Below are 144,179 nucleotides of genomic sequence, written 5' to 3'. Positions count from 1 at the left end.
GTCAAACATTTTACAGTGACGCTGTCAACAAACTAGTCTCTCGTTGGGAGAACTGTGTTCGTCGCCAGGTTGACTATGTTGACAAAAATGTGTAGACATGAAGAATAAATTCGTAGAATGTTAATGACAGCCACTGCACTAGTATTTGAAATGATACCAAGTGATGCAGGAGACCATTTTCAATCGCAATTTTGTATTTGGCTAAAAGTAACAGAACAGAGACGATTTTAAATAACACTAGCGAACCGCGCAATGCTGCTCACGCCTCTTATTGCCCATTTCCTCTTCTCCCATCTCTGTCCATCTCCTCCTGTTCCCCAATCTCTCTCCATTTCCAAATCTCCCTTCTTTCTGTCCATCTCCTCCTTCTCCCTCCTTCTGTCCATTTCCTCTTCCCCCTTTCTGTTCATTTCCTCTCCGCCCCCCCCACCCCCCTTCTCTCTCTGACCTTGCGCCTTGTTTATTGTTATTGCAAACGAAACCTCGTCGGGGAATGAAAATCACTTAAAATGAGAGGGTAAACTGGTGGGGATCATTGGTATACAGGACATGAGAGCCCTCGCCTGCTACTGGGACTCTGAGAATAGAAGTTTCAGTAACAGTATTTCGCAAAGTTTCAATCTGGAAGTGGGTTGGATTACAAAGTTTCGGTCGATTCAGATTCCATAGTAGTATTCTAATAATAATCCGACAAGCCTGTTTCCAGTTAAAACAAATTGTGAGGAAGAAAACAGTACAGCACAAACCTGGCCATACAATTTTTACTTAAAATTGTATACAGGGTGTTACAAAAAAGGTACGGCCAAACTTTCAGGAAACATTCCTCACACACAAATAAAGAAAAGATGTTGTGTGGACATGTGTCCGGAAACGCTTAATTTCCATGTTAGAGCTCATTTCAGTTTCGTCAGTATGTACTGTACAACGTGATCAAATTGTAAATTTTCACAATCAACATGCGTGGGCTGACGAGAATCCGCACGCAATTCTGCAATCACGTCATCAACACAGATTTTCTGTGAACTTTTGGACAGGCATTGTTGGTGATGTCTTGATTGGGCTCCATGTTCTTCCACCTACGCTTCATGGAGCATGTTATCATGATTTCATACGGGATACTCTACCTGTGCTGCTAGAACATGTGCCTTTACAAGTACGACAAAACATGTGTTTCATGCACGATGGAGCTCCTGCACATTTCAGTCGAAGTGTTCGTACGCTTCTCTACAACAGATTCGGTGACCGATGGATTGGTAGAGGTGGACCAATTCCATGGCCTCCACGCTCTCCTGATCACAACCCTCTTGACTTTCATTTATGGGGGCATTTGAAAGCTCTTGTCTACGCAAGCCCGGTACCAAATGTAGAGACTCTGCGTGCTCGTATTGTGTGCGCCTGTGATACAGTACGCCATTCTGCAGGGCTGCATCAGCGCATCAGGGATTCCATGCGACGGAGGGTGGATGCATGTATCCTCGCTAACGGAGGACATTTTGAACATTTCCTGTAACAAAGTGTTTGAAGTCACGCTGGTACGTTCTGTTGCTGTGTGTTTCCATTCCATGATTAATGTGAAGAGAAGTAATAAAATGAGCTCTAACATGGAAAGTAAGCGTTTCCGGACACATGTCCACATAACATATTTTCTTTCTTTGTGTGTGAGGAATGTTTCCTGAAAGCCCGCATCTCGTGGTCGTGCGGTAGCGTTCTCGCTTCCCACGCCCGGGTTCCCGGGTTTAATTCCCGGCGGGGTCAGGGATTTTCTCTGCCCCGTGATGGCTGGGTGTTGTGTGCTGTCCTTAGGTTAGTTAGGTTTAAGTAGTTCTAAGTTCTAGGAGACTGATGACCATAGATGTTAAGTCCCATAGTGCTCAGAGCCATTTGAACCATTTTTTTTCCTGAAAGTTTGGTAACACCCTGTATACAGAGAAATATGGGTGAAATAATTTGTCTGTTTAAATGCACTTCCACAGTTGATAAAACTGACTGCGAGAAGCAAAACTAAATCACGCATTTTTCAGCACAACATTTTCTACGTCACAATCGGCTTTAATAGAAAACCTGTACATTTGTTTATAAAAATAAATATCTGCCTGACTTCTCGAGATTTTTGCTAACTGCGTTTCACTGTTATATACAGGGTGGAGAAAAATTGCATAGCTGATACCAGTAGGAACCAAATTACTAATGTTGTGTAGGTCAACAACACACCATTTTTAAACTACGGAAACTTCGCGCCACGCGCTCCGATTGGCCGTGGGATTGCCCTATTTTGCCGTTCGTCGGCTGACGGGCAGCGTTATGGTTGTCTGTTCACACATACAAACTTCCCTCGCCCCGTCACTGCCCAAACGTGATACGCACACGTGTCGAATAGGTCTTGCTGTTTGTCTCCTCCTCACGTCAGGGGGATTCACACGTAAGCTTCGCTTCGGAGCGCACACACGTCACCTGCGATTTAGTCATACAGTAAGCATGGCGGCACAGTATTCGTTTGAAGAACAATGAGATATGGTTTTTGTTTATGGACTAGCCGTCGATAATGCGCATGAAACTCAACGGTTGCACGAGGAACGGTACCCAGCAAGACGCCACCCACTTCCGCAAACGTTTGCAACAATTCACCGGCGACTTGGCGAAACAGGCTCGTCAGCGGCATATCATGGGGTTGCTGGAAGACCTTGAACACGACGGGATGCTGATTTGAAGTGACTGTTCTCGAAAGCTTCGAGGAAGCACCTGTGACAAGTACTCGAGCGGTTGGACACGACATGGGGGTCACTCATCGGATAGTCCGGGAAATTTTGAGATAGGACGGCCAGCATCCATTTAGTTTCCACCCTGTTTACATCTACATCTACATCTACATTGATACTCCGCAAGCCACCCAACGGTGTGTGGCGGAGGGCACTTTACGTGCCACTGTCATTACCTCCCTTTCCTGTTCCAGTCGCGTATGGTTCGCGGGAAGAACGACTGTCTGAAAGCCTCCGTGCGCGCTCTAATCTCTCTAATTTTACATTCGTGATCTCCTCGGGAGGTATAAGTAGGGGGAAGCAATATATTCGATACCTCATCCAGAAACGCACCCTCTCGAAACCTGGCGAGCAAGCTACACCGCGATGCAGAGCGCCTCTCTTGCAGAGTCTGCCACTTGAGTTTATTAAACATCTCCGTAACGCTATCACGGTTACCAAATAACCCTGTGACGAAACGCGCCGCTCTTCTTTGGATCTTCTCTATCTCCTCCGTCAGACCGATCTGGTACGGATCCCACACTGATGAGCAATACTCAAGTATAGGTCGAACGAGTGTTTTGTAAGTCACCTCCTTTGTTGATGGACTACATTTTCTAAGCACTCTCCCAATGAATCTCAACCTGGTACCCGCCTTACCAACAATTAATTTTATATGATCATTCCACTTCAAATCGTTCCGCACGCATACTCCCAGATATTTTACAGAAGTAGCTACTATCAGTGTTTGTTCCGCTATCATATAATCATACAATAAAGGATCCTTCTTTCTATGTATTCGCAATACATTACATTTGTCTATGTTAAGGGTCAGTTGCCACTCCCTGCACCAAGTGCCTATCCGCTGCAGATCTTCCTGCATTTCGCTACAATTTTCTAATGCTGCTACTTCTCTGTATACTACAGCATCATCCGCGAAAAGCCGCATGGAACTTCCGACACTATCTACTAAGTCATTTATATATATTGTGAAAAGCAATGGTCCCATAACACTCCCCTGTGGCACACCAGAGGTTACTTTAACGTCTGTAGACGTCTCTCCATTGATAACAACATGCTGTGTTCTGTTTGCTAAAAACCTAAATCCTCTGGCGGACTACGAACACAGGCTAGGGTTTTGCCGGTGGTTTCTGCGACGTGTTGCACGAGACCCCGACTTCCCCGCCGTCGTGTTGTTTACCGACGAGTGCACCTTCCATCGGTATGGCATTTACAGCACGCGAAACGTTCATTACTGGGCAAGGAGAAATCCTCACGTCACGCACGTCCACGGACACAAGGAACGATTTTTGCTCGACATACCGACTGGCACCATCTATCCAGGGTAAAAATTTCGTGACACAATTTTTCGCCATCCCGTATATCTGTGTACAAATAACGTGATAACACCTTCAAACAGCACAAACGTCTTCCCTCAACTATACAGGGTGAGTCACCTAACGTTACCGCTGGATATATTTCGTAAACCACATCAAATACTGACGAATCGATTCCACAGACCGAACGTGAGGAGAGGGGCTAGTGTAATTGGTTAATACAAACCATAAAAAAATGGACGGAAGTATGTTTTTTAACACAAACCTACGTTTTTTTAAATGGAACCCCGTTAGTTTTGTTAGCACATCTGAACATATAAACAAATACGTAATCAGTGCCGTTTGTTGCATTGTAAAATGTTAATTACATCCGGAGATATTGTAACCTAAAGTTGACGCTTGAGTACTACTCCTCCGCTGTTCGATCGTGTGTATCGGAGAGCACTGAATTACGCAGGGATCCAAAGGGAACGGTGATGGACCTTAGGTACAGAAGAGATTGGAACAGCACATTACGTCCACATGCTAACACCTTTTTATTGGTCTTTTTCACTGACGCACATGTACATTCCTACAAAGAATAATAGTTATGTCAATGGAAAAATAACTAGAGGAGAGGAATGACTGATGTATATAGATCAAATTATAAACAATACTGGCTACATTTGTTACACAGAAATGAAGAAGACAGACGTGAACACCGGAGATCTGCTGCTATCGAAGTTGCTACCAAGGACAGTGTTGCCTGCCAGTCTCCAGAATGATCGCTAAAAGAGGAGTTGAAGGAGAGCACATTTTGTGTGCCATCTAAGTGGAGGAACAGTTAAGATACGAAGATGACATTAAGTCACAAAAATCGATGTTTTTCATTTGGTGTACAATATGTTATTCCCAATTAAATCACATCGCTTTGCTTGACTGTGTTATGCACTTATAACTATTTAAATTTTACCCAAATATTTGGGTCAACATTTGTAAAACACTAAATCCTCTCTCTCAAACCCCATCCTATGGAAAGAGAGGGAGAGTTTTAGTTTTAGCGAAACAAAATTTACGAAGTAAATAAGTATTTTTTATTTATCCGTAACCATTTTCCACGCAAAAATGAGAACATGGATTTTCTTGAATTACAGTGCCAACTACCAAGAAACAAAACAAATGTTTAAGACAAAATGTACGTAGTTTTCTTTATGTAGAATCTGATTCTGCAATAAAAAATGGGGTTCCCATTTGAAATTTTAAAGTTGCCTCCCGCCCCACCCCTATGGGGCTGGGGTGGCGGGCTAATTTTAGCACCAGCAGATTTCCTCCTCGAAAATAATTAACTTTGGATTCTACATATTCTTTCGTGTGAAGCTTATTTTTCGAGTTATTCTGGTTTGTCGACTTAAAATTTACACCCTGTATATCAAAGTCTGGAAGATTCGTGCTGATATGTGGTGGGGTAAGGGATACTCTTACAAAATGGAGGCTAAGAGGTGATCACTTCACCGCTTATGCTAATCGTCGTGAGCAAAAGTATTACTCTCTTCCACATACGTCTCGTGATGTGACTGCAATGAGAAAATTAGCGGCTATACCTTAATCGATCGATTAACTGATCGAGGAAGTATAAAAATGTTCACAGGAAAACGGTAATACAGCCATTTACATACCATAGGAGCCAGACAAATAGGAATTGCAGGGCAGCCACGGCTCTTGGCTGCTGGAATGAACATATGTGATGCGCTGTTTTTCTCGTTGTGAGCAACCGTATCATTCCTTCCCATGTACGTCTCGTGACTACATGTCGGTGATGGGTAGAAAACTACACAGCCTTCTAACTAATGGAACAGTGCTGTCGGAAAGTGACGGAATTTCGAGAGAGTTAACATGGATCTGTGACTTGGCGTGGGACATCTCTTACTCGTCAAAATCGAGTGGATTCAAATGCTCTACATCAAAGACTGGAAGATACATGAACATATGGCGGGTAAGCGACACTCCGACAAAATGAGAGCTGAGAGAGGAGCTCTCTACAGCTTCTTCCAAGTGTTGTGGGCAAACATATTACAGCCTCTCACATACGTCTCCCTAAATGACTGCCGTGAGAAAATAAGAGGCTAATACGCAGGTTTTTACTGAGAGACAATCATCAGCAGAAGGTCCGTCTTTTGATTTCTCGATAAATAAGAGACAACATTATTCCGTGTGTATCTATAAATGGATGGACTGACATCTTAATAGGCAAACTAATTTTACATCTACTAATTTTACATCTATATGTATATGCATTCTTCGCAAGCCATCGTACGATTCGTGGCGGAGTATACCCTGCGTCAGCTTCAAACCTCGTTTCTCGACATTGTTCTCGATAGTAATCCTCGAAAAGAACATCGCCTTTCCTCCAGAACATCCCTTTTAAGTTGCCTGGGGAGTGTAATGCGACTGAAGGCAAAAAACTACTCACCTTGAAAAGGGACTCTTATAAGCAATTTATTTAATTAGTCAGTCAATTTGATATCAATGACGTACCGCCGGGAGGGTGGTGGCGAGAACGAGAGTGCCACGGATATGATTCGCGTGTTGGAGCACTAATCAGGCGTTTTTTCGTTGCGGCGAGAGCTTTTAACGAAATTTCAATTTCCTACCTGCACAGGGAGAGATGACCATCGTAATAAAATCAGCTAAATTACCGAATTTATAATGATACTTAGTATTAACCGGATTTTTCCAACTCCACTGTGCTGTTGTTTGGCTACCTTAAGAGACTTTGTAAGTGACGAGGCATTTGCCAACCTTAAGAGAGTTTGTAAGTTATGAGGCATCCTGTGACAGAGGTAGAGCATTTTTTTAGCCCTTCGTCATGAGCCACAAATGAGTTTCACATTCTAGTGCTGTGATCTAGAACGTAACAGATATTAAGCTGGTATGAGCAGATATTTTTGCTGGATGAGAGACTACTTAGAGGAAATATAGCCTATGCCGCACTGTTGTACAGGATTTTCACACTAAGAATCAACAATATCGATAATTTAGCGATGTGAAAACGCGTGTATGCTCCGATTTCTTCCGTCTTCGACAACAATGTTCATAAAAGGGAGGAATCTACATTTCGCCTGAGAAATTAGAGATGTATGGACAACAATATCCTCGTCTGGGATTGGGTAGAGTGGATTTTTTAAGCTGGGGAGTCTATGTCACAGATGGAATTGCAGTTAGAACTCTCTGTCCAAGCCATGGCTGCGTGTCTCACAGTGTGCTAGGAATTAGTGACGCCAGTCTGCGACCAGCGGCAGGCGTGGTCACGAGGGCTCGGATGAACGGAAGCTGGGGCTTAGCCTGTCACAACCGGGCAGATAGAAAGAAAGTCCCTGGTCAGTCGGCTCTTCAGGTACACAATACACTCGGTACATGGCGCTGAACTAGGCTGGAAGTGACTGGTCAGTTTTTTCGTCTTGAGATGTCGTGTTCAACTAAGATAATGAGTAGTACACTTGTAGAAAACACTGTGCGATGTATTTCCCACGTTTCTGTTGGCTACGATCTGACTTGCAACTCGTAAATAGATATACCTACATTTCATTCACCAAAGCTGTTGCTACATGATACTTGTACATGGGGAGCGTAGATTTGTAGGAGCACTGGCTCACCCCCACCTTAAGTACCTTGGCGTCACCTTCGGCCGCCACCTTTCCTGGACACCCCCCCCCCCCCCCAATCTCCAGACAGTCCAAGCCAAGGCACAAACCTGTCTCCATCTCCTCAAACTCCTCTCCAGCCGAACATGGGGTCTGAACCCCTCCACAATCCTCCACACTTATAAGTCCCTCATCTGCCCCATCCTTTGTTATGCCCACCTACTATAAGTCCCTTCAAATCCTTGAAAACCATGTGCTATGCCTCACTTATCGCATCCATCTCCCATCCTCCACGCAGATCCTTTACAACCTGATTCCTTTCCTGCACCTTCTACCTTTCTTCGAACGGATACAGATCCTTTACACCTCCCACAAGCTTGATTCTCCCCACCCGCTTCTCTTTCCCATCCTATCCCACCCCAACCCGCTACCACACCTGTACTCTTGCATACCCCCCTGCTCTCCATTTTCACACTCTCCATACCCTTGCCTGATGTGGCTTCCGCCAACTCCCCCTTCCTGAAGATGTCCTCGTTCCTTCCTTATACCCTTCATATCAGATCTAATCCTCCACTTCTTTTCCTTCCCCTTTCCTGCACAGCTCCCTCTCACCCTCCTTCCCCTCCTTTCTCCCTCCCACCTCCTTGCCCCCAGTTTCCCATTTCCTACCCCCCTCCCTGGGCTTCCCCCAAATAATCCTACCCCCTCCCCAACCCTCTCCCCTCCCCTCTCCCTTCCTCCCATTAGCTACTTTCCTCCTTCTCCAAAAAATGGTTCAAATGGCTCTAGGCACTATGGGACTTAACATCTGAGGTCATCAGCCCCTTAGGCTAACTAACCTAAGGACATCACACACATCCATGCCTGAGGCGGATTCAAACCTGCGACCTTAGCACCAGTGCAGTTCTGGACTGAAGTGCCTAGAACTGCTCGGCCACCCTCCTTCTCCCCTGCCCATCCCCTGCACCCAGTGGCAGACGCCTCCCCCCCCCCCCCACCCCATCATCAGTGTGTTCAGTGTGCTACAGTGTTCTCTTCACCTATGTGAGTCAGTGATCTTCATTGTGCTCCCCCATTCGTGTGTGAAACTGTTTGTCTCTGTGTGTGTGTACTGCTGAACTTACTTGTACAGCCAGTGCTTTCCACGAATGCCCTCATTTCATTTCTTATGTATGTCTCCTGTTTTTACCATTCATGTTTGTTTGTTTTTCTGTTATTCTGTGGCCGAAGAGTGGCGCAGATAGGCTGCTGCCAGCCTACCTTTTGTAAGGTATTAAAATAACAAAAAAAGGAACACTGGGTTCATCCCAGGTTCTATAAAGCCCCCCAAATTCTCAAACACCACGCACTCTGCCTTGCCTTCCGCATCCGCCTTCCATCGCCCCACACGCATCCCCTGCGACCTCATCCCCTTTCCCCACCCTCTCCTTTTTCTTGAACACATCTGCATCCTGTTTATTGTCCGCTGACTCGATCCCCCTCACCCCCTGATGTCTCCCTTCCTCTCCACCCCCAACCCGCTGCCGCACCTTTACCATTGTGTCCCACCCTCTCTCCATCTCCGCATCTTCCACCTCCTTTCCCAACGCAACTTCCAGCATCTACCCCTCCCAGATGATGAGCTTCGCCCTGACATCTACCCCTCCTACCAACTCTAACCCCACCTTCCTCCTGCCTCCTCCTCAGGGCTCCCACTTCTCTGCTTCCCTTTTCCTGAGCGGCTTTCCCTCTCCTATGGCCCCTCCCTCTCCTGTGCTCCATTTCAGTGTCTATGCACTCCCTCCTGCCTTGTCTTCCCTCTTCATCTCCTGCCCTGACCGTCTCCTGCCCCTTGGTGCGCCCTTGTCCCCCCCTTTTTCTCTTCCTCCCGCCCCCATCCCCTCTCCCCTCTTTTTTCCTCCTCCCTTACCTCCAGTCCTTCGACAGGCCCCTACCAGAGGTTTTTCCTTTTTGTGAGTTCTCGGTCATTTCCAGTGGTTTTGTTTTTTAAATGTCTCACTCTGCGTTATTTTTATACTGTGGCCGACTTTTAACTTGTGTTTGACTTCACTGATTTTAAGTATCCAACAAATTGTCAGCTGTGTTCTTTTAACTTTATGTTGACTTTTTAATTGACCCGAATGTCCCTGTATTAGTGTATAGTTTAACTCCCACCATCTTCATTTACTGTATTTTTCTGTCCTCCTTTTTACCCCCCTTTTTATGTAAGGGTTCGCCTTGTGTTTTTGTTAAAGCCATTTGGGTGAAGAGAGGTGGACTGTGACACTGTCAGCCCTCCTCTGGCCCATAGGGGCAGGGGAATGAAATTGTAATAAAGGAAAAAAAATTGGAGCATTGTGACAGTGGGTTGCTGTCCTAGTATTATTATCCATCCTTGCATCCTTACCAGCAGGTATTTATGTGTAAATCAGCAGGAAACCAACCCCCTGCACTTCAGTGATAGTTTGCTGTCCTGTTATTATTATCCATCCTTCCCACCTAGGGCTACTGGCTAGACTTCTTGGAGCAACTAGTGCTAGACTAATAGCGAAAATATCCTCTTTACATCCAGCAGTCATGGGATACCTGAACACTTAAGTGCCACCGACCACTTGAAACACCGACAAAGAACTACAAGTGCTTCCAGTCTCTCTCACAAAGATCACCAAGCATATTTCTCAGAACGAAGAGGGTAGCGGCCTCTAGCTTGTAGAAACCTGTAGCAGGTGGAACAGAGACATTCGATTCTTCCAGGAAGGACTGGCGAACACCTAGCTGACTTAAATGTTGCCGATCGACTGAAACTCCAACAAAAGAATTGTGCATTTCTGTCAACTTCTAGGTGGAGGAGGGTAGGTTGCTTTTCCCTGTACCCTTTGGTGGCGGTAATGTGAAGTAAGCCAGTCTGTCTCCACACCTCAAGGAAAGCACATGATCAAGAAAAACTTTTAGGAGGATAACACCCAAAAATAGAGGAAGAAAACTACCCTTTGTCCTTCCACACCAACAACTCAGCACAGGTTGAGCTTTACCCGCCAATTTACTATAGGATAACACCAAAATAAAGAGATCCTTATCAACAGCATAGCACAGACTGAGCTATTTTTCCCAGAAGGTTGGGGGGAAAACCGATGACATTATCAGTGCGGTGTTACGACGTCTAAATGTTCAAATGTGTGTGAAATCTTATGGTACTTAACTGCTAAGGTCATCAGTTCCTAAGGTTACACACTACTTAACCTAAATTATCCTAAGGACAAACACACACACCCATGCCTGAGGGAGGACTCGAACCTCCACCGGGACCAGCCTACGATGTCTACACCAAGGGGCAGGGGTGGGCGAGTGTCCATCATCTTGAATAAATTAAAACTGCCGTCGTTATCTCTATATTCCCCTACTGCCAACTGGGTCTGAGATGTCTTCAAAGCGATTGGTTGTCTGGAGGGCAGCGTCTGGTCCAGCACAGCGATCCCAGCGGTATGCTTGCACTTAGGAATAATGAAACCATTTTCCTGGGATGGCACCTACGACACCTTGGCGAATATGCCAGCTGTCCTCTTCTTGGGGCCGTAGCAGCGGAAACAAGCAAAAGCAATGGCGGCAGACTGGAAGGAGGAATCGTCCTCTGTATAGGAAGGCAGATGCTTGAGGGCGCTCTGCACCACTTCCATTTATTCTTCTGAGCGCTCTCCCTCGTGTAGAAATCCCATCAAGAAAGCGAGATTTGCCTCAAGGGGCGTGTCCAAGGCAGTGGAATGATCTTCAGCATGAACGCCGGCAGCAAACGACGTCACAACAGAGCAGCCGGCAGCAGAAGCAGGAATAGGCTTCGGCGAGGTACTGCCGACAGGAGGTGACTTACACAAGGTGGGAAGCAACACCATATCACGAGGAAGTTGCTGTCCAGCGGTGACGAGGTGATGAGCCGCATTAGAGAAGTCACGTCCAAATCGTCAACCAAATTCGAGCGCCGGGTCGTCGTAAAAGTGGGCACTATGGGGCTGCCGACGAAGCAAGCTCCGCCGGATGACGATCCGCCGCATCCCTCGCCTCTCAGTCACGCCGGTCTTCACTCTTCCGCATCGTTAACTTCGAATACAATACACTCAGTCTCCTTTTATAGTGGCGGGCCCTTCTCGTGACATCAAGTGATGAATTCCGCATTACACGGAGGTGTCCAGATACTTTTGATCAGATAGTGTACAGTGTGTCCTGGAGTTAACTGAGTAAAGAAGCCCACATAGATACAGACGGTGTACAGAGCGTGTGATAAAAGGGTGGTTTATGACACTAGGTGTTGAAATAGGCGCTAGAAAATGGAACCAGATATCGTTGTTAAGCGAACTTCATTTGTTTTTAAATGCGATTTACGAGTCTGTAGATGACACTCTAAACACTCCTTGTATTATGTTCTGGTCGAAACGCTATATAAAGTGGAAATATTTTGCGTAAGCGGTGCTGAATAGCTTTAGCTAAGGTTAGAAACTGCATCATGCAGTACACAGTCTGACAATCCGTGGTCCGCAAAAAAGTATTTAACCATAGATTCCACAACTGCAAAATTTAATCAAAATCTTGAAACGCTCCGTTTTTTCTGGCTTAAAACAACTAATCACATATTGTGTCTTCTAATTGTGATGCACTGTTAAAATACGTTCTTTATGGCCCGAGGACGGTCAGTTTGTGACCGAAATCGATTGTCAAAATAAAAATAAGTGTGGAAGTGTATTGCAAGAAGTAGTTCCTAATCTAAAGTGGACACATATCGCTATTCACATAAATATTCATTGAAGTAAAGGGTGGATGACCAGAACAAAATACAACTACACCTCGGCTGCTTCTATCTAGGCTATTAGCCTAGTTGCTTGGAAAAGTAGGACTTCATCTATCGGTAATCCCTACCATTCTATTGTTATTTCCGGCGTTTATTTAGCTTATGGCGATTATTTGTGTCCATTTGTTAACGTGGTGGTATTTGACTTCCTCACATTGTGGTGGGGCTGCTGACGATCCACTAGCGCTGCGCACCATAAGTTCATTTCTCCGCTCAAGGTGACATATTAATATATTATCGGAGCTTTTCGTCTTCTATAATTTGTTCACATGCTCCTTGAATCTGTGGAGCTTATAGTACAACCAGACTTTGCGAAATGTATTCGTAAATGTACCCCACACTGTTTTGTATCTGCGATCGAGTAGCACATACTGTAGGGTGTATCAGGAAAAAGCAGGCATGTTTGACGCCTCGGAAGAGGAGTCTATTGAGTGGTTGCGGAACGAGAGGTAAAATGCAGGTTTATCTTTTACTGGTACGTGCAGTCGGCGAAACAAAATTGTTCGCCAGGAAAATGACTAACAAGGGAACATTACCAAGTGTCAATAAACGAGCTTGATGAAACTTGTCGGGTGTGTAGATGGTGTAAAATAATCGACTACGAACTTTTTTGTTTGTCCTAATTTCACTTTTAAGGGGTAAAACATACCCTGAAAAAAAATTTGGCACATTAGGATCGGAAGGAATACCTTCGAAACTAAACCACATAAAAAATGTTTCTCATCTAAAAGTTGATACGTAATGAACGTTCTTGAAAACTGTATGATTGAATTTTGCAATATACCCCATCAACATTAAATAATTTTGAAAAATGAAAAGTTTTATTATAACATAAATTAAAGAAGCCTTCATGCTACATACAGCCATGTGTAATAAAGCTGTCTTATGAAATACTATTTTTGGGAAATAGGTTGTGCACAGTGTGCTGTGAGACTATTTTCAACATATGTAATTAAAATACCTACACACTCATATTAGCCTAGTTATTTATTTTAGTTATATTTGTTTTATGTTTCAATTATTTACGTTTTACATTCATTTTTTATTTTACTGTTTCACATTCGTGTATTTTGTTAATTGAATATAATAAGCAACGCATAGTTATGGATATAAAATCATTACAAAATGATAATCTCTAAGTAAATGCTTCAAACATTACGTTTGGTTTACACCATGCAAACAAAATGAACGAAATTTCTTCACATACTAAATATCTCAGTGAACACAATATAAAACAAAATTCAGCAGAATTTCAAATTTTTGCAGGTTATCCTCTAAATATCCTGATTTGTATGAGGCGTATTTCAGCACATTGGTAAGCCTTGCTGAAGAGAACTGATTATCTACTGGCGACTGCAGCTTGATTATTCAGGGTGAACATTATTAAAACCGACAAAGTACAAGGACGGATTCCTGACTGCAAGTGGAAGAAACAAGTCCCTTTGAACATGTGTCCAGAAACGCATCGTTGCCACAGTAGAAAGCGCTGACGTATGACAGTTTCTCTGGCCATGTTGAAAGGTGGCTGCACTGTGTCACAGCGCAAGAAATTGCGCTAAAGATTATTGTTCCGCCGCCTCCACTGGGCAGTGATAGTTCAGAGGATTACGAGGACAGTCGTTGTGTTGGGTGAGAAGTAGACACTGTTCGGTTGGTGTAATGTATAGAGGAAAGAAGTTACAATTCTCAGAACATATTTGAGAAAGGAGATGCGCTTTTGATTTATGATGCTGGTGTAATGGAATATTTTCGTCAATATATAATGAGGTAGAAAGGTATTACAGTTTTGTTTAATGACAATCCCTCTTGCTCACAGGTACAGTCAACAAAGCATCTGGCTCGTGTTCATTTATTAGACTTGTAATTCTGGTTTCTATGTGCAATTATAGTATTTCTGGTTTTTCAATTAGTTCATTGTAAATGGTGTTTAATATATTTTGTCGTACTGAGAAAGAACCGAACCAGATACATGTACGTTGAGTCACACTACCACACACAGGACAGTTACACTTGTGCTTTGTTGTTTTGTAGCTTTTATAGTTGCAGGGGACTTAATTAATCAGTTGTGTTAATGGAAATTCCTTGTCATTCTTTATTTTTATTTTATGCAGTCAGATTGCATGCTAATACTAGTCAGGGCCAACCGGTTACGAAACTTCGTAACCGGTCACACAGGTACTAAAATTATTGCATTTATTCGTTAATATTAGTCCTTTCTTTTTAATTAAGCCCCCATGCACGTGGCGACCTTTCTTTTCAATTAAGCCCCCATGCACGTGGCGACCGCTGCTTCGGATCGTCCCTTGGAATTCTTTTGATAGTAAAAATAGAGGACAGTAGTATTGTTGTAGTAATTTGTAGTTTAGTAATTGTAATCTATATTGCACGTGTAGATTTTGTAATTAAACGTTTGTAGTTGTCTTGTCATTCTTCTGATGGTATTTTTGTAGAATTTAATTTTTGATGTGTCGTATACGGATTTGACAATTTTGTACAATTGTGAAGGTTTTAACTGTCCGTTAATCGTGTTTGTAGGGAAGAATTTCGTGTGAATGGTACTGTTGGTGTTAAAGTGTTATATTGTGTGTAATTTTCATATAGTGACGAGTTTTGTATGTTTTGTAAATGATTACGCGATCGATGAAAAAGGCAAGAATGATGGATAGACAGAATAATGAAATTGTTAACATGGCGAACTCACCAACACAGGAGAACAGTGTGGTGCATTTATTCGTTAATATTAGTCCTTTCATTTTAATTAAGCCCCCATGCAACGTGCCGTGTGTTCCTTGTGCGTTGAAGTCTGTGTGACTGACGCAGCGTACTGTAAGCGGCAGAATGGTCCGGTATTCATGTCGAGAACATGCCGAGATTGTGTTTGTGTACGGCCAAGCAGACGGAATCACACAACATTTGAAGCCATTTTTGGCCGTTTGTGTGATCATGGGCTCTTGACGAATGTGCAGGAAAGCGACAGAATGTATGAACACCAGATCTGGGGGACTGAGTTCTGTCTCTCGACCTTTTCCGTCTGCTTGGCCGTACACAAACACCATCTCGGCTTGTTCCCGATATGCATACCGGACCATTCTGCCGCTTACAGTACTCTGAGTCAATCACACAGCTTGCAACACGTAAGGAACACATGGCACGTGGTCAGAGGAATGCATTTCCGGACACAGTTCATTGGACCTTTCTTCCCCCTTCTTCAGTCAGGAATCGTCATTGCAGTTTGTCGGTTTTATTAATGATCATCCTGCATAGTTTATCAACTGGAGATTAATATCGTTGTCATCCAACAAAACTAGATCTGAAGATCTTGTCACAAAGTTCTTCCAACACCGAAAGCCATGTACGTCTCACGACTGTATCTGTGCTGTCGAGCCCTTTGCGAACACTAGATGAACAAGTTCCTTGTACTCGGCTCGGGCATGATGCTCTATACAGTTATTTCACACTGACAGCCCCAAGAATCACACAATGATATACAATTTTCTCCCTCACTTGAAAGGAAAACATGTTACATGTTTCTTATATCTTTTGAACTGACCTTTCTTTTTTTTTTTTTTTTTTTTTTTTTTTTTTTTTTTTTTTTTTTTTTTTTTTTTTTTTTTGCCAACGGCCTTACCGCAGTGGCAACACCGGTTCCAGTCAGATCACCGAAGTTAAGTGCAGTCGGGCAGGGCTAGCACTTGGATGGGTGACCATCCTGTCTGCCGAGTGCTGTTGGCAAGAGGGGAGGACTCAGCCCTTGTGAGGCATTCTGAGGAGCTACTTGATTGAGAAGTAGCGGCTCCGGACTCGGAAACTGACATACGGCCGGGAGAGCGGTGTGCTGACCACATGCCTCTCCATCTTCCAATACAGTGACGCCGGACAGGGCGGCCGGTCGGTCCGTCGGCCCTTCATGGCCTGTTCGGGAGGATTTCAGATTTTTTATGCTCTTTTTTACCAGATTTTGATGCTGTCACAAGGACTTTCGGGGTTTCAAAAGGAGAGTCAGTGTGAAAAAGACGGCGTCGATTTTGATAAAATGACGGCATATGCCACCTGGAGTATAGTAGATGTATGATAATGGTTTCGACGCCGTGCGCCAACAGATAGCGTAGTAGCATAGCTACCAGTGGGTCATCCGTGTCTACCTTTTAATAGAGAATGCTCACAGCCAGAAGGATCAGTGTGGCGCAGACATGTGTAGCAAGCAGGCAACAGTTCCACGAAGAACCACTCATGCTTTATACAGCCAAGTAAGCGAGTCTGAAAGGGGTTAAATTGTGGTCTTCCGAGTGGTGGGATGGTCCTTGCGGAGAACTGCCACACAAGCTAAACGTAATGTGTCAGTTGTGCGACAGTGCCAGTATCAGTGGTCAGGTGAATATTATAACACCAGTAGACGACGTTCAGGACGTCCAAGCATCACAGACGGCCGGCGGAATCGTCATACTGTAAGGGCAGCTGTGGCAGATCGTACAGTACCACAGCACAGATAAGAGGGCTAGTGAGTCCATACATGTCAACACGAACTGTTGCGAACGAATTATTAGCGATGGAACTACAGGGACGCACATCTCTAGCCCGTCTTCCACTCACTCCACAGCATCTGTAAGTGGGCTGCTTCTGTGTTGGCAGCGCTGCGTAGCGCTTTGCATTGGATCTCTGACTGCGCTTTCTTTGCAAGACACTCTGTGGCTGGTTGGACTCGTTGTTGGAAGTTAATCGCCAGTAATGTTGGGCAGTTGGAAGTTAGTCTCCAGCAGTGATGGAAGTACTGTTGGGCAGTTGGAGATAAACAGCCAGCAGTAATGGATGTTAGATGTGAGAAGTTAGCGCTGATGGAGGGTAGAGGCCTGAAGTGTTAGCGTAGGCTAACAATCTGTACGTGTTCGACTTGGAGACTGAAGATTATTCATAATTATATACCTTTGTACTAGATGTCAATGACGATTTATACTCGTGTCTGAACTGGATGTCACATTATTAAGATAAAAAAAATACATGATTCGGTTTGCAACAAAATCTTTCCTTTGCCAACCACATTCCTATTAGTAGTTAGTGACTTTAGTCGTTAGAATCTTTTATTTAGCTGGCAGTATTCACGCTCGCTGTATTGCAGTAATTCGCATAATGAAGATTTTTGTTAGGTATGTGCTTAATGAAATGTATAGGTTATTGTTAGGATTTCTTTTTAGTCAGGGCAGTTCTTTTGAATAAATAATTTGAAGTCAGGTTGTAATTTTTTGAGCAGTCAGATTGCGTTGCGATAGAATATTGTGCGCCAGTGTTGACATGATAGGAAAAGGTAAAGAGAAAGTAGGTTCAGTACGTTCAGTTTTACTCACCTGTTTCAGAATCAAATAACGTAGTAGTTTCATTTTCTCAGTCATTCTGCAATTTAAGTACAGACACACTCTTTTAAATAAAGAAGTTTCACATCGACGGGCAAGGGTCGACTGGTTCCGTCAGAGGATCACTTGGAAGATGGAATGGAGTGCTGTGGTCTTCAGCGATGAGAGCAGATTCTGCCTGCACGTAAGTGATGGTCGTTTGAGCTTACGACGTAGACCTGGTGATCACTGTCTCATAGAGTGCATTCATCCAAGACACACATGCCCATGGCAGACCTTATGGCCTGGGGTGCGATAATCTAGAACTTGGTGCACGTCTGGTGTTTTTGGAGGGGCGTTAACCAGCGCTCGGTACATATAGAATGTTGTTAGACCAGTTCTTTTGCCGATCTTTCAATAGGAGGGTGATGTATTGTTCCAACAGAATAATGCTCGCCCAAACACTACCCGTGAACTCAACGTGCTCTGCAAAACGTGCAGCAACTTCTGTGGCCAGCGCGATCTACAGACTTGTCTCCAGTCGAGCACGTATGTGATATGGAGGGACGAGAGTGACTCGTGCGACTCGTCAGCCAACAACTCTTACAGAATTACATGAAGAAGTCGAGCAGGCATGGCATAATGTATCCCAGGACAGTATTCGTCATCTGTACGACCGCTTGGTTGCCAGAGTCAGCACCTGCGTTGCCGACCATGGAGGCCACACCACGTACTAACATGGGCTTTGCAGCATCGGTCAGGACCTCACAATCGCTTGTACTATTGATCCGTAAATGTAATCATTTCATTTACTCCATATGCCTGTTGCAACAATAGATCTTGAGTGAATTGGTAACCTCTGAAACGGTGAACTGATTTTTTCCGGCAGTGTATTTGTGCGAGATAACAAAAACAGTATCACAAACCTCTCACAGCTTTAAACAAAATTAAGCCACGTTATTTTAAGGGCATTCGTTTCATAGGAGTGAGAGAATATTATTATTTTGAGGAGTAAGTTATTTTGGATCAATCATACTTCTAGGAAAATTTTATCTTTCTTGGAACTCGTATTTAAAACATAGGAGAAATAACTAATAGAAAAAATTCTGTTTTTACCACGAATAAAACTAGTGGCGATTATTTTTCTTTTCAAATTACGCACTCAAATGTAAATGTCAAGCTCAATAGCAGTCCTTTTGCCGTTTTATTCGGGAGCACTAAAATTCACGATCACTCTCAATTTCGAAAACAATCAGGTTCAAATTAACTTGACAAAGAGAAAGTTTTGTCTGTACATATAAATGGTTTACAGAAGTATCAGACAGAATGGGACAGCAGATGCACCAAAACAAATCTGTAAGATTTGTTCTTTTGTCCTTAATATGAGCGTGAGTGCGGAATGACAGCAGCTTCATACCTCTTCTAAGCATGCATGATGGTGTTTGGACTTCAGGTCATCTCCAAAGAATTTGTTGAATAATTTTCGTACTGTGTCAAGAATGGGTGTGGCAAATTCGTTCAACCGTAGGTACGACCTTGCATGATGAATAACTGGTCTTGCCCTGGGCACACATTGAGGTTTCTTCGTTGTCTGTTTTTTTGTGTGAGACACCGTAAGCATAGCAAGACCCAATGATACACACTTGCAATGTACAACTGGCTCTCGGCCTGGAGCCCAGTATATGTGTGTATGTGTGAGAGTGTGTATGAATTTCTAGGGGTGACCCAGAGGACGTACCTGTGTTACCACTAAATATATATTGACAGAGAACTGGCAAAATTTTAATATTGTGTTGGCCTTTCCGTTCCATCAGATTTGCCTTGACACATTATGTTAGACAGATTTTTCTTTGTATTGTGCCACACTACCATTTCTTTCCTAAGTGAGGGACATATGGCACAAAAATCTAATGTGAGACGGGAGTATATGTAAGATGGAGGACCTTCTGGCCCTCCTATACATGGTAGTAGACCTATCACGCCAGTCCGCTCTCCTTTATTGTGTTTGATTTTTCACAGATGTAGATTGCCTTTGATATGCGATAGACATACATCGTTAAGCAAATCAGTGATCAGATACTCTGTACTGGCTGGCAAGGATAGTAATTTGCATGTGTGACAGACATCATTTTTTGAACCATTTCTTCCTCCTTCTTGCGAGCGCTGCGGAGGTTTCGACTGTCAACTTTGAGCGTGGTCGGCGAGGGGAGAAAGCGGATGGATTCCTAGAAATGCAGCTGGCCTACACAATAACTGCACCAGCCCAATGGTGAATAGACTGGGGGTGGACGAGATTACTGGCCACGGGATAGATACGTACGACCGTCGCCCGTGGCTCGTCTTCTGATGTTAGCAGACGCCCCAGACACAGTTTTACGAGGGCGAATGTTGTTGTCTGAAATAGCATCTTTTGAGAGAGAGAGAGAGAACGGAGGGCAAACGCTACAGCCTAAAACATGGCACTGTAGCGTCCGTCCCGTCCGCCTGCGACCTCGGCATCCAGCATGACAGAACAGATATGCGGGATGCCTTCATCACAGCGAGTGAAATCAACGCAAATGTTTAAAGTACGACAGAGGCCGCTGCCGGAAACGAAAACACAGCTTCAGCCAACGGCCGCCAGGGCCTGCTACCCGAGCACTGTGGATCGATAGGAGCGCCATAAATCGCGATCAACAATTGGACTATTTTCTTACACTACTCACATGATCGAAAGTAGTCCGAGAAGATCCATCCTGGCCCCAGCTGGCCTTATAAGCTGGTGCACCGCCAGCCAGAAGGCAGTTCGACACGCCGCCAGGACACGTAGGGATCTGCTAACCTGACCTCAATAGTCACATGCCTCATCTGCTGGTAGTCCCAGATCCTCAGGAGTGGTAGTTTCGGACTGTGACTCAAGAGTGTCATGTAACGGTGGTCTGGCCTCCATGGACAGCTTTTTAGTAATGCTGCACTGATCACTCTCTAGTAGTTATGTTTCCATCTTTTCATTGGTGGACTTTCTCTAGAGAGGGACTTGTGAGGAAAATATTTTATTTTGTTATTCTTCTGTTATAAGATTCAAAGTGGCATCAGCACTTTGTTTATTGCTTAAATTGTGAATTGTTTCGACTACTTTGTCGAGATCAGCAATGTTCTTATTTACTGGTTTTTCCAATTAAAAACAGACTGAGGAATATTGTCCAATTTTACCTCTGGCACTGTCTGCTGGAGCTTCATGGAAATGGGCGTGCATCTCGATGGATGGTTTGTCACTGTGGCGTCGCATGTAGGCCCTGTAATTAGCATAATCTGTTCGAGTCTCACACCCAAGGGCTTACTGCACAGACGCCTTGTGGAGGCTGTGATTGGAGGGCTGAGCCTTACGTCATCTCTTGATTACAGCCGCCGTAGAGATTGGCGGGAAGAGCTCCCATTGACGGTTATGGTGACATAACTGTGTAGTGGGAGATTTGCTATTTTTGTTTAATACTCAGGACTGGTGGAAAAATTATTATTGGACCGTCATTGGCTGGTCACTAGCGCAACTGAGCAGAAGCTTCGGCATAGGTGTGACCAAGGGAACAGAGGAGCGCCCTCGTGATCGTTGAAGGAGTCGATCGTTACTTACTCTTCTACACTTTGTTGGGGAGTTGTTTGTTAGAGTCTGGAGCTTTCCACCTTGGATGCCATCAGCCTCATTGCAGCGCCCCTGGCCATGAATCGCAGCCATCGTCTACTCGCCAAAATTTGCTGTTTGTAGTAATACATGATACTCGGGCTGACAGGGACACAGTTAATCTCTTCGCTGCTGTGAGCGTATATATTATGTTACTGTAAAAGTAAGATAATTGGTAAATCCTAGAATTAATCAGTGAAACCTAAGGTTTACCATCGTGGTGTGATGAAAGTCTGAAATTTCTCATTATATGCATAGATTTCGAACTTTTACCAAGAGACATTGGTAAATCTTAGTGTTTATCAATGCATACTGGTAAAAGCTGGATCGAAGACTCCCGCCTCCATCGTGCAGGTTCAGACAAGTTTCATTGTTGCCAATTTTGAGTTCAGATAAGTTTGTTTGTTGGTAATAATGAGTTCCCAGTCCGCTCACCGCTGTGTAGTTTTAGTCAGTGTCGAGCATCGTGCGTACGGTCATCTTTGCGACTCGTTTTAGTGGTCTCTCTTCTGCAGCTTTGCATCAGAACGAGAGATGTTATGCGTAACAAATTTTACGAACTTTTAAGTGAATCAGTGAATAAAGAGAAGGACAAAAATTTTTATGTAACTGCTGATCAATATAATATTCTGTTAAGTGAATCGAAAAATGCAAAAATCGTTTCCAATAAAAATCTGTTTACTACAGACGTTTGAAGGGGGGTGATATTCTCAACATCGGAGGTGAAGAAAAACTCATAGCACAAGTGTCTGCTGAAAAAGAAGAAATTCGTTATTACGTTCGTTTTGATGAACTGTTTAACGTACTGCATGAGACCCTCATTGACTCAGGCCGTGGCGGCCGAACACGAATGACTGTGGAACAGAACCGTAAGTACAAGACTGTGAGTGTCGAATCAATAGTTACTTATTTGATATTATGTGAACTATGCCAGCAAATGCAAACAAACATTGAAAAGGGATGTTGTAGTGAAACCTATCAAACACAGTGAAATGAGTTTACGATGCCAAATTGACTTAATCTGCATGCAGGCAAATCCATACAATAAATCGAAGTTCATACTTGTATACCAAGATCATTTGACAAAATTTGTTATCCTCCGCGCACTAACTTCGAAAAGGGCTGATGAAGTAGCATATCATCAAATCTTCAAATGTGCGTGAAATCTTATGGGACTTAACTGCTAAGGTCATTAGTCCCTAAGCTTACACACTACTTAACCTAAATTATCCTAAGGACAAACACAAACACCCATGCCCGAGGGAGGACTCGAACCTCCGCCGGGACCAGACGCACAGTCCATGACTGCACCGCCCAGACTGCTCGGCTAATCCCGCGCGGCTAGCATATCATCTTTTGGACATTTTTACCACCTTTGGTACACCACGTAGCCTTCATTCTGAAAATGGTAGAGAGTTTTGTAACCACGTCATTCAAAGTTTATGTGGGTTGTGGAGTGATATAAAGATAGTCCACGGGAAGCCGAAGCACAGTCAGTCTCAGGGATCAGTCGACAGAGCAAATCAAGACATCGAAAATATGTTATCAACTTTGATGTAAACAAATGAAACTTCAAATCGGTCTGAAGGGTTGAGTTTTGCGCAAGCAATGAAAAATAGGGTTTGTTATGAAGGGATCAGATGTTCACCATATGGAGCCATGTTTGGGGTTCCAATGAAAATGGGCATTGCGACCTCAGTTGCTCCACGTGATTCAATAAAAAAACGTAAACACTCAAGAAGACTTGGAAACAATGTTAAACACTACTTCCACTGACTAACAGAAAATTGAAAACAACGGCCAAGGAATTGATGTCAGTGAATGAAGTACTGGAACAAAAGGAACGGAGGTAGAAAGTGCGGCTGCAGCAGGGGAGGAAACACCATGGACATAGGATTTCACGACAGTTAACAACGAGAAACTGGCACCAGATGATGGTTGTGACGGGACACTGACACGTTCCAACAGTGTTAATAAAGTGAAACGGATCCGAGGAGCTGCCAAAGAAGGTCTTCAATTGAATGCAAAGAAAATGAAAGCAGCCTCATGCAACAAAATTCCAAAACCTTCAGTTGGACAGAGTATGAGAATTAAAGCACCGGATATAGACAGGGCAAAAACGGAAGCAAAATCTATAATGGCAGTAGTGATAAATATTCAGGACGACGAATTTTATGAACTTGATACCAAAGCTGGTAAACTGAAGTCATTGTACACAAGGAACCAATTTACATTGCGTAAGGAAAATTTTATCAACGTCGAAAAAGTAGCAAGAGAAGAAATTAGTCTACAGGAAGTTGTTGCCAAACGATCTTTTGTTGGAGGACAAGGCTTCAAAAAGTGCAATTGCTTAAAAAAGTGTTCAACGAAAACATGCTTGTGTAAATCGTCTTCCATATGATGTAATTCGAAATGCTACAGTAGTCAACCTTGTAGTAACAAAAATTAACGTTCACAACGTAACATTTTTTACTAATATGGAATATTGCTCATTATAAAATGTTCAAATGTGTGTGAAATCTTATGGGACTTAACTGCTAAGGTCATCTGTCCCTAAGCTTACACACTACTTAAACTAAATTATCCGAAGGACAAGCACGCACTCCCATGCCCCAGGGAGGACTCGAACATCCGCCGGCACTAGCCCCACAGTCCATGACTGCAGCGCCTGAGACCGCTCGGCTAATCCCGCGCGGCTGCTCATTATAATCACATTGGAATGCAAGAATGTTAAAAATACATAAATCTGCAATAAATACAAACTATTTCAATAAAATGCTAAGCTATTTTTTTCAGTGAAAACGGTTTTACCAGCTGGTATGGGTACATCCTAAGATTTACTAACGTCTCTTGGTAAAAGTTCGAAATCTATGCATATAGTAAGAAATGTCGGACTTTTACCACACTGTGGTAGTAAGTCTTAGATTTCACCAGTTAATTCTAGGATTTACTAATCATCTTACTACACAGTTACCCAGTTGCTGTTGGATATGCATATGTGCGCCGCTTGGATTTTTCTACAGTGCTATGGACATCTGAATGCGTCCTGAGCCACCAATCTCTCACTGCTGTGGGGTAAATGTAAGATGGCAGGCACTGCGGCCCATCCACAAATGGTAGTAGACGCATCACACCAGTACTCTTCCCTTATTATGTTTGATTCTTCATATGTACAAACTGCCTCTAATATGTGATGACCTATGTTAATCAATGTTTGGATGCTCTGTACTAGTATGTAAGGGAAATAATTTGCATGGGTGACGGATATTACTTTTTTAACCAGTTCTTCTTCCATTTTGCGACCACTATGGAGGTTTCGGGTGCCAGCTTTGAGTGTGTTTGGCGAAGGGAGAAAGCTGACTATTCCCAGAAATGCGGCTAGCCTGCATGGTACCCACACTGGCCCAATGGTGAACAGGCGGGGGGTTGACGAGATTACCAGCTGTAGGATAGGTACCTAAGACTGTCGCCTACGGTTCGCCTTCTGATGTTAGCAATCGGCGGCTAGCGGACGCCCCAGACGCTGTTTTACGTGGGCCAAAGATTGAGATAGATGCTGAAACATAAATGCTACAGCGTATGACATTGTCTGCTGGGGCTTCATGGAAGCGGGTGGAGGGGGAGGGCGGCTCTGTGGCCCTTCACGTAAGCACGGTTATTGATTTAGTCCGTTAGTGTCCCACGTCCGAGAGCTTTCCTCACAGACATCTCGTGCTCTCGTGGAGGCTGCGATTGGAGGGTTGACTCTTACACCAGCTCAGAATTATGGTCTCCGTAGAGGTTGGTGGGAAGAGCTGTCATTGACCATTACCGTGACATCTATGACTGGCGGAAAAACTATTGTTGGTCCACTACCGGCCTGTGACTAGCGTAACAGAGCTGAAAATATGGAGCAGCTGTGGCGAAGGGAACACAGAAGAGTCGGTCGTTACTTATCCTTATGTACTTCATTAGAGTCTTACCTGTCCGGCCACACAGACAAACAGAGTTTTGTGGTTCACTTTGGAGCATACTACGTCGAACACAATCAGCCTAATCACAGCGCATTCTACCACGAATCGCAGCCATCGTCTACAGGCCGAAATTTGCTGCTTGTCGTAGTACACGCTGCTCCCGCTAACAGGGAAGCGCAGTAGTTTTGATTTCACAGTGGATGGATGCACTTAGCACCACTTTCCTTTCATTGGGAATAAGGTGGTGGAGTTTGATCACTGACATGTTAATTTCGATTGCAATTAATTTACATCTTATTGTGGCCCTAGTGATATATGTGTGTCTCACATTAATCTGTACAGATAGGTCCTCTATTGAATTTTGCCAGTGCCTCTGTCTAATTTTGTCGGTAAATTTGTCAGTAACTCAGGGCGTTTATGATTCTCATACAGCTCATATTTGAATTTCATGCTCATCTTTGTCTTTGAGTCCATAAATCTTATTATAATACTCTAGGTAACAATTTCTCTGTTGAACTCCACAATACCCCTTCATTCCATCCGTCATTATTTTGGAGGGGAAATAGTAACCAATCTCTTAATTAAATTTGTGTGAAGTTAAGCTGACTCAAGACAGGTTGCATGGGGACCAAATTAATTCAGCGTTTCCCTGCGTACATTTCATACGCGCTCTCTCGAGTATGGTATGCATCAGAGCTTCACTCTGATCCTAATGTGCATGTCCGTTATACCACAGTCTAACGTAACAGTCGCGACACTTCACCTCGTTTTTGTTGCCTACCGCCCCAGCAGCGCGCCAAGCGGCAAGTAACTTAAACTGTGAGTTCGGCGTGATCGTGAAAGCGAGTTGTGGTTGTTTATTTTGATTTCTACAATGATTTTTGCAAGCGGGAGCGTTTGTAGCGCAATAAATTGCAGCAACAACAAGAAGAACTCACCACAGCTGTCTTTTTTAGGTTTCCTAAGTGGTATACGTCATCATCGTACTAAATGTATCGTCAGGATTCACTTGCAAACTACATGTGTATTAATGATTAATGTTTCGGTTTAGGAGCAGAAAATGGCTAGTTAATAGCAGACGAGAATACCTTATGAAAAAAAGACCCAGTTTATCTGCATAATAACAAAACCAGTTCATGAACACAGACAACAATAAATTCGTGTGGAATGCAGTACCCACACTGTTTGACTTCCCAAACAAGCCACCTCAACTGACGATGAAGAGGGGACTGCCATAAAGATTCGACAATCCACCTAAAGCTGCAAAACAATCCTATGACACAGAAGCAGCCAGTTCAACTCTCCATGTATCAGTGTCATATTCGTGTGATTCGTCGACACAGACCTGCTTTGATGATAAAGTGGTTAGATTAAGTGCAGTTAATAGTGTCTTACAAAAACGTAATGTTGATATGTATTTCATTCACTTCTGTTGTTAGTCACTTAATTTTCCTTGCTTCCTTCGTGTGATGACATTATTTTGTTAGCACCTTGTTCATTGACAGAATGAAAATTATTCAAATATTTGGTTTTGCGTGAAATGTAATGTAATCAGCTCATTATAATGTTTTCAATATATTTCTCCCATTGTTCGCACTTGCTTGTCCCACTTAGAATACTATAAAATGAAGGGGGCGTACTTGTGGCAACAAGCGAGAATGACAAAAACAGTAGGTCTACAGAACGATAAATGAGCGGTCCATTGCTTTTGCATGTAGAGGTACATGTCTGTGCTTCTTATGTTTGAATCTGTGTGTTTATATTCGTTTGATATCAACGTGGTAAGCTGCAATTCTATCCAACGTCACAAGTGTTTCTTCAGGAATGTGTTGTAGCTTGCCACTCGATTCATGGTTTTTGTCCATACTTGCTCTTATTTTAGAATCATTTTTAGAAACCTATATGCCATCTGATACTATACCAACCCTTGGAGGCAAGGAAATAACTCAAATATTTCGTAAATTACGCAGGAAATGGATGCAAAACAAACATTATGCTTACGACGCGTCTGACTTTCACGTTACTCGCCGCGTGGAGCGCTAGTGTCGCTCCATCTGTCATACGGTAACAACTTTCACAGCACTGAGTGTCGCGACTGTTACGTTAGACTGTGGTTATACTTCGTACGTCGAGAGAAGAGCTCTTAACAGCTGGCAGCACAGTTGCCACTATTCGACACGAACGGGCAGCGAACCAGCAGCGGTCGCCTAGCACTACGACAACACTGGGGCGTTGCCACGGAAACGTAAACTAAAGCTCACGATCTGATTGGTCGTCGTGGATGCGCGAAACACGTGCGCCAAGCCGCGTCAACTGTCGGGAGCTCTTCTCTCGCCCTACGCACTGTAGGTACACCCACACGCGACCACAGGCTAACTTCCAAACCATGAGGATGAAACTGAGTAAGATTGAATAATTGTTTAACGATGAGTTCCCAAATTTTAGCCTCTAAGTAAAATTACAAATATGATAAGGAAAAAAGTTCACGTATTCAGCGCATTGATCTGAATAAGACGTTTAAATTTTTCAGACAATATTTGTTAAATCCGGCTGGACGTGTGTAATGATTCAGAAGAGATAAGCAGATAGGAAACTGCAAGACCTTCCAATTGAAAGGACAAGCGTGGAGCATGGTTTGCTAACGGACATTATGGTTCGTTACTCCCTAATTTTCAACGAATTTCGGTGGTCTGTGGGTGTGAAACTGCAGACACCAGCTTATGGAATGCGCTCTGCCTTGCCTTATTGCAAAATGAGAAAATGACCAAGTTCTGATTTTGACATCGTTTTTAATTTACCTGGAAGATTCTGTCATTACTGAAAATGATTTTGAATACAGAGCAAAGATGCCTATTGTCTAGCAGTTCACTAATGTGAGACTAAACAAGTGTTAAGCTCTGTTGTAAAGTATCACAAGTTAGTTCTCACAGCACCTGAGACATAGAGCAGTGGCAATAAGACCATTATAGAGCTATACACTATGAAGAATCCTTAATTTTAAAAATATGGGCATTCAAGTTTTTTGAGTGTATGTACTTGTCGGGCTTTGATATCTGGTGATGAGCAACTGTTGCGACAATAGTCATATGATTTTATACTTCAGAAAGTACTCTTTAATTCGCTATAATGAATTTTCCTTAGCGGTTTGACAATTTTGTGAACTTTCTGAAGCCATCTTCTTATGACCCTCTTGTGCTAATAATTGATGGGCGTTACGTCACATTTGTGTGACTGACGAAGAAAGAGAAAACCGTGTCCACATCATCTACTCATGACCTCATTCCACACTTGAAATGCAGCCTCTTGTGTGTAATTCACGGGACTACCTGAAAAGCATTATTGGCCAAGAAACAGAAACCTGGTGGCAAATAACCTAGGTCAAGAAGTATCCTGGTTTCTTGATGTGAGGTTGTTTGGAGCGGTTTGCGTGAGAGCAGTGACAATGGAAAATCTGTAAACGGCGTCTTGAAAACACAACTCTTCCCATGTAACAATGGTTCAAATGGCTCTGAGCACTATGGGACTCAACTGCTGAGGTCATTAGTCCCCAAGAACTTAGAACTAGTTAAACCTAACTAACCTAAGGACATCACAAACAACCATGCCCGAGGCAGGATTCGAACCTGCGACCGTAGCGGTCTTGCGGTTCCAGACTGCAGCGCCTTTAACCGCACGGCCACTTCGGCCGGCCCCATGTAACAGTATTTACTCAGAGAAAATGACTTCCCAATACACCAGAAGTCTGACATTCAAGGGTGCACGTACCTCGGCACCTCTTAGGGAAAGACAAACATGTACTGTAGTCAGGTTAGTTAGTAAATTACATGTTGCATGGATACTTTTGCACTGTAGTTCATAATGATGTGGAAAGAGTGTTTTTCTTTCAGGAAAATTATGTAAAAGTCACTATTACGTAAATTTTTAACGGGGTGCAATCTAAAGAAGACACTGGATGTATAATCTGAAATTTAACACAGAGATATGGGCAAATTTGAGCAATGAGTTCAAAAATTTTGGTCTCCAAGTAATGTTAACTTGAAAAAGAGCTTGTGTGTGTGTCCTGACTGCACTTCTTTAGCACAATAAATGCAGAAAATTTTGGAGAGGCAGTACGGAAGAGGATATTACTATTTCAGGGTTTATCTGTTCTTATATTGGTCAATATTAAGTATTTTGTATACATGGTTCTCGGGCGAGACGTCGGATGTCATAGTGAAAACTCCACAATATTTCATCAGCGCAACTGGCCGACATCTTCAGGTGCGACGGACACACTGCTAAGGCATGACCAACAAAATGGATATTCCGAACTGGAGATTCGCCGAGCCTTACGCCCGGAGCGGGTTACCCAACATGAGGAACTGGGAGGCTAAGAACAAAGGGGAATAGTCATCTTGCCATACATCGGCGGTGTCTCTTCAAAAATAGGTAGATTATTGAAGAGGCATAAAGTTAAATGTGTCTTTCGTCCGCCAGCAAAACTTAGAGCTCTCTTGGGCTCATCTAAGGACAGCCTTGGCCTAAGAAGACCCGGTACTTACGAGATTCCTTGTAGCTGCGGCATGTCGTACATCGGACAAATTTGTCGCACTGTAGAAGAGAGATGTACTGAACACCGACGCTACACTCGTCTGGAGCAACCAGAGAAGTCTGCAGTGGCCGAGCATTGTCTCTGTACAGGCCATTCTATGAATTATCAACACACCAAAATTCTTGCATCGACGAGTTCGTACTGGGACAGTGTTATTAAGAAAGTAATGGAAATACGTAGCTCGACGAATCTTGCAAACAGAGACACGGGCTTTCAGCTCAGTACAGCTTGTGATCCAGCAGTGGCCATATTGAAGTCGCATCGATCAGAGAAGAGTACTGTTGGTCATACGACGAATGACGATTCGCCAGCAACATAAATATTCTGTTGACAACGGGAGGATGGTCACGCGCCAACGCGGACGCGCATTTTTGCTTGCGGCTTCCGACAGAGGTCGCTGGGGCGGCGGATGACAGCGCACAGTAGCAGCGGCAGCCTCCGCGCGTGCGCCAAAGTCTTTGGTTCTTCATCCTGTAGGTGGTGTTGCTGTCCTTCCAGCTATCGGTTGATATCGTCGCTACTGGCCATCGAATTTGGCGCCTCCACGCATGCACACTTCCTGCCTAAGACTGGCATAAACAGCAGGCCCTAGTCATGCCTTAGCAGTGTGTCCGTCGCACCTGAAGATGTCGGCCAGTTGCGCTGATGAAATATTGTGGAGTTTTCACTACGACATCCGACGTCTCGCCCGAGAAGCATATATACATGTCCGTCGGGAAAGCCTCAAACAACACATTAAGTATTTTTCCTGACTTTCTCATGTTAGGACACCATTTCTATTTCGATTCAAACCGAACTGTCGGTTATTCTTTTTTTCAGATTGACGTGTATTAAGTAGCACGAATCACATCAATAAAATTTAAAGTACAATGATTCCACATAGATTCCCAAATTAACAAACATAGTTACCTCAAATGTTGTAATACAAAGTGGAGTGATGTGAGACAAAGGAAGTTTCACACTCAGTGATGAGGCTAGTAGGAGGTCCATCCATCATTGGGATCAATTACCGGTCTCATCTGATGAGGCGCAAAGGCGGTCAGTCTCTGAAAATATGTCTCACCTTCTGCGAGACTCTCCCTTGTACCCAATATTAGGTCTCACAGTTTGTCAGATGTGCATGAGATCCGCATCAGTCAGTGTCAGTTCATGTGACATTTCATTTTTGCCCACGAATGTTTAATGGGATTCAAGTTCAGCGTTCGAACAGGCCAATCAATCAGGTCGACGTCAGGTTTACATACTGATCTGTTGTGAGATGATCATAAATTCGATGAAGTCTCCCTGCCACATCTGATGACACTCGGCCCCAGCATGAGACTATGAAGCACCAAACACGCGAACGTTGCGCCGTGTACTATGAGTCGAGACTTACCCCAAATGTCTTGTAGACCATCAGTGGACCACCATTCTCTGAGGTAACTACTAACTCATGTGTAAAGATCACATGGTGCCAGTCAGGTCTGTATTCAGTTCAGTGATTGAAAGCGTATAAAGTTTGTGATCATCAGACAGAACCTCTTTATTAGCAGCCCTGTGGGTTCTAAGGTCAGCATTCCATAGGTAGTTGTGAACGGTTTGTGAGAATCCAGGGAAATTTGTCTCAATCTCAGTTGGACTCTAAAAACGGACCTTCCACACCGGTGCGAACTAACGCACTACGTTTTTAGTGCAACCTTCAAAGCCATTCACTTACCTGTCTCACACCACTGCCTCACCCATTTCTGGGCGTAGTGAGATTGAACGCCACACCTGGCTGCTCCTTCACATACACACTGAAATCATCATACCACACAAGTGCCAAGACTCCATCTCTCTCCTGACCTGTCTATGCTGAGACATCCTGACAGTAAATGACTGTCATATATTTGTCTGTGGTACAATGTGTTACAATGTTCGGCATACTTCAGCTATATTCGTGTTACCCTCGCAACATGTTAACAAATAATAAAATGTAAAAGAAAGTATGGTATTGAAGGGATGTGAACCCTAATTACTTCTGCGAAATTTTGGAGACTCAGACACTGCCACGTAGTTACCAGAAAACAATACCGATTTACTCTAATTGATTTATTCGAAGTAAAAGCACCGTAATGTTTCAAATAGATAAAAGTAAGCGTTATTAATGTATAACACACTGCCGAAAAAATACAGCAGCCTGAAGGACAAGGTCATTTTGTTGACAAGTGAGGAGACAGGTAGCTGATCATTGTAAGAGTACACCATAAATTCAGACCAAATTAAGCACACTCACAGTAAAGAGTGCCCAAACAGTTGCTTCGATACACTGTGTACCAACCTCTCGGAGCAACTTAGGCGTGTATCCTCGCATGCGAAGGTGCCAAATCGCATCCTGTAATAGATTGTCCCAAACATCTTGCGCATTTTGCTGAAATTCGGCAATGGCTCTTGCAGACCCTGGAGAACGAGTAAATTCCCGCTCCATCAAGACCCATACATGTTCAATTGGAGAGAGATCTGTTGATCTTGCTAGCCAGGGCTCTACTTGTGCACTACAAAGCACGTGTTGCGTCACGGCATCCACTGCTGCACTGTTCTGCTGAAAAGGTTCATGACCTTCCTGTCAGAGAAGTGGCAGTAGTACGGGGATAACAGCCTGTACAACTCTGTGGCACTGGTTAGATTCCCCTGCAAAAACACCAGATGTAACCACAAGTTGTAAATGATTCCCCCCCACCAAGAACACAGGGATGGGACCTGGATGTCGTGGGCCAATGCTCTCTGGAATAGGCAGCTCACCAGGTCTGTGCCATACATCTATGTCCATCTCTCGCGTACAGACAGAACCTGTTCTCACAATTGGAGACAAAAGAGTGATACTCCACTCTCCAGTCGACTCTCTATCGGCGCCAAAGTAGAAATGCTTGGTGGTGTCGTGGTAGCCTGGCCAGATTCACTCTTGTTCTAAGTCCTACAGCAAGCAGACGGTTCCCAATGGTCCCTAATGACAATGCAGATGCAACATGTGCCCGGATTTCGTCCCTGGAAGATGTACTGCCGGCCACCGCGGTTCGTACAGTGAGTCGATTTTGACATGCATCTGTGCTATTCAAACGTCCGGAACCTGATTTATACGGTACTAAGGTTTGAACTTTAATAGTGGCAACTATTTATTTACAGCTCATACAAAATAGATGCGTGTTTCAAAGTTTTACTGACCTTCAAAGCAGTCACCAGCATTGTGTATAACCCACTGCCAGCGATGTCGAAGTCGTAGGATACTCTTAGCAGTGCCAGTTGTGTTGACAGTTCTAGTGGCGCGGTCTATTCCCCGACGAATTTGTAGCAGTTCTGAAGCGAATGCCGTGAAGTATTTCCTTCAGTTAAGAAATCGAGTCGAACTCATGAGGGTTTAGGTCAGGGGAGTGCATTAGGTGGTATAGCACTTAGCAGCCCCATCAGTCAAACAAATCAGTAACAGCTTGCACTGTACATGCTTGAGCACTGTCCTGCAAAATGAGGTCAGGTCCTGCAGACAGTATCATCACTTCTGTCACTATGCTGTTCATTTTTGACACACAACCTATGACCAGCTTAGAGACAGAAGTGCTGACACTTTCTGCATGACCTGTTTTGCACGAGCTGTAAATAAATAGTTGCCACTATTAAAGTTCCAACCCTCTTATATACGGGAATTTTTCACAGACCATTGTTGAAAGCAGTGACACACCACCGATACATTGTGGCCAAGACGTGCATCAATCCTTCGATTCGTCCAACCAGCTTGCTGCAGGTTCAAACCACTTGAAACTATTCAACAAGAGTATGTACTCTTCAGTAGGGCATGGTTTGTGATATTCGCTATTTTTGACTTCATTAAAACAGCAAATACGAGTAGTTAATACTTTCAGCCAGAAGGCAAATACTTGTTTGTAAATAATGATTAATGTATAATGAGGAGTCGCATGGCGACTGTGGAATTTTCTAAATAATGTAATTCGTCGTCTTTGGGCGGCAAACAGAAAAATACGGATAGATATGCGATCCTTCACTATTTTGTTCGCTGGAGAACAAATGAAGCCTTGAGCGCTAAAAAGACTTGGACTGTTTTTCTCAAGTAAGACGGACGCAGATCTGTGGCAGTCTGATCTAATTTTTTTTTACTAAATGTATAAAAACGTGTTATGTCTAAGTTTGAGTGAAGTGTAAAGAACTGTTATAACTTACCGTGACGGCGCACGAGCGACTCAAAGAAGACAATGGCCATATAAAAGAGCGCTCAATGGACATGATATGGACATAAAAATCTACCGTCATTGTAGTACTAAGCTTAAGGTACGATATATTTTTTAGTTTATAATAAATAATTGTTCTGGGAATACTGAATCATTTAGCAGTGCTCATTCCTATCATCTCCTCAGTATTATTTTCATTTTAATTATGCATTTTGCTAAGATTACAGACACGGAGATCAGCAGTCCAATGTGTGTGTTACATTGATAAAAAGAAAACTGTTTTATCGTCTTCTTGCATCAGCTTTAATATTGAATTTCCCTTTTGTGTGATGTTACAGTTGTTTTTGCGCCCTTAAGAACTTTCTGGTCCCTTAGGAAATTGTTTTGTCATAACAATAACTTCACAACCGGGTATGATCGTATCTACGATCATGAAGTAATTAGAAAGACGATAATGCGATTTCTTAATCCATGGCACGCTAGTTGTGACTGCCTCAAGCCACGCGAAACTGCAAATAAAAACTAATCACATCTCATAATGCAATATTTTATGACAATGGTCAATCCATGATTCTTACGCCAATTGTGATTGCTAAAACAGTAAGCTAAATCTCAATTTCCAACTTTCCATTGAACAACAATATCACTTTTATTTTGTAACATCGCAGGTTGTACCCTACAATGAATGTTGCAAACAATGTTCGCCAATAAATTCAGCCCAGTTTCTGCCTGTAGAGTCAAAACAGTGGGCGCATGAAGCGCCATCTGATCGCCACGGCCGTGGCAAATGAATCAATAATACCGCAACCCCTCAGTTTTTACATACATACCTGGTACAACTTAACACAGTCCTTCACCGTGTTGCATTTTTTCCAGCAGTATATGCGGTAATTATACAAAGTAACAAAAAATCAAAACGGTCCGTAAGTAAAATCGTTACAATAAGAAGGAAACAAAGACACTGCTTCAAGTGTATTACATGTGGTGTTGCCGCCATTGCGAGTGTTACCACTAGTGTGAACTGTACCGAAGGTACCGGTACTCAAGGCCTTTCGAGCAGTTTCGTTTTGTCGACTGACTGAACATGGAGCGGTACAAAAGCAAAACAAAAATCTAGACATTATTCCAGAAATCACTTATCAGGTTGCAGGTTTCCTTTACTCTGCTATGCTTAATGTGCCAGTTCGACTGCAGCCTGTACGAGGTGCATCAAGTTCTAAGGCCTCCGATTTTTTTTCTCCGGACTGGAAAGAGATAGAAACATGCGCATTGTTTTAAAATGAGGCCGCATTCATTGTCAATACGTCCCAGAGATGGCAGCACCATACGGCAGATGGAATTTTACCGCCAGCGGCGAGAATGGGAACTGTTTTAAATACTTAAAATGGCGTCGTTCTCCTTACTTGAACAGCGTGCAATCATTCGTTTTCTGAATTTGCGTGGTGTGAAACCAATTGAAATTCATCGACAGTTGAAGGAGACATGTGGTGATGGAGTAATGGATGTGTCGAAAGTGCGTTCATGGGTGCGACAGTTTAATGAAAGCAGAATATCGTGTGACAACGAACCGAAACAACCTCGGGCTCGCACAAGCCGGTCTGACGACATGATCGAGAAAGTGGAGAGAATAGTTTTGGGGGAACAGATCGCCTCCAGAGTTGGCATTTCTGTGGGTTCTGTGCACACAATCCTGCATGACGACCTGAAAATGCGAAAAGTGTCATCCAGGTGGGTGCCACGAACGCTGACGGACGACCACATGGCTGCCCGTGTGGCATGTTGCCGAGCAATGTTGACGCGCAACGACAGCATGAATGGGACTTTCTTTTCGTCGGTTGTGACAATGGATGAGATGTGGATGCTATTTTTCAATCCAGAAACAAAGCGCCGGTCAGCTCAATGGAAGCACACAGATTTACCGCCACCAAAAAAATTTCGGGTAACCTCCAGTGCTGAAAAAATGATGGTGTCCATGTTCTGGGACAGCGAGGGCGTAATCCTTACCCATTGCTTTCCAAAGGGCACTACGGTAACAGGTGCGTCCTACGAAAATTTTTTGAAGAACAAATTCCTTCCTGCACTGCAACAAAAACGTCCGGGAAGGGCTGCGCGTGTGCTGTTTCACCAAGACAACGCACCCGCACATCGAGATAACGTCACGCAACAGTTTCTTCGTGTTAACAACTTTGAAGTGATTCCTCATGCTCCCTACTCACCTGACCTGGCTCCTAGTGACTTTTGGCTCTTTCCAACAATGAAAGACACTCTCTGTGGCCGCACATTCACCACCCGTGCTGCTATTGCCTCAGCGATTTTCCAGTGGTCAAAACAGACTCCTGAAGAAGCCTTCGCCGCTGCCATGGAATCATGGCGTCAGCGTTGTGAAAAATGTGTATGTCTGCAGGGCGATTACGTCGAGAAGTAACGCCAGTTTCATCGATTTCGGGTGAGTAGTTAATTAGAAGAAAAATCGGAGACCTTAGAACTTGAATGCACCTCATACCATCGAAGGAATGATATTCATCACATGTTAGGTTTGAAATGAATGGCAATGATGAAAATTGGCTGCTAGCATATTTAATGTTGTACAATGTTCACCCAGAACAGCGAAGTGAGATACGGTGGGTTTGTGTATTTACTTTTTATACTCTTCTTTCTCCAAGATTTTTTAGAGTCGCATGTCGTAGCTCCCTGTTTCTATGTTGCATTCACTAATCTCTGTCTGTAACAATCCGAAAGTGCTGTTACAGGTACGGGAGAAAGATCCTACGATCGATCTTACCTTCTCTCCTGACCTTCGACCATCTATGGTCGAAGCTCCTGACCTGATGAAATGATAGGTCGATAGGCTCGTTATCGAACCCTAGCACTCTCGACCAACAGTACAATTGGTATAAAAGATCGATATTCCTTTTATCGACATATCTTGGTGTTCTGTGCTATCGACCAATACACGATTAAAAGGACGGATTTAAAAAGAAATGTATGACGGTCACCCCATAATGTTGTGCATAGGGTGGTAGACATTTGGCTTTGTGTGTTGTGATGTTCTCTTTTACGAAGTTTTCGTTATGGCTCTCAGAGATTTATGACGATAACATAATTATCTTGAAGTGATTGGCAGCCAACCAGATTTTCCCTGATATCATCTAACTAGTCTGCTTCATAATGTCTTTTTGCGCTGCTGCATTTCTTATACTCCTAGTGAGTGGTTGCGAAGCTAGAGGTGTTAATGGAGGTTTGTCTTGTGCTGGTAAGTATGTGAAGCACTACAATCGCAAAACAAAAATCCATTACTATTCCTTAAATCACTTGTCATATTGGCTGTCTTGTTTGTTCTGCTACGCATAATCTCGTTTTCGGTTGCAGCTTGTACCATTGTATTTGGTCTCGCAGACCAGTTAGCAGAAATCCACAATGAAAGCCTCTTAGCTGGTTCGTTACGAGTTTGTGATATGTTGCCTTCGCCGGGAAACGATTACTGTAGGGACATTGTTAAACTTGTGTGGCCACTCTTAGTAAATAGGTAAGGCAGCCCATAGACAGAGGTACAGTTGTCAGAAATATTTAGATTGTTTTGTCATTTGGGAAGACTACTGCCTTCAGTCCATACTTTTCTTATTTTGCTTTCAGGGAAGTTTCCAAATATTTTACACCAGATGTCTTTTGCTATGGTATTGATGTGTGCTACACTGAAGAAAATACTGGTTTTTGTCATTTGTTCCCAAGGCCATTGTCGAATTTTAGGAATACAGTGCATCAAATAAAGGTAGGTGTTTCATCAGTATTGTGCAGCGTTGCCCTCCCAAAATAAAAGAAATGGCTTAGTCTGTGTAATTGCTTGAATATTTGTTACGTTATAGGAATTTTGATCTCTCAACGACACTACTACACAGCAAAATGTCAGCGAACAATGATAATGATGATGATAATTTTGTACAATTATTCCAGAAAGTAACAGCACAAAACGGAAGGGGGAAAGAATATCAGCATCATTTAGAGAGATTAGGAATTGCTTTATGTCATATTCCTGGAATAAAACAGATATGTGATATGTTCAATAAAACATGGATGAAAACAGAGCCTGCTATTGATCTAGATGGTGACCGCTTCAGTATAGTCAATGTAAGTATGAATTTTCCCACCAGGGAAGTTTTGCTATGATAGTCTGTTAGACTGCTTTGTTCCAGCATGCCACAGTGCACTAATTTGCAGATTAATTATATGATCCAGTTTAAGCCTAGTGTATGGTATGGTAACAAATACCCTTCAGGTAATTTTTCATGTATTCAGGTTTTTTTAAGTGAGGGAACTTACATATCCCGACTGGAATATTAATTTAAATCCTTTTATTTTACGAAGATTCCATATATTATACAGCAGCACCTAAATTAACAGGGGCTATGTAGAGTACTGATTCATACCCGACACAAAGAAGGCTTGTGTGGTCATTGTCAATTTCCATAAAATATTTGGATTCACATCACAATATAAGAATAACAGAAGACATAACATATTATGAACTGAGCAAAATAGCAGCACATGCAACCAAAAAATAACTGCAACATGTGTGTTTTGTTACTTTATTCATAAGCATAATTGATGAAAATATAATATGACAGACTGCCCCTCCTTTCCTTTTGTGTATGAAGTATAAATATTTTAGCTGTTTGGTGTGTTTCTATTTTGGTCTCTATTTACAAATTCTTGTCAAGAATGGTTTATGCCAGGTAATAGCCATTGTGTCTAATGCAGAAATATTTGCCAGCATTACATTTATGTTTCTGTCATTAAATTGGATCACAGAAACAGTTAAAATTGTTTTCTTTATGGATATTGTGAATTTTTCTCTATGGATTAAGGCTCCTTAATATCTTGGAGACAGTTACAAGCTGCTTACACTGGTCAAACTTCTAACAGAATGTAACTGTCTCAAGCATTGCATGGGAGTGCTCTGGAGCTCAGTATGCAATTTTATAATTATTCTTAACTATATCATGTAGTGAAGCTAGTAGAACTGATTAAGTACACTCTGTGTTGGAATATCATCAATATTAGGAAGAGGATTGATTCCTACTTACCATAAGGATGACCTGTTGACTGGTACACATTATAGTTTTTGGCCAAAGCCTTCTCAGCACGCCCCCCCACACACACCCCCCACACACACCCCCCTCATGTATACATGACTGCTATGACTAGCAGCTGTAACCAGAATGCAGTTGTCATTTGTAAAGCAATCCGGACCAAGGTGGGGGGGGGGGGGGATGGATAACAGGCTGTGGGTGGAGTGAGAGAAGAACACTGTCTGACAGGGCAAGCAGGGACTAGATGGCAGCCTGATGGGACTGCGAGGCAAAGCGTGGGGGGGGGGGGGGGGGGGGGAGGGCGGGGAAATGAATGGAAAATGAGAGGAGCAGGGAGAGGAAAGGACAGGTGGATGCATTGGCAGAGGGCAGCATACAGTAGGAGGGGGGGGGGAGGGTAAAGGAAAGGGAAGAGGTGATAGAACAGAAGGGGCATAAACTGCAGTAGGTTGTGGCTGGGATAATTTTGAGAGGGAGAATTTGTTGTAAGAATAACTCCCATCTGCACAGTTTAGAAAAGCTGATATTGAAGGGGAGGATCCAGATGGCCAGAGTTGTGAAGCAGCCATTAAAATCAAGCCTGTTATGTTCAGCTGCATGTTGTGCCATAGGGTGATCAACATTGCTCTTGGCCACAGTTTCGTAGTGGCCATTCATCCTGGTGGACAGCTGGTTGGTAGTCACACCAATATAAAATTTGTAGGTTAAAATGGTTGCAGCACAGCTGGTATGCAACATGGGTGCTTTTGCAGGTGGCCTAGCCTTTGATGGGGTAAGATAAGCCTGTGATAGGACTGGAATAGCAAGTGCTGGGTGGTTGAATGGATTGGAGCAGTCTTGCACCTTCTGGGTGACTTTTCTGAACTCTCCCCATTTTCTAAACCTCATCAGTTCTTTTCGTTCACAACTCTTCCTTCCCTTCCTCCATTCTCCCAGGAGAGGTCCCACCGACTCCAAAAATGCAGTTTTCAATATGTGTGTTCTGCTGCCGCCACTTGGTGAGTAGACATTTTCTTCTTCTGCTTCGTTAGGACCCTTCAGGATCACATGTGGCTTCTTTTTCATGTCTTCTTTCTTCCCAATACCTCTCCATTCTCTCACTTACTCTGTTTCTGTCTTCTTCTTCTGTTAAGACAACTTTGATTTTGGTGTGCGGCCATCTGTGACCATCCACCGACCCTTTGTACTTCTCTGTACTGTACTACTGCCTGCTGATTCTTTCCTTTCAGTCATCTCTGACCTCCTTTGCCCAGTTGTTTCCCGTATGACATGGTGCATTCCATACCTTCTTAGTCAACCTCTCCTCGTAAATCCTCATGATGTGCCCAACAAATCTTAATCTCCTCTTCGTATCTAGTTCGATATGGGTTCAATATTTTCATACAGTTCCTGTCATGTTCTGTGTATCCAGATATCCCCATGTTTTCTGGTGCCCCATATGTCTCTCAAAATGTTCTGCTCCTCCTCCTCCAACTATATACAAGCTCTCTTGCTGGGTGTGCTCGTTTCTGATGCATACAGGGCTGCATTTCTTACAGTTGCTGTGTCATGTCGCAGTCTGGCATTTCATGATAGTTTTTTCTTGCCATGTGTTGGTTTCACCCCATACCGAAGCTTCTGCAAAAGCTGTGCCCTGTCTACTGCACTACTGTTGCTCTGTATGCCACCAGTTATCTTCTCCCCCAAATAACGAGAACTGTTGACTTTCTCAACCTCTTGGCCATCTATCTTTCAGCCAGACTCAGTGTTCAATGTCTTGGTCTTTTTATATGTAATCTTCAGTCTGATCTTTCCTGCTGTTTCGGCTAGACTTTTTAGTGCTGTCTTTACCTCTTCTTCTGTCTCATGTAAGAGTGGCATGTCATCTGTGAATGCCAGGCAGTCAATGTTGCATTATGTTTGACCTTCTATCCTATTTGCACATGTTTGATCTTCATGTTACTATTTAGTTGTCACCACTGTCTCACTACTTTGTCCAAAACCAGGTTAAATAAAATTTGTGACAGTCCATCCCCTGTATTTCGAAGCTGTTTGACAGCGTACTGCAATGCCTAATCCTGGCAGTAGACTTTTTGTCTATCCAATTACATTACATTTTCAAAAGTTGATTATTATTGTTAAAAGTTAAAACAGAGTTATTTGTTGTAATGTAAGTTAGAAACAGCTGGTTATTACAGACAGCTAGAGGCTACCATTGGAGGGGCAGAGACTGTGAAGACTGGAACCCGTTAGCATACCCTGGCCGTGAACCAGAAAATGGAGACACAGTAGCAGACTATAACTGCAATGGCATCTGGGGCATAGATCAGAAGAGTGGAAAACCGTATGAGGATGAATTTTGTAAAGAGACAGGTTCAAGAGGATTGATTATAATTGGAGACTCAGTTTCAGCACACTTCCATTTCCCAGAAGCTTGGATGAATCCACTGTTGATCTCAAATGTAAGTAAAATGAATTGAGTACTCATTTCAAACTGTTGCTCAAATTATTGCCTTTTATTTTCCTTTGTTTTGAATAGATTTACAACTCACATTCAAGCATTTAATAAATTTGCTGTTTTTTTCCTTTCATTTCAGTATGTTCTTCATAATTACACAGAACATCTTCTAGATGAGCTAGACTGGCCACATTTAGGATATGCCACAGGGTTTACAAACACTACAGAACCACTTCTTATAAAGGTATGTTTATAGAGCTTCGAAAAGGAGTTTTAATTTTTTCATCCTGAATTTAGGTAGTTCCTAATATCCTTTAGTTCTTGTTTTTTTTTATGTGTGCAAAATGAGAGTTCTGTGCATGCATTTCATTTTCATTTAATAAATAGAAACCATATAAATACACTTTGTAGTTTACTTTAACATTAGTAACAGTTTTTAAATAAACCACAGAAACCATTAAATGTAACTGTTTAATCAGTAAATGTTTCTATCATTGCAGCTTATCATTAAAAGAAGTCTTGTGGTACAGCTAATAATCTTTACAAAGCAGAACACAGCTGTGTATAGTGGTTTTCATTTACAAAATGAAGTGAATAGGGAACAGTATGTTTGGGACATTGATCTGACATCAAGAAAAGTGGAGTTTCATATCCCATCTGATCATTTAGGTTGAGCTGCTCTGTGGGTTGCCTAAATGATTTATCTGATGAGGCAAAGTCCAGTTTTCTTTCCATCATTATCCAATGAAGCTAGAGCATTACTCACCACCATACAGTAATACTATTTACGATGCTCGTATTCTGGAAATACAACACTGTTCAATCCATCAAGGTATTACTTATCTTTCAAAACCTCTCCTTTCTTAGCTTTGATGTTGGAGCACTTGATGCGGTAACCTATTTCTTTGGCATCCTGACACCATGATGATGCCATTTAGATCGTTATGTTTACACATGTGCCATTTCTTCCATATGCCATTGTTTCTTATATTTCCACTTCTCACTTCATAAGAGAAAAATCTCTCTTTGCTCTCTTTACTTTGACTTTCATTTTAGTGAAGAGTCTGTCATTCACTCCCATATAGAAGAGTTGGTTTTGCTATCACAGTTGTGTAATCTGATTTGTATTTTTTTTTTCCTTGTCATTTGCGATGAGAGGGGAAGAGAGAGATATCAGAAATGTATGGAGGATATGTAATGGCATCCCAGCAAAACTTCTGCAGTGCAGTGTAGCTCCTTCTCTCTTGGTGTTACTGCCTTCACCTTTAAAATAATTCTGCATTACACTATAGGGAAACTAAATTGCTTCATAAGAGAATGATGATAACAACTTGAGACCGTACTTCAGTAGTTTCTGGAATTCCTTGTATGCCCACCGAACATAGCTTATGAATACTGATAAAAGTGTTTGGGCATCTTGTTGCTGTCAAAGAAAAAAATTGCCATTATATATGGATGAAGTATAAGGTATAGTCAAATGCAAACAAAGTAGATGGAAAAAGATAAGTGCAATATTTATTACTTCAAAAGTAATCACCATAACTGTTAATGCATTTATCCTACAGTGAGACAAGACAGCCATTCTCTTCATGGACAAATTTTTGTGGTTGCATATGGAGCCATGATTGTACCCAAACATGCACCTCTTCATCCAAAGCATATCAATGGATATGAATGTCACTCTTCATGGTTCCAAAAATGTGGAAATTGCATGGGGAGAGATTGGAACTCCTTGGAGAATGTGTAAGGCATTCCCAGTGAAACTTCTGCAGTGTTGTCGAAACTATAGACATGCCAGCCTCCGGAAAGTCACGATCATCTGTATCACAAAATGCAAGAGACTGCTGCTCATTGACTTTCTAGGACACACCACTACAAGTAACGCACAATCAACCATGGGCATTCTACACAAATTAAAGCTTTCTGTCAAGTCCAAAAACCCAGGAATGTTGACAGAAGACATCATTCTGTTGTAGGGTCATGTGTTACCAAGAATATTTCAACTATGCTGCAGAAATTTCACTGGGAAGCCCTTACATATCTTCTACTCAGTCCTGATCATTCCTCATGCAATTTCTACATTTTTTGGAGCCCCGAAACTAGACATTTGTGGCTGTCTATTTGCTGGGATGAAGAGGTGTACACTAGAGTAATTTGTTGTTCCCTAAGCAATCACATTATTTCTCCAGGAAGGCAGTGACCATTTTGTTTCACAGTGAGATAAATGTATTAACAGTTATGATCATTACTTTTGAATTAATAAACAGTTTATTTACTTTTTCCCTATGACTGTCTCTTATAATTATGTACATTAAACAGGAAACCAAATATTTGTTTAATGAGATAGTTCATGATTTCAAATTCTGTAAAACACACTGAGAGGAAAGCTTGTGAAGAAGGGGTGCATGTTTTAGGACATTGTGAAAACCATAGAGTGAGTTTAGCTTCAGTAAAGGCATACTGAAGTAGATGCAGCAGTTAAGAGTTATTCAGCAAAGCTTTTGAAGACACAAGTCAGAACCAACAATTAAGTAAAAGAAACAGAAAATAGAATATTTTTTACTTCAGAATAGGTGCACAAATTTTAGTTTGGTTGCTTAAAATGTTTTGAAGTGAAAGTAAAGTTATCTTAATATGAAAAACAGGTAGAACAAGACACAAAAACAGCCCTGTCTAAAATGGCAATACTAGGATAAGCCAAATAAAATCCATGGAAAACTCAGATCTATTGTGAATCAGTACGTACGATGAAGCCACAGTCTTTTGTAGACCATTTAGAGAACAGGTTTGGATAGGTGGAGGGCTTGTCCGAAATGCGGTGTTGGTTAGTCTTGATAAAGACAGCATCTTCTGTCCAGTCACGGACATTACTCACTTGTGACAAGCTGGGGGATGTTTCCGTAACCATCACGCCCCATAAGCGCTTAAATATGGTCCAGGATATTATATTCCACAGGGACCTTCTTCTGCAGTCTGACGACGAGCAGCATGCCAACTTAGTGATGAGGCATTCATTTTGTCCGGCGCGTCCATCAGGGTCTGAGGGATAATCAGGTTGCCACTGGTGCCTTCATCTTGGCCTTCAAGAGTGTCACATTTCACGAGAAGGCCAAGGTGATGGTCTACCACCGTGATGTAAAGCCATTTATCCCTCCCTCCTATGTGGTGCTTTAAGTGCTAGAAGTTTGGCCATACGTCTTGCCGCTGTACTTCCAGCGTCACATGTCGAGATTGTGGACGTCTGTCACATCCCAATACTCCATATGCCCCGCCTCCCATCTGTGTCATCTGCAGAGAGCATCATTCCCGCTGCTCACCAGACTGCAGGATTTTACAGCGCGAAAGGAAAATCGTGGCATACAAGACCCTGGACTGACTGACCTACACTGAGGCTAACTGGAAATTTGAGCGTCTTCATCCTGTGGCTATGACCATCTCTTACGCTGCCATGATGAGAACAGTTGTAGCCCCATCCGTTCTGCGAATTCCGGTGGACTCTCGTAGCCAGACACCTGCCCCTTGATGGTGGAGGGCACTTCCCTCCCAGTTGCTCCCACACCACCTACCTCGGAAGCACTGCCCCCGCCCCCCCAATCGGGGACACCAGTCCCGACTTCTCAGCCGGAGAAGTGTAAGTCTTCTTGGCACCTCTTGCTAGTGACCCTTGGGTCACTCCCTTCCCAGGTTTCCACTAGTGGGAAAGATGACTGCTGCCAGTGGATGAAGTGCCCAAAAGTAGCTGGTCGTAGGGCTTCACTATCACCTCAGTCCTGCAGACTGAATCAGTCAAGCTCTCCCATCCAGAGAAACCCAAGGAGCAGCAAGAGAAATCCAAAAAGAAGACCCCCCAAGACCAAGGGACTTGCGGTGGCACCCACACTACCGATACCTAGAAAGTTTGCTTCTGAGAATAAGGTGGAGATTCTGGCGTTTGCTGAGGACCTAGATCTCACCAGACCCTCAGCCACCATGGATACAGACTGCTCAGGAAATAAATCGGTGGCAGCAGGTGACCCTGAGGCATAAACTGCCTCATTGAATATTCCATGCCTTCCCAGCCTCACCATCATGTCATCCTCCAGTGGAATTGAAGTAGTTTTTTCTACCGCCTGGCTGCGCCACAGCAACTGTTAACCTTTACACTTGCTTTCTGCATTGCCCTCCAGGAAAACTGGTTCTCGGCAATGCGGAACCGTGCTCTGCACGCTGTAAGGGATGTTACTATGCTTACTGGCTGAGGCAGAGATGTCGAAAATTTGCTGTCACAACTCAACCTCTGCCTCTTAAATACGGGTGGCACATGGCACATATTCGGCCATTGATCTCTCGTTTTGCAGTCCTGGCCTTCTCCCCTCTATCCACTGGAGTGCTCATGACGACCTGTGGGATAGTGACCACTTCCTCATCTTCCTGTCACTGCCCCAGTGTCGGGCACACAGGCACCTGCCCAGATGGGCTTTAAACAATGCGGACTGGGGAACTTTCACTTCTTCTGTCACCATTGAATCGCCCCCACACGGTAACATCGATGTGATGGTTGAGCAAGTGTGGCAGAAAATGTGATCCCTCACTCATTAGGGTGTCCATGGTGAAAGGCAGTCGCGTGCTGGTCGCCGGAAGTCGCTGAAGCAATTAAGGAGCATTGGCGAGCTCTACAGTGGTATAAGCGGCACCCTTCTCTGGAGCACCTCATAGCCTTTAAACGGCTTTGTGCCCACATTCGTGATCTTATCAAACAACGAAAGCAGGAGTGTTGGGAGAGATACGTCTCGACCATTGGATGCCATACGTTACTTTCCCAAGTCTGGACGAAGATCAGATGTCTTTTTGGGTACCAGACTCCAACAGGTGTCCTTGGCATTAACCCCAATGGCATGTTGTCTACCGATGCAAATGCAATTGCTGAGCACTATGCTCGAGCCTATGCATCGGAGAACTACCCCCCAGCCTTTCGCACCCTCAAATGGCAGATGGAAAGGGAAGTCCTCTCGTTCGCTACATGCCACAGTGAACCCTATAACGCCGCATTTACAGAGTGGGAGCTCCTCAGTGCCCTTGCACATTGCCCCAACACAGCTCCTGGGCCATATTGGATCCATGGTCGGGTGGTTAAACATCTCTCATATGACTACAAGCGACATCTCCTCGTCATCTTCAAGCAGATCTGGTGTGATAGCGTCTTTCAGTCGCAATGATGGGAGAGCACCATCATACTGGTGCTTTTTTAAAACCGGTAAAAACCCACTTGATGTGGATAGCTATCAGCTCTTCAGCCTCTCCAATGTTCTTTGTAAGCTGCTGGAACGTATGGTGTGTCGGCAGTTGGGTTGGGTCCTGGAGTCACTTGGCCTACTGGCTTCATGCCAGGGCGGCTTCCGCTAGGGTCGCTCTGCCACTGATAATCTTTTGTCACTTGAGTTTGCCATCCAGACAGCCTTTTTCATACGCCAACACCTTGTTGCCATCTTTTTTGATTTACGAAAAGCGTATGACACGACCTGGCGACATCATATCCTTGGCACATTATACGAGTGGGGATCTGAGGCCCAATCCTGTATTTTATCCAAAACTTCTTGTAGCTTCATAGTTTCCATGTCCAAGTTGGTGCCTCCCATAATTCCATCCATATAGAGGAGAATGGAGTCCCACAGGGCTCTATATTGAGTATCTCTCTCTTTTAATGGCCATTAACGGTCTAGTGGCAGCTGTAGGACCATCCGTCATGCCTTCTCTGTATGCGGATGGCTTCTGCATTTCTTACTGTTCCTCTGGTACTGGTGTTGCTGAGCGGCGTCTACAGGGAGCCATTCACAAGGCGGAGTCATGGGCTCTAGCTCACGGCTTCCAGTTTTCAGCTGCGAAGTCTTGTGTCATGAACTTCTGTCAGCTTCATACCGTTCATCCGGAATGAGAACTTTATCTTACTGACAATCCACTCACTGTAGTGGAGGCATATCAATTCTTAGGACTGATTTTTGATGCCCTATTGACTTCGTCAGATTAAGCTGAAATGCTGGCAGCACTTCAATGCCCTCCGCTGCCTGAACAACACCAACTGGGGTGCAGATCACTCAACGCTCTGCAGCTGTACAGAGCCCTTGTTCAATCCTGCCTTGCCAGTATCCTGGTGGAGGCCAGAGTCCCTCCATTGTAGGTGAGGCGTGCACAACTGCTCACCAGTTACATAGTAAATGTTCATAGTTCTCCTGCACATCCGAATTACTGTCTCCTTTTCCCACCCGCGCAGCCTGTCTCCCGCATCGACAGCCCAGGTCAGGGCTAACATTGCTGTTTGCATGCAATCCCTTCTGTCTGAACTGGAGTCCTCCCCTCCACTCACGTACACCTCCATGGTGTACACCTAGGTCACGGCTTCGCCTACACCTTTCACGTGGCCCTAAGGGCTCAGTTAGCCCTGCGACTCTCTGCTGTCACTTCCTCTCGATTCTTGACATGTACCGGGGCCATGAAGTGGTTTACATTGACTGCTCGATGGCCGATGGTCACATGTGCTTTGCCTGTATTCACGGAGGACATATAGAACAGCACTTCTTACCCAATGGCTGCAGTGTTTTCACTGCAGGGCTGGCGGCCATATTTTGTGCTCTTGAGCATATTCGCTCATGCCCATGTGAGTCATTTCTGCTGTGTACTGACTCCTTGAGCAGCCTACAAGCTATCGACCAGTGCTACCCTTGTCATCCTTTGGTAGCGACCATCCAGGAGTTTATCTATGTGATGGAATGGTCCAGTCATTCAGTAGTGTGTGTCTGGACCCCAGGTCACGTCGGAATCCCAGGCAATGAACTTGCCGACAGGCTGGCCAAACAGGCTACGCGGAAACTGCTTCTGGAGATGGTCATGTCTGAACCTGACCTGCGTTCTGACTTGTGCCTCGGGGTTTTTAGGCTTTGGGAGATGGAATGGCATAACAGTACGCATAACAAACTGCGTGTTATTAAGGATACTACAGATGTGTGGAAGTATTGCATGCAGGCCTCTCGCAGGGAATCAGTTGTCCTCTGCCGGCTACACATTGACCATGCTTGGGTGACTCAGAGTTATCTCCTGTGCCTTGAAGACCCACCTCCGTGTTGGTGCGGTGCCTGGTTGACAGTGACCATCTTGTGGTACACTGTCCCGCTTTGACTGCTCAGTGACAGAATCTTGGGTTACAGGACTCGTTGCCACTAATTTTATCTGACAATGCCTCATTGGCTGATTTAGTTTTACATTTTATTTGTGAGGGTGGGTTTTATCATTTGATCTAAGTTTTAGAGCATGTCCTTTGTCCCACTGTATCCCCCACCCTAGTGCTTTTAGGGTGGAGGTTTTAATGTGTTGCAGAGTGGCTGGTTTCTCCTCTTTATTCTCATGGTCAGCCAGCCATGGTCATCTGCTTTGTTGTTTAACGCTCTTCATCCCATTTCTTGTGTTTCTGTGGTTTTCTTGTCCCTCTTTTGTCCATTTACAAGTTTTTTGCCCTTCATTGTTCTTGTGAGTTTTCCTTTCATTCCGATTTGTGTTGGCAGTCTCGTTTGTTTTATTCTCACACTTGTGGAATTGTTTTATTCGGAACAAGGGACTGATGGCCTCGTAGTTTGGTCCCCCCCCCCCCCCCCCCTTCATCTTTAATCCAACCAAACAAATGGTGGGATGATTGCTTGGAAAGGTCACATCAAATTTCCTTCGCCATTATGAATTTGTTACATATTTGTAAAGATCTCATCATCGACTGGACATTAAACCCTATCTTCCTTCCTTTTCCCTTACCACCTTGATTCTTGTGCTCTGATGTTTGCCTATGCTCGGCGAACTTTAATTTGTATGTCTTCTCTAGTTAATGTAAGGGTTGTGCTTTGAAAAGAATTGTTGGCCTATTCTATGCTAGATGTAAATAACGGGTCCAATTATGGGTAAGAATCAAGTTGTACATTCTGACAGGGAAAGCTTTGTGTCTGACGTTGAATGAGTAAAGGGATAGAAAGTGCTTAAGGGGAGAGACACTGTCCGCATTTTGGATAACAGTGTACAGATATTTCAATATGTGAAACTGCCCTACATCCAAAACATTTTGTGAAAACTGTTCAGTTTTGATTATCAGCTGAAATTTGTATCATGGTTTCCTTCACTGACTCCATGCTGTATATTTTCTTTGTATATCTTGTCTCAGAGTCTCTACTAATTAAGTAATGAATTATTTCAGGGTCGGACAGATTCCATCTATCTGAGGCTAAGAGATCGCAATCTGTGTAACCACAGGGATTATCAAAATATTTGTCGTAATGGAGATTCCAGCTTTGATGCTGTAAAGCGTGTGAAAAGCATTGCTCGTAACAAGAACAGGGACAAACCAGCACTTGTTATATACAGTTTGTTTGGAAATGATGTCTGTAACAAGTAAGTTGATGATTCAAAGTTTCATTGTTATATGGACTGGAAAACTGTTTTAATTTTGCCGTAATTTGATTTTCAGTCATGCGGACACTATATCCAATATGACAACTCCAGAAGAGTACCGGAAGAATGTAATGAAAGTGCTGAGTGCACTGGACACTATGCTTCCCAAAGGAAGTCATGTACTTCTAATTGGATTGGTTGATGGGAGTTTCATCTATCCGGAGATGGCCAATAGGTTCCATCCTTTAGGTATGATTTGCTCCCAGAACAAAATGCTCAGTTATTTATTGAACTGAAGTTTGGAAGATAGACCACTGTGTAAGGAATGACAGGGGCTAAAATACACAAACAGTTTACCATGCTCTTCCGTTGCATGCTGCTGTTGGCAGTTTGTTTCCAATGGCAACAGCCAATTCGATGATAGTATGTGATAAAACAAATGAACAAACACCGTCCAAACAGGCCTTGAAGGCCCAGCGGTACTAACCAGCCGCCATATCGTTCTCGCCCTTAGGCATCACCAGATGCAGGTACAGAGGGGCTTGTGATCAGCTCACTGCTCTCCTGGATAGCCAATGAGTATCACTGAATTTCATTATTTCTTTCAGCAGAAGATGGAAATTGATTCATTTTTGGTGTGGAGTGTGGGAAGAAAACTAAATGTGCTCATGGACTGATCTCTAGTGAAGCCCGAGACTTAGGTTGGGTTGGAAAAAATAAAGAAACAAATAAAAATAAAACTTACAAAATCTCATCCATCTCTTGAATGCTCTCACACAAAGTTTCACTATGTAAACTGTTAACACACAAATTGTAAGCTACGCACATTGTATCAGTATTTCTGGGACTTATTTTCAGCTGCACTGGAGCTAAATAATTTCATAATCACAAAAAAAGTGTTTGAAATATGTTCCACTTTTCCTTAATTTACCCCGTTGAAGGATCTGAAAGCCTCCTCTAAAGCTGGTGAGAATTTTTCTTGGGTCACTGAATCTACTCCTAAAATTCTAAATTAGTCACCATTCAGAGGAAATCTAATGGAAGTGGGGAAGAGATTTATCCAAAAGCTAGCAAAGTTCTTAGCCCTGTTTACGTGCCTTTCAGCGACTTGGTACCTTCACTATTTGGTGAATTGTTACCTTTCTTTCCTCCTAAAATTATTTACATTCCACCAGAATTCTACATTACAGGTCTCAGTACTAAGCTTTCCAAAATATATTAATTCCAGACATAGTGATAATTTGTATTGTAATTTTATTTGTGTTTTGAAAATGGTCCATTGTGACATAGCCACATAAAAAGTGATTTTTTTTCCTTTGCCTGATATGTGGATGGTGATAATTTTTGTGAATATCTAGTAAAATATAGAAATAAGACTAATGGGTTCACTGTTGACGATGTCTTGTTTGTCTATTTTTCACGTAAAATATGTAAAAACATTTGAAAAAGTACTAGCAGAAGTGAAACTGTGGGTTCGGACTGGGAGTCAGCACGTGAAGGGCAGCGTTCCATGTTTGAATTCCAGTCTGGCCAATAAGCTACCAAAAAATTTTATCCTGTAAACAATGTTGTGTTTCATTTTGTACTACTTTTCCTCCAGCGTGTACTATATTTCGACTGAAATATCATCTCCAGGTGTCTTAACTTTATTTGTACCTCAATTACTGGTACATCTCATCTGCCATTAATGGTGGGATGTCATTTTCACTGTGTACTACCATTGTTCCTGATTATTATTCTTTGGAACTATGTGAACATTACAAAAAATTATGTCTTCGCCAGTCTTAACAGATATACTGCGAGTCTGTCCAATAAATTAACTTTTTTTTCTTCTTGCTTTTATTGTTATCTTTTGCTTCTTTCACCAGTTTCTTATTGTACCTTCTCACGACCTCTCAAAGGTGCTTACAAATAATTTTGTTTAATTCAGCTTATTCTGTCATGCTCCTGTTATTGTCTGTTTGAAATTTTGGTTTCTCTTCAGTAGCTGTCTTCTTCCATTGTGGATTTTCTTATTTTGTACAGCATCATCTTTTGCTATTTCTTGATTTTTTTAAAAGTTTCCTTATTAGTATTTCATAAAGTTTTGATCAGTTCACAATTATTGTAATGCAGTGCAGATTCACGTCATATACAATTGCCAAAACCATCACATGTGATTTAGTTTCTTTACATCTCATAACATAGGATGCAGTGGCCCTAGGTCCAAATTTAGCTAGTGGTTGATTACTGGTATAGTTTTTCAACGTGTCACCAGTACTTTTTCACTTGTGATTTTGTAAGAACAACTGTCATATCTTTTACTGTAGAGAAATGGTTCTCAAACTTTTGTCAAGCGCCCCCCCCCCCCCTCTTCAGTATAAAAAATAGTATCAGGACCCCCAGCCTAATGTTATTGATAAAAATAATCATATTTTATATTTTTTCCTTCTTATGTTTACCAAACTCAATTTAAAAGGATTTTACACAGCAGAAACCAAAAAATAACGTGACTTATTATAATGAAAGTATGGAACAAATTCGTTATCTTTATCACATTTTCATTTATTAAAAAACTTTGAAATGAACATTATTTACAATTCAGCAAACAAGAATTAAGAGGAATAAAAATTCAAATAAAAAAATCAGTGTAATGGATGAGCTTGCTTTTGAGAGCAAAGTTTCTTAAGACATGGAGGAATAGCAGAAACAGCCACTTCTTTGAAGCGCTTTGATTACATTCAGCTTTGAATGGTAGTAGACTTCGTAGCTGACAAAGCTGAAAAGCCATTCTCTCACAAGTATGTTGTTGCAAAAGGAATGAGGATCTTCGCTGCATTTTGGTTTAGCATAGGGAAGTCTTTGCTAATATGTATCCAAACCTCCAACAAAGACACCATTAAATTTACTTTTCAGTAAAGTATCACAAGTAAGTTCAATAAGTTGTTCTTGCTCTTCTTTATTTAGAAATGACGGTCCAGGAGCATTTCTGAATGGATTTTTAATACAATTAAATTTATCAAAATCATTGCTTAAATATGTCTTGAAGTGAACTTTAAATGCTGCAAGATGATGATGAAAGCAAGCTTTTATCGCCGTTGTAAATATTGGATGATCTGTATCCTCTAACAATGGCACTATAGTAGGGACCATATCTAGTATGCCATACTCCATTCAGTTTTGCCACAGCTCTAATTTCTTAATGAACACCTTCACCTTTTCATTCCAAGATAGAACAGTTGCCTAATTACCTAGAAGTGAAGTGTTAAGAACATTTAGTTTCTCAAAACTATCATTGAGGTAAACCATTTTAAGTAAAAAGTCTTTGTTGTTGAAACAGTGTGCAGAAGAGTAACTTCTCTCCTTCAGAAAATAGAGTACCTCATTCCCCAGTTCAAACATTCTTATCACTACTTTACCCCTTGACAGCCATTGAAAATTACTAAAAAAGAGCAACTGAGTGTTCAGCACCCATCTCCTCACATAGCACTTGAGAAAGCCTCTAATTTATAGATTTTGCCTTAAAAATATTAACTGTTCGTATAACCATTTGCAGAACTGCATGAAGGGCTGGGCTAGGTTCTTTAGTGGCCAGAGCCTCCCAACGAATTGTGCAGTGAGTCCACACAGCATCAGGAGCTACAGCTTTAACTTTTGCTTGCGATCCACCATTAATTTCAGACATTGAGCAAGCCCCATCTGTGCATACTCCAGTGCACCTATTCCATGATATAACATTTTGATTTAAAAAAGTATTGAGCATATCAAAAAGGTTTTCAGCTGTAGCTGTTTTCAGTATTGGCTCGCAGAAAAGAAATTCTGCTCAAATGTTAAATTCATTAATGAAGCAAACATAAGTAATCAAATGAGCATCTTTATGAATGTCAGTTGCTTTGTCCACTGCTCAAGAAAATATTCAGTAATGTCAAAAAATTTTCTACACACTGTGTCATTAGAGATAGGAATACTTTCCAACTGTTGAGCAAATGAGTTGCCAAACATTGTTGATACTACACTCCTGGAAATTGAAATAAGAACACCGTGAATTCATTGTCCCAGAAAGGGGAAACTTTATTGACACATTCCTGGGGTCAGATACATCACATGATCACACTGACAGAACCACAGGCACATAGACACAGGCAACAGAGCATGCACAATGTCGGCACTAGTACAGTGTATATCCACCTTTCGCAGCAATGCAGGCTGCTATTCTCCCATGGAGACGATCGTATAGATGCTGGATGTAGTCCTGTGGAATGGCTTGCCATGCCATTTCCACCTGGCGCCTCAGTTGGACCAGCGTTCGTGCTGGACGTGCAGACCGCGTGAGACGACGCTTCATCCAGTCCCAAACATGCTCAATGGGGGACAGATTCGGAGATCTTGCTGGCCAGGGTAGTTGACTTACACCTTCTAGAGCACGTTGGGTGGCACGGGATACATACGGGCGTGCATTGTCCTGTTGGAACAGCAAGTTCCCTTGCCGGTCTAGGAATGGTAGAACGATGGGTTCGATGACGGTTTGGATGTACCGTGCACTATTCAGTGTCCCCTCGACGATCACCAGTGGTGTACGGCCAGTGTAGGAGATCACTCCCCACACCATGATGCCGGGTGTTGGCCCTGTGTGCCTCGGTCGTATGCAGTCCTGATTGTGGCGCTCACCTGCACGGCGCCAAACACGCATACGACCATCATTGGCACCAAGGCAGAAGCGACTCTCATCGCTGAAGACGACACGTCTCCATTCGTCCCTCCATTCACGCCTGTCGCGACACCACTGGAGGCGGGCTGCACGATGTTGGGGCGTGAGCGGAAGACGGCCTAACAGTGTGCGGGACCGTAGCCCAGCTTCATGGAGACGGTTGCGAATGGTCCTCGCCGATACCCCAGGAGCAACAGTGTCCCTAATTTGCTGGGAAGTGGCGGTGCGGTCCCCTACGGCACTGCGTAGGATCCTACGGTCTTGGCGTGCATCCGTGCGTCGCTGCGGTCCGGTCCCAGGTCGACGGGCACGTGCACCTTCCGCCGACCACTGGCGACAACATCGATGTACTGTGGAGACCTCACGCCCCACGTGTTGAGCAATTCGGTGGTACGTCCACCCGGCCTCCCGCATGCCCACTATACGCCCTCGCTCAAAGTCCGTCAACTGCACATACGGTTCACGTCCACGCTGTCGCGGCATGCTACCAGTGTTAAAGACTGCGATGGAGCTCCGTATGCCACGGCAAACTGGCTGACACTGACGGCGGCGGTGCACAAATGCTGCGCAGCTAGCGCCATTCGACGGCCAACACCGCAGTTCCTGGTGTGTCCGCTGTGCCGTGCGTGTGATCATTGCTTGTACAGCCCTCTCGCAGTGTCCGGAGCAAGTATGGTGGGTCTGACACACCGGTGTCAGTGTGTTCTTTTTTCCATTTCCAGGAGTGTATATCAATTGCTGCTGGTAAAACCAGAGTTTCTGTAGCTGTGTTTGGTTTCTTGCATTTAGCAATTCTATAAGAAATCAGATAAGAGGCTAAAAGGGCCTTAGCATCACATTCGTCATTCTAGCAGAGTTCTTCTGGGTAAATAATAAAATGTTTAGTTTCCTGGAAAAAAATATTGGTTTTCCCGTTAATTTGTTGTGAAGCCTAGCAATAAATAGTTATCATCATACCTCCTCATTTTTGCCTTTGGAGGATCTCCTTCCCCTCCACCAGTTGACGGACCACTGCTGTCTTGATGTATGTCACTAATCAAGAACTGCTTCATACTGCAGTCAAATCTTCCTCGCAAAGTCTATAATTATAGGCATCGCTATAGGGATGCATTGAGATATACGAGCCAAACCTTGCACCTCATCGGATGGTTACGGAAACAGTAATGGTGCAGGCAACAAAATGTATTCCACTGACTATCTAAGGAAGCAATGCCACGTAGGGACAAAGCCTACTCAGCTCACGTGTGTAGGCTTTGTTCCTAGGTGGTGTTGAAGGAAGTGGTGCAGCTTGACCGATCATTTCAAACAATGCTGAAAATGTGACAGCAGCTTCATTGTCGTTGACCATGTCTGGCATTAACACCGACATTGGACAAAATTCAAAACAGATCAGCAAGATTTCATAACTAAAACTATTACCTTACTGTATTGAAAAAAAGGAAACTGTAGCTACAGTTCAATAAGGATAGCTAGATATTCAAAAATAAACGAGGAGTTGGGCAAAGAGATTCTATATATCCAAGAACATCTTTCAGATCCCGAAACAGGGGAAAAATGAGGACTGTGGGTTAACCATGTGGACCACCTTCTTTATGATGCTGACTTGTACTGTTTGCCTCTAATGGAACTAAAAATCCAGTGCTAAAGGGAGAACTTAATAGAACAAGACTGAGAGTGGCTTTGAAAGTAATTACAATGAGACTAAAGTTATAAATAATTCACTGAAAAGAAAATAGTACAGATTAACAATGAAGTCCTAGAGCCAATTAATGAGTTGTGTATTTAGTGCAATTGAAGACAAAAACAGAAACAGAAAAGTAAAAATGTTTGGGGTGCTTTTATTAAACCCAGTAGGGTTTTCAAAACTAAGTTTCCAATATGTCTGGTTAGTTTTTAATTACAGCAGTAAGATATGGAATTTGTGTGCAAAAACTACTGGAAAACTGAGGATTGCTTAGGGAGCAATGAAAAGAGGGATGTTGGGAATAGCTAATGATACAGGAAAGTACAGTATGGATTAGGGAGCAGATTGGAAATATTAATAATTATGACTGTAATGAAGATGGTTTGAAAATGTAGCTAGGCAAATGGATGACAGATGGACCAAGATTGTTCTTTGTTGAATTGTGAAAGGTATTCAATAACATTAGAAAACATGGAGCAGAATATAGCTGCATGATCTACAAAGCCTTTTTCCAGCAGTTCGCGTGAGGTGGGCAGTGATGTTTATCTGTATGAACTTACATACATATTAGACATTGTAATGTGTATTAGCATTTTCCGTGACTGGTCAAAAGTAAGCTACAAAGAACATTTTTTTTTTTTGCCCATTTCAGTCTGGATGCCAGTAGCAGTGGAGGGGCTTGTATGATTCTATGCACAGATTATGTAGAGAAGACTTGCTGGTGTCAGCAATTTGCTCCCTGTGTCCCATGCTACAGATACTCTCTCCTGGCAACTAGCAATACGAGTATTTGCTCCAACAGAGGGCATGTGTGTCTGCTTGTGATGGTTTCAAAAAAAGTATAGCACTAATTGTTCTCACTTATTTATGTAATATTTATGTTTGCTTCATCATCCATCATAAATATAGCAGTGGTAACATTACCATCACAAAAAACGCATTAAACTTCACATCTGTAAGAGTGAAACAAGCAAATATGACAAAATGACACTATGACCGTTGTTTGCTCACCACTCTTTAACGCAGGGGTGAAATGTTGACAGTTTTATTGGTAACATTTTAAAGTAATCACATTGTAACATTGTTACCAACTGTTAAAATCCTGCTTGAAATTTAGAACTGGAAAATAGGTTTACTGTTTTAACTCTTACACTTTTGTGCTGCTGTACAGAGCCAGTTCGAGAACATTTTTCAACTCAGGCAGCTTACCATTTGGTGTCCCCCTCCCTCCCCCCATCACCATCTTCCCCTCATATATCTTCCACCATATCATGGTTTGCTAATAACTGTGATACTAATCTTGTACTTTAGAAACCTTGTAAGGCTGTTGCCATAAGCTGCGACTACTAATTGTGATATGTCCTGTGCAGAAAGTTTAAAGCTGTGACACCTCTTGCACTCCTCTCAGCTTGTTTCCCCAAGCAGTGTAATCCGTTCATCATAAGAATAAACCAGATGCAAACAAACACAAAGGCGATGATTGGTCACAAGCCACAGCAGAGGTATGCTGGTGTTGTTACACTCTTTAAAGTAGGTCCTAATTGTGTATTAGATATCTTATTACTGAGTTACGTTAAGTGAAACATTAAGATATTCAATTGTATTAACAGCCATCAATGGTTTTCTTAATCATGCTTTAGCTACACCATTTTTATTTCAAAAATCGTGTACAATCACAGCCTCTTTAGTGTTGTACTCTGATTGTCGCACTGTTAATGTGCTTTATGAAAATGGCTCAGGCTGCCTTCTGTTCCATAGTGCAATACATGCATGGAACATTGTTAAAAAGTGCCAAGAAATAGACTGTTATTAATATTTTTCGTAAATTTACAGAGATAATAGTATTTGAAGTTTTCCCAGATTTGTTGGTAAAGAAACCCACATTGAACTTGTGGCGCATTAGGTAGTGTAATGGAATGTGAACAAAACGCAGATATTCATGCGTTGGTTCAAATCTCCCCAGTATCATTTTTTTTCTCATTCAATTTGAAATACCTATGTCTTGTAATTATAAAACTCATCATTATTTTATATGAATAATGCATGTTGTCTTGTTCTAATTACAATTTGATGCAAAATTCCTGTTTCTGTTTCAAATACAAATTCTTAATTATCGATGTTTTATGATAGACTGTTCATAAATGTTGTTTAAATTAAGAAACCATAACAATTTAATTTTTAAGGTAAAAATGAAAAACCAAATCCTCTTTATTTAGACTGTGTACATTGTTTTATACCACAGAGGTAGATAAATATCGTAGAAACATGAAAAACAATCATGTTTCACAGCATACAAATGCTGCAGTTTTACATTTGCTGCTGTACCATTACAACATGAACCCAACAGAACTGATCTGGAGCCAAGCTGTGGGATTTGTTCCAAGAAGTAACAATACTGTTGAGCTGTCAGACGTACTGGAACTAACGCACGCAGCTTTTTCACACATCGCTGCCGAATGCTGGTGGGATGTGGAACGGCTCGATATAAAAGAAGAAGAGAAAATGCTGTGTCTGGTTGGCTTCATGGATTCTGTTGTTGATAGGCTCATTATCAACGTAGCAGGTGACACTTCCAGAAATGAAATGTATTTCTCGGATTCGGATAAGGAAGGAGCTAACAGATTACCAGATGACCGACTGTAAGTAATACCTTCAGTGGCATCAATAATCAACTATACAGTGAGATCCTTCAGTACTCTCTTGCATTACACACAGCTTTATGCAGAAAAAACTGCGGTTAAGTCATGAATTTTCATCATTCTTGTTTTTAAATGCAATAGTACATTAGCAAAAAATGATAATGTGTTGCGGTTTTCGTCGAGTCATCTAAGGAGAATATTGTGGGAGATTTGCAGTGTATTATTTTTTTCTGCTTCTGCTAAAAGCTGACTGGCCATTGCTGTCCAAGTTAAACACGCCAGTAAAGCAGTTGTCTCATATTATCCCTAAGTCGATATACGCATAACACACAGCACAAAATGTACCCTTATTATTGTGCTTGGCAGTACTCGAGACAACTTGGCTGCAGCCCCACGTGAAACGGAAATCCAATGAGGTTCCAGCAAACGCGGAAGGATACATATTGCAATGTTTACATCAGGTTTATTCTTATAATGAATGGATTATAGCTTGTGAAACTTGATCCTTGAACAGGTTCTGCCCCTATAACAGTCATAGAAAAAGATTTTATGGTATTAATTCCCTACTACTCCTGTTGAGCCAATGGTCGATTCTCCTGCCTACTCCAGACAAGTGCAGAGGGCTGGTATGCTAGCCATATAGAGCTACTACATTAGGCAGGTAATGGAGCCCCTTAGGGAAATAACAAGCAGGGTGGGAAAGATTGCCCGTGTGCACTCACTATGTTTGTTGGGGGTCTCTCGTCTGTGATATGGAAGAGGTACTGCTGGCATCTATTGAGTGCAGTGTGTTCAACCGACCCCAACCGCAAATAGTGGCACATGTCACCACGAAAGACACTTCCCGCCAAGATTACGAGGCTATCCCCAGTTCCTTTTGGTCGACAGGTAATTTGGTGGAGACAACTAGCATAAAGTATGGGGTGCAGGCTAAGCTGACTACAGCATCATCCCAAGGGTTGACTGGTCCACTGATTTGGAGGAGAATGTAAGGTCTAAACCAGAGATTCAGATGACTCTGCAATGGTATGTGATGTGAATTCCTCAGCCTCCACTATCGAGAGGAGAATTGTGGGGTTCTGCTTAATAGACCAGGCATTCCCTACATGCAAGAAAGGGCTACTAGGGTAGCGAATAATGTGTGGCATCCACATGGTTTTCTTTTTAATGGTCTTGGAATGGGAGGTGAATTGCCTGCCAAAATGGAAGTTACATCAGCCACAATGTTATCAGAGAATGCTCACTGGTAAACTGCAGGAGCATCCAAGGAAAGTTCCCAGAATTAGTATTGCTTATTGAAAGTTAGAATGCACAGATAGTGTTGGGAACAGAAAGTAAGTTGAAAGCAGCAGTGAATAGCAACAAATCCTAAGTTCTGCTTGGAATATTTAGTGTAAGGATAGGTCAGTCATCAATGGTAGTGGATTATTTATCACAGTAAAAAATTTGATAATATCTAGGGAAGTTATCATGGATTCTGAATGCGAATTAATCTGAATGAAGTTAAGCATCAAAGATTGGTCAGAAATAGTAATCAGAGCTGCTACCAGAGACAGGGATTCGTGTGACATTATTCTGAATATGTTGTGTGAAAATTACTTTGATCAGTTACTTAGAGAACCAACTTGTGAAGATAATGTCTCAGATTTCCTAGCAACAAATAGAGCTTAACTTATCGAATCAGTTACTATAGTGGAAGGTATCAATGACTGTTAAAAAGAAGGTAGTAAAATATCTGTGCTTAGCAAAAGTGACAGGATAGAAATTGCTGAGTATCTGACTAGTCAGCAGTAGTCAGCATCAAATACTTATTGCTGAGGGTGAAGATGTGGAGTACAAATGGAAATAATTTGAAAGCCTCACTCGATTTGCTTTAGACAAATATGTTCTGAACAGATCATAAGAGATGGGAAAGACCCACCATGGTTTAATATCAATGTGAGAAAACTGCTGTGTTAACAAAGATAGCTTCATCACAGATTTGAGAATAGTCAAAATTTAGCAGACATACAAAAGCTGAACAAGTATAAAGAGAGCAATGGGTTCAATGACTTCGGAAGTAAAATTTTGTCAACAAGACTTAAGTGAAAATCTTAACAGGTTCTGGTCTTGTGTAAAATTAGTAAGCAGTGAAATTCCCTATTCATTCACTCGGTGATCATTCTGGCACCAAAATAGAAGATGACAGAAAGAAGGCCAAAACAGTAAATTTGGTCTTCCTAAATTGTTTCACCATGGAAGAGCATAACATGGTCCCTTCTTCCGTCATCATATGAACATTGAAATAGCAGCTATTGAGATAATTGATTGCGGAAGAGAAAAGCAACTACAACCGCTTAGTAGTGGAAAGGCATTGAAGCCATACGAGATACCTATAAGATCATACAAAGATCATGTGAAAGAAATTGCTCTCCTTCTAGCAGCAGTTTACAGGTGATTGCTGGAGCAATGAAACACTCCTAGTGGCTGGAAAAAAAGTGCAAGACGTTCCTGTTTTCAAGAAGGGTCTAGAACAGCTGCACATAACCACAGGCCTATATTTTTTATGCCAATCTGTTGTTGAATTATGGAACATGTTTTATGCTCAAGAACTGTCAATTTTGGAGGATGAAAACTCCTCTAAAAACAAACAGAGGTACAGAGATCTAGTGAAACTCAGCTTGCTTTGTTCCTCCACGAGGTCTGCAGCACTGTAAACAATGGCACTTGGGTTGATGCCATGTTCCTTAACTACAGTAATGTATTTGACACAGTTTCACAAAAAAAAATAAAAAAAAAGTGCGGAAATTGTCGGACCAGATTTGTGAATGGATTAAATACTTCACTGCAGATAGAACTCAATACTAACAGAAGAAAATCAACAAATGTAAAGGTAATTTCTGGAGTACCTCAAGGAAGTATGATAAGAACATTACTGTTTACAGTTTATGTAAATGAGGCAGAAGCTCTTTGAGACTGTTCACAGACTGTGGAATTGCGTATAAAAAATGCCAGAAGACAGTATCCATTTGGAGAATGATGTGCAGGAGGCTGATGAATGGTGCAGGCTCTGGCAGTTGACCATGAACGTAATGAAATGTAACGTATTGCACTTACATAGGAAAATAAATCCATTACTGTACAACTACACTATTGATGACAAATTGCTGGAAACAGTATATACTGCACAATAACTAGGAGTAACTGTCCAGAGCGACCTTGAGAGGAAGGACCATATATAACAAATAGTTGGAAAAAGCACGTGCTAGACAGATTTCTGGAAGGATCATAGAAAGATGTAACTCATACACAAAGGAAGTGGCTTACAAAGTGCTTGTGCAGCCAGTTCTTAAGTACTGTTCATCAGTCTGGGATCCTTACCAGGTAGGACTGTTAAGAGATCGAATGAAAAGTGACACGTTTTGTCATGGGATCATTTAGTTGATGTGAGAGCATTACAGAGATCCTCATCAGAATCCAGTGGCCAAGAAAATTCAAGAAGTTAGAGGTAATACAGGGGCTTACAATCATCCTTCCTATATGCTGTTCGTGATTGCAACAGGGACAGTGGTACCCAAAATACCCTACACCACACAGTGTTAGGTGACTTGCGGAGTATGATGAAGATGTAAGTGTATCAACCACATAATACTTCCTCAAGTATACTGTCTAAATGTACAGGAAAGAACCATTTTTTTTCTCCAAACTGCAAATGTCATTTTTCTGCTAAAACTTTGTACTTAAAGAGCAGTGCTCCTGTGACTGTCAGGCTCATTATGTAGGCATAAGACTGGTGATAAAACTGCAGATGTTTATAGATACAGGAATCACTAAAAATTTTCAGAAGTCTCAGGTTGGGTAGTTTTTAATCGAAACTTAATGTAACTCAATGAGAGTTAATTTTTGTGGGGCTTACCAAAACCCACCATAGCAGTCCACATAATGATATATACTGAAGGAAGTAGGGTCTCCAGTGGCTAGTAGTGTAGCTCCATACTTCTTAGTTACCTTGAGACCTATAAGTGAATCATTGGTGCCAAGTAAAATAGAACAATTGATGTAATTGGGAACAACACCAAAAGGTTCATTAACATATTTCTCCATTTTAGGCAAGTTCAGACGTGACATTCGTTACCGTGATGTGTATAAGTGGTTCACATGTATGGAAATTGGACCTTGTGTTGGCTGGATGACATCAAATGAAACATTGAGGCAAATCACTTCACAGGTAAGAGAGAATTTTGCTCATCCTGAACATATGCAGTGCAGTGTGACTGAAAATAAAAATATAGTATTTGAATTGGCAACAATTTGAACTTTTAAAGTAAAAGTTCTTTCACTCTGGCATTTATCCACAGCTCTTGGTCTAGTGGCTAGTGTTGATGCCTCAGGATCACAGGGTCCCAGGTTCGATTCCTGGCCAGGTTGGGTATTTTCTCTGCCTGGGGACTGGGTGTTTGTGTTGTCCTCATCATTTCACCATCATAATCATTTGAGAGAGTGACTAGATTTGATTGTGAAAAGAAAATGGGCTGTGTAGAAATTGGGACTTTGTACAGGTGCTCATGACCATGCAGTTGAGTGCCCCACAAACCAATCATAATCATCATCATCATCATCAACTCTGGCTTTTGTATCATCGTTCTCACATAATAATGTTTTGACATACTGTGTAAAATGATAAAAAAAAGCTTAGATATAAAATTCCAGGATTCGTAATACCTCTTGAGTGTGTAGTGTTCAGTATACACAGCCACACATTTAAATTTGTATGTTAAATACTTGCATGTTGCAGTTCTACTTGGATGTAGACCACAGTGATAGTATGATATGCAAAGTTTGCAAAAAATGAAATTTAGCTGGAAATGTACCGACTCCAAGGTTGTTCCTCAAGATGTAGAGTAATAACGAAGCCTAACATTTCACAAAAAAAAAAAAAAAAAAAAAAAAAAAAAAAAAAAAAAAGAAGAAGAGAGGAATCTTAATTGTGTCTAAAGCTGACTTGGAGAATATGATTTCCAGTGCAAGAATTAAGAACTAATTACCAAAATTATGTGTCGCACATATCAACATTCAGCTCATGTACTGTAAGAGGTTTGCAATTTAGATTTAAAGAGTTCAGGTCAAGCCATGGAATGAAGTCATAGATGGATAAATCTGGTGAGTCTGTGGGCCAAGGATTATCAGCCAAAATGTGAGATTATGTGTCGGGTAAACATTTTTTGTATGACATGCATATTTATCTGTAACTGTTACCGTCTATTTCTGATTTTAGTGTTCTGGATATAAGAATTATGAATCATGTTGACATAATGCTGGTGAAGTAACCCTTACGTTCTTTAAGAACTGCTGTATGTCTTCGACATTGGAAATGCTGCACCACATTGTAATATAACAGAAACATTGCTTAAAGAATCTATTCATGCACTTGGATGTAACAAAATCCGTTACTACTGCTGTTTGAATGTCATTTATTATGAGAAAATTAAGGGCTTCATCCCAGAACACTTTTAAATAAGCATATGTTGTACTTATTAAACTGATAAAGCAGATCAATGAACCAAAGAGTATTCACACCTCTAACTTGTCACACATTTAGGTTTTTGAAACAGATGACTCAACTGAATCTTGGTGGCTGCTTATCCCAGTCTACTCTGGTTTGAGATGTGGGTAATCCTGCTGTGTGCTATTCTTAAACTTTGTTCATGATACAGGGAGTGGATTTGAGGAAACGGAGATCAGTAGTGTTGCTTTTGTTGATCTGTCTGTCATGTAAGATACAGTGTAACAGGAAGAACTGTTAAGGAAACTCAGTAATGTGTTAGAGGATTTTTACCATACATCACTTAATGAACATTTCCTTCAGAACTGGAATTCTAAACAGCATACACCTTCAGTCTTGCATAATTTGTGTTACATTGATCAGAATCTTTTTCTGAATATTCTGTTGACCACAGGAAATTCCCACACAATGGTTGTAATTGGGAACAACACCAAAAGGTTAAAGTAAACCTGCATTCTCAGTGAAGTTTCTTCAGTTGTGAATGGGACAAAGCAGCTTGAGTATATAGTTCAGACCGTTGCCATGCCTTGAAGTGTCATTCAAGCTTGGACTGTGTACACATCATGACATTGGGGCAAGAATGGTTGTAAGCACAAGAAGTTATCTGACATATTCTTGTGCTCCACAATGAACTCATCTGAACAGTGAATCATTATAATGAGACAAAACATCCATCACATAGTGGTCACCCCCTCATCAACAGTTTCTGATATTAATCACCGCCTACGTGTTTTGGTTGAAAGGTACACCGAGTAAAATTAAACAGGACTGTGCACTTTCATTCTGCAACCAAGTGGGAGGGCTGTTTATCCAGACAATACATAACTGTCTTCATGTCATAAATAGGCAACACCACGATAGATGAAGAAGGTGAGCAAGGGAACACCTGGATCAATTGAGTTGGTTTCTCTGACCTATGAATGCTGCAGTTGCCTGACATCTGATGATCATGGAAGAGTTTGGTGGCAGACAAGTATCACTCCATGTCTCAACCATGCAGTCCCCCAAGTTTGCAGGAGGTGGTCATGTTTTGGGCCAGTGTGATATATGGATGCTGGACATGTTTCATAATTATCAAGAATAATTTGAGGTTCGTGCAGTATCAGAACACAGGACAGGATCGTCCAACGTAGTGTCCAGCCCTATAGTCAACACCGAGCGTGCTTGGTGCCGACTTTAAAGTGTATTGTCACAATAACCCTCCTCACACATTGGATGACCTCAGGAAGGCCACTGACAGTTTTTATTTGTATTTTGTATTAGTTTAGGGTCACATCCACTGTAATGAGACATCCTCCACTAGCATTACTTTTCCTCAGCAGTAGTTGTTGATACCTGTATTATTTTTCAAATTTTTCTCAGCTGGTTTTCTAAAAACTCCATATAATTTTATACACAGTGCGTTATATTTCAAACTAAAATTTATGAAAAGGAATTACTTTATTCTCAATAAGTACTAGCTCTCAATGTACAGTTAAAATCACTTTTTTTAAAAAAATGTTTGAAATTATGAATTATTTGGCACACTTAAAATTTCTATCATTAATTATGCAATCTAGTACTGTTTACTATGTTTATTTCTGGATTCATTTATGAAATAATAATTGAAATTAATAGAAATTCATTTGTTAAGAAAAACTGTAAGCCCTTTGGGATATGCTTATTACCACAGAGTGTTGTAGTAGTAAGCATGCCTCTGACATGACTGGACATCTTTTTGAATTTTGAGTAAACAATGAAATTTCGGCTTTGTCAATGTGACAAAATATATTAACAAAAAGACAAAAATTTTGCAACAACAATCCTCAAATTTATTTAGATCAATGCAACTACGAGGACCTAAATTGTGAGAATTTCAGCTTCAAGAATCAGACCCATAGACAAGAAGAACTGGAGCCAACTCTACACCAAAAGCTAAGTAAGCCAGAAAGTGTATTGTAATCTTCGCTCTTCTCAAATTTTTCATAAAGGCTTTTGGTTATTGTGAACAATAGATGGAAGATTATGACACCCCTGTCAGAACTGTGGAACATGAAGACAAAAGAGGAATTAAACATGACTACACATTAGGCCCTATCGGTGGACATAGGCCTTCTCCAAATCGGAAAAACATTCATGACATGAGTTTACAAAGTGATGAGATAGTCAGTTGCAGAAGGTGCACTCGAAATTCACATTCTGCAATGGTTAGTAAATTATGAGACTCAAACCACCATACCAACTGGGCATGAATCATACGTTCCATCACCTTGCAAACACAGCTGGTGATAGAAGTGGGGTGGTAGCTGGAAGAAAGCTATTTGTCCTTACTGGGCTTAGGTATAGGTATGGGTATGACAGTAGTTTTGTGCTAACATCTGGGAAATTAGCCCTCTTCCCAGATGCTGTGATACATCTGAAGGAGAAACTACTTGCCCACAAATGAAATGTTTTGCAACACCTGAATGTGAACATCACAGAGGATCGGGATGAAGTGAGAGTATGATCTAGTTCCCTCATAGTAAAGGCAGCATTGTTGGACTCAGGATTCTGAGGAGAAGAGTATCGCTTTAGCTGCCTCCACTTATTTCTGATGGAGGAAGGCAGGTTGATAGTGGGAGGAGATTCGAAATCTCCACAAAATAATGGCCCAAGGTGTTGGAGATGGCAATAGGGTCCACATTGACATCATCTGCTATGGTCAGGCCAGAAATTGAGGAATGGAGTTTGGTCCCAGAGAGCTGTTGGAGGTTAGCCCACATGACGAAAGAAGGAATGGAACTGTTAAAAGAACTAGTAAATGAAATCCAGCTAGCTTTTTTGCTACCTGAGAATGCAACAACACTGCACACACAAGTGTTTATAACAAATGCAGTTTGCTGTCATGGGATGATGGTTAAAAATGCAGAGAGCAAGTCTCCGTGTGCAAATTGCATCTTGGCATGCCTCAGTCCACCAAGAGACCAGGACACAGCACGGTAAAGATGAAGTGTGAGGAGTGGAACATTCTGTGGCAGTAAGCATAATGCTCATAAGATATTCTACCTGGTCATTGTAACTGGGGAAATGTTCATCGAAGGTCTCCAGGGAGGGGTGAAGCCTCCAGTCAGCCTTAGAAAGATGCCATTTGGGTGTGCACGTACGTGGGGTAGGAGTCAGCAGATGTATAGCACATGGGAAATGATTGCTCGAGTACATGTCAGAGAGAACAGACAACTCGAGACGACGGGCAAGCTGGGCAGTGCAGAAGGAGAGGTCCAAGTGGGAATATGTGTGTGTGAAGTCTGAAGGGAACATGGGTGCTCTCATGTTACGACAAATGAGGTTAAGTTGATTGAGAAGGTCAGCCAAGAAGGCACCTTTCAGACAGGCACTGGGAGAACCTCCAAAGGGATGGTCCACATTGAAGTCACCAAGCAGCAAAAGGGGTGGGGGGTTGCCCAACAAGCTGGAGTAGGTCTGCCCAGGTGACACCGAAGAACAAAGGAATGTAAATGGTACAAAGGGAAAAGGTAAAGTGAGGATTGAAAATTGTGGACTGCAACAACTTGCAGCCAGGTGGTCAGGGAGATGGTTAGATTGTGAACCTCATCCCACATGAGCAACATGACTCCCTCACAAGATGGAATGCCATCCTCAGGGAGAAGTTTAAACCGGGCCCGAAAGAAATGTGAGAGGTCAGAGCAGTCATGAGGACACAATTGTGTTTCTTGGATGCAGAGAACAAGTGGACACTGCGATTCCAAGAGCAGGTGTAATTCCTCTTTGTTGAATCAAAGGACGCGGATGTTCCATTGGAGGCAGTTGCTGAGTGCCAGGCTTAGAAGACTCACTGCTACAGGCCACAAAGGCCGGAGGATCCTGCTCCCTGAGATCTACGGAGGCATCAGCACTCTACCTATATTGGTCTGCAGAGTAGAGAACAGAAAATGATTGGCGGTGCACACCGACAACACGGAGGTTGGCCGGTTGAGGGAATAAAGTGGTGATACCATTAAAGAGGACCAAGGAGAAGACTGTTTGCCTTTGTTTGATTTCTTGGAGCTTTTGAGGTGTAAGTGATGATTCAGAAGGTTTTTTTGGCTGGAGGGACATAAAAAAATCTTTGCAGGGGTATTCCTTCTGCCCTCTCCAGCCTGCCCAGTTGTGTAGCAGGTGACTTCAGCCCATGAGGCAAAAGTTTGGTGGCTTGTTTCACAGCTGGAGGAGAAGGAGACAGGGATGCTGTGATGACACTGGACGATTTTACAACCACGGTGCTGAATTTGAGTTGGCATGTCTGCATGGCCGTGTCCTTCATGAAAAGAGATGTAGCAAGAACTGTACTGTAAGTGCCTTATGGGAAAACACAGGGTTCCCGACTAACCAGCAGCTTGTGAGCAACAGGATAGGCACTTTTTCCTCCACCCAGATCTCCTGGATGGCCCACTCATCAAGATACATGGGACAATCTAGGGAGGAGGCGGCATGGTTGACACTGAAATTGATGCAGCAGGGAGAAGGAGGTGGACAGTCACCCCTGTGAGCATCCCTACCACAGGTTACACACTTGGTCAGTTGTCGACAGACATTCAAGTGTGATTGTAATGATGACACTGGAAGCAGCACATTAAGTTCAGACATAGCCTGCTTGATCTTCAATAACACCTTGATCAGGTAAGTATGTTCGGATTTCTGTCTCGGTCAGCCCATCAAGCAACTTAGTGCAAATAACATCACCCTCCATATGAACAGAACAGCTGTGGAGGAGCAAAGCTGAAGCAGTTGTTGGGCTTTAGAATCAGAAGTAGTCTCCAAAAGCAAAGTGCCATTGCGTAACGAGAGCAAGATTTCATGGGTCGGCAATTGCATCAACACCTTTCAGAATAATAAACATATTTACTGTAGCAAAGGACTGACTGTCTTCAGTAGTGAAACCACGAGGAACTCTCAGCACAGGGGGCTCGCTGTTCTTTGGCAGGTTCGTGCTTGGCTACCATGGGGCCCCAGCCATTTTATCACGAAAGCCAGCCCCAGGTCTGATGGGTAACAGGTGACAGGGTAACACATAATTCCCAGCCACAGGTTGACGGGTATGGTTTGCATGTAACACCTGGTATGGGCTAGGCCCAGGGAGAGGTGATTGCCTGAGCTTCTACCTTCCCAAATTGCCAATTGGTCCCTCTGTCAGGTGTTCCAGAGGTATGACCTGATGTATGAAGAATCATGTAAGGCAGTTCGAAGGAGCACGCCATTGGAGATGCTGGCAGTCATGGGAGATTTACTCACGATGAGCCAATGATCATGTTTGCAGTCCATGTCTACCAAATGTAAACGGAATGAAGTTCCCGATTCAAAGCCCTCCCAGCTGCACCATGGTTCCTCGTGGTTTCACGTACTGGTCAGTCCATGGCAACAGTTAATCCATTTCTAATTCAGAAAGATGATGATGCAACTGCTGGCCCTGTGAAATCCTGCTCTTGTTTATGCAATAGCACTTTGCTTTTGGAGACTGCTTCTGATTCTCAAATACAGCAACTGCTTGCCGCTTCGCTTTCCATGGCTATCCTGTCTGTGTTGAGGGCCATAGAACTCTGAATTCTTCCCATGGTGTTATTTGCACTACACTGCACAATGGTCTGAGCAAGGCAGAAATCCAAACATACATCTCTGATCAGGGTGTCACTGCCACCCATTGGGTGATGAAAAAGGTAAATGCATTCATGGTACACACACACACACACACACACACACACACACACACTTTTTCTCACCTTTGATAGAGTGGTGCTTCCATTCAAGATCAAAGCAGGCTATGAAGTTACGACAGTCCGTCCGTACATTCCAAACCCTATGCGCTGCTAGCAGTGTCATTGTTTTAGCCCCACTTGAATTTCTTGTTGACACACAGACAAATGTGTAACCTACGGTAGAAATGCACATGAGGGCAGTTGTCTGCCTCCATCTCCCTGCTGTATCAACTGCAATAACGACCATGCTGCCTCCTCTTCAGATTGTCCCATGTCCAGGAGATCCGGATAAATGAAAAAGTGCCCTACCTGGTCGCTCACAAGCTTTAGGCTACTCACAAACCCTGCATTCTACCATCTGACACTTACAGTGTTGTTCTTGCTACATCTAGCACCATGAAGGACATGGCCACACAGACGTGCAACCTCATATTCAGCACTGAGGTTATGAAATCGCCCATTGTCATGGTAGCATCGCTGTCTCCTCATCCAGCCACGAAACAAGCCACCAAACATTCGCCTCCTAGGGTGAAGTCATCTGCTACACATCCGGCTGCTATACTCCCATGAAGACTTCCTATGTCCCTCCAGCCAACATACTTCTGACAAGGAGACGGCACGACCGTGGGGTCGGGGATTATTCCGAAACTTTGTGTGGTGAAAGAGGACCCCTAACACCTCAAGTGGTTAAAACATTAGGACACACTACTCGGAAAATCCCAAGAAAAATTGATCTAAAGTTTCTTAGGTGCCTTAAGAGTATAAAATGTTAGTCCATTGCCAAGCCGCCGTCTGGCCTAGATGGTTTGGGCTCGGACTCTTATGCCAGAGGTCTCAGGCTCGATTCCTCCCTGGCATTTTTTTCCTTCTGTTTCATTTTCTTTTGTTATTCCACCAATTATTCAAAAAGTTTCTCAAACCCACTTTATTTTTAAAACATTATTTTAGCTCAAGAATGTGAAGTTTTTCATTCACTGAAAAATATTCGTGCTCATTGTTCTATTTCGTTTTCTGGGGTTTCAAGGTTTAAAGGGGCTTTGTAAGGGTCCCCTTGGGATTATAATGGTCATCTGCGCATAGGACTGTGCGCGAGCCGTGAGAAGTAAACAGTTTGTTTTTCGATTTCGTCATGAACAGACGTGCCTGTTTCAAATTTTATCGTGTTATTCCGATCTGAGGTTAAACTTGTCGATTGAAGAAGTTGCTGGCTCATCTGGAATAGGAGAAGAAATTCCTGAAGAATCCATTCATAGTGATCTATCAGAATTATGATTGAAGGATGCAGTGGTGTATTATGAAAAGCTGTTGATGGAAAATAATTTAATTGCATCGACATCTTCGGAAGAAATTTCTCGCGATGCTATGTTATTGGCCGGAGAACTTTATAATAGTACACTGGAACTTATGGGTGAAAAAACATTCGTGACTGAAGAGGAATTAATTCATGCTCATGAGGATTGTGAAGAATGTGAGGAAAACGACCAACAGTTCGAAGTGCCGCAAAGTTATTCATCTCCAGACGAATATAAACCATCACCGAAAAGATTTAAAAGTGACATGATTCCAATTGCTTACAAAGTCATGAATATTGCTAAAGCGCACCCGACATGGTCCTTGGTGACATTGCAAAAAAAAGGATGCCGCCAATTGAAGAGAAAAGAATATCTTTCACAATGGGAGAAAGATATTAAAAGTGGTGGTACGTGAATGGATAAATTTGAGGCGATAGATTTGTGGACCTACGACCGTTGCGTGGAAGCAAGACAGCAATATCAGCAAGTCATGACAAGAAATTTACAGCAATGAGCATTGGTTGTGGCTGCACAATTCATCAATTTCAAATTCAAGGCGTCTGATCGATGGGTCACGGCATTTAAACAGAAGCACAGAATTTCACAACGCAAGATCATGAAACTGGTTTCGAAAAAAGAAGTAGCGTCAATGGAGGACATCCAGGCGAGACCTTTCATTGGCAGATGTGCTGTTTAATCCCTCAGTACCATGAGGATTATGTGATAAATACTGACCAAACAGGTAAATACAAATTTTCTGCGTACAAAATGTTTTTACCGATGTAAAATATATCAATTCAAATTTAATTATGTAAAAAAGATATTTACATACACATTTGAATATTATTTAATATTAAAAATACTATTGTTTCAGGATGCCAATATCAATTTGTTTTCTACAGGACTCTCACTGAAAAAGGGAGTAAAACAGTTTTCGTGAAAAAGTTGGATTTGAATATAGTGACGCAATTGTACACCGCACAATATTCAATAACATTATCCGGAAGACTGCTCCCACATGTCTTCATATGGTTACAAGAAGTGACCAGTCATTTCGGACCTCGTATTCCCAAATTAATAGATGGCTATGCCAATACTTATACGAACGTCATCATAACATCATCGAAGTCCAGAAAATTAACAACAGTTTTATACATGGATTTTCTTCGGAAATGTTTAAAATCTTATGTCGGGGAGAATAAATATTTATTTCTCATTGACTCTTGGTGAGGTCAAACGAATCCGAAGATATATGATGCAATTTTTCAAGATGACAAAAATATGCCAACTTGGTCTGTAAAAGTCATACCTCCAAAGTGCACTTCTTTGGTGCAACCTTGTGATGTTTACTTTTACAGGCAAGTTAAAAATTTCAAAAAGCGCTTGCAAAATTGCAGTGCATTGTTACAGGAGAATCGTGAAATTAATTCCCGGGAAGATGGTATAAAAATTCATTCTATAATTCACCATCAATCATCGTCACCAATATCCCGAGACATGATTCAATATGCCTGGTTTGCCTCAAAATTATCACAAACTCAGAACGTTTTCGTAAATGTTAATGGGGCATGTCTTTGTACAGATTTATTGCAAACGCCCTGTGATTGTAAAAAATCCACTTTTATATGTTGCGCAAGATGCCGGAAAAATTATTGCTTTGTTTGTTTTTACGATAATTACCACTGTGGTTCTTGTTTATAATTATTATATGTATAAAAATTGAATGTTTCCCAATCGACTTTGTTATTCTGATTAAAAACCCAATGTTTCTCCTCATATGCTTTACAATGAAAAATGGAAAACCCACCGCCATGAATTGTGTTGTTGGACAAAAAGAAAATAATTTTTATTCAATAATGTAACTAATTTGTTAAAGATAATGTAGGTTTGGGCAACTTTCTGAATAATTGGTGGAATAACAAGAGAAAATGAAACAGAAAAAAAAGTGGCGGAGGAGGAATCGAACCCGAGACCTCTGGCGTAAAAGTTCGAGCCCTAACCATCTAGGTCAGACAGCGGCTCGGCAATGGACTAACATTTTATACTCACAGGACAACTAAGAAACTTTGGATCAATTTTTCCCGGGATTTTCCGGGTAGTGCGTCTTAATATTTTAACCACGTGAGGTGTTAGAGGTCCACTTTTACCACACAAAATTTCGGACAAAACTCCGACCCCACGGTCGTGCCGTCTCCTTGTTAGTCTTTCTCTGACAACCAGAAAGGCTCCACGAAGTCAAACGGTCTTCTCTGTTGCCAAATCGGAGATCCTCTTTGACAGTGTTGCCATGCAATGCCATTGTCTCGCCAAACACCATGTCGCCAGTGCGCCCTGCAAACCATTTTTCTGCACTGCTCTGCAGATCGACAGAGGAAGAGTGCCGACGCCTTTGTAGATCTCAGATAGCAGGATCGTCCAGCCTCTGCCCTCTGTAGCAGTGAGTCTCTGAAGGCTGGCACTCAACAATTGCCGAGGTGACAACCCTTCATTTTTCCCATCTTCGTCTTTCCTCATTATGGCTCTCCTTCAATGGAACATTTGTGCTTTTGATCCAACAAAGAGGATTTACTGGTGCTCTTGGAATCACAGCATCTGCTTGTTCTCTGCCTTCAGGAATCAAAAAAATTTGTCCTCACAACCGCTTTGAGCCTTCGGATTTCTTCCCAGACCGTTTTGACCTTTCCCCTGAGGATGGCATTCCATCTCGTAGGGGAGTCATAGTCGTGCTGCTCATATGGGGTGATGTGTGATGTTCATAGTCAGCTGACAACCTGCCTTCCTAACTTCAACTTTTCCCTTTGTGCTATTTACATCCTTCCATCATTCGTTGTAACCAGGGCAGACTTTCTCCAGCTTATTGGACAGCTGCCTCCCCTTTCTGCTTCTCATTGACTTCAACACGCACCATCCTGTTTGGGGTTATCCCTGAACCTGTCCGAGATGAGCCCTCTTGGCTGCTCTTCTCAATCAACTTGACCTCCTCTGCCTTAACACAGGAGCACCCGTGTTCCTTTCGGACTCTTCACATACCTATTCCCATTTGGACCTATCCTTCTGCACTACCCAGCTTGCCCAACATCTTGTGTGGTCCATTCTCTCTGACACATACTCGAGTGACGATTTCCTGTGAGCTATCCATTTGCTGACTCCTATCCCACCTATGTGCACACCCAAATGGCAGCTTAGTAAGGCCGACTGGAGACTTTACTCATCCCTGGCGACATTTGATGAACAACTTTTCCCCAGTTGTGATGACCAGGTGGAATATCTTATAAATGTTATCCTTGCTGCCACAGAACATTCCAGTCCTCACACTTCCTCTTTACCACATCCTGTCCCGGTCCCTTGGTGAACTAAGGAATGCCACGATGCAATTCCTGCACGGAGATTTTCTCTCTGCATTTTTAACCATGTTCCTAAGAAAGTAAATTGCATTAATTATGAACAGCTGTGTGCATAGTGTCGTCGCAATCTTTGTGATAGCAAGAAAGCTAGCTGGATTTCATTCAGTAGTTCTTTCAACAGTTCTATTCCACCTTCCATGGTGTGGGCCAACCACCGGCAGCTCTCTTGGACCAGGATACATTCCCCCAATTTCCAGCCTGACAGTATAAGACAGTGTCATAGTGGACCCTACTGCCTATCTCCCAACACCTTGAGCCGCCATTTTACGGACATTTCGAGCTCCTCCCACAATCACCCTGCCTTCCTCCATTGGAAATGAGTGGAGGTGGCTCAAGTAACACTCTTCTCTTCTCTTCTCAGAATCACGATTACTACTATGCCGCCTTTACTAGAGGGAGCTATATCATGCTTCATTCCAATCCTCCACCCCAGGGCCAAAAGGTGTTTACATTCAGATGTTGCAGCACCTTTCTCTTGTGGGCAGGCACTTTCTGCTTAAAGTGTACAACAGCATGTGGGAGGAGGGTACATTTCCCAGACACTGGAATGAAGCTACTGTCATAGCCATACCTAACCCCAGGAAGGACAAACATCTTCCTACTAACTACAGCCCCCGTTTCTCTCACCAGCTGTATCACTGATGCCTGGCTGGTATGGCGGCGTGTGTCTCACAATTTACTAACTACTGCACAGTGTGGATTTTGAGTGCGCCCTTCTGCAGTTGACCACCTCATCACTGTTTCCACCCATGTCATGAATGGTTTTCTGCAGACATCCCAGACTGTGGCCATGTTACTCGATTTGGAGAAAGCCTACAACACCTGCTGGAGGACCGGTACCCTCCATACTATCTGCACGTGGGGCCTCCCATGGCCGCCTGCCCCATTTCCTTGAGGAACTTTTAAAAGACCGAGTTTTCAAGGTACATGTGGGTTCTGCCTTGTCGGACACCTTTATCCAGGAAGACAGTGAGCCTCTGGGTTCCGTCCTGAGCGTCGTCCTCTTTGGTATCGCCACTAACTCTATCATGACCTGTCTTCTTCCGGGCGTCTCCTGTTCCCTTTTCATTGATGATGTTTGCCATCTATTGCAATTATCCACGGACTTGTCTCATTGAGCAGCGACTTCAGAGAAGTCGCGATTGCCTTCGTTCATATAACATTGACAATGGATTTCATTTCTCCACTGACAAAACCATTTTTTATAAATTTCTGATGGCACAGTTGTTTCTTCAACTGTCTTTACATCTGGGGCCTGTTGCTCTTGAAAATATGAAATTCCTGGGGCTCATGCATGATAGGAAACTTTCTTGGTCCTCCCATGTGTCTTACCTGGCAGCTCACTGTAAATGTTCTACATGTCCTCAGTGGTACTTCCTAGGGAGCAGATTGTACCACAGTCCAATTGTACCAGTCCCTTGTCCATTCAAAATGGGGCAATGGGTGTTTAGTTTACACATTGACATGTCCGTCCCTCTTATGCCATCTTAATAATATCCACCATTGTGGCATCCATTTGGCCACTGGTGCCTTTTACACTAGCTCGATTGAGAGCCTGCATGCAGAAGCTGCTGAATTACCGCTGTCCTACCGTTGTGACTTTCTCCTTGATAGATATGCATGCCATTTGTCTGCCATGCATGGCCATCCATTGTATGCCTCCTTCTTGAATGATTCCATTGAATGCCGGTATGGGGCACGTCCCCTCGTGGAGTTCACTTTCAGTTCTTGCTTCAGCACCCTGTGTTCACCTTGGACTTCATTGGCTCCCTAAGGACACTATTCCAGTTCGCTCTATCACCTTTAGTTTCACGTCCTTCACAGGGACTTCAGGTTAGGTTAGGTTAGGTTAGGTTAGGTTAGTGGTGTTTACGCCCCCCGACAACGAGGTCATTAGAGACGGAGCACAAGCTCGGGTTAGGGAAGGATGCGGAAGGAAATCGGCCGTGCCCTTTCAAAGGAACCATCCCGGCATTTGCCTGAAACGATTTAGGGAAATCACGGAAAACCTAAATCAGGATGGCTGGAGACGGGATTGAGCCGTCGTCCTCCCGAATGCGAGTCTAGTGTGCTAACTAACCACTGCGCCACCTCGCTCGGTCACAGGGACTTCACTATAGTACCTTTGTGTACACTGATGGCTCTCAGACTGACTGTGTTGTCGGTTGTGTCTTCATTATTGGCACTGGCATGTTTTGGTATCAGCTTCTGGAACACTGCTCAGTATTTACAGCAGAGCTTTTCGCTCAGTATCTGACTATGCAGTACATCTGGCTGTCACTTGCTCACTCTTGGTGGAGCCACTGTGATGTTTATGTGGGTATTACAGGAAATAAGCCTGCTGATGCTACTGCCAAGGCTGCAGTCTCTGTACCTCAGCACACTAGTTCCTACATTCCCTCCAATGGTCTGTGTGTTTCTGTCTGCCAGCAGATGGTGTCCCTTAGGCATCACTACTGGCAGAGTGGGAACAGGACTCAGCAGCATGGCCAGGAGGACACTAGCATGACAGAATGCATGGCAAAGGAGCAACACAGTCCTGAAAGTTACCTAGCAACTCAGGAGAAAGGCGCATGATCTATCTGCGTTTGACTGAGGGCAGATTTTTATGGCCTGGAGGCTTGGTACAATTTTTCAGGTGTTTGAGGAGCGCTATGGCGAGTGATTTCACCAAGTGGAAAAACCACACATTACTTCCAGACATCATAAGCCGAGCAGACTGGTAAAACAGGACAGGCAGTGAACTGTGGCGAAACTAACATCAGACTTTAATGCTAAACAGAGTACAAGTGTGTGAACACATAGTGCACCGAACACCTCTAATGATGGGCCTCCAGAGCAGACGACCCATGCACATGCCAACATTAACATCTCATCATCGTCACTGAACGTTGCGCAGTGGCAGAGCGTTCTTCATCATGCCACTTGGAGGGCATGACTCCATTGTCTTCTAGTAGGGGAACAGCTCCTTGACACTATAAATGGGGGGGAGACAAGCTGGTGGCAACTCCATTATGTTCTCAGGAACTTTCACATGGGCATCCTTGTGTCCAGTGGAGCTTGAGCAAGGCACCAAGATGGCCAAGTAGTATCACTATACTGTTTGCAGACCACCTACACTCCTTCATGATTATCATGTTTCCCAACAACAGTGGCATTTTCCATCAAGATAATGTTTCATATCACAATGCCAGGAGTACAGTATAGTGGTTCAAGGAACACAGTGATGAGTTCCAGTTGATATGTTGCGCGCCCCCCCCCCCCCCCCCCCCCAACTCGCCAGACCTGAACCCGATGAAACACATCTGGGATGGGATTGAATGTGGTGACAGAGCTCATCACCCCCTCCCTGGAATTATCAGGAGCTAGGTGACGCATTTGTGTGTGTGTGGGGGGGGGGGGGGGGGGGGGGGTCGCAGATGTGGTGCCATCTCTGTCCAGCGACCTACCAAGGCCTCATTGCCTTCGTGCCACAACAGATTGCCGCTGTTACCGTGCCAAAGGTGGACATATCTGCTGTTAGGTAGGTGGTCATAATGATCTGGCTGATCAGTGTATATCTTGGTGTGATCAAGACCTACAACACAACTTCTACTCAAATATCTTTTAGTTTGAGCTTGTCATTTCAGCCTTAACTCATTAGTAAGCTCCTACCTGTCTCGTCACATACCTGCAGCCACAAGGTGTCAGGGGGCAGTAGCTGACTATCAACATCTGACGCAAGTGAGCCAAGCTTCCAGTGTGTTCTCTGCACTTGTTGCCATTCAAATGCTGCTTATCACTGTGCTGTGATGACAAAACAGAATGTTCCGTGTAAATTAAAACAAGATGTACATTCTACTGAACAGACCTGTATTAAGCCAGGTTAGTTGCAGCTGATATTTTGAAGCTACTCATTCTATAAGATTTATATTAAAATTTTCAGAAGAAATCAAATAAAAATCTATTAACATTGGCTTGAGTATCTCATTTATGTGACATTAAATGACGCATATTTTTAATAAATTTGAACACCTATTAGCAGTTTGGGCGGCTTCCAAAATAATTTTTGCATCTGCCTGAATAAAATTGTGACTGCATTATATGAGGAATTTTACCTCCTGAATGATTTAGAAAATACATGGAGTGAATTCTATTGACAGACTCTGGAACAATTCACTGCATGTCAGTATTCACATAATCAGGCCAACCTACATAGATAGGTTCCTGTAATAAATGGCCATTAACTCACCTACATCCTGAGCCATGCCAAGACCATATGCATTGCTGTGACATGAACTAGATCAAGGAAGAAGAAGAGCCAGAACAAAACTGATAGTAATGTGACATTAAGAAGACACACATGGTGGCAGTGTAAAGGTAAAACATTAAGTAATTCAAATCTATAACTGCAAAGCACACCTTGTCATCTTGCTGGCATGCCCTTACTTATTTGGTTATGATTATAACTGGGAGGAGGGAGGAATGTACAAAGTTTTAATGGCATATTACACCAGCCCAATTTGTAGTGCACATGTTATCGAACAAACCCTTTGGAAGTTTCATTAATGAACAGTCCTATCACTTCCATCACATGAGTGCAAAGTATAAGAGGTGATCAAAAAATTTCCAATACAAGGCTGTACAATCTATACTTGGTATGGCAATCAGGCAAAATTGCCGCAAGCGTTGAGGGCATCAATGTACCAGGTTGAAGGTAGTGGTTCGGTAAAACAGTCTCTTGCTGCTTGAAGAAGTTTGTAACTCCACCTGCATTGAATAGGAATTGTTGCCTTTCAAGGGCATTCTTTATGGGACCGAAGTTGTGATAATCGCATAGGGAGAGATCAGACCTATAGGGTGGGTCGTTGAGTGTGTCTCACTTTATTTGGCATAACTTCTGCATTACGAGATTTGCGATAGGAAGATATGCGTTATGATGAAGCAACGGCACCTCTTTGCACAACGTTCCACAATGATGGTTTTTGACAGATATGCTGCCCCATATGCTTTCTTCATTCTGTGATGCATGTCAGCTGGTGTTTCTTCCAGTCAAGTAAAAAATAAAAAGACTGGTTCAGTTTGGATGTATTTTGTAATATCACCATTGTTCACAATTCTGAATTTACAGCATGCATGTCAGAAAGACGTGAATGCCACATTAATTCCTTGTCTACGTGTTTGTGCTTATATACCACATCAGAGTCACGCTACGTTGCGGCAATGCCCTCAAATGGAAACTCTTAAATTGGCACTTATTTTTAGTTAATGATTGTGTGGATATTTTTCTCTAAAAAAAAAGTTATGTAAATGGAGGCAAATTCTGTGGTGGTGATGGCCATGGGCATGGCAGGAAATCTCAAGAAAGGTGAGCACAGTACTGTTTGCAATTATGGAATGAAATTCTCCAGCAAACCAGGCAGAAGGTCCAACTCAGTGTGAGTGATAGACTCTGGTATAATTAATCCATACTCATTCAAGAACAACTCTTACCCTTTAGCTATAATGCATCATATTAGTACACATTTTTGTACTGTAGATACCTACAATTGTTCTGGTGTATGTAACTACTAATATTACTTGCAATAAAATAAGAGCAGGCTGTAGTAGATACCTCTTTCATGGAACATTCCAACATTATCAAAATAATATGCTTCTGAGGGAAATTAGCTTGTTGTCGTTTTTGTAATGTGGCCATATGTGATTGTCTTCCCCCTACACCTTTCAGCTTCTTACAAGAGGGACCAGTTCAAGCACTATCATCCCAAGCTGTCAGTAATTTCATTGTTTTTACCAGTCACAATACATTTGTTCCTTTCACCTGAAACTGCTGATCTGTGTATGAAAAACTCTGGCATAAATTTGTGCCAAAATAAACACATGCTACTGATTTCATTTCAGCTGACCACAATAAGCTTTGGGCCCTTCTCAAAAATTGGACATTCTCACACACTGCCCACCTGTATTGTAAGCATTCAGTAGTGTGAATTAACGCTGCTTTAGTCTCGTATGACAATTCTACAGATTAGTTCTTGTTGTCACAAGTTCATTTCTGACGACACTCTGTTTTACGACTTTTATGATTGAAAAATTCCATAAGTTTAAATATAGCATTTAAGAAAAATTAAGTTCATTCTTTCACTACTTTTAGTTACCGAAATTGTTTTCAAGAGGTATCTGTAAAATAAGATGTTATAAACTATTGTGACATTTCTCTACAGATTGGAGATGTATGATAAAATTGATAATTTTTCAGAGGGCACAAGAACTGTCTGATGTTCTAGAAAACATAGCAAAAGAGCAGAAGTTTTCATCTTTTGAGGTTTTTTATCTGGAAAATCCTATACATCAAGTATTCAAAGAATGGACTGAGAAAGGAAACCAAGTATGGCAGCTTTTGGATCCAGTTGACAGTTTTCATCCCAATCAGGTAAGATATTTTATGGTTTTGAGAAGAATGTTTTTGATATATATATATATATATATATATATATATATATATAGACACACACACACACACACACACACACACACACACACACCTTTTTACTCAACCATCACCAATAAAAGAAGTGTAGCTGCAGCATTTAAGTTGCTATGTAAACAATGGCTCTATAAATTCTGCTTAGATGAACTTCTGCATAATGTTAAAATTGACTTGCTAGCCAACTGCACAAGTTTACACATTTGCAAACTTCAACAACTGCTGAGGAATACAAAACTCTGAGTAGAACTTAATTTCAGTGAATAAAGAGCTTAAGTATTTGAAATGTGTAAATGAAACTAAGCTAGTCTTTATTGCAGCACCTGGAACTGTAAGTAAATTTGCAAGAACTGGAAAACCCCAAAATAAGTAAGTCTTTTCTCTATCGGTTGCCCATAGCCACACATTGGGCTGACTTAAAAAAAAATTAAAAAAAATTAACTACCACTTTGCTTTGTTTATTATTTCTGCAATTGCACAGATCATTTTGTTCTTTTCATTAAAAAGCTATGGCAGTGTTCTCTAAACTTGTTCAGAAACTTGCCATGTTAAGCATGCAACTTGTGTTATGGTTGAAATAAATCATTGTAGTTCTATCATAAGTTGCACTGAGTAACAGACCAAATTAAAAAGTAATTCATATCGACAAATCTTCTGACTTTCCTGGTGAAAAACATTCAATACATGGCCCTTGGGATCATCACTGGATCTGATCTACATCTATACTCAGAAACTACGATGAAATGCATAGCAAAGAGTGCATCCCATTGTACCTGTTAGAATTTTTACCTGTTCCATTCATGTATGGAGCACGGAATGAATGACCTTTTACATGCCTCAGTGCATGCTGCAATTAATCTAATCTTGTCCTCGCGATCCCATTACAGTGATATGTAGGGGGTTGTGGTATACTAAGTGATCAATAGTATCAGGACACCGCCAGAAACATACTATTTTCATATTGGGTGCATTCTGCTGCCACCCACTGCCAGGTACTCCATATCAGTGACCTAAGCAGTCATTAGACATTGTGAGAGAATAGAATGGGGTGCTCCGCGGAACTCATGGACTTTGAACGTGGTCAGGTGATAAGGTGTCACTTCTGTCATATGTCTGTACATGAGATTCCCACACTCCTGAGCATCCCTAGATCCATTGTTTCCGATGTGATAGTGAAGTGGAAACGTGAAGGGACACTTACAGCACAAAAGTGTACAGGCCGACCTCGTCTATTGACTGACGGAGACTGCCAACAGTTGAAGAGGGTCGTAATGTGTAACAGGCAAACATCTCACACAGGACTTCCAAACCGCATCAGGATCCACTGCAAGTACTATGACAATTAGGCGGGAGGTGAGAAAACTTCGATTTCACGGTCGAGCGGCGGCTCATAAGCCACATATCACGCCGGTAAATGCCAAATGACACCTTGCATGGTGTAAGAAGCAAAAAAATTGGACGATTGATCAGTGGTAAAAGACTTGTGGAGTGACGAATCACAGTACACAATGTGGCTAACCAGTGGCAGGGTGAGAGTATGGCGAAAGCCCATTGAATATCATTTGCCAGTGTGTGTAGTGCCAACAGTAAAATTCAGAGGGGGTGGTGTTATGGTGTGGTCATGGTTTTCATGGAGAGGGCTTACACCCCTTGTTTCGCGTGGCACTATCACAGCACAGGCCTACAATGATGTTTTAAGTTCCTTCTTGCTTCCCACTGTTGAAAAGCAATTCGGGGATGCCAGTTGCATCTTTCAACACGATTAAGCACCTCTTCATAATGCACGGCCTGTGGCAGTGTGGTTATACAACAATAACATCCCTGTAATGGACTGGTCTGCACAGAGTCCTGAACTGAATCCTATAAAACATCTTTGGAATGTTTTGGAACAATGACTTCATGTCAGGCCTCATCAACTGACATTGATACCTCACCTCAGTGCAGCACTCTGTGAAGAATGGGCTGCCATTCCCCAAGAAACCTTCCAGCACCTGATTGAATGTATGCCTGCGGAGAGTGGAAGCTGTCATCAAGGCTAAGGGTGGGCCAACACCATACTGAATTCCAGCATTACCAACGGAGGGTGCCACGAACTTGCAGCCAAGTGTCTGGATACTTTTGATCACAGTGTATATTCCTAGCACCACAATTCAAAGCCGGTTCTTGAAACTTTGTAAACAGGCTTTCTCTGGATGGTTTTCATCATCTTAGAGAGTCTTACCAGTTCAGTTTCTTTAGCATCTGTGACACACACTGGTCAAACAAACCTGTGACCATTTGTGATCCCTTCTCTGAAGACATTAAAATATTCCACATTAGTCAAATTTGGTTTATGTCTAATATTCTGGATCCATATTCTAGGACAAGTCACACATGTTATTTGTAACCAATTTTCTTTGTAGACTGATTGCACTCTACAATATTCTACCAGTAAACCAAAGACTGCCACCTAATTTACCACAACTGAGCCTATGTGATCACTCCATGTCATATTCCTATGAAGTGTTACACCCAGTTCTTTGTACAAGTTGATCAGTTCCAACTGTGAATCTGATATAATTACAGGATACATTTTTTAATGTTGTGGAGTTGCCAATCTTCGCAACACTCTGAAATATTATCTAGATCTGGTTAAGTATGTATGCAGCTTATTTCACACAGTACATTACGTATAACTGCATTATTTGTGGAAAGTCTGAGCTGTTAATGTGTCCACATGGTCATAAATATGCAACATAAACAGCCAGGGCCCCAACACTTCCCTGGGGCATACTCTTAAGTAATTTCTACATCTGTGATGGCTGTCCACCGAAGGTAACTTGCTGTGTCCTCTCGACAAAAAAAAAAAAAAAAATTCCAGTCAAATATGGCTTGATACCCTGTACAGTTGTACTTCTAATAATAAGTAGTTGCAGTACTGAGTGAAATGCATTTTGGAAATCAAGGCATCTGCATCTGCCAGACTACCCTGATCCATGGTTTTAAGCAGACACGGAAATTGTGTTTCTGCACTGCCTCGCTCTTTATGGTTGATAAAAGTGGACTGTATATTTAACATTGCATTGTGAGACAATTACAGGTACATCTGCATGGTTTGACAGTCATGACCCACCTCCCCTTATTCTGCTCTTGTGTGGCTGTCCCATTGTGTGGAAACCCAGGTAGCCTTACTTGCTGTGTGCTGTCACCACAAGTTGGGTTCCAATTACTGTGTGCAACCAATGACCTCTGACTGCCACAAGATGGGTAGCACATTGTCTTCATTCAGGAGAACAAATGTACCTGGCTGTAGCTAGTCATTTGTTGATGATCACTTAGAACCTCTGCTGCAGCTGTGGTAGGTAACCCTTTAACCATTGTATCCACACATGCTGCTTACACTGCTGCATTAGCTGCCATCTCGACAACATCTATGATGGCTCTGATCACAAGCCTGGCTCTGGCACTTACCGAGGGTTCGCTGATAAAGAGTCAAATGCTTTTTTGATATTGATAAATACTGCATCTGTCTTATTGCCCTGATCCAAGGTTTTTAGTATGTTGTGAGGAAAGTGCAAGATGGGTCTCCCATGATCAATGTTTTTGGAATCCGCGTTGGTTGGCATGGAGGTCATTCTGTTTATCTCGCAATATTTCTTCCAGGCAACAGCTTGATATCAGATGAAGACTGGTGGTTAAGACAGGCAGGCAAGCAGCTGATAGCAACAGTTGCTGCTTGCGAGCACTAACCAGCAGTCCCCATCTGATTATATCAAGCCCTCACCTCAAAGAGGCAACCACAATGGGATCCATAATTAGTTTTACAATAATGTGACTTCATTTCCTGCATAAAAATATAGTAAATCTGAGCTCTCAGTTATATTGACTATTCAGCATACCCTTAAAGAACTGATGCTGTAGATTCAATGTCAGAAGACACAAGACAAGGAAATACTGGACTTCTGTGATGAAGGTGGTAACATTTGCTTGCTAGATGAACAAATTCTACCATTGTTTATGAGAATCCAATTGAGATAATGATGGGAAACTGGCTGATTTAATGGACTTTTGTATTACATTAGATATTGACAATGTGACATTTTCACATTATCGGAAGATAGACTAGTATTCTGTGCCAGTAAATTAACAGTAATACATGGTAGTTCCATATGGCGTTTTGTGGCTGTATCATATCACTGTCAGTTTCACAATTGAAGGCAGTTGTACTGAGGGCATCAAAAAACTAAATGTCGAAACAACACAATTCATTTCAAATGGCAACATTGAAGCTGTCAAAGTTTCTCAGGAAGGAAGTTCTAACACAGACATTATTTGCTAGCATTGCAAATTAACTTTTTTTGTCATCGTACTCGGTTGCGCAGTACTGCTGGATTTTACAAAGCTCCCCCCCCCCCCCCCCCCCCCCCCCCAATCAGTCTACTGACTGGTTAGATGCGGCCCGCCACGAATTGCTTTCCTGTGCTAACCTCTTCATCTCAGAGTAGCACTCGCAACCTACGTCCTCTATTATTTGCTTGACATATTCCAATCTCTGTCTTCCTTTACAGTTTTTGCCCTCTACAGCTCCCTCTAGTACCATGGAAGTCATTCCCTCATGTCTTAGCAGATGTCCTATCTTCCTGTCCCTTCTCCTTATCAGTGTTTTCCACATATTCCTTTCCTCTCCGATTCTGCGTAGAACCTCCTCATTCCTTACCTTATCAGTCCACCTAATTTTCAACATTCGTCTATAGCACCACATCTCAAATGCTTCGATTTTCTTCTGTTCCGGTTTTCCCACAGTCCATGTTTCGCTACCATACAATGCTGTACTCCAGACGTACATCCTCAGAAATTTCTTCCTCAAATTAAGGCCGGTATTTGATATTAGTAGACTTCTCTTGGCCAGAAATGCCTTTTTTGCCATAACGAGTCTGCTTTTGATGTCCTCCTTGCTCGGTCCGTCATTGGTTATTTTACTGCCTAGGTAGCAGAATTCCTTAACTTCATTGACTTCATGACCAAAAATCCTGATGTTAAGTTTCTCGCTGTTCTCATTTCTACTACTTCTCATTACCTTCGTCTTTCTCCGATTTACTCTCAAACCATACTGTGTACTCTTTAGACTGTTCATTCTGTTCAGCAGATCATTTAATTCTTCTTCACTTTCACTCAAGATAGCAATGTCATCAGCAAATTGTATCATTGATATCCTTTCACCTTGTATTTTAATTCCACTCCTGAACCTTTCTTTTATTTCCATCATTGCTTCCTCGATGTACGGATTGAAGAGTAGGGGCGAAAGGCTACAGCCTTGTCTTACACCCTTCTTAATAGGAGCGCTTCGTTCTTGATCGTCCACTCTTATTATTCCCTCTTGGTTGTTGTACATATTGTATATGACCCGTCTCTCCCTATTGCTTACCCCTACTTTTTTCAGAATCTCGAACAGCTTGCACCATTTTATATTGTCGAACGCTTTTTCCAGGTCGACAAATCCTATGAAAGTGTGTTGATTTTTCTTTAGCCTTGCTTCCGTTATTAGCCGTAACGTCTGAATTGCCTCTCTCGTCCCTTTACTTTTCCTAAAGCCAAACTGATCGTCACTTAGTGCATTCTCAATTTTCTTTTCCATTCTTCTGTATATTATTCTTGTAAGCAGCTTCGATGCATGAGCTGTTAAGCTGATTGTGCGACAATTCTCGCACTTGTCAGCTCTTGCTGTCTTCGGAATTGTGTGGATGATGCTTTTCCGAAAGTCAGATGGTATGTCACCAGACTCATATATTCTACACACCAACGTGAATAGTCGTTTTGTTGCCACTTCCCCCAATGATTTTAGAAATTCTGATGGAATGTTATCTATCCCTTCTGCCTTATTTGACCCTAAGTCCTCCAAAGCTCTTTTAAATCCCGATTCTAATACTGGATCCTCTATTTCTTCTAAATCGACTCCTGTTTCTTCTTCTATCACATCAGACAAATATCCACCCTCATAGAGGCTTTCAGTGTGTTCTTTCCACTTATCTGCTCTCTCCTCTGCATTTAACAGTGGAATTCCCGTTGCGCTCTTAATGTTACCACCGTTGCTTTTAATGTCACCAATGGTTGTTTTGACTTTCCTGTATTCTGAGTCTGTCCTTCCGACAATCATATCTTTTTCGATGTCTTCATATTTTTCCTGCGGCCATTTCGTCTTAGCTTCCCTGCACTTCCTATTTATTTCATTCCTCAGCGACTTGTATTTCTGTATTCCTGATTTTCCCGGAACATGTTTGTACTTCCTCCTTTCATCAATCAACTGAAGTATTTCTTCTGTTACCCATGATTTCTTCGCAGCTACCTTCTTTGTACCTATGTTTTCCTTCCCAACTTTTGTGATGGCCATTTTTAGAGATGTCCATTCCTCTTCAACTGTACTGCCTACTGCGCTATTCCTTATTGCTGTATCTATAGCGTTAGAGAACTTCAAACGTATCTCGTCATTCCTTAGTACTTCCGTATCCCACTTCTTTGCGTATTGATTCTTCCTGACTAATGTCTTGAACTTCAGCCTACTCTTACAAAGCTATAACTTCTTAATACTACATTTTATTGCGTAGTACAAGTGATATTCTGGCTTGCAAAAAAAAAAAAAAAAAAAAAAAAAAAAAAAAAAAAAAAAAAAAAAAAAAAATAGGAGTCCGGGTAAGCTACTACAAACAGCATAGTGACCACATAATTGTAGCCAAGGTAGACACGAAGCCCACGCCTACTACAGTAGTACAAGTTTATATGCCAACTAGCTCTGCAGAGACGAAGAAATTGAAGAAATGTATGATGAAATAAAAGAAATAATCCAGATAGTGAAGGGAGACGAAAATTTAATAGTCATGGGTGACTGGAATTCAGCAGAAGGAAAAGGGAGGGAAGTAAACGTAGTAGGTGAATATGGATTGGAAGTAAGAAATGAAAGAGGAAGCCGCCTGGTAGAATTTTGCACACAGCACAACTTAATCATAGCTAACACTTGGTTCCAGAATCATAAAAGAAGGTTGTATACATGGAAGAAGCCTGGAGATAGTGACAGGTTTCAGATAGATCATATAATGCAATTTTGTCATATGATGACATGATGGAGACCGTGGCTGTTGTTTGAAGACAAATGTTGATGGTGTTAGGACTGAAAGTAAATTTGTGGCTGGTTGCTGTCCTAACACCATCAAGATTATATAATGGTAAGACAGAGATTTAGGAACCAGGTTTTACATTGTAAGACATTTCCAGGGGCAGATGTGGACCCTGACCACAATCTATTGGTTATGAACTGCAGATTAAAACTGAAGAAACTGCAAAAAGGTGGGAATTTAAGATGGGACCTGGATAAACTGAAAGAACCAGAGGTTGTAGACAGCTTCAGGGAGAGCATTAGGGAACAATTGACAGGAATGGGGGAAAGAAATACAGTAGAAGAAGAATGGGTAGCTTTGAGGGATGAAATAGTGAAGGCAGCAGAGGATGAAATAGGTAAAAAGACGAGGGCTAGTAGAAACCCTTGGGTAACAGAAGAAATATTGCATTTAATTGATGAAAGGAGAAAATATAAAAATGCAGTAAATGAATCAGGCAAAAAAGCAATACAAACGTCTCAAAAATGAGATCGACAGGAAGTGCAAAATGGCTAAGCAGGGACGGACAAATGTAAAGATGTAAAGGCATATATCGCTAGGAGTAGGATAGATACTGCCTACAGGAAAATTAAAGAGACCTTTGGAGAAAAGAGAACCACTTGTACGAATATCAAGAGCTCAGATGGAAACCCAGTTCTAAGCAAAGAGGGGAAAGCAGAAAGGTGGAAGGAGTATATAGAGGGTCTATACAAGGGCGATGTACTTGCGGACAAAATTATGGAAATGGAAGATGAAGATGAAATGGGAGATATGATACTGCGTGAAAAGTTTGAAAGAGCACTTAAAGACATAAGTCGAAACAAAGCCCCGGGAGTAGACAACATTCCATTGGAACTACTGACAGCCTTGGGAGAGCCAGTCCTGACAAAACTTTACCATCTGGTGAGCAAGATGTACGAGATAGGCGAAGTACCCTTAGACTTCAAGAAGAATATAATAATTCCAATCCCAAAGAAAGCAGGTGTTACAGATGTAAAAATTACCTAACTATCAGTTTAATAAGTCATGGCTGCAAAATACTATTGCGAATTCTTTACAGACGAATCGAAAAACTAGTAGAAGCCGACCTCGGGGAAGATTAGTTTGGATTCCGTAGAAATGTTGGGACACGTGAGGCAATACTGACCCTACGACTTATTTTAGAAGCTAGATTAAGGAAAGACAGTTATAAGAGTCGAGGGACATGAAAGGGAAGCAGCGGTTGGGAAGGGAGTGAGACAGGGTTGTAGCCTCTCCCCGATATTATTCAATTTGTATATTGAGCAAGCAGTGAAGGAAACAAAAGAAAAATTCGGAGTAGGTATTAAAATCCATGGAGAAGAAATAAAACTTTTAGGTTTGCCGATGACAGCAAAGGACTTGGAAGAACAGTTGAACGGAATGGACAGTGTCTTGAAAGGAGGGTATAAGATGAACATCAACAAAAGCAAAACGAGGATAATGGAATGTAGTCGAATTAAGTTGGGTGATGCTGAAGGAATTAGATTAGGAAATGAGGCGCTTAAAGTAGTAAATGAGTTTTGCTATTTGGGGAGCAAAATAACTGATGATGGTTGAAGTAGAGAGGATATAAAATGTAGGCTGGCAATGACAAGGAAAAGGTTTCTGAAGAAGAGAGATTTGTTAACATCGAGTATAGATTTAAGTGTCAGGAAGTCGTTTCTGAAAGTATTTGTATGGAGTGTAGCCATGTATGGAAGTGAAACATGGACAATAAGTAGTTTGGACAAGAAGAGAATAGAAGCTTTCGAAATGTGGTGCTACAGAAGAATGCTGAAGATTAGATGGGTAGATCACGTAACTAATGAGGAGGTATTGAATAAAATTGGGGACAAGAGGAATTTGTGGCACAACTTGACTGGAAGAAGGGATCGGTTGGTAGGACATCTTCTGAGGCATCAAGGGATCACCAATTTAGTATTGGAGGGCTGCGTGGAGGGTAAAAATCGTAGAGGGAGACCAAGAGATGAATACACTAAACAGATTCAGAAGGATGTAGGTTGCAGTAGGTACTGGGAGATGATGAAGCTTGCACAGGGTAGAGTAGCATGGAGAGCTGCATCAAACCTATCTCAGGACTGAAGACCACCACCACAACAACAACAACAACAACAACAACTACATATATGAAGCAGTTTTCATTTTAAGCAGAAAATTTTTAATAAGCAAAAATCAGCTGTCCTGAGGAAGAAAAACACAGTATTTTGTCATTATTTGGCCTCACACAAAAAACAAAATGCAATTCATAAAACAAAATTATATTTACTGCCTCCTAACTACTTTATCTGTTCGTATATACTTTTTCAAGCAAATAAATTCTGATGTTTTGTTTATATGATGATATTCCTGGTCTTCCAGTTTCCCAGCAGTGTCTAAACTTTACTGAACAACCTTCACAAAGAATGTCCATTCAGAATTGCTTCCACCAGTGAAACTGCTAACACTATATTCACACTTTTTGTAAGACTGGCACGTTCATCATGACTTTCACTGTTCAGTATTGAACTGAGTGACCTGAAATTGTGTTGACAATTCGTATAGCATGAATACACCATTCTGTAGTGTTATTCTACACTGTTTCATCGATGGACAATGTAAATATATCAACGAATGTGTCACCTCTTTAGGAACTATTGTGGAGACCAACAAAGTTAAGTGCTGGGAATGGCATGGCAGCTGAATTTCAGGAGAACTTTAACTCTGCAATATTAAGTCAAAGAGCATAAATAATAAATATGATGGAAAGTGGACTATTTTGAAAATGTGTGTACAGTGAACTACTACAAGTTAAAATTGCTTGAACAAGGCATCATTAGTGTGAGAAAGTTTTTGCTGATGAAATGAACAAGTTCTGAGCCACAGGAAGAGGAATACTATAGGCACAGGCGAAGGAACCATGTAAACACCCTGGGTCACACCTTCAAATCGGGATGACTGCTATCATGGACATATATCCATACAAGACCACATTTACAGCCTTAAGTTCTGGTTTCAACCCTAGGATGACAGACCCTGTCAGTGAGAACATGGGAAAGAGTGACACACATGCCTGAAATGGCAGGTCTCAGGAGGTGTTGATATTCTGCAAGGATACTAATTCTTTCCAAATTGAGTGGAGAAGCCGCTTTCCTTGTCTGAAGAAATGTTGACACTGCCATATGTCTGCAGGTAGTGGAACTCTATAACCCAAAATTCTCAGTTGTTGGGATGAAGGCATTGTCTTCCACATCCATACGAATTATAAAAATGTATGGAAGAATCACTGTGGGGGTAAGAATCATCCACCTATTAAACAGGTAGGAGGTGAAAAGGCAGTGTTGCTCCCAATGCGAGAATATCCATACTTCAGTTACCATTGTTTGAGAATGAGAGCACTTGGAGACTTGCAACAAACTATACACATAATTTCAAATCTTTACAACACTTTTTCTCGCTGCCAATCCCTACAAAATGCTGAAAGGAAAAATGTTTATTGCTTACTGCATTTTTTTCTGTTAATGCAGGAGAGCTGCCACATAAATCATGACATTTTAATTTACTACTTCTTTACTAGTAATGATATTTGTGACACACTTTGCAGACAGTACTCACACCACTGAATATGGAAAGTTCCATCATTGTACAGCACTTGTATATCTCTTTAACTGCCATAAACACAGAATACATGAAAAACTAGTGCATCATACAAAACATTTAAATTACTTTGTTGCTACTATATATTTGCAATACTTTTTGCACGCAGGTTGACACACACACAAACACACAAAATTCAAGCTTTCGCAACCAACGATTGCTTCATCAGGAAAGAGGGAAAGACGAAAGGATGTGGGTTTTAAGGGAGAGGGTAAGGAGTCATTCCAATCCCAGGAGCAGAAAGACTTACCTTAAAAAGACAGGTATACACTCGCGTGCGCGTGCACACACACACAAGCAGACATTTGTAAAGGCAAAGAGTTTGGGCAGAGATGTCAGTCGAGGCGGAAGTACAGAGGCAAAGATGTTGTTGAAAGATAGGTGATGTATGAGCGGCAGCAACTTGAAATTAGCTGAGGTTGAGGCCTGGCGGATAACGAGAAGAGAGGATATACTGAAGGGCAAGTTCCCATCTCCGGAGTTCTGACAGGTTGGTGTTAGTGGGAAGTATCCAGATAACCCGGACGGTGTAACACTGTGCCAAGATGTGCTGGCCGTGCACCAAGGCATGTTTAGCCACAGGGTGATCCTCATTACCAATAAACACTGTCTGCCTGTGTCCATTCATGCGAATGGACAGTTTGTTGCTGGTCATTCCCACATAGAAAGCTTCACAGTGTAGGCAGGTCAGTTGGTAAATCACGTGGGTGCTTTCACACGTGGCTCTGCCTTTGATCGTGTACACCTTCTGGGTTACAGGACTGGAGTAGGTGGTGGTGGGATGGTGCATGGGACAGGTTTTACACCAGGGGCGGTTACAAGGGTAGGAGCCAGAGGGTAGGGAAGGTGGTTTGGGGATTTCATAGGGATGAACTAAGAGGTTACGAAGGTTAGGTGGACGGCGGAAAGACACTCTTGGTGGAGTGGGGAGGATTTCATGAAGGATGGATCTCATTTCAGGGCAGGATTTGAGGAAGTCGTATCCCTGCTGGAGAGCCACATTCAGATTCTGATCCAGTCCCGGAAAGTATCATGTCACAAATGAGGCACTTTTGGGGTTCTTCTGTGGGAGGGTCTGGGTTTGAGGGGATGAGGAGGTGGCTCTGGTTATTTGCTTCTGTACCAGGTCAGGAGGGTATTTGCGGGATGCGAAAGCTGTTTTCAGGTTGTTGGTGTAATGGTTCAGGGATTCCAGACTGGAGCAGATTCGTTTGCCACGAGGACCTAGGCTGTAAGGAAGGGACCGTTTGATGTGGAATGGGTGGCAGCTGTCATAATGGAGGTACTGTTGCTTGTTGGTGGGTTTGATGTGGACGGACGTGTGAAGCTGGCCATTGGACAGATGGAGGTCAGTGTCAAGGAAAGTGGCATGGGATTTGGAGTAGGACCAGGTGAATCTGATGGAACCAAAGGAGTTGAGGTTGGAGAGGAAATTCTGGAGTTCTTCTTCACTGTGAGTCCAGATCATGAAGATGTTATCAATAAATCTGTACTAAACTTTGGGTTGGCAGGCCTGGGTAACCAAGAAGGCTTCCTCTAAGCGACCCATGAATAGGTTGGCGTATGAGGGGGCCATCCTGGTACCCATGGCTGTTCCATTTAATTGTTGGTATGTCTGGCCTTCGAAAGTGAAAAAGTTGTGGGTCAGGATGAAGCTGGCTAAGGTAATGAGGAAAGAGGTTTTAGGTAGGGTGGCAGGCGATCGACGTGAAAGGAAGTGCTCCATCGTAGCGAGGCCCTGGACGTGCGGAATATTTGTGTATAAGGAAATGGCATCAATGGTTACAAGGATGATTTCCGGGGGGTAACAGATTGGGTAAGGATTCCAGGCGTTCGAGAAAGTGGTTGGTGTGTTTGATGAAGGATGGGAGACTGCATGTAATGGGTTGAAGGTGTTGATCTACGTAGGCAGAGATACGTTCTGTGGGGGCTTGGTAACCAGCTACAATGGGGCGGCTGGGATGATTGGGTTTGTGAATTTTAGGAAGAAGGTAGAAGGTAGGGGTGCGGGGTGTCGGTGGGGTCAGGAGGTTGATGGAGTCAGGTGAAAGGTTTTGTAGGGGGGGCTAAGGTTCTGAGGATTCCTTGAAGCTCTGCCTGGACATCAGGAATGGGATTACCTTGGCAAACTTTGTATGTAGTGTTGTCTGAAAGCTGACACAGTCCTTCAGCCACATACTCAAGACAATCAAGTACCACGGTCGTGGAACCCTTGTCCGCCGGAAGAATGACAACGGATCGGTCAGCCTTCAGATCACGGATAGCCTGGGCTTCAGCAGTGGTGTTGTTGGGAGTAGGATTAAGGTTTTTTAAGAAGGATTGAGAGGCAAGGCTGGAAGTAGAAATTCTTGGAAGATTTGGAGAGGGTGATTTTGAGGAAGAGGAGGTGGGTCCCACTGTGACGGAGGATGGAACTGTTCTCAGGCAGGGTTCAATTTGGATAGTGTCTTGGGGAGTTTGAACATTAGTAGTAGGATTAGGATCATTTTTCTTTGTGGCAAAGTGATATTTCCAGCAGAGAGTACGAGTGTAGGACAGTAAATCTTTGACGAGGGATGTTTGGTTGAATCTGGGAGTGGGGCTGAAGGTGAGGCCTTTGGATAGGACAGAGGTTTCGGATTGGGGGAGAGGTTTGGAGGTACTGAATTAGGGTGTTGTGGTTCCAGATTGTGTTGATTGGAATTTTGAGGTTTTGGGGGGAGTGGAGCTGGAAGTGGGAGATTGTGTAGATGGGAGAGACTGGGTCTGTGTGCAATGAGAGGAGGTTGGGTTTGCTAGAAAGTTTGTGAAGGGTGAGTGAGTTGCCTTTCCAAAGGTGGGAAACCAGAAGATTTGACAGTTTTTTGAGGTGGAGGGTGGCATGCTGTTCTAATTTGCGGTTGGCCTGTAGGAGGATGCTTTGAACAGCCGGTGTGGATGTGGGAGAGGAAAGATTGAGGACTTTTATTAAGGTTCCATCAGATTCACCTGGTCCTACTCCAAATCCCATGCCACTTTCCTTGACACTGACCTCCATCTGTCCAATGGCCAGCTTCACACGTCCGTCCACATCAAACCCACCAACAAGCAACAGTACCTCCATTATGACAGCTGCCACCCATTCCACATCAAACGGTCCCTTCCTTACAGCCTAGGTCTTCATGGCAAACGAATCTGCTCCAGTCTGGAATGACTGAACCATTACACCTACAACCTGAAAACAGCTTTCGCATCCCGCAACTACCCTCCCGACCTGGTACAGAAGCAAACAACCAGAGCCATTTCCTCATCCCCTCAAACCCAGGACCTCCCACAGAAGAACCCCAAAAGTGCCCCTCTTGTGACAGGATACTTTCCGGGACTGGACCAGACTCTGAATGTGGCTCTCCAGCAGGGATACGACTTCCTCAAATCCTGCCCTGAAATGAGATCCATCCTTCATGAAATCCTCCCCACTCCACCAAGTGTGTCTTTCCGCCGTCCACCTAACCTTCGTAACCTCTTGGTTCATCCCTATGAAATCCCCAAACCTCATTCCCTACCCTGTGGCTCCTACCCTTATAACCACCCCCAGTGTAAAACCTGTCCCATGCACCATCCCACCACCACCTACTCCAGTCCTGTAACCCAGAAGGTGTACACGATCAAAGGCAGAGCCACATGTGAAAGCACCCACGTGATTTACCAACTGACCTACCTACACTGTGAAGCTTTCTATGTGGGAATGACCAGCAACAAACTGTCCATTCGCATGAATGGACACAGGCAGACAGTGTTTGTTGGTATTGAGGGTCATCCTGTGGCTAAACGTGCCTTGGTGCAATGCCAGCACATCTTGGCACAGTGTTACACCGTCCGGGTTATCTGGATACTTCCCACTAACACCAACCTGTCAGAACTCCGGAGATGGGAACTTGCCCTTCAGTATATCCTCTCTTCTCGTTGTCCACCAGGCCTCAACCTCCGCTAATTTCAAGTTGCCGCCGCTCATACCTCACCTGTCTTTCAACAACATCTTTGCCACTGTACTTCCGCCTCGACTGACATCTCTGACCAAACTCTTTGCCTTTACAAATGTCTGCTTGTGTCTGTGTATGTGCGGATGGGTGTGGGTGTGTGTGTGTGTGTGTGTGTGTGTGTGTGTGTGTGTGTGTCCCCTTTTTTCCCTCTAAGGTAAGTCTTTCCGCTCTCGGGATTGGAGTGACTCCTTACCCTCTCCATTAAAACCCACATCCTTTCGTCTTTCCCTCTCCTTCCCTCTTTCCTGATGAAGCAACCGTTGGTTGCGAAAGCTTGAATTTTGTGTGGATGTTTGTGTGTCTATCAACCTGCCAGCACTTTCGTTTGGTAAGTCACATCATCTTTGTTTTTAGATATATTTTTTCCACGTGGAATGTTTCACAGTTCAAGGGATATGACATTATAAACACTTGAGATTCGTGTCATTTTAATTTATTACATCTTTGTAAAATATGTTGTAGGCAGTAGGCACATACCACTGGATGTAACTGTGAATGATATCATTGTATAGGGTGTCTCAAAAGAAAGTTTACAATTTAAGAGCTCTCCGTGCATGCACAACGAATCAGAGGAGAGTGGGGATATGTTCATTGTTTGCGTGGCTTTTAGGAATTTAGTCTATACAGACTGTTTCTTAGGAGCAGACTGCACATTCTGTGTGAGAGAATTTTACAAAAACTGATTTGGCGACTATAGCACAGAGCAAATTTTGCAGTGATTGTGGATTTCATAATGTAAATGATGATCTAAGCATTCCTCTTATCTGGAAATGGATCAAAACGTTTGGTGAGACTGTTTCAACACTGATCAAATTGCAACTGCACCCTTTCAGAATCCAATTGGTGCAGGAATTAAAACCTCAGGATGCCAAACATAAGCTGTAGTTTTTTAATGAGGTGACTGAGTGCCCTTCATTTAAGAATGTCTTGTTTTCTGACGAGGCTCATTATCACCTGAATGGTCATGTCAATTAGCAAAACTGCTGCCACTACTGGAGGGGGGGAAATTAACAGAAGCATGATAAAGGCATTCATTTGCCGAAAGTTACTTTGACATCATCTCAAGGACAACTGACCTGTACTTTTTGAGATGAGAGTGGTCATGCAGTTACAGTGAGTTCAGAACATTATGTGATGATGTTAGATGACTTTTTGGTGCCTGAATTGCAAAACTTACCTACTTATAACCAAAGAACATGGTCAGGGTGTCCACGTGGACAAGAAAAAAAATTCCCGGATGAAATTACATATAAAGCGGGTGAAAATACATCCATGTTAAGCAACAGAATACTTTCTCTCGGAGCTGTAAAACCTATCAGTCCTTTGAATCGTAAAGGTCTTATACTGGTGGAGGACGTCCCAGCACTTTAGGATAAGAAATCCAGGAAAAACAATGTGTTTCGAAAGATGTTTGATGCAAGACAATATGCACAGTTTATTTTCGTATTGCAAAAGTATATACATAAATTACAGCACGGTAGCTTCCGAAGCTCAAAAATAGAGTGTGTTGAGCGATGCACTTTTGTCAGCCAGTCATAGCTCATGTCACGTGATCTCGCTAGCAAATGACAGCAGTTATTTAGAGCACGAGGCCTACAAGAAAGACAGGCCGCGGTGCGTACGTTACGAAGGTAGGCTAAGCTCGCTCAACTCAGCAAAGTGTGTTTGTACACTGGTCAACTCTTAACTAGATGTGTATGTACGAACGAGAATTGCATCGTCTATTGGAACCCACTATTATTGGTCCTACACTGATAGGAAGACCGTGGGCCTACTAAGAGGCTCTAATTTGGCAATTAAAATCGTGTCAAAATTATTGTCAGTTGGTTAGAGGCACCACACCTTCTATGAAAGGAGAACTGTTACGAAGAAGAGACTAAATGCTATAAATGAGCAGTTACACCATTTCTATCGAGAATTGATTTTAAATTTTGTTGTACGAACAGTAATCTGTAAGACTTCATAATAACGGATTCCAGTACAAGATGCAATTCTCATTAGTATGCACGCACCCAGTTGTGAGCTAACAGATTTAAAAATGCATTTTGCCCACTGAGTTACGGGAACGAGCGAGCTCAGGCCGTCCTTTGTGACATACGCGCCGTGGCCTGCCTTTCTCGTGGGCCTCGTTCAGAGCATAAGCCATGTTATGTAATCAACCACTAGCAGCATCATTGTTAAGCAGTGCGACCATACAAAGACGGAAGGTTAATGGGTTAAAGTACTGTAAGTACACTATATCTTCATGAAAAGCTGAACTTTCACATATAATATTGGGCATTAACAATGTTTTTGGCTTTTTCCAGAGGGCATGGTTAGGCAGGAACCTAAGAATGCTTTGGAAACTAAACTGCTGTATTTGATGTATTTCATACATCTACCTTCGTATTACGCAAACATGCAGTTCAAATGCCGATGCGAATCAAAGCTCTTTCCAAAACACGTTGTTTTTTGCTGGATTTTGTTTCCTAATGTGCTTGGAAGTATAAAACCCCTAAGCTTTCCATAAGCCATTTTCCAATAACACAATTTATTTAATTTTTATTTTGTGATCATGGCTGCAGCGATTTAGGAGAACCTTTACAAAGTGAAGTTTATACTTAGCTGTAGTCTGTGTCATGTTTTCTCGAAGAGTGATGCAACAACTTTTACATTGTTTTTATTCGAAACGCCAAATATACTGTACAACATTTAAACACCCACTGACATAAGGCTGCGAGCGCAACAGCAAGGTCTGGGGATCTTTGCGAGCATTCTGCGTTCTGCCTAAGTGGGACTGGAGTGGCAATGAAGGGTGGGACAGAATAGGAGCAGTCACCACGGCGTCAGCTGGTCAATGCAAAGCGACCCAGTGACTGGATGAAGTGGGAACAGACATCGCTGCGAGCTGAGGAGGCGAGGTGAGATGTCCAAGCCAGCAATTGATCACACGAAAGACGAGCCATCGCTTTCAGCAGCCGACATCATTACATTTTTTTTTTGTTTTGGTTTTAGGGTGCAAAACTGCTATGGTCATTAGTGCCCAGCCCGTGACTTAGGAAATAGTAAAAAACCGAAATTGAAAACCAGCAGCAATGGGAACAAGGTCATAGAATTGGAGAAACTAAAAGCAGAAGGAAGGCTTAAAAATACTACAGAAAGGGGTTGGTTGTCCCCAAAAAAAGCTTCAAATGACTGACGTCATTTCACTGGCACTAATAAACTGGAGAACGCGGTCGGCTGAGCGCGTGTCATCTGCTAAAATCGACGATAGATCAGGCGATAGCTGTAGACGGGAGCGTAACGGATTAAAATAGGGGCACTCAATTAAAAGGTGTCTTACCGTCCACAGCTGAGAGCAGTGGGGACAGAGTGGGGGAGGATCGCCGCTTAAAGGATGTCGATGGCTAAAAAGACAGTGCCCTATCCGGAGTCTAGTTAAAATTACCTCCTCCCGACGACGCGTTCGGGAGGAAGAGGTCCAAGCACAAGGAAGAGCTTTCACTTCCTGCAATTTATTATGGGGAAGTGTTGACCAATGCGCGTGCCATAAATGAACAACACGATGACATAAAACGTTCCTTAGATCGGCGAAAGGAATCGATGGAATAGCTGGCCGAAGAAGAGAGACTGCAGCCTTGGCTGCAATACGGCCGCCTCATTTCCACCGATACCAACGTGTCCCGGGAGCCAGAGGAACGCCACCGACACGCCCCCCAGGTGGAGCAAGCGCAGACAGTCCTGAATCCGGTGGACCAGAGGGTGCACAGGGTAAAGAGCTTGGAGACTGAGGAGAGAGCTGAGAGAATCTGAGCAGATTACGTACTGTATCCGCTGCTGGCGGCGGATGTAGTGGACAGCCTGGAGAACAGCGTAAAGCTCCGCAGTATAAACCGAACACTGGTCAGGAAGCCGAAAGTGATTTGGGGTGTCGCCAACAATATAGGCACTCCCTACACCTAACGATGTTTTCGAGCCGTCGGTGTAAATAAATGTGGCGTCCGTCATTTGTGCACATAGAGCAGCAAATGCCTGACTATAAACAAGTGTAGGGGTACCATCCTTGGGAAATCGACATAGGTCACAGAGCACGCAGATCCGGGGACGGAGCCAAGGCGGTGCTGTACCTCAAGTTGTCAAGAAGGTTTTAGGAAAGTGGAAGGAAAGAGAATGGAGCAGTTGACAGAAGCGGACTCCCGGGGGTAGTAGGGAGGAGGAGCGGCCTGCATACCCTACATCAAAGGAGGCGTCGAAAAAAAGGTCATGAGCTGGATTAGCAGGCATGGAAGACAGATGGCTAGCATAACGACTCAGAAGGACTGCTCACCGATTGGACAGCGGAGGTTCAGCAGTCTCAGCATAAAGGCTTTCCACAGGGCTAGTGTAAAAAGCTCCAGACACTAAACGTAATCCACGGTGGTGGATAGAGTTGAGATGCCGAAGAATAGACGGCCGAGCAGAGGAGTAGACTATGCTTCCATAATCCAATTTCGAGCACACTAAGGCGCGATAGAGGCGGAGAAGGACCACTCGGTCCGCTCCCCAGGAGGTACCATTCAGGACACGGAGGGTGTTAAGGGATCACAGACAGCGAGCCGAAAGATAGGAAACGTGGGAGGACCAGCACAGTTTTCTGTCAAACATAAGACCCAAGAATTTAGCGACGTCTGAAAACGGAAGGTTGACAGGACCTAGATGTAAGGAGGGCGGAAGAAACTCCTTACGTTGCCAAAAATTAACACAAACGGTCTTACTGGGAGAGAAACGGAAGCCGGTTTCGATGCTCCAAGAGTGGAGGCGATCGAGACATCCTTGAAGACGTCGTTCAAGAAGGCTGGTCCGTTGAGAGCTGTAGTAGATCGCAAAATCGTCCACAAAGAGAGAGCCCGAGACATCAGGAAGGAGACAATCCATAATTGGATTGATGGCAATGGCAAACAGTACAACACTCAGCACGGAGCCCTGGGGTACACCGTTTTCTTGGGAGAAAGTACGGGAGAGAGTAGTGTTCACCCGCACCCTAAATGTGCGCTCTGCCATAAATTCGCGAAGAAAAAGGGGTAGCCGACCTCGAAAGCCCCAAGAGAACAGTGTGCGGAGGATGCCTGTCCTCCAACAAGTATCGTATGCTCTCTCCAGATCAAAAAATATTGCTACTTTTTGGCGTTTCCGGAGAAAATTGTTCATGATATAAGTGGAGAGAGCAACAAGATGGTCAACTGCAGAACGATGCTTTCGGAATCCGCATTAGGCAGGTGTTAAAAGACTGCGGGATTCCAGCCACCACGCTAGACGGTAATTCACCATACGCTCCAAAACCTTACAGACACTACTCGTGAGAGAAATGGGGCGATAGCTAGAGGGGAGATGTTTGTCCTTTCCAGGTTTCGGAACAGGAACGACGATAGCTTCCCGCCATCATCTGGGAAAAGTACTGTCGGTCCAAATTCGATTATAAACGTGAAGGAGGTAACGCAAACTATGGGTTGATAAATGCAGCAACATTTGGACGTGGATACCATCCGGTCCGGGGGCGGAGGAGCAAGAAGAAGAGAGTGCATGTTGGAGTTCCCACATGGAGAAAACAGTATTATAGCTTTTGCGATTTTGAGAGGAGAAAGCAAGAGGTCTCACTTCCGCTGCACGTTTCTTCGGGAGAAACGCTGGCGGGTAATTGGAAGAGCTCGAAATCTCAGCAAAGTGCTGACCCAACGAGTTAGAAATTGCAATGGGGTCCACGAATGTATCATGCGCGACAGTGAGCCCAGAGACCGGGGAGAAACTAGGCGCGCCTGAGAACCGTCGAAGTCGACTCCAAACTTCCGAGGAGGGAGTGAAGGTGTTAAATGAGCTAATAAAGAATTTCCAGCTTGCCTTCTTGCTATCGCGGATGACGCGACGGCATCGCGCACGGAACTGCTTATAGTGGATACAGTTGGCCAAAGTTGGATGGTGGCGGAAAATGCGAAGAGTACGTCGCCGCTCACGTATTGCGTCACGGCATGCCTCGTTCCACCAAGGAACTGGGGGGCGCCGGGGCAATTCGGAGGTGCGTGGTATTGAATGTTCCGCAGCTGTAAGAATAACATCGGTAATATGGGTGACCTCATCGTCGACGCTGGGAAAGTGACGGTCATTGAATTTCGCTAGAGACGAAAAAAGTGTCCAATCAGCTTGGGCAAACTTCCAGCGTCGCGGCCGCATGTATGGCAGTTGAGGCTGCAGTCTAAGGACACATGGAAAGTGGTCACTCGAGTGTGTATCATCAAGGGCGAACCATTCGAAGCGCCGAGCTAGCAGAACAGTACCGACCGCAAGGTCCAAATGAGATAAATTTGTCGTGGAGGCAGATAAAAATGTAGGGACCCCAGTGTTGAGGCAAACTAGATCCGCTTGGTGGAAGACGTCTAGCAATAGTGAGCCACGTGGACAAGGATGTGGAGATCCCCAAAGCGGGTGGTGGGCATTGAAGTCCCCAGCCAGCAAATAGGGGGGTGGAAGCTGACCAAGAAGATGAAGGAGATCAGCTCGTGCCATTGGCGTGGACGATGGAATGTATACAGTACAAAGAGAGAACGTGTATCCGGAAAGGGAAAGACGGACGGCAACAGCTTGGAAGGAAGTGTTTAAATGGATTGGGTAATAATGGAGAGTTTCGTGGAGAAGAATCATGAGTCCTCCATGTGCTGGAGTGCCTTCAACCGAGGGGAGATCATATCGGACGGACTGAAAATGAGGGAGAACATGGGGACGCAGCTTTGTTTCCTGAAGACAGAAGATGACCGGCGAGTAGGATCGTAAGAGGATCGACAATTCATACCTATTGGCTCGAATGCCGTGGATATTCCAGTGGATAATGGACATAAGGTGAACAAAAAATGAAGGAATGTGATCAAAGTTGCTGTCAACTCAAAGACTGCTCAGAGCTTGTGACCGACAGCATGGAATGGCATTCAGCTGAAGGCAGAAGATCCTGATCCATAGGTTGGTCAGGAGCAGCTCCTGCCACCAGCGATCGGCCGGTTGACCGGCCACCAGCAGTGCGCCTCGGCGACACAGAAGACGGCCGAGGGCGATTTCCGCCAGGTGGTGCTGTAGATGGGACACGCCTTGGCGGAGAAGGAGAGGAACTGGGTTTCTTTGTAGCCTTCTTGGAAGTATGATGTTTAGATGAAAGAGGAACCGATGGTTGGGAAGTTGCGGTACGTAAAAACTCTTCACGAGTATGCTCTCTTTTCGAAGTTTTGGTGTCTGACTTTTGGGCTCGAGATTTAGCAGAACCCGACGAAGGGTGAGCCATAGAGTGGGCAGGCAAAAGTGGTGAGGTTGAACGGGCGATCTTTGCGCTGGCTGATCTGACGACCGTGGCACTAAAGATGAGGTCGCAAGTCTGCGTGGCCGCCTCCTTTGTTGGCCGAGGAGAAGCAAGGACAGTGCTGTATTTTCCTGTCTGAGGCACGGTGGGCTGTCGACCGGCGAATAATTTTCGAGCAGCAAAGGTCGACACCTTTTCCGTCACTCTTATTTCCTGGATGAGCTTTTCGTCCTTAAAAACGGGGCAATCTCGAGAGGAAGCAGCGTGGTCACCCATACAGTTGATGCAGCGAGGGGATGGAGGTGGACAAGCACCCAAACGTAACACATTTGGCCGGATTGGAACAGGACAGGCTGGTGTGATTGAACCACTGACATCGATAGCAACGCGTAGGGTTTGGGACGTAAGGGCAAATGGAAATTATCTCATAGCCTGCTTTGATTTTCGATGGGAGTTGAACTTTGTCAAATGTCAAGAAGACAGTGCGGGTTGGAATGATGTTCATGTCAACCCTTTTCATAACTCTATGAACAGCCGTTACGCCCTGGTCAGACAGGTAGTGCTGAATTTCTTCGTCAGACAATCCATCGAGGGAGCGTGTATAAACGACTCCACGCGAGGAAATTAAGGTACGGTGCGGTTCCACCCGGACAGAGAAGGTGTGGAGCAGAGAAGTACGCAGCAATTTTTGTGCCTGGAGGGCACTGTTTGTTTCTAACAGGGTGCCATTCCGTAATCTGGAACAAGACTTTACAGGACCTGCAATTGCGTCGACACCTTTCTGAATAATGAAAGGGTTGACCGTGGAGAAGTCGTGACCTTCGTCAGACCGAGAAACAACAAGGAACTGTGGCAACGACGGAAGAACTGTCTGTGGCTGAGACTCTGTGAACTTACGTTTCTGAGCAGACATAGTGGAAGGTGAGGAAACCATTGCGGAAGAATCCCCCATGATTACCGGCGTCTCCGATGGCGCGCTCCTCCCTTGTGGGGCCCTCACTGAGGGCACTCCTGCCTTAGGTGATTGTTCACACCTCAGGTCACACCTCCCGACAAACGGACGGAGGGACCAATCGTCGGCACTTTCGGAAGGTATCAGCTCAGGTAATCACCCCTCCCTGGGCCTGGCCGTTACCAGGAGGTACGTACGTGTCCTACCTGTCTACCCGGGGCGGGGAATTACGCGTTATCCCGTCACCGGCTACGCATGGAAGTGCATGGGTCGGCCTTCAGACACGCACAGGGAGGAAAAAAGAGAAAGGAAAAGGAAAGAAGAGGGGTCTCAAACGCCGCAGCGGAGAAAAGGGCAAAGAGAAGAGGAAAGGAAAAGAGAAGGACAGAGGAAGGACGAAGACTTGCAAGTGTAGAAAGCAAGGAATTTGTAACAGTTTCGAGCGTCCGTCTCCGGACGTAGGCACAAACCATACTCCCAGAGGGGGAGAAAGGGAAGGAAAGAGTCAGAGGTGGGGGAGGGGGGGGGCGAAGATGGGGGACGGGGAAGGATGCGGAAAGGGAAGGTATGCAGCCCGGAAAGGAAGGAAGGCCACATTAGCTCGGGGTCCTGTGCTCGCTATGCACGTATCCACAAAAGAGTTGTGGATCCCCTGGGGGGGACATCATTACATGCCTGCTCAAAATCCCAATACCGTGAAACGCCATAATAATACAGCCACTGTTAACTGGGTATATGTAAAGAGGGGAGGAAGAGGAAGGGAAAAAAAAAAAAAAAAAAAAAAAAAAAAAAAAAAAAAAAAACAAACCTTCGAGACAGTATTACAGGAAAATACTAGCTGGCAGATAAGTGGTAAACAAAAACATTATGTAAGTTGGTCAATAATTAAAGAAGAAAAGTCTGGAGCAAGAGTCTTGAAATATGAGTTTATTGAGCCAGCAGCATGTTCTTCAGATGATCATGGACTACCATGTAGCTAGCACGTTTTGGGTTGTTTCTGTGCTCTATCTTTGCAACGGACATTCACAGATACAGAAGCAGTTACTAGAGCGCACTCGGCAACAACTAAGTTCTCCAGCCATCGGATCACGCAAAAATTTAGGGGCAACCGTTCCGATTCCGTGGTCCAAATATACAGAGCTACTCTGGAATGCAAATCCTTAAATAGGTTTTACAAGGCATGTACAAACTGAATTATCATCCAGAGTGTTTCCTTTACTGTGAACTTGATTAGCAGAAAAATATGGAGAGGGGGCTTTGCAAGTACGTCAAAGAACAGCAAGAAAACATAATGTGAAGACAACAATAACAGCTGAACAGCATTTATTACATTTCTAGGTACAGAGGGATACATAAAAAGCGACGTTATCAATATACTGGATGTCAATTAAAACCTATTTGAAATTTAAGTGGGTAAATCATTCCTCTACAGGTAAATCAACATGTACGCTGGTACACAATGTGGGCATTAAATTAAAATTGGTATATGTACAACAGAATGTCTACCAAGTCCTAAAGCACTTCAGAAATTTTATGTACAGTAGAGCGCCTCAGCTGTAAAGTAACTGGGAGGCCAAGCCGTTCGTAACCGGCAGACATCATAACTTAGAAATCGTGGATGGGAGATGAGACCAAATAACCAATAGCAGCCGAGAGAGAGAGAGAGAGAGAGAGAGAGAGAGAGAGAGAGAGAGAGAGAGACCTATGGTAAGGAATAAGCTAGAACGAAAAGGTGACGAAGCCTTCAGAACTTTGGTCGATAAGTGCGGTGGCCTTAATATCTTTCGTCTTTATAATGGAGGTGAAATTAGCTAGAAACTTGCAACAGATTACTGGAGTAAGACTGGTTGACAAGTCTTGTCATTCATAGTTTCTTAAAGGGTCAACAAACTCAGCACTACTAATAATATCATAATTAACGCTGATTGTTGCTTGGCAGAGGCAGTGTTGTCAAACGTGCCTTGCTCGCTTTTCAAATCACACAATCTGTCAGTAGTCAGTGTGCTCGGCTCAACTATTGAATTCAGTTCTTCGCACATGCGGGGCAAAGTTTTATAAACTGACAAGATAGGTAACACTCATTGTGTCATATTTCATTATGCTTAATAATGAGGCGCAGCCTTATTTACCTCCATCGTTCCTCTTTCTCCAATACAGGTTGCCCACCAACAATCACTGCAACTATGCCATGTCGATTGGTTTTCAAGATAGCTGGCTTTCAGATCCAGCATTCAAGGACTGCTTGGTGAAAGTACCCACCAGCCTTTATAGTACTAAATGTGGATTATGTCCAGGGACCCTCATTAATATCCGTACTATGGGAAGATCGGCTCTTACAAGTCACATGACAAAATCCAAGAAGCACGTCGTGAAAGCAGCTGCCATGAGAAGCACAGCAAGTTTGTACGTCTACACCTGACCGGCGGTGACCACTTCAACCCAGCAGACAGATTCTACTTCCACTACCACATCTGCAGACACTGGTGTTTGGAGTGCATCGTTTCACACAAGTCACTGCGTAGTTCTGCGAACGACATGTTACTTTTCCCTGCAATGCTCCCAGACAGTGAAGTGCAATATGGACTAGCTCCCTTCTTTGAGTCGGAAATTAAAGCTGATCTCGTAAACGCATCACAGATTGTTGTTTGTTTTGACGAATCCTTGAACAAGGTGTGCAAAAGAATCCAAATGGACATTTTAGTGGGTTATTGGGACATTAAAAAAAATCTAGTGTGCACCTGTTACTACGCATCGGCTTTTCTAGGTAGTTCGACGGCAGCTAAGCTACTCGAGTCCTTCAAGAAAAAAATTCCCGGCGAAGCAATGAAAAAACTTTTACAAGTATCGATCGACGGTCCTAATGTCAACTTCGCGTTCTTAAGGGAACTTAAAAATTTTTTTGAAGAAATTGTTTGAGTAGACACCGTTTTATTGGAAATTGGAACGTGTAGGCTTCACGTTGTTCACGGCGCCTTCAAGTCCACAATTCAGGAAACCCAGTGGATGATAATTCAGTTTTTACGTGCTTTGTACAATCTTTTTAAGGATGTCCGTGCCAGAAGAGCTCTGTATATTTCGACAACAGAATCGGAACTCTTTCCCTTAAAAGTTTTGCACGATCCGATGGCTGAAGAATGTGGAAGTTGCTGAGCGAGCTCTAGTAATGCTTCCGTTTCTACGAGTATTTGTTGCTAAGCTGGAAGAAAGAAACAAACCAAAATGTGCTAGCTACAGAGTAGTGGAGGATCACCTCAAGGACAAGCTACTCGGTCCGAAAATTGCCTTTTTCAAGACTCTTGCTGGAGACTTGACACCTTTCCTAAAGGATTTCCAATCCGACTGGCCACTAGCACCGTTCCCCCACTCTGCTTTGACAGAGATAATGGAGACAATGATGACATGATTTGTCTAGCCGACAAAGATCTCGCCATCAGTTAATTTGGACAAAGAATCCAATCTTTTGGGTGTGAACCACATCAAGATTGGGTTCACCGTCAAGAATGAGTTCAGAAAGTGCAGGTTTCTCGCTGCCCGTGAAATCAGTAAGTTCTGGAACGAATGCAGAAGAGGAATGATCAAGCTCGTGTCAAAGTTGATGGAGAAATCTCCCCTACACCTTAGGTTGACAAAAGCTGTAAGCTGCTTTGATCCCACAATAGCGTGCAGGGATTCTGGTTCCAAACGATTTCATTCCTTTCTACAGATTTTGGTAGAGAGCAATTAGATAGATGATGGATGTGCCGATAAAGCAGAAGTGCAATACGCTTGTGTTGTAAAGAAGAACTGCAAAGTAAAATTCGAAACATTCAACAAAAAGGAGCACCGGCTGGATAAGTTCTGGATGAAATGTCTCAAGAACCAGTATGCAATGTGCCACGAGCTGCAGAAGGCAAGGGAAATCGCGCTCACTTTGTTGCACAGTCAAGCAGCTGCGGAGCGAGGATTCTCGGTGAACAAAGAGTACCTCTTCGAGAATAGGAGGGAACAATCTGTAGTGAGCAGAAGACTGGTGTACGACGCAGTCAAGACACACGGCGGAGTCCATGGAGTGCTTATGACAAAGTTCCTTATACACTCTGTAAGAAACTCACGAGATCGATATGCGGAAGACCACAAAAATCGAAACGACGGGTCATCCAGAAAAATGGATCATCTGACTGAAAGGAAGATTGTTGATGCAGAAATAAAACAGCTTAAAGAGAATAAGGCAAAACTTGAGGGGACTATTCAAAACGCTCAAATAGAGCGAGAATCTATTACAGAATGAATCAATGCTCTCGCACACAGCTCCAAGTGAGTTATTCTCCAAAGTCAATTCCTAAATTACAGTATTTATTGTTAAACATGGTACTTCCTTCTAAATTATTTTTTGTATTGTCTAATAATAATTAAAATGTTTAATAAAATGTTTTTAAAACAAATGAATATGATAGCGTTATTTATTTTAAACTGCTGACTCCCAATATGTTTAAATATACATTTCATACAATAACTATCGTGATTCAAAAATATTTGAAAAATAAATCTAATTTAAGAAATTAAGTATGGAAATAAAGACCAGATGTAAAATTTAGCAACACGAAAATCCGAAAAGAAAAGACTGTAAAAATGCACAATATTTTACGGAAAAAATATCTCATTACTTTCTTTCGTTTTAGAATAATAAAAGGTCTTTAACATCAATTAAATTGCAAGCTTTTTTATTTAAATAAAAATAATAAAATCAGGAAAATTGAGGAATGGAAGAAGTAAAAGACATACTTGTCCTTACTGGAAGCAAATTTTAGAGTAGTAGCTGCACTTAGTCTAGTTTTAGAGCAAAAACCTGTGTTAATTTCTTACGAGAGCAAGGTACGGATGTCCCGCTACCTGTCGCTGCTTGACTGATGCTGCCTTCTGTTGTCCATTTATAGGATTAGTTGGAGCTGTTCAGAGACGAAGAGACATTTCACCGGCAAAGAATCGAACTGGTATTGCTCTTCATGCCAGAACACTTCGTCTTTTCTATACTATAGAAAAGTCGAAGTGTTCTGGCATGAAGAGACTTGTGACATTGCTCAGTAACACATTATGCACTTTTTTGAAGGTCAATTATACTTTTTGCCATTGATTGCAAAATTTTTTATCTATGAAAGAACAACATTAAATATGAAAACTAACTTGAAGCTTGGTCTTTTGTTTAGCGTGTGTTACTCGTTAGGTCATATCATATACAAATGTGCCGGTAAAATTTTAAATAGTGGCATAAATGACTTATCTTCTGGGCCCGAAATTTTTCAAATGGCTGATCCTCAAAGTGTTACGTTTTGAATGAGAGTTATGACGCCCTGTGATTTAAGAAATTCACTGCACAGTCTCACACATAACATAAATCATCTTGCGTGGAAATTTACTTTGAAACTAACACTTCTCAAGCCACTATCCGCAATTTTTTCCAGTGACTTGTCAGAAGTGTAAACAATTGTGACGTCACGCACATCGAATGCACGTTAGTTGTTACGGACGTACTGCATAATCTTTGACCTACAGCCTTCGACACTTTTCGGTGTCGGCAAACTGGTCTGTGCATTGTGTAAATTACCCATTTTCTATGCAACTAAACTTTTATTTTGGTGTTATTCTCTGATTTATGGTTCATTGCTGCAGTATTATTCAGGAGTAGTGGGCTAAAGTTCTTTGTCAGCGTATCAGATCTTACACATCAAACCTACAAAAATTTAACTGAAATCTAAAACAATGAAAAATCTCGGAATTCTAAAAAAATCCCGGGTTTTTCCCGGATCTCCCGGGCTGTATACACCTTGATGGTTCAGCAAGACGGAGACATAGCAAACACATCCAAAAGTTTACGCTCCAAGTTAGTGAAATTTTCCCTGCAAATTTTTTTTTTTTCTTATGGGGTTATGTCAAATCTAAAGTGTGTGTCAATAATCAGACTTTTCTGTAGCAACTGAAAGAAAATATCCATAGCAAAGTGGCAGCCATCCCAGTGTCTACATACTGAGCCGTAATGTAAAATTTTGTTCGTCGTTTAAATGGGGGCCATAGGCATGCTGGATTACATTTAAGTACAATCCTAAACTGTATATTTCAATAATAAAGTTTTTGTGAATAGACTTCAACCTCTATTATATTTTGACACATCATGTGTCAACTTTAACTGCAGGGCAAAAGTTACAAGACATGCTTATGAAACGTGTGTCCAAACATATGCGAAATATATTTGGCATGTGCTGCATGTGTGAGCAAAGGTACTGAAATGATAGTCAAATTTTAGCACACATGCCAGTTATGATCTGGGAATAAATACTTTTGGACACGAATTACCAGCCTCCTATTGGGGTGAGTGATGATGTGGACAGGCAGGAGATGGGGAGTGGTGGATAAAGAAAGAGGGGTGAGGGAGAGGAAGAGGGGGTACAGAGGTGGATAAATAGAGAGGTAATGGGTAGAGAGATGGGGGAGGAGGCGGTGAAAAAGAGAAGGGGGCCAAAGCAGGATATGGACTAACAGGAGACTGGAGTAAATACCTAGGCAATGCTGGGTTTCTCAGCTAGTTCCAATATGTAGACCAAATGGCTATATAATCTCTTGGATGTGAGCTTCCTTCTAAGAAACTCACTATCATAGGTAGAAGAGCTATTTTTTTTCTTTTATTGATTAGACTTACCGCATTTACTCGAATCTAAGCCGCACCTGAAAAATGAGACTCGAAATTCAAGGGGAGAGAAAAGTTTTAGGCCGCACCTCCAAATCGAAACAAAGTTGGTCCATTGTCATATGAGGCAATTCAGGTTGAATTAATGACGATACAGCTATAGTAGTTTGGTTCGAGTCGTAAGCTTAGCAGTTAAGCTTTACCACGTAGCCATTGCTATGCGTCAGGCGCTCCGTCCGTTTTTATATGGGTGCCCTTCCTGTTTCACATGCTTAGTCTGGTTTGAATTGATTGCTTATTTTTCTTTGATCTGATAAGTGCCGTTCTCTTTGTTATAGGTGTTTACGTCACTCTAAGCTGAAAATGCATTACTGTACTGTGTCATGCATTGTTTGCCTCATTCTGATAATGAGTGTTTACGGCCTGTCGCCGCTCGCGGCATGGCTTGCTTTCGTGCAAGCTACCGCCGCTTACAATTAAAAAAAAAAAAGGGGGGGAGGAGGAATCGTCTCATTAGCGAAACAGTGGCAAGAGACTATTTGTTGTTACTTACACTGCTGCTTTCTTTGATTATGGTCAACAAGAACCAAAAATAGACTGCGTATGACAGAAGATGTTCCGAACGAGAGTTTAGCAAAAATTTTTCTCTGTTTGAAAATCTTTGCAGATGCCTTTTTAGTACATTACATTCTGCACAGAAATTAGAGTCATCCTAGATTTAAAAATCTATTCAATTGCCGTTTCATTTCTGACTATCACCATTAGGCATAAGAATAATACGAATATAAACATGACATGATATGTATATTCTTCCGCGTTTGCTGTTTTCTCACTCTAGTTTCGTAGTTTATTATGCAGACAGGATTTAATTGAGATAGCAGCAAACACGAAATAATACATGGCAAAATGTTTATATTCGTATTATTCTTATGGTGAAGAGTTAGGAAAAACTTCAGAAAGTAGAGTTGGCCATATTGGCAAACATCCCAAACAGTCTTGCCAGTCGGATTTTCGTAGCACATTGAAATGCTGCTACATTTGAAGATGAACAATACGGAATTTGTATTTACTTCGTTGGATAATGTAGGAAAATGCAGTTGTCGAAACTCGGGGCGGAGAAAAAAAGCTTGTCTTCCACCTTTTTTTTTAATTCATGTAATGACGCAGAGGTTTTGGCGTCAGTATTTATCTTTGTGCCTGCAAAGCAAGCCTGTGTAGCGCTACATTTTTTCGACGGCAGAAGTTAGTTGTGGCGGCACCTACCAACATTTTTCAGAACTTCTGCTTACTTTGCACTCTATTCTAAGCTACAGGCAGTTTTTTGGATTACAAAAACAAAAAAAGTGTGGCATACATTCGAGTAAATATGGTATTTGGAAGTTTCTTATTCTTTCCAATAATATAAATGTGATGTATGACATTTAGTAAATATGAGTTAACATGTTTTCATTTTTAATGAAATACTGAAAAATAAGCTGTCAAAAGGTAACACAAAACTGGCCACAAAGTGAAGTGATTTTTTCCCTGCACAATAATAGTAACATTAAAATCATGAGTTAACACTTTAACAAAAACCCATTGACAGAACACAAACTGATGCAAATTTTACTTCACAGTTTGTAAAACTATGCTCTTTTCTGTAAGTAGCACTACTCTCCACTGCAGATATATAGTGTGCCCAAACAGTAATGGTGTAGTTTTAAATGGTCACAGAAAAGCAATGAAAGTACGTGAAACAAGATGGAAATGAAAGGGAAACTCTCCAAGTGTGCATACCTGTTCAATGCAGTTCAGTGTGTCTTCCATTTTTCTCCCTACACACCACTAAATGATATTGTAGTTTGTCCCACACAAATGTAACGGTATCTTGTGTAAAAACTTGTTACTTCAAATAACTCCAACAGTTTAAGTGTAGTGGTGTTAGGTCTGGGAATCTTACTGTCCATGACTTGAAATCACTCGTTTCTGTCCACTGCTGGGAAAATTTTGTATCCAGAAACCTGTGAACATTGTCCCCATAGTGTGGAGGAGTGCTGGCTTGTTGAAGGGTGACACCTTTTGCAAATTATGGCAGTGCATAGAATTGCAACATGTCAAGGGGATAGTTTGACATCACAGTCTTCCCCACAAAAAGTGGGGTTATAATTGTATCATGGCACATCACAGGTTCACCTTAGGAGTGTTACATCAAGCTCATCTTTTGACAGTGATGAACAAAATCTTCTTCATAAATATTTTAGTTGATCTCGTGAAGCATATCTGTAACAAACTCAAATCACTTGGACACATGCACACAGGGTTTTTGGGGCTCCTTAGTTAGCTATTCCGTATAGCTTCTACAGACTTGGCACTTACCCCATCAGAATGTGTTTTGTCGAACAAATTGCTTATCTCAACAATTAACATTACTTCTATGTGGTGGCTCTTCATGGTACACACAACAATATTTATGTTTAAAGTTGGTCATGGATTCTAACTTAGCAAGCCACAGAACACACTGAACTTTCCTCCGTACCATCCACATCTTGACTGACATGGTAGTATCTCCTGATCTGCTGCCAAGGTTCATTGTGTTGCGTCATCACGTGTGTGCACACGCCATTGATCACCATATTACAGAAACTCTTTGTAATACCATCCACTGTAGCACAAGTTTACTTACAATGCAAGGAGTACTGGTATATCTTCCAACAGAAGGTAAGTAGAATGCTATTATGAACATGAGGGTAGATATTAAATGAAAAGTAATTCAAACCCATGGTCATAGCTCAGTATCCATCATTACTGGAGAGGTGATACTAATTTTATTAGTAAATTTTGACCTCAAAAAGGGGTAAATGAAATATTGAACTGAAATTGCAGTAGTTTCTAGTGTCCAAGAAATCTTTGTGACATGAGTTATAACTTTTAAGAAATACTGATGTCTGGTAAGTACTTTGTTTCTACAAACTCTATTCATACAAAGTACCTTCTGTATTGAATGTAAGTACATCTGTGGTAGACACTGTCTGTCTGTTGCTGATGTTCATTGAGCATTTATTAACAATAAGGGTGGTCCCCAAAGAAACTGTTTGAATACAATGTTCATTAAATGTATCCTGGAACTTTGTACCTCCTACTTGTACCTTGTGTTCATCCGAGTGACTTCCCAATATCTTCAGCAAGTGTAGTGTGCTTACATGATTTCTGCATGAACTATAATTTTTAACTTGCTTCCTTTCTTCAAAAGAAAGTGACAATATGTATCACCATAAACATTTGTTTTTACAGATTGCTCAACCATTGCTTGCTGAAAATCTGTGGCGGGACATCAGCAAAAAATTTCCTCAGGCACTTGGTGAAACCAATCCACACAATGAAAGGATCAGAAAAATATTTGGTGATCAAAATGGCCACTAATTAGTTGACAAACAAGAGCAATGACAATAATACTGTGGCAACTACCTCGTTTGAAGAAGGAAAAAAAAAAAACCTACGAAAAGAAACATTGGAACAACGACTGTTTATGCTGTAGTTACTCACGATTTTCTTCCAGAAAGATCAAGCCACTTTGGGGCAGACAATGACAAATATTCATCTTGTCTGAGAAATTTTATAAAAACTCATGATTTTTGTAATTATTTGTAAAAAGCAATGTTACCACAATTACAAGACAGTATTTATTTTGTTTTCAAGTGTATCTTTTAGTCACTTGTAACTATTATTGTACCAACACTACCACACGATGGTAGATCTCAGCCAGTGCTTTGCTTGTTACACATACAAAATTAGTATGAAACAACTGAGATCCTGTTTGAAACACAGTAGCAGGGTTTTTATAACAGTGTCAAAGCCTCTGACAACAATCATCACAGTACTACAATGCAACAAAGCTACTTATGTACACTAATGTTCATCATGTATCTGCAGACTTCACAAAATACTTCTTAATGATGATCATGGCCATGCCCATGTCCACTTCCAGGATGCATCTTCTCCCAAGCTTTCTCAACTGCAATTGTTACTAAGAAAGCTGCAAAACCGTATTTAAATCCCCTGAATAAAAGTGTTCTGAGCCTCTGTCCTTCTGTGCCGTAATTTTGTGGAAGGAATCGCCACACTTCGTTCCTGTAAACAATAGTAATGTTTAGTTGTAGCAGTAGTTCTGAAGCTTGTTTTATTTCAAAAGTACATAATTCACAGTTTTATAATACAAAGGTATCAGCATCTAGTTAGAGCCAAAATTTCTGTAGAATGTCAGTCACTTTTATTGATAAAGAATACCATATAGTATCACATTTTTCTTCAATATTGGTTGTGAAATTCATCTCGCCCAGAGATCACAGCACTATGCACTCAATTCCCCACCCCCACCCCAAAGTTCTTCACTGGTACATTTGTTAATACATGCCATGCAAGTCATTTCAGGTAGCAGATGACTGTAGACAGTCATTTGAAACAGTTGTCACGCACATGGTGTTGAAAATGGAAAAACATGAAGTATCGTGCAGCGATTAAATTCTTTGTAAAAGAAGGTTTAACATCTACCAAAATTCATTTGCGGCTTGTAAATGTGTTTGGTCGCTCTTCACCTTCAATTTCCACCATGAAATAATGAGCAGCTGGTTTAAATGTGGCTATGAAACCATTCAAGACAATCCACATGAAGGCAGCCAAAAAGTGCAAAGCACACAGGAAATCATAGATAAGGTGCATGATATGATTTTGGATCACGGTGTTAAAGATGTATTAAATTATGAATGCTCTAGAGATATCAAAGGTCATCACCTGCACCAAGAACTGAACATAATAAAGCTTTACACAAAAAGGGTGCCGCATGTGCTCATTGCAGATCACAAATGCATTCGTACGACACTTTCCAGAACTTTTTAGGTATTAATGACTATGCCAGTAAGACAATTTATAAACTGAGGTTGCTGTTTCAGATGAATGTAAACCAAGTGGTGACCACGTTTGGAACAAGGATATGGACTAACCCAAAATGTCTAGACTGCTTGTGTGTCCACCAGCTACGATGGTTACAGAGAACCAATATTTTTAATCTGTTTACATACTCTGCTCATTCTATATACCAATCATATTTCAAAGTGACCAGCTAGGTTGATTTAAGATAACACAAACAATGGGATGAAAGTGATAACTGAAGTTTACAGTTGATTCAGCAAGATGAAAAGGGCACTAAATTTGATCAAATGCCTCAACTCTGAGGCATGTCAATACTGGGTTGCCCTCAACCAATTTCAAAAGAAGATACACAGTTTTATTGAAGTATAATGATGCTAGGTGAAAAGTTTGTATTATGGATTAGTTGCATCTACTTACAGCAAAATTATTTGTACCTTCGTTCAATAAGGATGCAGTCAAACATATGAAAGAGCTGGTGGATAATGTTGGTCTGGCCCTTTGGGAATAATGATGGTGATGTGCATACAGAAGGCACACCAGCATAAAACTGTAGTGACATGCAGAAAGACCTGTACAGGATCAAGACTCAAGGCTCAAGTCTGACCGACAGATGGCTCAGTCAGCATAAATAGGTGAAAAGATTCATTGTTGTTCAAGAACAACATTGGCTTTCATTTACTGGAAACTCACAACGGTGAAATATTTATAATCGTGCATGTGAAGAGACCTGAAGTGGCTGTTCAGCCACATTAAATCATCTGCAAGAAAATCACATGACATGCAGAGGTTAGCTGCAAAAATCATCATGAAATATAATATATAAAGCACTTCACAAAATAGGTAGCATGCTTAAGCCTCTTTCATCCCATTCTTGAACACAGCTTGTCAGTTAGGGACCTTTTTCTGCAGGTTGGGAGTGTCTTTAGGTTGCAAAACAATTGAGGTCGTAAGTGTCCGGATAGAATATTTAAATGACTGATTGCGGAAAGTGCTCTGTGGTTCTTTATGCCAGTAGGAATGTAAATGGCATTAGTAGGTGGATGAAATGACAATGAATAGTGACAGTGAAGCAGGAAAAGGGCAATGAAAAACAATAGAAGTTAAAATCAACAGTTTCAATTAGTCTTTTTTTAAAGAGGTGATTTGGGAAGAATTTCTAGACAACTAGTGTCCAAGGGCTAAAATTAATGCTGCTTTCCCATGTTGTTGTTGTTAGTAAAGCATAGAATGTGTTCTACAGAACCTTGGATGGCTGTGATGATAAATGCACATTATAGTGTAAGGTGTACCAAAAACTGACATTGGCACACTCCAGTGGTTCATTACAGTGAGAGCAAACTAGAACAATGTCACTGCTGAACAGATGACTGCAGGTAGGCATTGCCCAATACACAGCCTAGTTAAAATTTCTCCTTACAACAAGATGGACGACAAGAAGTTGCTTGAACTGTGGGGAGAGGGGTTTAATCTGATTAGGATGACTGTGCCAAAATGATAGAATGTTTCATAGTAGTAGCAGCAGGAGCACCAGGTGCCGCCTCATCCCCCGGCATATTTTATAGTCCTATATGAATTATACATTAATATTAGCATCAGTGAGCACGTGAAGGCACTTCTGGATCTGCTGTACTATAGGATAGTATGTGTACATTCAGAAATTTCATCTCTATGAATGTACAAGATGGTCTGATAAATGGCAAACAGCTTTGCAGTAAAAATTGGTCACTGGTCTAACAATAATACCAGAAGATTTCTTCACCAACAACAAAGGTGTACTCTGTGCCATGGTCATACTAAGAACCATCACTGTAAATTAAGGTGCTGTCCCCAAACTGCATTTGAAGTTCCAGAAATGTCCAGTAAATGACCACAGCCAGAGCTGCCTCCTTTGGAAGCAAAGTAAGTCAAAGATGGGCATGGACCTTTGCACAGAGGTAAGGATGTGAAATGAAGCTTTCAAAGTAGGATATGAAAGTTAACTCTGGCAGCAAAATGGAAGCAGAGTACGCCTCATATTGGCTGTCAAGGTAATAATGAAAAAAGTAAGCATTAGATGGGTTGCTGGACACCGAGGACAATCAGCAAGCGTATTTGCAGAGCAGGACATTGAGCTGGAATGACAGCAGTAATTCAGCCAATTCCACATTGGGGCTCATTACTGGACTGGTGGAGAATGTACCAGTGGCCAAACTGTTTCTGTGGTGGTGAATTGCATTAAGGTGATGTAAAAAAGGACAATTGTGCAGACATATATGTAATGCTTCTGTAGTCCAGCTTCGATCAGACAAAGGACTAATACAAATTAAGAAGGACCATCTGGACCACTCTCCATGAAGTGGGACTTATAACATGCAAGGCATTCAGGGAAGGACATATCCAGCTGACAAGTAGGATGTATGGGGCAATCAATTTGGGTCTCTATCTAGTGTTAATCACAAGTGGTTTTGATGACCAGAAGAGCAGTGGGACTGATGATGTAGGGACAGGGGGAGAAATTCCTTTTGGTGTCAGAAATTCATGAGAGAGTGAGAGAGAGAGAGGGGGGGGGGGGGGGGGCTGGTGGGACACAGTCAATAACAGAGTCGATTACTGCAGCAAATAAAGTTATGCCCAATACTGAGCTCTGAGGTATCCCATTCCCTTGGATAAAAGGTACGATAAAGCCAGACCCATGCATACATGAAAATCCCAGTCTTCAAAATTCACTAATGAAGTGGGGCGTATTGCCTCCAAAGCTTCATCTGTGTAATGTAGGAATGATACCTGTCCTCCAGCAAGTCTCCTATGCCTTTTCCAAATCAAAAAACTACAGCTACTACTTTCTAGCACTTACATTGAAAACTGTTCACGATTTGGGTTTACAGTGTAATCAGATGGACAACTGCACAGTGATGCCTCAACGTTGAATGTTTATTAGCAATTTTTGTGATGAGCCACCATACTAGCCTCATACTAATCATTCATTTCATCACACTGCAGACGCTACTGGTGAGAGAAATGGGATGGTAGCTGGGAAAGATCATGTCTCTTTGTTAGGCTTAGGCACACGTGGTATGATGGCTTCCTTCCAGGTACAAATGGAGGAAAAGACACTTGTCATCAGGAGATAAGTGCCACAACATGTGATTGTTAATGTCATTTAGCTTCAGATCAGAGGAATATCATGATGGAGAGACATTCTCTAGCTTCTTCACAGTAAAAAAATTACTGTAGCATTTGTGATTATAAGAAATGAAAGAGTCCACCACTCACTTCCGAGGCAGGAAAGAAGGATTGTAATGGGCGGAACTCTAAGTACCTGAAAAACTCGGCCAAGCTGTTGGAGGTATCAACAAGGTCCATTCTAATGTCGTTTGCAATGGTCATACTATGTATTAGAAGAAACTTGTTGCCATAAACACTATGAAATTTATCCCAAATCACAAAAGGGATTTTGTCTAGAAAATTAACAAGGTGTATCCAAGAGGCTCTTTTTGCTATCTGTTGATCCAAAGACTCTTTGCATGCATCTGTTTATACCAGACACAGTTCTCCACCCTGAGGTAGTGTTTAAAGACACTAAGAGCACATCTTTGCACACGAATCCCACATCAGCAGTCTTCTGTCCACCAAGGGGATGTGGTCTGTCGGGGGGACGGAAGACATTCAGGGTATGGAATGTACAGCAGCAGAGATGATATTTGAAAGGTACTCAACCTGGTGGAATTGTTTGTCAAAGATCACAAATAAAAAGCAGAGTTTCCACTCAACTTCAGAAAGCAGCCAAGTCATGTTACAAACAGATCGTTTATGGTTCAGCAAGCAAATTACACATGGAAGATGGTCAGTTGAGACAATAGATTAGACTAGAAGTTCACCTGTGTTATGGGAAACAATGTTTGGCTGGTCCAGAATATCTGCCAACAGAAAGCTGCTTCGTGCAGCCTCTGGGGACTCCCAATTGGGATGGTGGGATTATACTGTTGCTGAGCGGAAAGAGAGTACATAGATGTTTCCAACAGAAAATGCAATTTCAGGAAGGGAATTACAAACAGCAACACTGAGCAACCAGAATAATCCGGCTATCATTACACCCCCAGGAGATAGAGTGAAGATTGTAATATACCAAGGTGAAAGGTAAAAGCAGTCTTGAGGCCATATTTTCACTTCTTGCAGGGATACGACAGCTGGGTATAGCGACTGTAGCAGCAGCTGCAGGTCTGCCAAGTACATTCTATTTCAGGACAGCAATATTCAAGGATGAGAGAGAGTAGTTGGATTAGTTGTGATTACTTGGCAGCTTCAGACCAGAAATAGTAAAAGCAAAAATTGTTGGCATACAAGAAGGTTGATACTGAAGACCACACAGCTGCTGCTAGACCATTTATGGCCACTAAAAACAGAGGTACACTTAATACACGGAAAGTTTGGTGTAACAAGAAGTTCTGGAGAAAACCTGGAATTGGATCCCACACACCCCACTCATGTAAGGTGGCAAGGATGTGATGTCACCACGTGATGTCATAAAACTTTTGTATGTCAAAGAAGACAGCAATAAGGTGATGACGCCAGTCAAAAGCTGTCGGATGGCAAACTCCAGGCAAACCAAATTATCAGCAGTGTGTATTAGAGGAATCACATATGGAATATAGTGAAAGATAAGTGCAATCCACAGTTAAAGGCCATCACAGGCAGGTTGATAGTTCTCAAACACAGAGGCTTGAGCATAATGCAGAGCAAAATGTTAAGCTACAGTGTCTGGGTCAGTGAAAACAGCACTGTTCAGGGAAATACCAATTACACCTGCAAAGGTCTGGTATCCATAGAAACACCTGATCTTCACAAAAACCTTGATGGAAGAGTACATGGTCTAATGGTTGAAATGTACCATTCCCAGCATTATTGCTTCCGTCGTTTAAATGGTGGACCCAGACATGGAGCAGCTTAAATGCAATGAGGTACTTGGCTGATGGATGCCATTAACGGCATTGAGAGCCTGCTTACGATTTCTAATGGCCTCAACAATTTCCATGGTCCACCAAGGTACTATGGAGGATCCCTATGGAGGGATCCTTAAGAATAGGGATTGCTATGCCTCCTGCTAACAAAATGGCCATTGTTACTACATTCTGGACAGCTTTGTCAATGCCTCTATTTACCTGGGAGAGCAGAAGGACAGTGGAGGTGAAAGCATACCAGTTGGCACTGAGGAGAGCTAATGTAGGTGGGTGCCTAGGGGAGTGACACAGAGAGGGACAGGAAGACTGGGCAGTGGTCACTACCATACAGGTCACTGCAGTCCCTCCAGAGGATGGATGGGAAGACCAGGGCTGCAAACAGAAAGATCAATGGCCGAGTAAGTTCCATGTGCCACACTGAAGTATGTGGAGGCATAAATATTCAAGAAACAGAGGTCAAGAACTGCTAGTATGTTTTTGATGTCTTTACCAGGGCCAGCCATCCTGGCTCCGCCAAACAAAGGGTTATGGGCATTGAAGTCGCCCATGATTAGGTAACGTGGGGGGAGCTGAGACGCCAATGCAGGCAGTATGTTCTGAGACACTCCACCATTGGGAGGGAGATAAACATTACAGATGGTAAATACTGAGATGCCCTTACCCAAACAGCCACAGCTTCCAAAGTTGTATCAAGAGGCTCAAGTTCGCTAGATACAGAGTTCATAATTCTTAAAATATCCCCAGTAGCCACAAAGGATACGGGTTCATGTTGCTGGAAACCAAGTTTCCTGAGCAGCAATGCAGAAAGTAGGAGAAGGGCTTAAGAGATGATGTAGCTCGGCCAAGTGGTGGAAAAAAACAATACAATTCTACTGGAGAATCATGCTGTCATGAAGGTGTGGATGGACCACGAGGTCAGGTTATGTCTCAGGGTCACTTGCTACCACTGGTTGGAAAGGTATGGGATCATGAGACAAGTTCTAAGACATGTTGTGTGGTGTGATCGGGAATATCAGAGGCCACTGGGATTGTTGCCACTGCCACAGAAGCAGAACATATGGGTTTTGGTGGCAAGCACTACGACCAGCATCCTGTGACTCCTTCAGCCACTAGCTGATATCTGGTTACAGCCCAGCAGAAACCTTGGAGGGGAGTATCCCGAGGGACCTCTTCCTGACATGAGAAGCCAGATGAGGGTGATGTTTCTCCAGCTGAGGGATGGAAATCTGCATCCACAGTGGGTGGAGAGGCATTGCTCCCAAAGTGGGTATGGGGGAAGCAACAGGAGGAGAGCCCCCAACCATCAAGGGGCAGGCACAATTGAGTGGCTCTGAGATCTCGTTGTAGTATTAATAATGAAGAGAGTACCGTCAGCAGAGACAGCAACATCATCATAGCTGTGGTGCACAACCATGTCATGCGTGCACGATGTAGATGCTCATACTTTTTCTTGTTCTCCTGGTATGTCAGTCTGTCTGGAGTCCTATATTCTTGTATTTTTTTTATCTCTGAAAGACAGTGCAGTCTCATGAGCCGGGGGAAGTGCTCTCCACAGCCGATGCAGAAAGGCCGAGGAGCACAAGGAACGTTCATCTGCAATCCCTACAGATTGTGCTAGCATCAAAATGCATAGACAATGAATTACCCTGAAAGACAAATATGAAGGCCCCGGTAGCAACCCTATTGTCTTTTGGCCACCTATGGACGTGATGGACAAAGTGTTCATCCCATCACTCATAGTTGGTGTGTAGCTCATCACCAGACTGCAAGAGGAGGGCATGATGAAGACTGATGCCTTGAACCATGTTTAGACTATTATGAGGAGTGATCTTCACCAGAATGTTACCCAGCTTGTCACAAGCAAGTAACGCCCATAACTAGGCAGGGATGTTGTTTTAATCACAATTGATCCACTCTTCACTTTGGAGATGACAGCAACTGTCCCAACTTGTCCTCTATAATCTCTACAAGGAATAAAGCCTTTGTGACCAAAAAATAATCCCCATCTGTGTTTGTTTTACAAACCAGGTATTGGGGGAGGGTGGGATGGGGGTGGGGGGAATATTTCTCTGCTAATCACTTAACCCAACGTTCCTCCCATGGCATAGCCATAGAGGGAAACATTTTGGGGTCATATCACTCTCACATGCACATTATCCACCATGGTACCACCCACTCCAAATGGGGTCTCTCCCCATGGGTGCCACCCAGCCTCAGCAACACCTGCCTGGCCAGCGACCTGTTGCTCAGAGTCCCTGTGCCCCAGTCACAACAAGTTCTTGAAGACCTCTCTTCCCCCCCCCCCCCCCCCCCCCACTGCAAGATGGCTAATGGCTACCATGCTGGGTTTTGGACATAGTACCTTATTGGAAAGGAAAGGTGTGGAGGTGCAACGACACAGAGGTGGAACAGACACTACATTTGGTGACCTTTGCAGCACAATCCACACTTCTGGAAAATTTGGAAAAGTGGTGGCAGGTCAAACCCAACAGGGACTATCTGTTTATTAATGAAATGGTGTAGAGAGCACTAAAAGTGAAACGGAAAAACCAGTGTACTGAATCATGCACCACGTTCAATTAAGTTCTACACCAGAAAGACTATCCAATGGAAAGGCAGAGGGGGACAAGGATAATGGAAGTACAGGCTTGCAGCACAGAAATGGAAGTAGTGCTGCAAAGGCTGGAGCCATGTAGTAGCCAAGCATGAACTCATAAAAGAGTCGTGAGCAGTCTGGGGAGGGGGGGTGGGGGGTTGGTACAGATTGGAGGAGCTGGTTGTACAGGTAAGTACAGGTGATGACTTATGGAGTTACTGGTGCTGTGAATTTCTGTGGAAGAGTTTCTAATAGTTTCATTGATGGTTTTACAATGTTTTTGGGGGTCGGGTTAGTTGCAACCTTGAGCTCTTCTGAAGAGAAGATATAGTACTGTGTGCACCAATACAATGCTACACATATCAAATATAGTATGGGTGTGGTTTCTCTTAAGGTCTCTCAATATGAAAAATTCCATTCTACAGAATTCTGAATTCTACAGAGCCTAGACAGTTTCCGTTTTTTGTAGCAACTGGTATCAGCTCCTCTGACAAAGCATGATACATATTTTCTACTTGATATTTCTCCTGCTGGGTAGCTACACATTACAGTAAGGTAAGTTCGTGAAAGTGTGTGAATGAAATTAAAAATGTCACCATGAAAAGTTTACTTTTTGAAAGACCACTTAGTACGGCACTTTATTAATGTGGTACATGCATAAATAATGGTTACAACTTAATAAACCTAAGATAGTACTTTTACAACTGTTTAATTTCACAAAGTAGTGCATGATTCAGCTTGGGGAGTATTCAGAAGAAATGCCGTTGTATTTGAAGTGATATTGTCACCACTAATGGAGTAGCAGTGGGTGGTGAACTGTGCATAGACAGTGTATCTGGAGAATTGGAAGAAGCCCACAACAAGAAAAATCCCAGCATGTCCTCATCGACTTCATCCAGCTGCTCATCCAGAAGTAACGTGAATTTACTTTCCAGTTCTCTTATGCACTGCACAAAATTTCCAAATATCACGGAGCGTAGATAGACAAAAATATCTAGTCAGAATCATCAGCTGATGACTCCTAGTTTCTTCATTTCGGTAAGTTTTTCATATCCCACTTCAGCTACTATCACAGCATATGAGAAGGGGAAACAGGAGACACTACGCTGGTGCTACTAACATTGCATTTGACATCTAGCTACCAACCTCATTGAAGAAAATCTCCAACATATAGCTCTTTCTCATACTTTCCAATGAATGGAAAAACAATTTTGATATATTAGCTATAGTTCATATGCAGCCATGACCTAAAACCCATCAAACAAACTGCCCCATGACTACATACTTCACTGCAAGCTTTCCAAAATATGCCTGGTGATTTACTTATCTCAGAAAGGACAGTAACTATTGGTAATAACGAGAAGAAAACCAGCTCATTACGAAGCCGTGATGTCAGACAATAAGGTTTGGAAAAATAAATTATTATTTACTGAATAGTTTCCTCAAAACTGCATGGTGGGGAATGCACGCAAATCCCAAGACAGTGGTATTTAATTTTTTATGCAAAAGTTTTATCCAGAAAGTAACTACAGAGATGGGTGTAGCTTTGCTTCATCTACATAAAACAAATGCTTTCTAGGCACATCAGATGACATGAAATTTCCCTGGTCATGTATCTTAAGACAAGTTACATGGGATGATCAGCATTCTATATCGCAATGGGCGATACAGAGGCATATGTTGGATGTTGCCCCAGTGCGAACCAGTTGAGCTGCTCGAACTACATTCCTATTGACAAGGCCAATGCAGGTTGGTTCTGCATCATACCCCAAGTTGCATCACATGTCTTGTCGTATCGTATCAACTCAGTGTGAGCTATGGCTAAAGTTTTTTGATGACAAAAATGCACTTAAAGGTCGATATTCAACCTTACCAACACAGCTTAGTAGACAGCTGTACAGGCCTACAACTAGTTCATAGTGAACAGGTAAGTCTTAACCCGACAAGAGCAAATATTTTGTGATTTTATAAAAGCAAAACTGACCTGCTAGAAACAGAAATACACATTAATAGTCATACACTAAATGAAAAACTGTGTGCAAAATTCCATTGGGTCCAGTTTGGTATAAAAATGAACACACATCGATTAACTAATGAAGAAGCTCAGTTCAGTACATTTTGCGACTAAATGAATCTATTTTGTTGAACCAAAGACAAGTTAACTGATTTATTTAGCACATCTTCGCTTTCTGTTACATGGAATCCACCACTGGGGAAGTGGAATTTTTATATATCGGTATCGCACTTTCATGCACTGAAGCACAACAAAACACGAAAGAAAAGATCGCTGTTTGAGAGATCTTTAATGCACTACAGCAATGAAATGGCATTCCACAGTTTCTGAGACCAGCATGCTGTACTATGTGGATTTTGTATTCATACTTGCTTATTCTGCAAATATACAGTTTCAATACTGTTGCTGCTGTCGTCATCTTCAGTCCAAAAACGGGTTTGATGCAGCTCTCCATGATACTCCACCCCATGCAAGCCTCTTCATCTGGAACTACTGCAACATACATCCTTCTGAATCTGCTAACTGTATTCATCTGTAGTCTCTCTCTACAATTTTTACCACCCCCCCCCCCACCTCCCATTTCCCTGCATTACTAAACTGGTGGCCCCTTGATGCCTCAGAATGTGTTCTACCAATTGATCCTTCTTTTAGTCAGGTTGTACAACAGATTTCTATTCTCCCCAATTCAATTCAGTACCTCCTCGTTAGTTACATGATCTACCCATCTAATCATCAGAATTCTTCTGTAACACCACATTTCAAAAGCTTCTATACTCTTGTTGTCTAAACTGTTTATTTTCCATGCTTCACTTCGACACATGGCTACACTCCATAAAAATACTTTCAGAAAGGACTTCCTGACACTTAAATGTATACTCGATGTTAACAAATTTCTCTTCTTCAGAAATGCTTTTCCTGCCACTGCCAGTCTACATTTTATATCCTTCCTACTTCGACCATAATCAGTTATTTTGCTTCCCAAATACCAAAGCTCATCTACTACTTTAAATGAGTCATTTCCTGGTCTAATTCCCTCAGCATTACCTGATTTAATTTGACTACATTACATTATCCTCATTTTGCTATTATTGATGTTCGTCTAATATCCTCCTTCCAAGAAACTGTCCATTCCATTCAACTTCTCTTCCAATTCCTTTGCTGTCTCTGACAGAATTACAACGTCATTGGTAAACCTCTCAGTTTTTATTTCTTCTCTATGGATTTTAATTCCTACACAACATTTTTCTTTTGTTTCCCTTACTGCTTGCTCAATGCACAGATTGAGTAACATCGGGATAAGCTACAACCCTATCTAACTCCCTTCTCAACCACTGCTTCCTTTCCATGACCCCAACTCTCATAGCTGCCATCTGGTATCGGCACATACTGTAAAAAGCCTTTTGCTCCTTGTATTTTACCCCTGCCACCTCCAGAATTTGAAAGAGTATTCTACTCAATATTGTCAAAATCTTTCTCTTTTAAGTCTACAAATGCTTTCCCTAATCTATCTTCTAAGACAAGTTGTTGGGACAGTGTTGCCTCGCGTGTTCCTACATTCCTCTGGAATCCAAACTGATCTTCCCTGAGGTTGGCTTCTAACAGGTTTTCAATTCTTCTGTAAAGGATTTATGTTAGTATTTTGCATTCATGACTCATTACACTGCAAGTTTGGTAATTTTCACAACTGTCAGCACATGCTTTCTTTGGAATTGGAATTACTCTATTCCTCTTGAAGTCTGCAGGTATTTCACCTGCCTCATACATCTTGCTCACCAGATGAAAGAGTTTTGTCCTTGCTGGCTCTCCCACAGCTGTCAGTAGTTCTAACAGAATGTTGTGTACACTTGGGGCCTTGTTTCGACTTAAGTGTTTCAGTGCTCTGCCAAATTCCTCACGTAGTATTTTATCTCTTGTCTCATATTAATCCACGTCCTCTTCCATTTCCGTAATGCTGCCCTCAAGTACTTCTCCCTTGTACAGATCCTCTACATACTCCTTCCACTTTTCTGTTTTCCCTTCTTTGCTTAGGGCTGATTTTCCATCTAAGATCTTGATATTCATACAAGTTGTTCACTTTTCTCCAAAGGTGTGTCTAATTTTCCTGTGGACAGTATATATCATATCCCTAGTGGTATATGCCTCTACATCCTTTCATCTGTCCTCTAGCCACCCCTCCTTAGCCATTTTGCACTTCCTGTTGATCTCATTTTTGAGGCGTTTGTACTCCTTTTCGCCTGCTTCATTTATTGCATTTTTATATCTTCTCCTTTCATCAATTAAATTCAGTATCTCTTCTGTTACCCAAGGATTTCTACCAGCCCTTGCCTTTTTACCTACTTTCTCTTCTGCTGCCTTCACTATTTCATCTCTCAAAGCTACCCATTCTTCTTCTACTATATTTCTTTCCCTTGTTCTTGTCAATCATACCCCAATGCTCTCTGAAACTCTGGTTCTTTCAGTTTATCCAGGTCTGATATCCTTAAATTCCAGCCTTTCTGCAGTTTCTTCAGTTTTAATCTACAGCTCATAACTAAAAGATTGTCATCAGAGTCCACATCTGCCCCTGGAAATGCCTTACAATTTAAAACCTGGTCCCTGAATCTCTGTCTTACCATTATATAATCTATGTATGTCTCCAAGCCTCTTACATGTATACAACATTCTTTCATGGTTCTTAAACCAAGTGTTAGCTATGATTAGGTTATGCTCTTTGCAGAATTCAACCTGTCAACTTTGTTCCTATTTTTTTTATTCATTATTAAACACACTCCTGCATTACTCCTATTTGATTTTGTATTTGTAACACTGTATTCGCCTGACCAGAAGTCTTGTTCCTCCTGCCACAAAACTTCACTACTTCCCACTATATCTAATTTTAACCCATCCGTTTCCATTTTTAAACTTTCTAACCTATCAGCTGTATGATTACATGTATGATTAAATGATGATGGCGTCTTCTTGGGTAAAATATTCCCCCATTCGGATCTCCGGGCAAGGACTACTCAAGAGGATGTTGTTATCAGGAGAAAGAAAACTGGCGTTCTACGGATCGGAGTGTGGAATGTCAGATCCCTTAATCGGGCAGGTAGGTTAGAAAATTTAAAAAGGGAAATGGATAGGTTAAAGTTAGCTACAGTGGGAATTAGTGAAGTTCGGTGGCAGGAGGAACAGGTGAATACAAGGTTATAAATACAAAATCAAATAGGGGTAATGCAGGAGTAGGTTTAATAATGAATAAAAAATAGGAGTACGGGTAACTTAAAAACAGCATAGTGAACGCATTATTGTGGCCAAGGTAGACACGAAACCCACGCCTAGTACAGTAGTATAAGTTTATATGCCAACTAGCTCTGCAGATGAGGAAGAAATTGATGAAATGTATGATGAAATAAAAGAAATTATTCACGTAGTGAAGGGAGACAAAAATTTAATAGTCATGGGTGACTGGAATTCAAGAGTAGGAAAAGGGAGAGAAGGTAACATAGTAGGGGAATATGGATTATGGCTAAGAAATGAAACAGGAAGGCGCCTGGTAGAATTTTGCACAGAGCATAACTTAATCATAGCTAACACTTGGTTTAAGAATCATGAAAGAAGGTTGTATACATGGAAGAACCCTGGAGATACTAAAAGGTATCAGATAGATTATGTAATGGTAAGACATACATTTAGGAACCAGGTTTTAAATTGTAAGACATTTCCAGGGGCAGATGTGGACTCTGACCACAATCTATTGGTTACGAACTGTTGATTAAAACTTAAGAAACTGCAAAAAGGTGGGAATTTAAGGAGATCGGACATGGATAAACTGAAAGAACCAGAGGTTGTACAGAGTTTCAGGGAGAGCATAAGGGAACAATTGACAGGAATGGGGGAAAGAAATACAGTAGAAGAAGAATGGGTAGCTTTGAGGGATGAAATAGTGAAGGCAGCAGAGGATCAAATAGGTAAAAAGACGAGGGCTAGTAGAAACCCTTGGGTAACAGAAGAAATATTGCAATTAATTGATGAAAGGAGAAAATATAAAAATGCAGTAAATGAATCAGACAAAAAAGGAATACAAACGTCTCAAAAATGAGATCAACAGGAAGTGCAAAATCGCTAAGCAGGGACGGACAAATGTAAAGATGTAAAGGCATATATCGCTAGGAGTAGGATAGATACTGCCTACAGGAAAATTAAAGAGACCTTTGGAGAAAAGAGAACCACTTGTACGAATATCAAGAGCTCAGATGGAAACCCAGTTCTAAGCAAAGAGGGGAAAGCAGAAAGGTGGAAGGAGTATATAGAGGGTCTATACAAGGGCGATGTACTCGCAGACAAAATTATGGAAATGGAAGATGAAGATGAAATGGGAGATATGATACTGCGTGAAGAGTTTGAAAGAGCACTTAAAGACATAAGTCTAAACAAGGCTCCGGGAGTAGACAACATTCCATTGGAACTACTGACGGCCTTGGGAGAGCCAGTCCTGACAAAACTCTACCATCTGGTGAGCAAGATGTGTGAGACAGGTGAAATACCCTCAGACTTCAAGAAGAATATAATAATTCCAATCCCACAGAAAGCAGGTGTTGAAAGATGTGAAAATTACCAAACTATCAGTTTAATAAGCCACAGCTGCAAAATACTAACGGAAATTCTTTACAGACGAATGGAAAAACTGATAGAAGCCGACCTCGGGGAAGATCAGTTTGGATTCCGCAGAAATGTTGGAACATGTGAGGCAATACTGACCTTACGACTTATCTTAGAAGAAAGATTAAGGAAAGGCAAACCTACTTTTATAGCATTTGTAGACTTAGAGAAAGCTTTTGACAATGTTGATTGGAATACTCTCTTTCAAATTCTGAAGGCGGCAGGGGTAAAATACAGGGAGCGAAAGGCTATTTACAACAATTTGTACAGAAAGCAGATGGCAGTTATAAGAGTCGAGGGGAATGAAAGGGAAGCAGCGGTTGGGAAGGGAGTGAGACAGGGTTGTAGTCTCTCCCTGATGTTATTCAATCTGTATATTGAGCAAGCAATAAAGGAAACAAAACAAAAGTTCGGAGTAGGTATTAAAATCCATGGAGAAGAAATAAAAACTTTGAGGTTCGCCGATTACATTGTAATTCTGTCAGACACAACAAAGGACTTGGAAGAGCAGCTGAACAGAATGGACAGTATATTGAAAGGAGGGTATAAGATGAACATCAACAAAAGCAAAACGAGGATAATGGAATGTAGTCGAAATAAGTCGGGTGATGCTGAGGGAATTAGATTAGGAAATGAGACACTTGAAGTAGTAAAGGAGTTTTACTACTTGGGGAGCAAGGTAACTGATGATGCTTGAAGTAGAGAGGATATAAAATGTAGACAGGCAATGGCAAGGAAAGCGTTTCTGAAGAAAAAAAAAATTGTTAACATCGAGTATAGATTTAAATGTCAGGAAGTCGTTTCTGAAAGTATTTGTATGGAGTATAGCCATGTATGGAAGTGAAACATGGATGATAAATAGTTTGAACAAGAAGAGAATAGAAGCTTTCGAAATGTGGTGCTACAGAAGAAAGCTGAAGATTAGATGGGTAGATCGCATAACTAATGAGGAGGTATTGAATAGAATTGGGGAGAAGAGGAGTTTGTGGCACAACTTGACCAGAAGAAGGGATCGGTTGGTAGGACATGTTCTGAGGCATCAAGGGATCACCAATTTAGTAATGGAGGGCAGCGTGGAGGGTAAAAATCGTAGAGGGAGGCCAAGAGATGAATACACTAAGCAGATTCACAAGGATGTAGGTTGCAGTAGGTACTGGGAGATGAAGCTTGCACAGGATAGAGTAGCATGGAGAGCTGCATCAAACCAGTCTCAGGACTGAAGACCACAACAACAACAACAACAACAACAACAACCTATCAGCCTGATTACGGGATCTGACATTCCACATTCCGATCTGTAGAATGCCAGCTTTATTTCTCCTGATAATGACATCCTCCTGAGTAGTCCCCACCTGGAGATCCGCATAGAGGAATATTTTACCCAAGAGGATGCCATCCTCATTCGACCATACAGTAAAGTTGCATGCCCTCGGGAAGAAGTAGGCTGTAGTTGACCCTTGCTTTCAGCCGTTCACAGTACCAGCATAGCAAGGCCATTTTGGTTGATGTTAGAAGGCCTGATCAATCATCCAGATTGTTGTTCCTGCAACTACTGAGAAGGCTGCTGCCCCTCTCCAGGAAGCACATGTTTGTCTGGCCTCTTAACAGACTCCTCCATTGTGTTTGCACCTACGGTACAGCTATCTCTATCACTGAAGCATGCAAGCCTCCCCACGAACAGCAAGGTCCATGGTTCGTGTTATAGGGTGGGGGGGGACTGACAAGATGACAGACACAAATACACTCCTGGAAATGGAAAAAAGAACACATTGACACCAGTGTGTCAGACCCACCATACTTGCTCCGGACATTGCGAGAGGGCTGTACAAGCAATGATCACACGCACGGCACAGCGGACACACCAGGAACCGCGGTGTTGGCCGTCGAATGGCGCTAGCTGCGCAGCATTTGTGCACCGCCGCCGTCAGTGTCAGCCAGTTTGCCGTGGCATACGGAGCTCCATCGCAGTCTTTAACACTGGTAGTATGCCGCGACAGCGTGGACATGAACCGTATGTGCAGTTGACGGACTTTGAGCGAGGGCGTATAGTGGGCATGCGGGAGGCCGGGTGGACGTACCGCCGAATTGCTCAACACGTAGGGCGTGAGGTCTCCACAGTACATCGATGTTGTCGCCAGTGGTCGGCGGAAGGTGCACGTGCCCGTCGACCTGGGACCGGACCGCAGCGACGCACGGATGCACGCCAAGACCGTAGGATCCTACGCAGTGCCGTAGGGGACCGCACCGCCACTTCCCAGCAAATTAGGGACACTGTTGCTCCTGGGGTATCGGAGAAGACCATTCGCAACCGTCTCCATGAAGCTGGGCTACGGTCCCGCACACCGTTAGGCCGTCTTCCGCTCACGCCCCACCATCGTGCAGCCCGCCTCCAGTGGTGTCGCGACAGGCGTGAATGGAGGGACGAATGGAGACGTGTCGTCTTCAGCGATGAGAGTCGCTTCTGCCATAGTGCCAATGATGGTCGTATGCGTGTCTGGCGCCGTGCAGGTGAGCGCCACAATCAGGACTGCATACGACCGAGGCACACAGGGCCAACACCCGGCATCATGGTGCGGGGAGCGATCTCCTACACTGGCCGTACACCACTGGTGATCGTCGAGGGGACACTGAATAGTGCACGGTACATCCAAACCGTCATCGAACCCATCGTTCTACCATTCCTAGACCGGCAAGGGAACTTGCTGTTCCAACAGGACAATGCACGTCCGCATGTATCCCGTGCCACCCAACGTGCTCTAGAAGGTGTAAGTCAACTACCCTGGCCAGCAAGATCTTCGGATCTGTCCCCCATTGAGCATGTTTGGGACTGGATGAAGCGTCGTCTCACGCGGTCTGCACGTCCAGCACGAACGCTGGTCCAACTGAGGCGCCAGGTGGAAATGGCATGGCAAGCCGTTCCACAGGACTACATCCAGCATCTCTACGATCGTCTCCATGGGAGAATAGCAGCCTGCATTGCTGCAAAAGGTGGATATACACTGTACTAGTGCCGACATTGTGCATGCTCTGTTGCCTGTGTCTATGTGCCTGTGGTTCTGTCAGTGTGATCATGTGATGTATCTGACCCCAGGAATGTGTCAATAAAGTTTCCCCTTCCTGGGACAATGAATTCACGGTGTTCTTATTTCAATTTCCAGGAGTGTAGTTGGTACGGAGAATGGCGGCTGCCTCTAAAAGTAGAAAAATGTAAGTTAATGAGGATGACCAGGAAAAACGTACCCATAATGTCTGGACACAGCTTTAGTAATTAGTATGAATTAAGGTAATAACGCCACAATACCTATCACCCAAAATCCAGCATATTCATGAACAACTGACAACATACCTTTAAAAAATTTCATAAATTGCATTAACACCCTGCACATTAAAGGAAAAAAAGAATGTAAAAAATTTACCACCAAATGCAACTGACATACCTACACACACACACGCACGAAAAACAAAATAAGACAAAAACCATAAATGCTACCTGTTCGAACTAAGTTTGGCCATCAACGCCCTTCTCTTGAACACAAAACTCAATTGACAAGCGATAGCAAAAGTAACAACACTATCTGTTAAATGGTCAATCAAACCAGGAACCCCTCCAGACTGAATGCCATACACCGACCCACTTACCCATGGACCACGATGCAGCAACATGGTGAGTCCCGTACATCTTCTGCCAACATGACACTTCACATTCTCAACAATTACACTGGACTAATGTATGGATTTAATTGTGGTCAGCATGTCATCCCCCTTTGTGGCACACAGCAACATACTCTTAAAACTATTTGTTGTACACCAATAAAAAAGAAATTAAATAAAACTTAAACCTATGATCACAAATAATATGCCATGCCAATAATTCTGAATCTGAAAACTAATCTGTTCCCGTAACTGCCAACATGAAAGTAACACTAACTGATGCAAACACAGTATTATCCTTACCAATGGAACAAAAGAATCCAGTGAGTTATTACCATCATTCACAAACAATTTAGAATCAAACATCCCACACTAGAAAAAATCATCACACATTCTAACACCCCTCTGCAAATCAGAATCATTCCAAATACACCAAGCCACCATGATGTCACAGAACAGAACAGCCATTGATCAGGGCAAATGGATGGTACTACAATGTATGGTTGGCTGTTAGGTCTAACTCAGTTCTGTACAAGGTAAGATACAGTTTCAAAAGCAATAGCACACAGAAGAAAAATATGTAAAACAGACTGTTCAAAACTCTTGGGTTTGCAAACCATCAGAACTTTTAATCACATGATATTCTCAAACACTTTAGTTCAGTAACAATTGTTCCATGTCCAATTATTGTTTTCAGTGATTTGATGACTCAAAAATTGACTTCCCCACTTCCATTCATTGATGCCATGCAGAATAATTTCCACATTAACTTAAGTGTCACACCTTCCAACCTAACGTCAGTCTCACCCACACAATAGATCAGCATGACCACAACCCACATTTTAAAAACTACAGGAAACATTGTGAGTGTTGTATTCTTTCTATTTTTGCTTACAGGATATCACATGCCGCATCATTATTCAATTGGATGAAGCAAGCACTCAGTATCTGTTAGTGTATCCCAAGTTTCTGGGTCAATTCCACATACAGGCAAAAATTATTTATGGCATAGAAACATGCTCTGAAGATAGTACCTGGTATCCTTCCTCAAATTACGTCCAGGCAACTATTTAAAGTATTAAGCACGCTAACAACAACCATTCAATACACAGTCTTTTGATAACCAAGAGCACCTCTGAAGATGTCCAATGCAGCTTTGGATACAATGTCAGGGATAGAAGAGTTCCATGGACCACAGCCATACAACCCAGAAGGAATCTCTATAGAAACAACATTCGTAATATAATATTAGGAACAAATTTAGCCCTCACTATCCATAGCCAAGTCCTGCTCTCACACAGAAATTTGCAAAGTATGCAATCAAAAATATTTGACAACCTCCCCCACAAATAAAAGGTGATGCCACATAACGAAACTTTTAAAAATGAACTTTAATCACTTCTGGTTGACAACACCTACTCCATAAATGAATTTCTTAATGGACAATATGCATATAGTTATGTTACACTCATTCAAATTTGTTGTAGATTAAGATGAAAATTGAAATCAATTATGTAAATGGCCAATATGACAGAAAATGCACATCTGTGAGTTCCACAATCATCATCCACAGGTAATGTAAGAAACTAAACATCTCGCACAGGTCCCCAAGGATCTTTAATTCTCCCACTCACTTTCCAGTACATTTACTCTTTAAAGGTTTATGTTGCAGATCATAGAAATCAGTTTCTTCTGAAATGTGATTTGGACAGTCAGAATACAAGCCAAAAATAATTTCAATGTATATTTTGCCTCCTTGTGCTCAGAGGGTATTTGTGTACATGGTGCAAAGATACTGAATAAGCTACTGCACGCAGATTATGCAGTAGACTAATTAGAATGAGGAGTGTAAGTGACATGCAATATTGAGTGAATCATGAGTAAATATGAAATAAATCATTAAAAATACGAAAATGACGTAGACATCAGTAACTTGGTGACATGCATAAATATGTGCACTATGAAACAGGAAGAACTGATGAAAAGTTTAGCAAAATTAAAAAGTGTAGTGAATAACAAAAACTTTTACCAATGAAGTTAAAACTTGGAGCTTCTGGAACTGCAAAATTCACTATATATACAAAGTTGAGTGTTGAAGAAAACTGGGACACTGAGGCAGACATATGTCTTAAATTGCTAGGAAGAGATGTTCAAGTGCGTGACAACACAGTGAAATAAAATTCTGAAGCTTTATACAGTTGACAGCACAACAGTTCTCAGGATGACAATTTTCACTAAACAGATTTGAAAACAATATGGTATTCAATTTCTAAAATATTAAAAAACACTGGCAAAACTTAAAACATGAAAGAAGAAATAAAGATTACAGTTTAATGTCTCATCAGTAATGAAGTCGAAACTTCCTGGCAGATTAAAACTGTGTGCCCGACCGAGACTCGAACTCGGGACCTTTGCCTTTCGCGGGCAAGTGCTCTACCAACTGAGCTACCGAAGCACGACTCACGCCCGGTACTCACAGCTTTACTTCTGCCAGTACCTCATCTCCTACCTTCCAAACTTTTCTCATTCTGGAAACATCCCCCAGGCTGTGGCTAAGCCATGTCTCCGCAATATCCTTTCTTTCAGGAGTGCTAGTTCTGCAAGGTTCGCAGGTGAGCTTCTGTAAAGTTTGGAAGGTAGGAGACGAGATACTGGCAGAAGTAAAGCTGTGAGTACCGGGCGTGAGTCGTGCTTCGGTAGCTCAGTTGGTAGAGCACTTGACCGCGAAAGGCAAAGGTCCCGAGTTCGAGTCTCGGCCGGGCACACAGTTTTAATCTGCCAGGAAGTTTCATATCAGTGCACACTCCGCTGCAGAGTGAAAATCTCATTCTGGAGTAATGAAGTCATTAGAAGTGGATTGCTCCACCTCTAAAGGAATCAAGTGGAAATAATCCATGCCTGTTCAATGGAACCTTTCCAGCATTTGCCTTAAGCAATTTGGGGGAAAATCATGAGAAATCTAAATTACAATACCTGGACAGGGATTTTAACTGGAAAAAGAGAGAGAGAGGATGGAGCAACAGTGGAGAATTAACAAGTCAAACATATAACGTAATAGCGTCATTTCGTAACTGATACAGTAGCCTATTAATTTTTTCCCTACAGGTACAATCACAGCCAAAATAACAAGCTGTGCAATTATTAAAACGGGGTAAATATTTCAACTTACAATGGCTTTTATCGCCTACAGAGGGAAGACTCCAGCAACTACAAGGAAAAAAAAAAAGTACATCTCACTTCACAAAACGATATTTTCGTCGCCAGCAGTGTGTGTTTGTCTACACCAAATACGTGAATGTTATGCTCGGATATTTTTATCGAACATTTTCATTTAAAAAATATACCGTAAGCATTACCTGAGCCATGGATCCTTAAGTCCCTTCTGCGCCAGAGCCTTCTGGACAGCTAACAACTGAGGACAATCTTCTACCTTGTATATTCGCCAATCCGGTACTTCATATGGTTTTCCATGTCCGTGTCCATGTCCATGATCTCCGCCCATTGCTAAGGCAAACCAACTTCTGATATTTCAAATTTACAAATCACACATGGAAAAAATCTGAATCAGAACGTTGAAATCTTTGTATTTTTTACCTACTGTTATTTCTGCTAGAACCTGAGCAACGATACTACCTGCAGTAGCTTAGTGTTACTATCTTTGGTATCAGCTGTGTGGCACAAGGGTGTATGTTGATATAGGTCGATGTGTGTGGCAGTAGAGATATCGCAAGTTTTCGCATGCAGTTTAACACTTGTTTTGCTCTTCACGGTGTTTACAGATCCATGATTTATTATCTATACAGTTTGAATGTTGACTGCTCGTAGCAGCCACACGTAATTCAGTGTCAAATAATGTATACATGTATGTTTTATGAATTTATTATGTATATCTAAGTATAATAACGACATAGTACAAAAAAATGTATCTACAGATGTATGAACAAATAAAATAAATATTAACCAGATGTCACAGTTAAAGGCCAATTGACACTGGACGTATCTCACAGAACCGTCAAAAGGTGTATTCACACTGTCCGTCATGTAGATCATAGATTTTTCTATGGTCGGTCACGTCACGGCACATTTAGTCAATTCAAGACACGTGATCTCAACTTGCATGGCTGTCCTCGCCTGTTTTTTCTTTTTTTTTCGCTGGAACGATCTTTGCAAGATTGTTTTCAACTGTTTTTACGCGCAAACTGCACATACACAACGTGGTAGCTCATGTACGAAGATGTTAGAGTCCACATTTGTACGAAATTGACGTTTTTTGGACTCAAATTGTTGACAGCTTGCAGAGATAGCTTCTGTATTAGAGAAGGAAGACAGGAGTGCAAAACAACATAAGAAGTATGGGTCCGAAAAATGTCATTAAGTGGTACAGAAGGGAACTTCACACATTATACAAGGAACTCGAGAAAGATGAATCTTCGTTTTATATTTTAGGAAGTCCAAGCACAATTTTTTTTCATTTGTTACGTCAAACTGAACCCAGAGTTACTAAAAGTTGCACTGTGTTACGAGTAGCCATCACATTCTGCAAAAAATTAGTTTGAGGTTGAGCTGCTTGTCTACTGCAAATTTTTGTGCAGTAGTCATACATCCCTCAATACCTTTCCCTTCGAGATTTGTAGGTTACCTTTCCGTATTTCATTTGGCTTTTAATAGTTCAAGAACTTGTCTTGGGGTTAGGCAGTGAGACCACGTAAATATTGTTGGCCACTGACGCTGGCTAAGCTGTTTCACACACAATCCAGGGAATTACTTAACAGTAAATAAGCCTGCCACAAACATATTTAAAGAAACAACCCACATTGGCTAACAGTTTCAATCCATTTCTTTGTGAAACGGTAGAAATGCCTAACAAATAAATTCCATCTATTAGTCAATCTGATTCTACCCATAGTACTTTTTTCACTTTAAGTTGGAGCCATGTTGCAATGCATTTCACTATAAGATATTAAATACTGTACTGGTATGTATAAAAACTACTTTCCAAATGTAGTAGAGAGTACGTAATTTAGTACACTCATGTTGTACAATTCAGACTGCTGCCTCACTGCTCCAATTAATCTTTCTTCATTTATTACATACTTCAACAAATGAGATAACGAAACAAAACAATTTATAACGCATAATGAGCAAAAATGAACTGATATTAACAACAAAAACCACCACAAAGATCTGATCCTGACCCCGTAACGAGAGGAAATTAACATGTGGATCACGTTATCAAAAACAGGCAGATGATGTCAGCTGGCAAAACTTCCTTCCCGAGAAACCTTGACGGTTCCGTGACGTGACGTGATGGGACAGCTAGTGTGGATGCTGCTATTTGACAAGCATTGTACAATGTTTTGATGGTATAGTACATCATGTGATGTGACAGTCATTAGGAATTGGCCTTAATTTTGTCAACATTTCATCGACCAATTACCAAGAACACACTAGATGAGACATTTAATTCATACCTAAAAACATTCGTGAGAATCGTCCCTACTTCTTTCCCATTTTCGAACAGCGAGTTGACAATTATGAAACTAGAAGAAAGAATGATTTTAATGGAGGAGTACATACCAAGACCCTATACAGAAACACGATTTGTAGCGAAGTAAAGTAACGTCTGCAGTAATCAGAAACAATGGTGAGCACGGCGAGAATAACGCAGGTTCAGACGCAATGGTCTGTCTGCGCACATCTCATCCTCACAGGTAGATAGTTAAGTGTGAAATAGAAATTTGTGCAAATATGAGATGTGCTGAAACTGTGAGTCAGAGTTGTTCATAAATCACATATCATCAGTAAAACTGTAGCATTTAAACAGAAATTTCCACAAATATATGCTCCATTGGTCTAGAGAGTTCGTTTATCGAAATATGTGGTACTCAAAAACGTTTTTGGAATGTTAACAGTAAGGAATATAGTGATAGAGATGAAGAGGCAACTAATTACAGTTATTATAATCTGTCTTTATTGTATCGTTTACTATGTTTAAGTGACATATTAACCATATTCCCTGAGGATTTAGACATTTTTTCTTTCATTAGTGTTTTCAACAAAAAAGGTCAGATATATGAAAACGAAAAATTGGTTAGGTATCACAGTACCCAGATGAAGAAAAGCTATCACTGTGCATAAATAAGAACGTAAATTGATAAAACAATTCTCATTAAATAACTGTTCCTTAAGATTGAAGAGGTCAGCTCTACAGAGGTTACTTGATACACAGAAAGAAAAAAATACTATGGATAAGGTGGGAAGGATGTATGTATGCATTCTGAACATTGTTTAACGAGTTAATATGATTTGAATATGAAATATACAGGGAGATAAAACAACAGTGGTCTAGTCTCGGCCATAGCTTCTCTCCCTGTCATTCTAGAAAGGCCAGCCAGTATTTCAAAGAGTAGTGGAGACCCTTTACTGGTTCTTTATTAGACACAGTTTTTTCAGGAATTAATGACCAGCATTTTCTGTGTCTTTTGACCTCCAAAGCTCTGTGACTGAAGATTAAATGTGATGTGGTTTCAACCTCCTAGCCACATAGTCTACACTAAGGTGCTTCTTTCTCTATACCTGTCATGTGTAAAAGTTTCTTAAACTTTCCATGGCCAGTCACTGGCACTAGTACCATGATTTTAATCTGTTTTGTGTTTAATCCTAGGATTTCAGAACTTCTCTTAAAGAATGGCTTTGGCATCATTAGCTTGGAATATTTATGTTTTTGGTCTTAGTCCAATACTCTAAACACTGTCTAGTGATCCAGCTGTGTGGGTTTGATTACACCACCGCTCCACCGTGTCATAAGGGGTCATGGCAGACTGCAACATCTTTGATATCATTGCAGGGACTGATAGAGATTTCTCAGCTGCTCGGCTGTCTGAATAAATCTAGATGTCACCATCCTCGTAGCACCTATGCAAGTTCTCTGCCTGGAATACCATGACCAGAGTCACTAGAGTAACTACTCTCTCTAGTCTAGTGTTTACCCCATATCTTTGTTTTCGACTCATCAGTAAACCAGACTATGTCACCTGAATGGTGTCATGTTTCATTCTTCCACTGGTTTCCACTGTTACCTTGAAAGATTTATTGAAGCAGCTGGAAGTTATTTTATAGTCAGTCAGCATTTCCTTTGCCATTCCTATAATTACCATGTTTATCATTTTGGTGTAAGATTATGGATATCCTAAACATTTCCAGTTTTTAAGCTGGATTGCTCTGTAGCTGCCAGGGATTGCTAGAGGACAAATGTAAGGATGTAGAGGCATATGTCACTAGGGATAATATAGACGCTGCCTGCAGGAAAATTGAAGAGAACTCTGGAGGAAAGAGAAGCATCTGTATGAATATCAAGAGCTTAGATGGAAAACCAGTTCTAAGCAAAGAAAGAAAGAGTATATAGGGGGTTTATACAAGGGCGATGTATATGAGGGCAATACTATGGAAAATGAAGAGGATGTAGATGAAGATGAAATGGGAGATATGACATTGCGTGAAGAGTTCGTCAGAGCTGTGAAAGACCTAAGTCGAAACAGGGGCCTGGTCGTAGACAACATTTCATTAGAGCTACTGATAGCCTTGGGAGGGCCAGTCATGAGAAAACTCTTCCATCTGGTGAGCAAGATATATGAGACAGGCGCAATACCCTCAGAATTCAAGAAGAATATGATAATTTCAATCCTAAAGAAAGCTGGTGCTGACAGCTGTGATACGTACTGAACTATCAGTTTAATAAGTCACAGCTGCAAAGTACTAACACGAATTCTTTACAGACGAATGTAAAAACTGGTAGAAGACGACCTTGGGGAAGATCAGTTTGGATTCTGTAGAAATGTTCGAACACGTGAGGCAATACTGACTGTACATCTTATCTTAGAATATAGATTAAGGAAAGGCAAACCTGCGTTTCTAGCATTTGTAGACTTAGAGAAAGCTTTTGACAATGTTGACTGGAATACTCTCTTTCAAATTCTGGATGTGGCAGGTGTCAAATAAGGGAACGAAAGGCTATTTACAATTTGTGTAGAAACCAGATGGCAATTATAAGAGTCAAAGGGCATGAAAGGGAAGTAGTGGTTGGAAAGGGAGTGAGACAGGGTTGTAGCCACCTCATTTTTATTCTGTGATGGAATAAGTTCATATTTTCTGTGCTGAACTGGAGTATGGTGCAGGTTATTTTGGAGCAAGGTTCTAATGTTTTTGGTAGCTTCATAAACAGAGCACAATGATTGGAAAGTCCTAAATCTAAACACTGGAATTTCGACAGAAATTGTTTCGTTATTTCTGCACTCGGAATTCTGTACACAGCAGCTTCCTAATATACATTCTTCATTAAGTGAATCGAAATACAATCTTGCTTTATATTCCATTGATCTTTTCACAATTATGCTTGATCCTCCCCGAGTTAAATTACTCCTACAAAAGCCGCTAGCAACATTGAAATTAACAACGTTATTTAAGATTTTGATACTGTCCTTTGTAAGCCAGTGTTCATTCAAGCACGCAACTTTGATATTTGGTATGTCTGAGAAAATGATTTGCAAGTCGTCAAGTTTTGTTTCTTTTCATTTGTATAGTTTGAACTTAACCGACTTGTGTTCAAGTGCATTAATAATGTATTGTTACTTTTTTGAATATTCTTAATGGCATCTATTTTGCAACGCTGTTTGTTTATTTACATTAATTTTTACACCCTCATGTCTGCATTCTAGATTCCCAACTAAGTATGATATTACAAATATCACTGTAAATATCGCTGAATGTAGCCGAACATAGCCTGTTTAGATGTATCCCATCTTGTCCAAAACATTTATCACTAACAAGTTCATTAGAATCCACAAAATCTGCACCATGTCAGTTGCACTGCTCTCTGATGCGATTGTTTATCATGTTTATGTATTTTTCAGTTACTGATATTCCGTGCAGGATACTGCTTAAACTTAGCTTTGATGCTAGGTATACGTTTTTCACTGTCCGGCTTTGATTTCGTGCTTCGTATTAGATTTCTTCTTCGCTGCTGTTTCGAAGTGATTTCGTCCCTATATGGATGAAAATGGCTTTATAGTTTTCATTGCGGTTTACCCGCGGGAATGCATTTTGTTTGCATGTTCTTGAAGTTATTATTTAATTGAGGTATACTTATATCTGGACGGACATTTATTTTAGTATTCGGTACTGCAACGTTTTTAATTAGTGAATCGCCAGTTATTAAGTCGTTTCTGGCGCTTTGTTTGTCACTTGCTTGATGCTTTCTTCTTATGTTTTTGTACGTTACCGCAATCCCCTTATATTTATTTCTAGCTTCAAGATATTTTATATTTCTTTCTATATGATCTTCATCATTATTATTACTTATTCGGTTTGCTCATCACTTTTAACACTTTGAATTTGTTTTGTGGGCATTTTCCATCACTGTTTCTACGAAACTGTAAACGTTTTTCATTAAATAGTTTCGTGTTCTCTTGCTTCAAGATTACTATTTCTTCTCTGAGAGCCTCAATGCTACTATTCAGTAACATGATTATTTCGTCTTTCGAATTTATCGTATTCATCACTAATACAGTTACGACATGACCACCTAACATTATTATTTATGAGCTTGAGATTCACATGTTCATACTTTTCATGTGACCAGAAGTTAAAAGATTAAAAACAGTCTTGATCGCAACTTTTTATTTTTATTGGAGTGACCGGTTTCGATTCTATTTAATAACTATCTTCAGACCCCAGAACGGTGGGTGGACTCTGTGGTGCAAGTTGCGCCGACCCTCGACACTGGAGCAGTTATTCCAGCGTTGCAGTTATTCCAAAGTTGCGATCAAGACTGTTTTTAATCTTTAAATTTTAATTTTAAAGATCGCTGATAATGTTTTCAAAAATTTTATGACTAGAATTTACATTTCACACACAGGATGCCTTTTATCACACTTTTGCTTTGCATTCTTTACTATGTGAGTTGTTACAAATCTGCTTTATAGCTTAGACTGAAGTCTCACTGCACTGTTCTACCAGAGCCGTCTTAGATTTTCTGACTGTAATTAGATTTCTTTTTGCAGAAAACCAGAGCATCCCAGACATTTACAGGCGCTGACTGAATGTTGCGGAGATCTGATTATGAACCAAAAGCATGGTGAGTCGTTGGATGAGGCGTCTGTCATTATCACAACAAGATCGCGCAAA

General features: G+C 42.2%; 2 protein-coding genes and 1 pseudogene across 2 annotated transcripts; 2 read left to right on the top strand and 1 right to left on the bottom strand.

Annotated features, from left to right (window-relative positions):
- The first annotated feature begins 16,122 nt into the window (after positions 1-16,122).
- LOC124621220 lies at positions 16,123-16,240 on the top strand (annotated as a pseudogene).
- A 20,930-nt stretch (positions 16,241-37,170) lies between these two features.
- LOC124620380 (acyloxyacyl hydrolase-like) lies at positions 37,171-114,925 on the top strand. Its single transcript, XM_047147055.1, has 11 exons — positions 37,171-37,483; positions 37,600-37,756; positions 37,864-37,999; positions 38,182-38,355; positions 41,495-41,758; positions 41,894-41,998; positions 49,961-50,154; positions 50,231-50,403; positions 63,253-63,371; positions 81,346-81,519; positions 114,527-114,925. The coding sequence occupies exons 1-11, from the start codon at positions 37,399-37,401 to the stop codon at positions 114,653-114,655; spliced, it is 1,710 nt and encodes a 569-aa protein (XP_047003011.1). The 5' UTR covers positions 37,171-37,398; the 3' UTR covers positions 114,656-114,925.
- LOC124620382 (NADH dehydrogenase [ubiquinone] 1 beta subcomplex subunit 3) lies at positions 114,893-137,677 on the bottom strand. Its single transcript, XM_047147056.1, has 3 exons — positions 137,592-137,677; positions 137,354-137,501; positions 114,893-115,363 (listed from the first exon to the last, which is right to left on the bottom strand). The coding sequence occupies exons 2-3, from the start codon at positions 137,497-137,499 to the stop codon at positions 115,183-115,185; spliced, it is 327 nt and encodes a 108-aa protein (XP_047003012.1). The 5' UTR covers positions 137,500-137,501; positions 137,592-137,677; the 3' UTR covers positions 114,893-115,182.
- Positions 137,678-144,179: the final 6,502 nt, after the last annotated feature.

Source organism: Schistocerca americana, chromosome 6 (genome assembly GCF_021461395.2).
Source record: "Schistocerca americana isolate TAMUIC-IGC-003095 chromosome 6, iqSchAmer2.1, whole genome shotgun sequence".
In the NCBI taxonomy this organism is placed as follows: domain Eukaryota; kingdom Metazoa; phylum Arthropoda; class Insecta; order Orthoptera; family Acrididae; genus Schistocerca; species Schistocerca americana.
The sequence above is the reverse complement of the archived record's forward strand: the minus strand, read 5'-3'. Positions and strand labels throughout refer to the sequence as shown.

What these genes read in the sequence shown, in the direction of transcription:
- LOC124620380 (XM_047147055.1), top strand. Translation starts at nt 37,399, where the DNA reads ATGTCTTTTTGCGCTGCTGCATTTCTTATACTCCTAGTGAGTGGTTGC. An exon ending in TGGCCACTCTTAGTAAATAG is followed by an intron (nt 37,757 to 37,863) that starts GTAAGGCAGCCC and finishes TTTTGCTTTCAG; the next exon opens with GGAAGTTTCCAAATATTTTA. An exon ending in CAGAACCACTTCTTATAAAG is followed by an intron (nt 41,999 to 49,960) that starts GTATGTTTATAG and finishes GAATTATTTCAG; the next exon opens with GGTCGGACAGATTCCATCTA.
- LOC124620382 (XM_047147056.1), bottom strand. Translation starts at nt 137,499, where the DNA reads ATGGGCGGAGATCATGGACATGGACACGGACATGGAAAACCATATGAA. An exon ending in CTTAAGGATCCATGGCTCAG is followed by an intron (nt 115,364 to 137,353) that starts GTAATGCTTACG and finishes TATTGTTTACAG; the next exon opens with GAACGAAGTGTGGCGATTCC.